Here is a 144,179-nt window from a genome sequence, read left to right as displayed (position 1 = left end):
ATTTCACAAGTTTTCCAAAACCATATTTCCCAACCATCCAGAAAAGACGACAAAATGGAAATCCTGCTTCAAGGTTTGAAAGACCTCGCTTGAAATCCAGTTAGAATTTTCAAACCCCTTGGGTGTTTCCAACCCCTCATCTCAAGGTCAAGGTGTTATCTTCCAACTCTTGATACGAGTGTGTGACGTGTCCTTCCAACGGGGGAGAGAAAGAGAGGGACACATGGCAGACGGCGAGCTCCTAGCCGAATATACTAAACTAGTGCAATTCCTTTTGGAGTAGTTTTTAGGACATTTTGGAGGTCATTTAAAGGACCTTGTAAAGAATTTTAAGCTAGATCTACCCTCCAAAAAGTGGTGCCCAGGAAAGGTTTTCAAAATTTGCTCTAATCTTGTCAGATGTTGCATTTTTAAAACCTATTCTTCAAGAGCTATCCGTCAATATATGGTTTGATAGGGTTTGAAATACGTACCAAGTAGATAGGTAGAAGATTATTTCTACACCTCAAGTTTGAAGTTTTGTTGTGTGAAAAAATTATAGCACCAATCCATGCTAGTACTAGTCTTGTCAAGGCTACATAAGTGGCTTTGCTCACACACTTGGCTTCTCCTTAATTAGGTGATTTTGCTAGTAAAAAATAGCAAGTAAGATGTAGCCATAAACACATTCAAGGAATCCTTCAAAGGGAGCATTAGTTGGCCTTTGTATTGTGTTGCAGCTTGTTTTGTATTCTACATAAAGATTCATAATGCAATAGAGAATCTTCTATCTACCTCCCTGGTCCATACTCAAAACCCTATCCACCCATATATTGGTGAATAGCTCTTGAAGAGTAGGTTCTAAAAAGGCAAACTCGAGCAAGATCGCAGCTCATTTGCAAAAAAAAATAATCCAACGGCACTTTTTGGAGGGTATATCTCTGTTAAACTTCCTTACAAGGCCCTCTAAATGACCTCTAGAATTCCTAATGCTACCTGTAATTCATGCTTAATTCATAGTTGGTTTTTCCACCCGAAAAAAAACACTTCACTTTGGATGCTAATCTAGGATGGATGGCAAACATCCGATCTTGACATTGCTAGAGCAAGAGAGGGAGGGAGAGAAAGGCAAGAGTTGTCTTAAACAAACCCTTCCTCATTGTTGATGCTCTTCAAGCTCCAAATCAATGTGTTTGTGCTCTTTTCTATTTTAAAAGTTATGCAAAAATCAAACCAAATTTGTATAGCTTTTATACTTATCTAAATAATTGTGCATAATAAAATATGAATCTTGATGTTATACTATGCATATTGTTTAGTAATCCTTAATAGCAATGGATGTAATATGTGACAAGCAAAAGAACATAAATGTGAAAGATAATCATATGTTTGTAAATTAATAAAATTCAGGATGCTAACGGTTCTTGGATGCTCAAGATTGATTCTTTGAACGAATGTACGAGAATTGCACACGTGGTTCATGCAAAGGATCAAAGAAATTGATGTAACTTGATTATAATTTTACATGGTACAAGTCAAAATTGAATCAACAAACATGCTCAACATAGCTAGTTTTAACATCCTATAAGGTTATATATCATTCTATAACACCAAATAAAAAAAAACAATCAATCTAGCTTTTCTCAAATATGCCAAAAATTAAAGACATTTGCACAATTGTAAAATTATCTTCAAATTAGTGCAAAATCACAAAATTGATGTAAAATAACAAAAAACAAGTATGCATGTCCTTTGCAAACAAATAACTTATTAGAGTTGCAGCTTAAGATATATTTCAGGTTTAACAAAGATGAACTACTCTACGTAAGCACAAATTTTAGATTTGAACATGATAATAAATACATTCCAAGCTATTCATGTATCATTAAAGCTCAACTTAATAAAGAGATATAAGAATTTTCAACATGCTTTTGTTGTGCTTTCAACTAAATCTATAGTACTCATTGATTGAATGGGTGGGTCAAAGGACATTATCGTTCTTGTTTAGTACCAAAAAAAATATTCAATTAAATATAAGTACCTTAATGGTCATTCTTTTTACTCCTTTTGGCAAGATGGTGCACTTTGTCTCTTATTCTTTGTCATACATTCAAGATATCCATCCGCTTTACAAATTAATCAATGTTGGACCTACTAGATAACTTTTACAAAATGGGGTTGAGCCTACTTTTTTATTGATTTTTGATAAAGATAAGCAAGTGTGTAGGAATAACACATATTAATTTCAAGATTGACCTCCTACCTACTTCCTTATGTCAAAATTATTAGTCTTCTTAGAGGTATACTCTATTGCAAACAAGATGTCCTACTACTTCAAAACGCCAGGTTCTTTACATTATATAGTTCATCAAAAGAAATTAATCGAATGCAATTTACCATACCAAATTCTAATGCAGCTAGTCAAATGATTAAAGATATTCGCCAATGAGTCAATCAACCAAAGCCAATTTACCATGTATAGTTCTTATGTAATTAATCAAATGATTAAAGACATTCTTTCACAAATAGCATACAAGGATATGTTCAATTTTTCTCTCTCTCCCTAGCATGTGAGTTTGGGTCCCTAGGTCGGTCAAGATGAGAGATCCCGACCCTAGGGGTCTATACAAAAAGTACATACAAGAAAGATCTTCATCTCTATGAGCATAATAGATAGGTATGTAAAGAGCTATGGTGGTAGAGATGGAAATATCTAACATGCATATCTTTTGAGTCTCGTTCTCCCTTCTTGGATGCCTTAAGTTGATTCACAAGAGTATCTAGGGGTACATGTACAATCACTCGTCATGCATAGCAGATGTTGAGGAAGGGTATGAAGATGAGAGGAGAGGTCACAAGCTACACACAGAGCATACATGTACTCTCAGCAAGCGTGCTTTTAGCCCCAAGGTTCGTACTAAACATCCATACAACTGAAACAATCCAGTTTGGACCAAATACGAACAATTTATGACCAAAACAAGCTTTTGAGAGAAATTAGTCTAGAATGCAGAATCAAGCCTTGTGAGAAATAAATCTGGTGTTTATGACCAAAATTCAGATGTTCGAGTAAAATTAGTTAAAATGCAGAATCTAGCATTGTGAGAAATAAATTTGATAACTCCATATCATGAATGTTTTCCATCATGATTCTTGAAACACATAATTTCCAATTTTTTGATTGTCCATGATCTGATAATTTTTGGGTCTTATCAAGAGAATTTTTGTATAAATTAAATTTTTCTACTTTCGGAACCATAGTTCACATCAACTTTTGCAACGGGTTCAAAACCTAGTTCTCACTATCAAACATGTAGTGCACACAAGTTGTAAAGTTCACCCCTAGTTCACATTTGCCAAGTATACATCAAGTTCACAAAGGAGATCAACTCCTCCAAGTCTTGCAAGCTTTGCCTAGTTGCATTGATTGTCTACTAAGACTGTTTTTGAGAGCACAACAGTGGAGTGTGGCCACTTGGCATTATTTGATTGAAAGAGAATTTAAGGAAAAAATAAATCAAGGGAAAAATTAAAGATGAAGATGTAGAAAAAGGTCATCACATATGGCTTATTCTGCATCATTGGCTATGCCACCGTTACATATCTATTCTTCGCTAGCGCGCTCACAACTAACTTTATGTAGTTGCTCATTGTGATAATTTGTAGCCCTATCCAACAATGGTCATCATCTAGCTCCTCCTCATGTTCAACCAAATACCTTAGACCATTTGACATATAGCTCAACAGGTGGGTTATGTTGTTTTTGTCTTCTTGTGTGGTTTGTTGAGTGAAATCAGCATCCTCATCCTCCAAGTTTCCTTGAGGGCCTTAAAGGTGAACTTAATGAGTGGCGCTTGGGGCCATGAGGTGGCATCCGCAGTGAATAGAGAGGATGGTAAGGAAAGAGTGATGGAGAGGGATATATATTGTAACAAACTTGAAAAGTAGGCAATGCAAATGCGTCCACCTTCCCTCTATTTATATGATGAAAATAGAATAGAATCCATAGAGGACAATGACCACAAAATTTTAAAAAAAATTGAAGAGTGTGTGGTATGTGCGGAAGGAGAGGGAGAAGAAGAGCACAACACACAGTGTTGGTGGAGCTCTCAGTGAGGATTTGAATGCCTCACTACTCCTTATTGTTCTATATGATCAAAAGAATAGATAAGGTTAGTATGTTCAATCTGACGGTGTCTGGCCAATTGGCCTAAATCCTAACAATCTCCCACTTGAAGGCCAACATGGACCAAGTGGCCTATGTATGTACAATATGTACCATGAAGCATCCAAGTGGCTTCACCCTACACCCATCATCTCCATGCAATGTGCAAACCGCTATGAGGGTAGGCTCTTCCTGAGAGCAATTGGAAGGTTTTCATCCGTATGAACCTTGACTAGCTCAATGCACCTGCTAGCCAATATGTCATGTATGACAGAATAACGGACTTCTATATGTTTTGACTTCGAGTGAAACACGAGGTTCTTTGCTAACGTAATCACACTCTGACTACCACAATGTAACACTGGAGTATGAGTAATGCCAATATCTCCCACTAGGTGAGCAAACGACATAGCTTCCTTTGCTAGCATCAGAAACTGCCACATACTCTGCCTTTATGGTGGGAGATGACGTACAGTTCTTGAGACATGATCTCCACGACACGATTGATCCAACAATAGAAAAACATAGCCAAACGTGGATATTTGACTATCCACACAACCCGCATAATCTGAATCTGTGTAACCCACAATGGATACATCACTATTCCCAGAGTGCAAGCACTTGTCTCTCAAGATGTGCTTCATTCCTTTCGAATTCTTTCTACAAGGATTTGCGATAAATCTGCTAACCACTACCACTGCAAAATCAATGTCTGGTCTTGTGGCTACCATGGCGTACATAAGATTGTTGACTGCTGAAGAATATGGCACCTTGGACATTTTTTCTTTCTCAGCATCAAACTTAGGAGAACCATTCTTGCTAAGTTTTTCATATGCCTGCATTGGAGTACGCAATCTAGATTTCCTCCCATACATATTAAAATGCTGCAAGACTTTGTGGATATATGTTTCTTGAGACAACTCTATTATTCCATGTTTTCTATCCCTCTTGATACGCATACCACGAAAGTGACTTGCATCTCCCAAATCCTTCATAGAAAACTATGTGCTCAGTGACTTCTTCACTATGGAAATCTAATGAGAATATCATCAACATAAAGTATCGAGATGATAAGTGAACCATCTCTCATCTTCCATGTATACAAGTAGTGATTTTCTGGCTCCTTTCATACCCTTGGGATTGCATGTACTTATCAAACGTCATGTACCAGTGCCTTGAGCTTTGTTTTAGGCCATACAATGCCTTAGCAATCTACATGCCAATTCTGCCCTTGTAGGCTTTTCAAGTTTGACTTCAAAACCCTTTGGTTGTTTCATGTAGACATCCTCATCAAGAACCCCATGAAGGAAAGCCGTCTTCATGTCCTTTTGAAAAAATCCCATGTCCTCAGTGGCTACTAGTCCAAGCACAAGATGCAATGTAATCATCTTGACCACTGGAGAGAAAATCTTATCAAAATCCATGCCTTTATTTTGCTTGAAACCCTTAGCAACCAATCTAGACTTGTACTTAGGCTTGGGATCTTCTGCCATGTACTTATTCTTATACACCCATTTGCAAAACAAGTCTTGTTTGCCATTTGGCAACTCTATCAATTCCCAGGTTTTATTTTCCGCAATCGAGCTATACTTAGATTGCATTGCCTGCTCCCACTTCATGCTATCTTCCATCTCAATAGCCTGTTGGTTAGCAGGTAAGCTTTCCATAATCAATGACCAATAGATAGTCTAGTCCTGAATGAAAGCGCTCAGGGACATGAGAGACACATGTAGATCTCCCTATTTTTTCATTGCTGGACTCTTCTCTCTTAAGAGCATCACCAACTCTCTCTAGAGCACTACTATGATAGGTACATCGCTAGTAGACTGAGCTATCTATGTAACTAGACTTGAGGCTACATCCTCAAATCTCACTTTGCAATACACAATCTCTTTAACATGGTTTCTATGCATCTTTGATTCATTCAAAATCACTCATGAGTTACAAATAACTGTGAGATTCCGAGATGATAACCCATCTCTCCATTTGCACCATACCAATGAAGATGCATTTGTGTGACTTGGGGTCTAGCTTCTTTTTAGGCTCTTTAAGCACATGTGAGAATGCCTCACATCAAAATTGTCATAATAAAGCTTCTTGCCTCACATCCAAACACACATAATCTGTCATAATAAGGCTTCTTGCCTGTCCACATCTCCTGTGGAATCTTGTAGTTCAACGGTGTACTAGGCGATCTAAAGATTATATGCAATGTTGTCATAATAGCCTCTCCCCAAAACTCTTGAGGTAAATTTTGCCATAGATAGCATGGCAGTGACCCTTTCCAGAATTCCATTCTAAGCAAGTATGTAGGGCGTAGTAAACTGTCTTTTAATGGCTCGTTTGCTACAAAAGTCCTTAAACTCAGTGGAGGCGTACTCTCCCCCGTTGTCAGTGCGCAAAGCCTTCAACTTGTTATCTGACTGGTTCTCAAACTTCAAAAGGTAGACCCACACCTTTTGAGTAGATTCATCTATGAATGTAAGGAAATATAATGCCCCCCTAGAGATTTATGCGGCATAGATCCACATAGATAACTATGAACCAAAATCTAGAGGATTCCCTAACTTTTATCCAATGGCAAAGTGGTAAGCCTAGTTTATTTCTCGTGTATACAATGCTCAGTTAAACTAAATCAAAATAGTTTAACCTAAGAATATAGCCAAAACATTGTAATGATTGCTTCATTCCCTGTTGACTCATATGACCAAGCCGGCTATGCCACAACTCAGTAGGAGGCAGCTCGACTACATAGTTAGAGTTCTATTCCATAGAGATACATACAAGGAATAAAATGAGCCAGACTTTTGGCCTTTGATCATGACCAAGTTACCTCTTCTGATAATCCGGGAACCATTACCAAACACTATAGTGTATCCAAAATCGAGCTTTCCTGTTGAAACCAAGCTCTTAGTTAGCTTTGACACATGTCTAGCACCTCGCAACATGAATTAAGTACCATTGCACATAGGCAAATTTACATGTCCAATGCCACATATCTCAAGCTGGTGAGAATTACCCAGCTTAACTGAACTATGTATGAAAGCATAAACGGAAAACCACTCCTTGTGAGGAGTAACATGAAAGCTGGCACACCTGAGTCAATATCCAATTCTCTACATAGTATTTATCAAGAGCTAAGAGCACCTTTGGACGCATAAACCATATGCATGCAAAACTCCCACTGAAACTTTAATGGCTATCACTACCAAAGATGATCGTAGATTTGATGTGTGAAGAGAACTTGTGATTGTCTTTATGCGTGTAAAATTGTATATGAGGCTGTCTCTGAGAGTTTGTCAATGGCTATGCATAACTGTTGTTAACGGCAATTTGTAACCTATCTCCCTATGTTGCTCTCTACAATGCTAGAGAGCATGTGAAAACCTATAGTCGATTGTTGTCAAATTTGATGCCAATGTCAGGTGTCACTCCTCTATGGAAAAGGCACCTCACCCGTGCACGATGATATTGAGAAGAAGCCAATGCCACAAGCCAGTGAAACAAGTCGTCGATGCCAAGAAAATTGGGTATCAATGCCAGAGGAAAGCCGATGTGCTCTCTCTCTTACACTTGCTACACTGATGTCAAAAAAGAAAAGTGTGTGTCTTGAGGCCTTTAATACTGAAGTTGAGACGAAGCTATCTCTTTCTCTCTCTACACTCTCTCTCCTCTCTTACGCAAGTCGAATGCACAATTTGTTCTAAGAAACAGCCTCTATGTTTCTTATTTTTGACATATCCGCACTTCAAACTAGCTGACAACTTCTTCTACAAAGTCGTAGATCTCAAAGAGATCTCCATTTTGAACAAAAAAAGTTTTTGAATCCGAGTTTGTAGCTCAAGTTATGAGCAAAACAATGAGTTGTTGTCAATCTGCTTCTCTCTCTCTCTCTCTCTCTCTCTCTCTCTCTCTCTCTCTCTCTCTCTCTCTCTCTCTCTCTCTCTCTCTCTCTCTCTTCGAGCTCACAGAAAGCTCAATCTCTCACCCCTTGTGGCTTGTGGATTTTATCCCCTTGCCACCTTGTGGTGGCCGGATTTTGATGTGCATGCTCAAAATCAAAAGTGTGTGTAGGTGGTATATTATTGCCTGCCATGGTAAACACACGCTAATGTAGAAAGAGAAAAAACGTCAACTTGTACCTTGTAAAGCTTGAAGTTGTTGTGTTTTTTATGCTCGACAACTTTGGCGTTGCATGTGAACCTAGCCTTGCAAAAATTGTAGCGCTTCATGTCTTGTTCTTCATAAGAACACCTTCGTTGATTCTTTACAAAAACTCATCGTTTTTGTGAAGGCTTTTGTTCACTTGTGAAGCTTCTTTCTTGAAGGAATTTTGGAAGAAAGCTTGCCTTTCTCTAAGGAGTGAAAAGAAAGGGTCAAACTACTTCCTTGAGGTTTGTAGCTTTCCTTTTCTTCTAGCTTTTTTTGTCAACTCAAGTATGCTATTTTTCCTTGTCGTGTACAACAAGTTTCAACATCTTGAATGGTAGGGTGTTGGCCTCTTACCCTCAAGGGGTGGGTTCAACCCTCCTTTGTGCAAGGGTTTAGAGGGCCTTCCTACTACGCGTGTAGCCAATGGATCCAACGAAGGCTTGGTGCCGTAGAGTTTGCCGGTCGAGTTTGCCTTGTCATGCGTTGTGGAGGACGGTAGTGGAGGATTCTTTTGCTTGTGTTCCCTCGTGCTGCACATGGGACGTTGTCTATCTTCTCTTTTGTTGGGCCGTCGTCTTCTCCGCCTATTGCCTGTGGATCGTGGGAGATGAGATGTACGTCGCATACACATAGAATGTCTTCTCTTTTGTTGGGCCATCGTCTTCTCCGCCTATTGCATGCGGATCGTGGGAGATGAGATGTGCGTCGCATACACATAGAACCCGCTTTTTCCCTTTTCCAAAAATAGCTTGGATACCACTGAAAGGAGGAGAGTAATGATGTGTGCTAGTCTCCACCCAACCATGCTATCTTATAGCCTCTCCCTAGTGTACACACTATCTGACTGTGCTGGTGGCCTTGCTCGTAGGACCCATGTCCTTACAACCATAGTCGTTGAATTTAGTTTGGTCTTGAAAAACTAGTTTAATTTCATGATTTGTGGGAATCATATGCAATTTAAGCTTTTGTTCAATGTGTAAGAATATAAATTTAGTCCGTGTTTCCATCATCATGCAACAATTAAAAAAATCATCACCAATCTTTGTTTGCATACATAAAAGACTATGTTATTGAGGAGTACTTGTACTTGTGCTATCTTGATTATTTGAGTTACTTTGTTGGAGTAAAATCATCTAGATTGTTTGTCTCCATGTTTTGTACTTGAACCTTGTTGCTGTCTTCAAATCCCTCAATGAGATATGAAGAAGATTCTGAGTTTGAGAACACTTATTAGTTGTATTTCCCATTTTGTGGCACTCGTAGCAAACAATAGTCTTCTTGCCATTTTTCCATTGTCCATTATTGTTGTTGTTTGTGAATTTGAGAAGCTTTGTTCCTTGACTTGAAAAAAAGGGACATTTGAAGGTTTAAAAGAAATTCTTGAAGTTTTGTTGTTTACATTTTTAAATCAAAACCATTTCTATTTGAATTATTTGGTTATTATCAAGATTGATTGTAGTGTTGTTGTGGTTGACTGTTGTTCCCATAAGATGTCATCTTCTTTGTCATGCTTTTTATTTCCATGATTGCATTTGTGAGAGTTTTGTTGTTGTAAAGTCTCTAGTTTTTTTTCAAGGAAACTACGAGCTTTGCGCTCATGTTCAAGCTATTGAAAAAAAAAGATCATTTTTTAAATCCATAATAAGAGAATCGTGGGTAAACATGGTTAATTAATTTAGGAAAAGAATAAACAACATAGGTTTGATAAAAAAAATGGCAAACATAGATAAATATGGATTACCCAAAAGAAGTGAACAAGACCTCTAGTGAATATTTGAAACCTTCAAAAAATTCAAAATGGTGAAAACAAGCAATTCAATTATTTGGAGAGTGTCTTCTTGCCTTGTAAATTTTGTAGAAGCTTTTAGGTGGAGTAGAAGTTGAATTCTCAACAATTTATGGTTGAAAATTTTGAAAAAAAATCATAGATCTTTGATATATGGACTGCTTTAGTTCTCTTCTTCAACGAGTTTACACATAATTGTGATCACAACCTTTGGAAAGAGGAGACTTATAATTTTTGAATCTTTAGCAAAGAGAGCCACTTGGAGATAGACTTGATGGATGTCTCTTTGTTGAAATCAAGTTAATGTACTTGAAAGAGAGAGTGCTCTTCTTTGCCTCTACAGACCCTTCAAAGCATTCCAAAGCTCTTATATTACTGGTAGCTTCTTCCTATTTTCCAAACACTTTTAACAAGATTCAATTTTCCTTCATCACAGTAAAATCAACAAATTAATAATTATACAATAAGAGTAAGCACCAAGCATGAAAGAAACAATTGAAAGAACACAAAACAAAGATTGCAACCGACACAAGATTGGATATCAAATGTTCCTCTCAATCATTCGATTGAGTATTTGCCTTCCACCTCTTATTATGATGAATTAATTGACTTTGATAGAGTTGTCGAGGGCTCTATCGGCCTTGAAAGGGGGATAAAACCCTAGGTCACCTGGTCATGATTCTCCTGAATTGCTTGTCTTACTCGTGGAGTCTCCATACTATGATTGATGCGCTATTTTGAAAGCGTTTTTTTCTCGAGTGTTTGCTTTCAGAAATAGAAAATGTAACTTGCTTTTCTCCAAAAGTAGTAGTTGACCTTTGACTTCTATTTCCATAAAATTCTCCATTACATAATTATGATATTTCAATTGTTTGCAGAACTTGAATATTTATATGTATGAATTACAAAATCGCAATCTAAATGCATAAGATTGTCCAAAAAGCATAAATTGATAAAACATGATATCATAACCATACTACAAAAATGTATGCAGACAAAGTTTAGTGTGTTTGTTTGCATTGTGAGAGCATATTGTTGAGCACCATCATATTTTAGAAAAGATCCTTCACGTGATGGGTGATGGGAGCATCGAAAAGGGAATATCTTTTTGGTTTGGCAGGAAACCTAAACTAGAAAAAGGAATACACGTAAGATGCAAGCACAAGAATAAAGTGGGCTTTGAGAAGATTTTCTTAAAAGCAAAATATTTTTAAGTATTTTTCGAGAAGAGCAAATGACTTTCTACGAGGAAGTTGTCTTTGCATTGCATCTATGCCTAAAAATTGCATGGGTCGGGGATGCCTAGAATGTGATTGCGTAGCATCGTTTTCATCTCATTGAGTTTTATGGAGTTTTGTCAAGGTTCACATTTTTTTAATATAAGTGACCAGCCACCCACTTAATAAGCCCTTGTATCTATGTTAATTGAATGTGGGGATTTGTTGGAAGCAGGCAGGCTCTTGCCAGATTGCCTTGCCATAGTGAATACTCCTAGATTCTATCATTGTAGGGTATATAGTCTATGGGGATCAATAAATCCAAGCAGAGGGTGCCCAAACTAAGTATTTCACAGTTTTTGTGATGTTGAATGGATTCTTTGAAAGATTTGGAAATTGGTTAGAAGTTACATGTTGCAATTACTGAAGAGAGGGCTTGAAAAAGATGCCTTTTGTGCAAAGTTGAAGGCTTGCTCTAAATGAAACTAGTCAGGGGGATGGGAATGGAGAGAGTTTTTGGAGGGACCTTTTTATAGCCTTTCACTAATGTTTGCAAGGAAAAAGCTTTTCATGCCTAATTGGAGAGAGTTTTTTGGAGAAAGCTTTTTTTTGTTATTTCACAATCCAATAGAACATTCAAAGTAACATGTGCATTGGAAAAATTTATGCTTTGAACATAAAAGAAGGACAAGAAGACACAAGCCACCAACAAGAATTCCAACAAAAAGAATATTAAATCAGTTATTGCAGTTCATGACATACAATTACATATAAGCACTAGGAGATGTGAATGAATTAATTTAATTACAATACTTTTTAATGTTGTACAATGACATTCGAACACATGAAGTAGATCCGTTAGCTTGCTCTGATGGATCAACATATTGTGGTATAGGTCCAAGCCAAAGTAGTGAAGGAAAATGAAGTAAATATGCTTGCAAGCCATGTAGTGTTTTCTTTGTGCCACTTGTTTTGCAAAGTCACCATGTGTACACATAAGGCTACTTGCAATATGAACTTCAAACCTCTCACCCCACACTTGTGAAGAAAATGTCTCCAACATGGATTTTTCATGCATGCCTGTCCTCACGACAGTGTGCATCTTTCACTTGAGTTTGAATGTGGCCATCCGTAGTGGAAGTGATGGCAAATATCTCGTTGTTACTACAACCCCCATAATCTACAGGATTGACCATGGCAAATCTCATAGGGCAACCAAGAAACAAAGGTTCATCACTAACGGTATTCAAGAACAAACTCACCTTGCATGACAAAGAGGAAGCCATCACTGGTAGAACTTTCTAGAGCTTAGTGGCTATCCAAATATATTTTAGTCGACACCTTAGGCTATATTTATAGACAATCGACACACCCAAAGCTAGCAATGAAACTCTCTCTATATGTTACCCTATCATCAAAAAATCTTGGAGAAAACCATGGTGGTTGAGGACTTTATTAGTATAAATTTCTTGTCTCTTCAATCCCTCACTCTCTATCCATATCTCTCTATCTACCTTTATCTTCCCCCTACTTTCTCTTTCTATCTTCTTCTCCGCACTCTTTATCTTTCCTTCTCTCTCTCTCTCTCTCTCTCTCTCTCTCTCTCTCTCTCTCTAGTTTTCTTTCTCTCCCTCTCCCTCTCTATTTCTCTCTCCTCTCTCTCTCTCTCTCTCACACACACACACACTCTCTCTCTCTCTCTCTCTCTCTCTCTCTCTCTCTCTCTCTCTCTCACTCCCACCCTCTCTTTATCCATCTCTATCTCTGTCTATCTCCCCTCCAACGCTCTCTCTCTCTCTCTCTCTCTCTCTCTCTCTCTCTCTCTAGATCTCTAGAACTCTCTATCTCTCCCTCTTTTTTCCTCTCTCGACATTCCACTTTCTCTCTCTCTCTCTCTCTCTCTCTACAACTCTCTATATTTCTCTCTCTCTCTCTCTCTCTCTCTCTCTCTCTCCATATCTCTCTCTATTTTCCTTCTCTCTCTCTCTCTCTCTCTCTCTCTCTCTCTCTCTCTCTCTCTCTCTCTTTGTATCTTGCATACTTGGTATTGTTGCAAGAGACCGTAAACAAACAAGGTGAAGACTTACAGGCACTTGCAATGGAGAATGGCACGTTAAGGGTTCTTGTGGTTGAGAATGAGAATCTCAAGAAGACACTTGAGATGCAAACAACACGTTTGATGCAACTTGAAGAGGAAGTCAAGAAATGTAAACACTCTCTTGTGGACTTGAATGCTTTGAAGGAGCGCATGAGCAAAGTAGAACATGATCATGTATTGAAAGAGGAGAAATTTGACACCATGAGCTGGGATGTATGCAACATGAAAAATGTATGCACAAACAAGTCTTGGGCCGATGTATGTAATAGCAATGTGGCTCCTAATTCCTTCCTCATGCAAGGTATGGCTCAAACAAAGAATGTTGAGAATGTGGATGTAGAGGAGTTGAAGAAATGGGAGCGACATTCCAAGAACATTGTTATTCGTGGAATTCCCGAAGAGCGTTAGAGACGCCTCCTTCTCTTGCCATTGTTATCAAAGATTTCTTCAAAACTCACTTTGGCATGTCCAAAGTTATGGTCTATGTAGCACACAGAGTGGGTAAGCAAGGAGCTCCTCGCTTGGGAGAACGACCAATTGTATGCATCATGTTGGATGAGACCAAATGAAAGATTATCCTTCATAATAGCTGGATCTATTTGAGGGATACACAATGTTTTGTATGTGAAGATCGTAGTATTAAGCAACAAAATATGCGTCAAGGCATATGAGGAAAAGAATAAGAAAAACAAGGAGATCTCTCACGAAGAAAATGTGCCCAAGGAGGAGGCAAGTCCCTCGAGCAAATAGGGATGTACGACCTATGAGGCCAAGTTACAATTGAAAATATGCTTTTGGAATTGCAATGGATACCCATGGAATGTAGGAGCTGGCATTGATGAACTAACAAGCAAAGCCGATGTTGTACTTCTTGTTGAAACACAAAGGATTAATGGCTTGGAGGATTACAATGTACATTCATTGATGTGGTCAAAAGAATCTTAAGCAACGACGAGGGTAAGGAGGGATAGCATGTATGGTTAAGAAGGGATTGGAAGATTTTGTATCAATTGTGAAAGATGACAAGTATAAACGTTATGTATGGCTAAAAATTATAACACCAAAAAGAGCACCCATTTTTGTAGCCGGTTGTTGCTATATTCCTCATCACATGATTCTGTTAAATTTTAGGCATCTCAAGTGGACTGCCCAATGTGATCCCATCATTTAGTTTGGATTTTAGGTATTTATTTTACTTATTTGTCAAAGTCTTGGGTAGGGCAATTTACTAGGATTGCTATATAAGCAACCCCTTGCCTCCATTGTATATACATTCAGTTATTCATTGCCAAGGTTGATTGGTTAAAGAGACTCTCTCTCTCTCTCTCTCTCTCTCTCTCTCTCTCTCTCTCTCTCTCTCTCTCTCTCTCTCTCTCTCTCTCTCTCTCTCTCTCTCTCTCTCTCTCTCTCTCTCGTGCTCACTCCCCTTGGTCTCCACGCTTCCGCATCGTCGACTTTGACATGGTATCAGAGCACTTGGTGGAGCTCTATGTCGCTTGAAGGCCCTGGAGAAGAAGAAGCCGTCCCGCAAGAGGAGAGAACCCTGTCGCCAGAAGTTCCCCCCCCCCCCCCCCCCCCCCCCCTTGTGCTCCCCACAACGTTTCAAAATGCTGCACTTGGTCCTTGGCGTCAATGAGCCCACTTGCAGCAGCATCGTCCCTCCTACGGGCGTTTTGAAAGGGCACCGCCGACAGTGTCTAAAGATTCCCACTGGATGCCGCTAGCATTTCAAAATGCTGGCGTTTTAGCAAGTGGAACATCCCAAGCCGGTGCCGGTTTCTTCCTGTCCCCCTACGAGCATCTCAAAACACCCTGTGGCGGCAGTGTGCAAGAAAGAGACCATCAGTCCTAAAGCGTTTCAAAATGCTGCCAAAGCCAGCAGTGCCCCTCTTCTCCGTCTAGCGCTTTTCAAAACACTGTGTCTAGCGGCTTGTCAAATTAACCGCGAGCCCAAGAGAGGAGCATCAAAAGAGGCTCTCTTGATTGGCTTTGGGAAGTGTGAAAACCATAGAGGTGAAGCGGTTTTGGAAACGATGAGGTGAGTGGCTTTGCAGTTGAAGAGAGGGATAACAGAGGGTGTGGAGCGGTTTGGCAGCGGCAAGGAAATCGGAGATCTTGCGGCTTGGTTCGTGTGGCCACACTTTGGAGTGCGAGAAGGTTCTAGGAGTTCCAGATCTTGCAACTTCACCATGGCCCCGTCTTGCTCAAGCTCCAGCGACAAATTGAATGGGAATAATTGCGCTCATTGGAATTTGATTATGCGACTCTCTTCTCATGGAAAGGCTTATGGTATGTTGTCGACGGCTCGGAGCCTTGTCCCACACGGGATTCCTAGAACTGGTACACCCGCCTTTAAGATGACAAATATCTCAAATCGTGCAATTGGGATGCGGCTAATGCGAAGGCAATGTCGACCATTGTGGAATCTCTTACAAAGGACCTTTCTCCAGCTATTCAGACCTTGAAGACTGCCAACGAAATGTGGTTCAAGCTCGTTGGTATGTTTGATCCAGATTCTATGATGCGATCAGTCACCCTTCTTGGACAGTTATTTGCCATCCACTTTCCCTGAAGAAGTTCCATGCAATCATTTCTTATGAAGACTAAAGTTATTCATGATCAACTATCGGCTATGAAGAGTGCACTGTTGAGTACCTAGTAAGTTGCTTTAGTTTTCACGAAGTTGCCTCAAAAGTTGCCTCAAGAGTATGAAACAATGGCTAGGACACTACGGCTACAAGTCACAAAGGAAAAGAGAGAATTCAATGATCTCAGCTCTTTTCTCATTGAGGAGGAAGCCGTGTTGGTAACTCAAGGCAAAGTTTAGATTTTTGAGATAGTGGAAGCACATAGTGAAGCACTTGCTACTTCAGATTTTAAAAAGAGGACAAAGTACCATTGTTACAAATATGGAAAGCGTGGTCATTTGGCCAAGGATTGCAAATCCAAAGGCAAATACAAAGATTCTACAAAGGACACAGGTAAAAGCAAGCAACAAGAGGAAAGCAGTGATAGTGACTCAGGGAAGGACAACAAGGAGGCTGCTGGTGTGGTGGTGCCTACACTAGCGCGGACTCCCGCCTTCTAGTCACATGGAGAGAGGCTTGTGAGTGGCAGAGAGGGGCAAGCAATGCTCCCTATAATTAATTTGGACCCTTGTGTCGGAGTTCAAGTTATTGATATTTGGATCCATAGGTCGAAAAAGTTCAATGCACATGCATCTCGCAGGGAACCAATCAGACGTCTATTCCATTGTTGTTAGTCAGATTATGGACATGATGTGTTCCAACAGTTTATTATCTTGGAGTTTTATATTTTGGACGTGATGTGTTCACAGTTCACGAATGGAGATTATTGGACGTAGTATGGTCTATAGTTCAAAGTTTCTACAAAGTCAACCAATTCTCAAGATGGCATTACTTTCATGTACAAAGTTGAGGAGAGCAACACCGAGGTATCTCCAGTAGTCCAAGGCCTTCTATTGGGGTGTCCATGGTAACTTCTTCATCGACTTGGTCTCACTATTGATGTCCACTATGAGCTGCAGAGAGGGTGTTAAAGTTTAGGCATCTCAAGTAAACTGTCCAATGTGATCCCATTATTTAGTTTGGCTTTTAGGTATTTAATTTACTTATTTATCAAAGACTTGGGTAGGGCAATTTATTAGGATTGCTATATAAGCAACCCCTTGCCTCCATTGTATATACATTCAGTTATTCATTGCCAAGGTTGATTGGTTCAGGAGACTCTCTCTCTCTCTCTCTCTCTCTCTCTCTCTCTCTCTCTCTCTCGCTCTCTATGCTTCTGTATCGTGGATTTTGATAGATTTTCCCTTTTGATTTAGAAGACATCATCCATTTTTTTGATTTAGAAGAGGACATTGCTTATTTCAAAGGCGAAGGTGATGTTATTATATTTCAAAGGCGAAGGTGATGTTATTATATTTAAAAATACGAATGCTCGCACAAAAACTTTGCAATATGACACTCAACAATCTAATATGCCATACATTTCAAGGGAGTTGGAGGAAGTTCACTTGTATGATCGTACTTCAATGGATGAGAAAGAGCCAGATCACTATGGAAAGTTACTTTTACACATGTGTATTATCACGGGTATACTCATTGCCAATGGTGTATCTTTGTGGACTGGAACCAATGGATTTACATGTAGAAAACATAGTGGGGATAGTGTGATTGACTATATGCTACTCTCCGAAGCCATCATGTATCGCATAAAGTGTTTCCGATTTGGACAATGGACTCCAAAATTAGACCATCGGTCCTTATGTATTGACCTTGCATGTGGAGAAGCAACTAAGCATGATAATCTCAGCCAAAGGGAAGAGAAGTTATCACTATGTATGGATTTCAAACGGACCCCAATGTACATTGAAATGGTTGAGCAAAAGTTATGGATGACAAAGATTCAATATGACGTACCATTGGAAACTAATTGGGAAGCTTTCAAGAAAGTTATGTATTCTTGTGCTAAAGAATGCTTTACCATAAAGCATCTCCATGGTATCAACAAAGATAGATCACACAAAAGGTGGTTTGATAAAGAATGTCAAGATGCTTGAAAGTCCTTGATAAAGCTTGATGCAACTATCAAAGTCATTTGCATACATACAAGGCATTGATTCAAAAGAAGAGAAGAAGATGGGAAGTGAAGCAACAACTTTTTTGAGTCCAAGAAAAGGTAGGTGCATGTGGAAAATTTTGGAGAAATTTGAGGGGCAAGCGGGTTGAGAATTTTGGTAACTTGAGTCTTCGGATATGTACACACATTGTAGGCAATTAAATGAGCAACCAAATGCTGAAAAAAATGTCATTTTATGGTTCGCTCCCATATATGTCCTCCTTTTTAACTATTGCGGATATATGCGGTGGGCTTGAAAAGTTGGCCACTCGCAAAGCAGGAGATCTTCAAGGTATCAAGCCGGAGATAATCAAATAGACGGGAGATTATACCCATGAGTGGTTGTGTGATATGTTCAACCTTCCACTTCAACATGGTATGCCTTATAATTGGAGTACTAACTGGATCAAGCCTTTGCATAAAGGAGGGGATGTAAAGAATGTAAACAACTACCGGACTATAATGATTGGGTCTCTTATGGCAAAGATGTTTGGGTGCATAATGGAGATGAAGTTGAGTGATTGAACTGAAGAGAATGACAAGGGTGCAAAAGGACAAGCGGGTTTTTGTCAAAGCCATAGCACCATTTATCATCTTGTCACTCTTCGTGTTCTCATGGAGGAAAGTCGGTTGAAAGGCAAGCGATTGTATTGTTATTTGTGGACTTTAAGAAAGCCTTTGTTATGATTCCACGTGACAATTTGTGGAGAAGGATGGAAGAACTCCAAGTGCCAAGTGAGTTTATGCTTTTATTTCTCGAATCAATGAGAAGGTGATGTGTCAATGCGCAGGGGAAAAGGAATTTCAAAAAAATTTGTAAGCACTATTCGAGTTAAACAAGGATGTCCATTGTCACCAAATCTCTTTGGTCTATACATTGATCAATTGGAACGAATAGTACTTGACTTTATGCAAGAAGAAGGCACACATGTTCTTTTATCCTGTGAGTATTTCTGCTCAAATTATAGCCGCACGTCTTACACCTCAACTTCGATGTAGTCTTTCCACTGACCAATTCATCTACGTAGTTCCACTCATATCCTTTCACTATCTTCTTAAGATCTGCAAACTCAAACAATACTACTTACTAAATACACACCTAAAATCGAACTCACATACCATTTACATTACTTTATTCGCCATCATTTTCAAAAAAACATGAATTTTCAACCTCTTTAAATTCTAAATACCGATTTTTTTTTCAAGTGTGAGCTTTCACTTTATACCTAAATCATGATAAATAAATCGCTTAATCTATCTCAATAACTTCCAAGTGTGAGTAAACTCTACACAAAGCAATATATCTTTAAAAATACTACCTAAATTACCTCCAAGTGTGAGTGTAACTCTACCCATGGCAAGCAAAATCAAAATTCACTACTTATCTAAATCTTTTCTAGTTGTGAGAATACCTCTACACAAGCAAAAGATTATTATTTAATTGCTTGCAGTGTGAGTATTACTCTACACATGAGAGACAATCATTAAATAAATCTAACATAAGTTAGTTCCAGGTGTGAACATAGTTCAACACACAAGTAACTCCTAACTTTAACTATCTAACTTGAGTTACTTCTAAATGTGAACATAGTTCAACACAAAGCAAATAACTACTAACTTTAACTATCTTTAAATCACTTCCAAGTGTGAGTTTCCTCTACACAAGGCAAGTAATCACTAACCAGTTTACTTAATCTACCTCCCAGTGTAAGATATACTTCACAGAGAGCAGATAAATTTAAACTCAAAACTCCATAGCCTAAAAAAAACTACATTTAACTAATTTAACTTTTTATCCTACACTCTTTAATATATAACTAAATTTAAAATGACTTTTTTTGATATTTTTTTAATGTTGTAAAGCTCACCTATAGACAAGATAAGAGGGAAGAGAGGTCAATAGAATGAGAAAAACAGTCCGTTTCATGATATATAAATGACTATATTTTGATCAAAATACAAATTTTGATCGAAATTCTAAGAAATTATACGATACGGTGTTTTTGTTGATGTGGCACCGTATAATACGGCCAAATAAAGATATATGTTGTATAAACACCCATGTAAAGCGTATTATATGTACACCGTATAACGTACAATGCAACTTAAACTAAGAGTTCTCTAGCAAAAACATAGATACAATGTCGTGAGGGCTCACGAGGGTAAAAACAACATCACTATCAGCATCATCATCGGTGTCATAGGATGTTCAACATTAGTTGCTGGCGCATATCATTGATGTCCTCAATGGTAAGTACTCTGATAGGGCATCTTTTGTGCTGTAATAGAGTAGTCATGATATTCTATTATAATCTTCTTGGATGTCGTGATGCCCCTTGTAGTTGTGGGTGTCTGGATCCCTCGAGCTCAAGGGCTCGGTCAATCAATGTACCTCTAGTACGGGTGGACTTTAAAATCTGTTGTGGTGGTTGCTCTTACGACTGCACAATAGCTAGTCTGAAGAAGTTTGTGATCTGTCTCTAGGACTATCTCTCTCCACCTGATCCCCTTAGTAAATCCTCTCAATTTTTATGTAGCTCTAAAAGATACAAACCAAGGCATCTTTGATCCTGGTATCTCATAACTCTAGACAGTGGTCCAAAACCCTCTTTGAAAAGAAGTGAAAACAACCTCGTATCTCATAACACATTGGGCAATAGCATATATGTTGGGATTAAAGCCCAAGTGGCCTCTTATACGGATAGGGCTGGCTGCCCGCCTAACTCACTTATCACTAACTCTTTGTATATATTCACTTATACTTTTGTGGATAATAAGGTTTTAGGAGATAACCCTTCAAATGACTTCTCTGCGTACTGTGTAAGCTCTCTGTGTATCTGTGTGTGTGTGTGTGTGTGTGTGTGTGTGTGTGTGTGTGTGTGTGTGTGTGTGTGTGTGTGTGTGTGTGTGTGTGTGTGTGTGTGAGTGAGTCGACCGTTCTGCGACTTCAATTGGTAACAGAGCCAGGTTCAGTGCGTTTTTGCGTAATCGCGCGCGTTTTCACTTTTCAGACAGATTCTAGATCCGGAGCTTGGAAATTCACACTCGGCGTTCCGAGAGTATTTCCCACAGGTGACCTCCGCTATTACCCCCTTTTCGAAGCCGTTTATGCCCTCAAAATTTCATTTTGAGCACTACATCAAAAGATAGGTTTCAGCCGCAAAGAAATCCGTCTTGTGTAGATTGGCAAGCAGGAGGTGGCTGGCATCAATATCGGCATCGACATACATCACTCATTCGTCTTCAAAGCATCATCTATAGACCAGGTACACATATATATCATCAGATATATATATATTGCAGTTTGCATTGCTACTTCTTGTACTTGCCAGGTTCCAGGGGAGGTGTGGCCATACAACGGCTTGACACCACTGGCATGTATTGCAGATTGATGTACTGTGATTGTGGGTCTGCTAGTTGTGAGTCACGCTAGCAGACAGATCGCCGTAGCGGTCATAGGACAGTGATTGGTCTATTGTAGGATGTATGCTAGTTCTGGGCAGTTTGTTGAGCCATCTGTGAGGGTCGTGTGTGAGGTTTTTTGAAGCCAAGTACTGGGGCTGGGTTACCTAGTGTGAGGTGGATTAGGTTGTTGGAGTTCCCCTCTACACGCATCCTCTTCGGCGACTTTTATCCCATAGGATGTATGAATTTGTGTAGACACTAGATTGCATCTTATGCGTCAGACCGTTGAGGCATTGTTCAGGGTTCAGTCTTGAGACAGATACAGGTTCTGAGATCGCCCAGACAGGAGACAGTGCATGGTTACATGATAGCATATTACAGAGATTTTCAGATTTGTCACTCACTGGTCAGCTATTTATGATTGTTTTTTGAGCTATCTTTTGGTTCCCAGAGCTCACTTTACATGGGAGACTCTGTCAAAATTTTTCAAAATACTGACAGTTCTTGGGAGAGGTGTTCAGCTTGTTGTTTACAGCTTGTTTATTGTGTACAAAGGCCAGTGTACAGGGGAAACTCTGCCGGATTTTTCCCAGGAGTAAACAGTTTGGCAAATATGGCATCTTCTCAAAGTGAGACTCTTTACAACATAAAGAAGCAAGATGGCACAAAATTTCCATTCTGGAAGAAGCAGATTTGACAGGTTTTGGTGTAGAAAAAAAAAGTGAAGCCACTGAAGCTCAAAGGGGAGAGACCCGAAGGTATGGCTGAAGATGAGTGGGAAGAGATTGACGAGTTAGCTTGTTCCACAATCATGCTGACACTAGTAGAAACTATTTACTTCAACGTAGCAGAAGAGACTACAGCGTATGGCGTATGGCAAAAGCTATGTGGTATGTACGAGAAACAAAGTGTTGCTTCTCAGATTTACTGGCTCAAGAAATTGGTGGATTTGAAGATGAAGGAAGGCACAACCATGTCAAATCATGTCAATGAATTTCACACAATTTTCAACCATTTAACAACACAGGAGATAGTCTTTCCAGATTCAGTGAAGGCTATGCTTCTCTTAATCACTTTGCCAGACAGTTGGGATACTTTCGTACAACGTTAAGTAATTTTGTCGCGCCAAAAGGTCTTACAAGTGCCAATGTAGAAGGCAGCTTGCTCACAGAGGAAGTGAACAGGAAGAACATTGACAAAGGCAAAGGCAATAGTGCTTTGGTCGTTCGAGGGAGACAACAGTCTAAAGAGAAGAAGTGTAAGAAGGCACAAAACCGAAGTAAGTCTCGTGACTCGAAGGCAAAGGATGACATAGAATGCTACCATTGTGGCAAGAAGGGTCACATGAAGAGAGACTGTACGAAGTGGAAACAAGAAAAAGACAAAACAAAGAGTTCCGAGCAAGATGAAAAGAAGAGTTCAGTGAAGATTGAAGAGGTGAATGCCACAAGATCTGGTTCAGACAGTGATTCTGGTATAGCAGCTGGTGACATCTTCCTCACAAGCAATCTTGATTCTGTTCTCTTGACTACAGAGGATGGACATGCTATGAGTGATTGGATTATCGACTCAGGGGCATCTACATGTTTCTCCGCACAAAGAGTGGTTTACATCATATGTGGCTACTAAAGATTATGTCAGACTTGGCAATGAGCAGGTTTATGACATACTTGGAGTGGGAGATGTGCAGTTGAAGTTTCAGAATGGCTCTTCTTTATGGCTCAAGAATGTCAGACATGTTCCAGCAATCCGAAAGAGCTTGATCAGTACAGGGAAGTTGGATGATGCAGGTTATGTGACAGTTTTTGGGAACAACGCTTAGAAGATCTCCAAAGGTTCGATGACTGTAGCACATGGCAGCAAGTCAAGAACTCTGTACACTTTACATGTTTCAGAGGTTAAAAACAATGTAATTAATGTGATTGAGCAGCCAAGTGTGTCACTGTGGCATCATAGGGTGGGACATATGTCAAAAGAGGAATGGAAATACTTTCTCATTATGGTTATTTGCCTAGTTTTTCATTTCAAGATTTCGAGTTTTGTGAGCATTGTGTTTATGGTAAGCAAACACAGGAACCGCACAGATCAAAGAGGAATCGTAGGGACGAACGGTTAGATCTTGTGCACAGTGACCTATGCGGACCAATGCCTAGTTTGTCACTAGGGGGAGCAGCGTACTTTTGTACCTTTATAGATGACTATTCTCGCAAAGTATGGGTTTACTTCTTGAAGCACAATGATGAGGTGCTCAAGGTCTTTAAGACATTCTTGCAGCTTGTGGAGAATCAGAGTGGTCAGAAGCTGAAGTGCTTGAGAACTGACAATGGTGAAGAGTACGTTTCCAAAGCTTTTCAAGACTTTTGTGAAGCAAAAGGGATTAAGCGGGAACTTACTACACCATATAATCCTTCACAGAATGGGATTGCAGAACGTATGAATAGAACCATACAAGAGAAGGTCAGAAGCATGTTGTCAAATACTGAGTTGCCTGATGGATTTTGGGCGGAAGCAGTGGCTACAGTAGTCCATTTGATCAACAGGTCTCCTAATAGGGTTGTGGATAAGAGTGAAGTGGCCGAGATGCTATGGACAGGCAAGGCACCTTCGTATAAGCATCTCAGAGTCTTTGGTTGTGAAGCTTATAGCCATATTCCTAAGGAGTTCAGGAATAAGTTAGAACCAAAGAGCAAGAAGTGTATATTTCTTGGCTACGGAGCATCGGGCGAGATGGGTTACCGGATTTGGGATCCTGAGTCCAGAAAAGTTATTCGTAGCAATGATGTGCATTTCAATGAAGCCAAGTTTCACGCTGAGCTAGAGAAGATAGAGGAGATCAGAAGAGTTGTCTTTAGGGAAGATGGACCTAGTGCTAGCACATCAAGACAGCATGGTCAGGCTCAGGAACAGCCTATAGTGGCTAGAGAGGCAGAATCAGTTGGGGTGAGACGTTTTGAGCATGTCTCCAAACCACATGATCGTTATGTGCCATCTCTAAATTATGTCATGCTCACAGATTGCGGAGAACCATCTTGTTACAAGGAAGAATTACAAGTGGTTGACTCGAAAAAATGGCAGTTGGCCATGCAGTCAGAGATGACAACTCTGCAAAAAAAACCAGACATGGAAGCTAGTTAAATTACCACAGGGCAAAAATGCTCTACCTTGTAAATGGGTTTACAGGTATAAGATCACCGCTCATGATAGTCAGCCAAAGTACAAAGCAAGGCTTGTTGCCAAGGGCTTTAAGCAAGAACAAGGCATTGACTTTGATGAAGTCTTCTCTCCAGTGGTCAAGATAACTACATTGAGATGCTTTCTTGCATTGGTTGCTATATTGGATTTGGTGTTGCACCAAATGGATGTCAAGACAACGTTCTTACATGGTGATTTAGATGTGGAAATTTACATGCAGTAGCTAGAAGGGTTTGTTGAGAAAGGCAAGGAAGATTTGGTATGCCAGTTGTTAAAGAGTCTTTATGGCTTCAAACAATCACCGAGGGCATGGTACCATAAGTTTCACCAGTTTATGCTTTCTCAAGGCTACAAACGTAGTGAGTTCGATCACTGTCTATATACAAAGAAGGCTAAGGATGGCAGTTGGCTGATCCTTATTTTGTATGTGGATGACATGTTGATTGCTGGCAAACACTTGGAAGAAATTTCAGCTTTGAAGTCAAAGATGGCAAAATCGTTTGACATGAAAGACATGGGTGAGGCAAGTCATATACTTGGTATATGCATTGAGAGAGACAGATCAAAGAAGTTGATTTGGTTATCTCAAACAGAGTATATTGACAAGGTTTTGCAACGTTTCAATATGGAGAAGGGAAAGGCATTGAGTGTTCCGTTGCCACCATATGTGAAACTTAGCAAACAAGATTGTCCTGTGTATGAGGAAGAAAAGGCTGAAATGGATAAGATTCCATATGCGTATGCAGTGGGTAGTTTGATGTATGCAATGATTGCTACATGTCTAGATATTGCATTTGCAGTGGGAGTGGTTAGCAGATATATGTCAAATCCTGGCAAGAAACATTGGGAGGCAGTGAAAGGTATCATGAGATACTTAAAACATACAAAGAGTATGCGCATATGCTATGGTAGTCAGGATTTGAGTGTCAGAGGATACACTGACTCGGATTATGCAGGAGACTTGGATAAGAAGATATCTACATCAGGCTATGTCTTTACATTGGCTGGAGGTGCCATATCATGGCGATCTCGATTACAAGATTGTATTACACAGTCTACTACAGAAGCTGAGTATGTTGCAGCAAATGAGGAATGCAAAGAAGCTATTTGGCTTGGTAGATTGATAGCAGACTTGGGAATCAAAGTAGATATGCCAGAGTTATATTGTGATAGTCAAAGTGCTATACAATTGGCAAAGAATCCAGTGTTCCATTCGAAGACTAAGCATATTGATGTGAAATATCACTTCATTAGGGAAGTACTTGAAGACGCTTAGATACAACTGTTGAAGATCCACACCAAGGACAATCCTGCTGATCTACTCACAAAGGGACTTCCAGGAGAAAGCTTTGTGCATTGTCGTGAGTTATTAGGCATTGGATAGATGGAAGCCGTGTAAATCTTTGTACATTTATGTTCATAGATTTACAGTTACTTAAAGTGACACATTGGACTTTAAGTGGGAGGTTGTTGGGATTAAAGCCCAAGTGGCCTCTTATACGGATATGGCCCGCCGCCCGCCTAACTCACTTATCACTAACTCTTTGTATATACTCACTTATACTTTTGTGGATAATAAGGTTTTGGGAGATAACCCTTCAAACGACTTCTCTGCGTACTGTGTAAGCTCTCTGTGTATCTGTGTGTGTGTGTGTGTGTGTGTGTGTGTGTGTGTGTGTGTGTGTGTGTGTGTGTGTGTGTGTGTGTGTGTGTGTGTGTGTGTGTGTGTGTGTGAGTCGATCCACGCTCCGTTCCGTGACTTCAATATATAATGCAGCTCTGTCTGTGGCTCCATATGACATAGCTGACATGTTCTAGTCTCTGTTGATACTTCTCTGAATCTAACAATTTCAATCTCGAGTTGATGTGAAGATCTACGTAGCTGACCAATAGCATATCGTATCCCATGAGATAAATGAGTGTCCATGTATTTAGGTTTGATCACAAACCCATCCTCTCTAAGCTAGAGAAGATGACCTTTGTAGAAAGCCATCTTTGAGCCCAACTCATGTGTTGGCTATATCCTTGTTAGTCTAACTAAATCAAGTCCTGTCTAATGAGTCTAATGAGTCTAGTGATCTCTCTTTGCGTGAGAAACAAGGAGGATGCATCTATGGAAGAGGGGACTCCATACTCATACATGTAACTGAAACTAGGATGTCATTTGTGCATACTAGCAAGATGTATTTCCCTGCAATGTTAGTTGATGGGAGAAATACAAGGCTAGTCTGACATATCTGTCTCTGGGGAGGTCCCAGATACTATGTAGAAAGGAGATTGATCAAGTGCGTGCCTCTACCACAAATGGGGAAGGGGGGGGGGGGGGGGGGGGGGGGGGGGGGGGGGGGGGGGGGGGGGGGGGGGGGGGGGGGGGGGGGGGGGGGGGGGGGGCAACTAGCTCGGGAATAATCTCATGTGGTACTAAAGCTTTGGCTCTGGTCATCTGAGGTATCACAGAAACCAACGACCTTTCCATACATCTCCATCCCTTAGTGCTACAGGATATAGAAGGCCCCCATACCTGCACCTCATAAAGCATAGATAGAGTCACCAAATTATCAAAAAGCCAAAGCTTCATTCGAGGTTCTTGGACCAGAACCTACGAACTTATCCTATATAGTCTCCCCAAAGTTGCTAGACTTTGCTTCTCACCTCAAGGAAAACACTGGGCCACTAAATACCACCCCAAGATAAGTGTATGCATATATATATACTCCATCATCTCCTGACCCTAGGTAAGGGTGGGTGTTGACCTCTTGACATAGTGTGGTGTGGTGTTAAACATCATGATCTTGGTCTTGCCAAGGTTCACAGGCAGGCCATTATCCAAAGCCAAATGTGCAGGGCATCCAAGTGACACTGCATTCCCTTTGGGGAGTTGGAAATCAACACAATATTATCATCATATAGCAACAATGGAATCCGTGCCCCTGCCAACTATGCTCCTCTTATCACCCTCCTCAATGTAATCTGAAACCTTATCCACACATATACCAAAAAGAGTAGGGGAGAGTGAGAAACTTTGTTTCAATCCAATTGTGGAGCGAATCGACCTAAATGTCCCCTTGAGAGTGTAGACCTGCCCTGCTACTAACTTGTATAGAGCCATGACCCCCCAAATCAGCTCTATGGGATGCACCCTCATCTTCTGTAGTTTGTGCATCAATCTGGCTTTGGGACTGTAGCTTTGCAAAAATCCACAAAGCTACAATAAATCTTCTCCCACGTGATTTTCCCTCAAGAATAGCTCTAAGTGTCAAATACATGGTCCGGAGTATAAAACCCCCTCCTAAAACCCGCTTGTCTTGGCGCTCGTATGCCCTCTTTCTTTGCCCATCTACTCAACTAGTGCTCAAGAATGGATGCATACAACCTAGCCATTGTTTGTCCAATCATGATTGTGCGATAGTTCCCAAGTTCAATAGAATCTCCTACCTTAAAGATAGGCACAATAGTGGACCTACTCCAAGTATCAGGGAGATCCTCACACATGGCTCGATTGAACATCATTCCTAAAAAATCTGCAACCATATCTCTAGCATGTCTTAAGGGCTCTGCCACCAATCCATCATGATCATATGATGGGTGTCCCGAGACTGTATAGAGAGATGCTCCATACTCACCCCAAGTCTTAGTGGAGGTTGGGGGTCGGGAGTTCTCATGAAAAAGTCTCCATGCCTGACTTAGAAATAGTTGGTTTAGGTCCCGCTCTAGGTGGGCAAGGTAGACCCTCTTCTTCCATCGCACTTAGCATCACTATATAGTCCATGACCGTCTGTAAGTAGTGAACCCCAAAAGTACCTCCCTCTGAAGTCTCACTCTCGTCTCTCTACACTCCTCATCATACCAATTGTTTTGGGGCATGCCCCAAGACCGTCATCTATGCTCTGGCTGAGTGTGTGGGTATGCCTTTGTTGCTGCATCGTGTAATGTCTCTATCAATAACTAGGTGAGCTCCTCTAGTGGCCGTCTCGGCTCCTCTATGCACAATCGTCTGTAAATCCCATATGTGAAAAAACCATTAGTCTCCGGAGTGAAGGTGTAGCAAGTAGATGTCGATACTCGTGCCACATGAGCTATATTGAACAGAAAAGAGATAGTAAGTGTGAGGAGTGAATGGTCCAATGCTATACCAACAAGCCTAGGGCTGACTATAAAGTCCCAAATAAAAGATATAAAGTTGGACTGAGTCATGACATAGTCAAGTGTGCTAGCCCTATGTCTATGTGAAAATCAAGTGAAGACATCCACTGATTGGAATTTGTGTAGGCCATTAAGTATGCCCATTCCATGTGCAATCCCCATATCTGTCTATTGTCTCCCATATTTTGCATGTTCCTCATCTTGGAAAGATCTGACCAGTCCCATATCGCCGACATCTAACACTCTCAACATTTCACTTGCAATGTCATAGAATACTATTTGGGAGTGGTCCATCCTTGCATTAAAGTCCCCCAAGGGGATGATATCCCCTTCCCTGATATGCCATCGTGTAAAACAGAGAAAGGGAGCTACCATCTAGACGTCGCATAGAGTGAACTGTTAGAAATAAAATAGCATGCCCGGCTCTGCCTCAATTTCACCCTTCGAACAAGATGTAAGAGTCTTCGTAGCTCCTCTGTGAACAGAACTGCTGAAACAACCACCAACCCCCCCCCCCCCCCCCCCCCCCCCCCCCCCCGAATTTTGTACTTAGATCTACTTCCTGTCTTACATGCTGTCTCCCATCAGACAAGTCTCTCCCAGTAAAGCTATCCTCAATGTGGTTCCATAGGCCACATGGAGCGTCGCTCCATTATCACCACCCTCCCATCTCCATAAAAACCCAACATTACCTCAGAGTGTGAGGTCATCTCCAAGAAAATTACCAATCTCGTTAAGAGTGGGTCTTTACTTCAAAAAGTCCTTCGCTTCCCCAACAGACAATACACATAGCATGCAATTCACAAAATCAAACACTTAGTTCACACTAAACACTGCGTTTCAATCATTTAATCTAGCCATCTCATTCCGTCCGGTACTCTTGATGCACATAGATCACCGTGCAACCATCTCATCCTTCCGTGACTCTTAATGCACTCACAAAAATATCCAACCATCTCATCCTCATAGACATCTTGATGCACTAGAATTTCATTGAGTTCACATTCATTTCACTTAGCCATCACACACAAATCTCGTTGATCTCTCATAGATGTCTAGATGCACTAACCCCCTTGCTTTCACTTTTCTTGTTGCCCACTCTCCAAGCCTTGTATGCGTCGGCTCCAAAACCCCCATCATTAACATGAATTCTATACCTTCGTCAACATTATCTTGGTCTTTGAGACGTGTAAACCTTACATGTTAGATACACATACGCCTCAAGTTAAAAGTGGTGGGTGTGAGAGTTGATTCTTTGCCTTTGCCCTTTTTTGGCAGCCTCAATCCATTTCTCGGCCTCATCTACTTTCCGCTTGGTTTTTGCAATTACATCCACTCCCCTTCTTTGATGGCCTGTACTTGTTTTTTATGGTCTTGAGCTCTTTCATTACTGAAGGTTCTTGTCAAGTGTACTTTGTGATGTTGAGTCCCGCAATTGGCCGTTATATGATCCTCGAGTGTCTTTCTCGTGCCTAGGAGGTTGTGGTTGATTTTGTTTTTGTTAATAGTTTCTTGCATTTCCTCTTTGCAATTTTGGATGGATCGTCCAGGCAAGTTGAATTCTGTTGCAGAAGGTGTAGTGAATGCATGGTTGAGATCGCCAGCCCCATGAGCCACGACCTTATGGAACAAAGGATGTTTTGCAAGAGGAAAAGTGTACGCATAGTGTGGCTCAGAGAAATTGCCGAGTAAGTATAGTGTGATTTATCACATTAAATAAAGGGAAACTCTTAAACATGAAGAAGCAAAATGACCAGCTCTTCGATGCACCCCACCTCAGCAATCGAATCCGAGGCTTGCTTGGATCAACCAATGAACACATCAACAGTGAGAATTTCATCAAGCATGTGACACATCTACATGCAAAATGGGTATTGTCGCCTACAATGATGGAGCGCCAACTCAACATGAGGAATTGCGTGTGCAACTGAGATAGAGCAATCAGGCCCCACTCCCCACGACCAATGATGGCCGGGAATGGTCGTGCAATGACCATTCCCTAAAAAACGAGGGCTCCCACTATAGCTCACGGCCTCCGCCGGTTACCATGTGGTCGCCCGTTATTTCAGTGAATGGTCACTGCACGAGACTGCAGAGAATGGAAAGCAAAAAAAGGCAAAGAGAAAGCTGAAGACCATGGTGAGAAGAACAAGTTCCCTACACCTTCTCTGAACCACCACACTATGCATACATTCCTAAAATTTTCCCAAGAGCATAGATGTAGAGAAGTACTTCCCTCTCTTGCAAGCACACCCCCTGCTTTAGGCCAGGCAAGCCCTCCGCTTAGTTTTTTTTTTAATAAAGAAAGGTTCAAGACAACGTACGAAATATGAATTGCATGGCTGAGCGTGGGCACCGGGGAAAAGGGCAGTGTGAGTGCAGCAGAGAATGATGGCGATGGCTGGGGAGGAAGTAGCTCACAGAGAGAGAGAGAGAGAGAGCCTGCCAATTGTAGGTTTGCAATTTAAACTTCAAGGAGAGATGGAAAAATGACACGGAAAATTCTTGACTATTTCAAATATGTTAAATGCTCAAAATGTTAATGTTCCCCATTGTCTACCTTCTCTTTTGAGGATTTTTGGAGGGGGAGAGACTTGACTAACCATTGCTCTTTGCTTCATACAAACCTATTCAATGTATGTTTCATGACCACTATTTTTACACAGATGCTTTTTGATCATCAAACCTTTCGGTAATGGCAACGATAGAGCTTGATGCTTTTCCACATTATGACCATCATCAAGTATCTCTTAATACAGATTCTTCTGATCAGGCATGGGCTCAGAATGGTGGCATGGCAGCATTCTTGCTAGGTGATATTGCTGTGGTTTGTTGGCGCAATGGGCAATGGCTTTCCAGCTTTAACAAAGCCTACATGCTACCTACATGCATGACCGAGCATTGACGGGATAATGCTTTCTCATGAATGAGGTCAACCGTTTGCCAATCACCTTCACATGGGCTGCATGATGCATACATTTGCTCTGAATGTTCTTTCTTTTTTGGATGGTAAGGTGTTGTATGTGAGGGTAATGGTTACATACATTGGAGCCAACTACACGCTGTGATCAGCGTTGTGGCGTGGCAGAACAAGGGCAAGCTTGATGAGTCGCTGCTGGCAAAGCTGAGAAGGATCTGGCAACCAAAGGAAGCGAGCAGAGGACGATCCTCCAGCCAGAAAGACACGAACAATAACAAAGCGATCACCAAGGCGACATGCCAGCTCCCACTCATGAGGAGACATTTCGAACCAATCCTTGTCCTCTGTCCAAGTGGTCTTCACTTCCATCAGTTTTTGCTGCCCATCACCTCCCTTTAGGACAATGTCATATGGCAAGCCACTTTCTTCCTCCGCATTCATCCAGGTCACAAGTTCTGGCCCGTGCTTCTCTAGTAAGTGGTTAAATACTACAGCCTCGCCTAAGCGGCCTGTCAGTTCTTGATGCTGCTCATTAGGTTGGCCTGTTACCAGCTGCTCCCGATCTGAGAAGATGACTTGGTCACCAAGGTCATAGCTAGGTAACAAAACTGCTGAAGTCCCATCTTTAGGAACCCTATCTCCACAAAGATGTTCACTCTCATCTGCAGCAATTTCTGTTTTGGTATTGGCCCCTTCTGTGGTCCCTCTTTGAGGTTTGTGCCCCTTCTTAATGTCAATCTCCTTCATTATTGCATCAAGCGATTTCTGACATGCAGCTAATCTGTGTGACCTGTGATTAACATTTCTCACTGCATGCTGCAAAGACCGTGGAGGCCAAGTGTCTGAAAAGAATTTCCTTGCTTTCTTAGGTGCAAAATCTGCAACATTCCGTTCCGTAAATTTCTCGGCAGACACTGGTAAAATTTTACAATCAGGAAAGCGGAATGTCCAGTTTGCATCACTCTCTAGAGAGGAATCAATGCCTTGAGATGCAAGTAAAGCTTCAATTTCTGTTTCCTTTGAGCCAGACTGGACTGACAAAGTAATTAGATGTAAGAAGTTTGCAAGCTGGACATTTGACTCCTTGTCAAAAAATAGTTTGGAAAACTCCAAGAAGAGGCCATTTAGATCATCGAAATGAACAGCATAGAATATATCACCCTGCGAAAGAACACAATGAGCATTCACAAACTGCAAACTATTATCTTACAGAAGCAATCTACCGAAAAACAAAGCCAACGAACTGTTACATTTCAGCGCACAGACTGGTCAACACAAATCTCATGCCCTTCGACAACAGCTTCTCAAACTAAGATCAAGAGTATCCTTCACTGTAAACCTATAAATACTGGGGAAGGTAGGGCTTCAGTGCACAGACTGGTCAACACACAAATCTTATGCCTTCGGACAACCAGCTTCTCCGACTGGGATCAAAACTACTCTTCAGTGTAACACTACCATCCTCACCAATAAGCAACAGATAATCCGTATCAAAACTCTTCTTTGTCTCTGCCAACTCCTTCGCTCCATATCTAGTCTAGTAGTCTGCTATCCTTCTTGCACACAGATATGCATTGTCAGCAAAGGGCCTCTAGAGAGTACCACAAAAAAGGTGGTCAATGTAAACACAACGACACTCATATCTGAATACCATCAGAACAAGGATAACCTTGTATAACTATGTCGACAACCTATGCACCGCAAATATCAATTTTAAAAAATGCCTCAGAGACCATTGGGGCAAGGCTTATTCCTGCTCCCACAAATCTACATGGCACAGACGCCTTGTTGTGTTATGCTACCCACAATTCTGACCAAATTTCTCCACAAGTAACCCCTTCCGAATGGCAGATAGGTGTTGCAACGGTAAAATGTCATGGAGAGGGGTGTGTGTGATAAGGGATGGATTGGGGTAAGGATACAGGGCACTGATCATATGGCTCATTGATATGCTGGTTAAACTAACACTATTGAAAGGGCATACATTTGGCGGCTGAGATTTTATCATGATTGGAGGGGGTGGACAATGCAAACCATGGAATGATCGACTAAATTCTCACCAAAAAACTGTGCTAACTGCAACTCAACATGACGTAAACTTAACAAACAAAAAAGTACACAAAGGTGTACTGCTCCTAACAGAGAATTGAAGACCTCAAACTGTCACTACCCTATGTTTGTTTATTTAGCATCACGTGAATACAAGGGCGAGAGAGCACACGCGTGTGCTCTTCTTACTAAGACCCTTGGCCACTTCTTGCAAAAAGATAATGTCAGAGTCTACACTGCGGAGGGGCAGCTTGACATGGGGAAAAAACTGCAGATTTTGCAATAGCAAGAAGGAAAATAAAAAAAGGGGGGCGTACCTCAAGCAGGTAGTTGCATTCGACCCTGTCACTGGCAATGCAGAGCTCGCCAGGTAGTTTGTAGCAGAAAAAAAGCTGATTGCAAACCAAACAAGTAAATTTACTCAATGTATCATTGACCCCGGCCTTTTGCAATCTCTCATAAACATTTGGATGCAGTTTCTGTAGATAGCGCTGTACGTACGGCACTGCCCAATTGAAAAGTTCCATCAGATAGTTACTTCTCTGCGCACCGTATGGAATGGCCTCATGCTGAACCACCTTCAAAAAAGAAAAGAAAAGGAAAGCAACATTTCATAAAGCAAAAGGCAAACAGCCAAATCTCTCTCTCTCTCTCTCTCTCTCTCTCTCTCTCTCTCTCTCTCTCTCTCTCTCTCTCTAGGAAGTGCCCATGTGCGGTTTATGAAGGAGACTGATCTGGTGAGCGCCTCCACCACAAGTGGGGGGGCCGCTGGCTCTGCTCGGATAATGGCCCGTGGTACTGATGCCTTGGCTCTAATGAGCCGCGAGATCATAGAGACGAGAGGTTTCTCCATGTTCCCCCATCCGTCTGAGCGACCCGGCCTCCCGTGGTGATCCAATGAAGGTCCCCATATCTCGGTTCCATAGAGCAATGCTAAAGCCACCAAGGTGTCAAAGAGCCAGAGCTTCGTCCGGGGCTCCTGAAATTGAACTTGGGAGATACAGCGGAGTACCAACAGAGGACAGGACATGCCCCTTGTGTAACATGGAACCTGAGACAGAGCTACACTATACATGCTGCTGCCCCGTCTACTACGAGATACGAGGCCGCTTCCATTGCTTGTTCAGAGAGGGTTTTGGACCACTCTCAAGAGTCATGGGAGACGAAGATCAGAGATGCCTGGGTTTGTTCTTGCTCGAGCTGCGCAGACACAGAGATAGCTTGATGAATGGCGAGGCTAGCCAGTCTCAAAGACGGATCACAGACTTCTTCAGAGCAGACACGGGACAGCCGCAAGAGCCACTCCCACAGCAGAGCTCCCCCCCGTCTCACACCAGAGGCACACTGATTGACCGAGCAATTGAACTGGGAAAAACCAGGCGCTCGCGACTGCAAAGAACTACACAGCATCGACGAAGGCTACGACAGAAAATTCGGAGCACGCTGGCCAGGCATACACGACGCCTGGTCTGACTACTAACCATGGAGGAAATTGATGAGATTCGCCAACGACCGATGCTAGATCTCTTGTGATTCAGCTATCCCAACAAGCCGCCGATTATTCTGCTTAGTTTTTTGCCCGACTCACATCGACCAACTTAGGACCCCATAGTATATATCTTTGTTTTGTACTGTTGTTAGGTTATTTTGTTACTCTGACTTTGTATCAGATCCACCACTTTGTAACTTTCAGGTCTCATAGGTCATTTTGGCCTTTTGAAGACGTTAATATAACATTTCATTTCTCTCTCTTCAGGCACCCTTGAGGTCTCTGACACGGGTAGAGATTAATAGACTCATCCGTCAGGATTTGGTCCAATTGGACACGAGGAGGACATGGATAGAGCCGTTACAAGAGTTGGGCACAAAGATGGCTTTCTATGGAGAGCATCTTCTCCACCTCACGGGGGATGGGTTTGTAATTCGACCTAGCTATATGGACACGCATCTTTCGCATGGTTTGCGTTGTGCCATTGGCCAGATACGCACGTCCTCACATCAACTCGAGATTGAGATTGGCAGATTCAGAGGGACACCAGCAAATAACAGAATATGCCGCTTATGCCATCTAGAGCCAGAGACAGAAGTACATTACATATGTCATTGCACAGTGTACTATGAGATACGAGGCCGTTTTCACTGTCTATTCAGAGAAGGTTTCGGGCCTCTATCTAGGGTCATGAGTTATGAGGATCAAAGATGTCTTGGGCTTTATCTACTTGAGTTACACAAGCATAGAGAAACTTTACTGAGGAGAGGTGAAGAGAGACATCCCCAGAGACAGATCACAGATTTCCTTACACTAGATACTGTACACCCAGAAGAACAGACAGAGGAGCAACCAGCGACGGTGGAGAGGTCTACCCGCACTACTGGCATTCTCATAGACCGAGCATTGGAGCTAGGGAGATCTAGACGACCCCGAGGGAGGAGAGGAGCTACACAATTTCGAGGGAGGCTATGGCAAAAGATTCAAGCCATACTCTTTCGTCGTCCAGAGTGCAGATGAAGATGGATCTCTACTCCCCTCCCATATTGTCTTCACATTGTACTGCTTAGTTTAGGATCCCGCAGTATTTATATTTTGTTATCCTAGTTTAATTTATTTTGTTAATCTGACTTTGTATCAGATACACCGCATTGTAACTTTCTGGTCTCATAGGTCACTTTGGCCTTTTGAAGACGTTAATATAACATTTCATTTCATTTCATCTCTCTCTCTCTCTCTCTCTCTCTCTCTCTCTCTCTCTCTCTCTCTCTCTCTCTCTCTCTCTCTCTCTCTCTCTCTCTCTCTCTCTCTCTCTCTCTCATTTCAGTTAGGGAGATCGAGACAACCGCGACTGAGGAGGAGAGCCACGCAGCACAGAAGGAGATTGCGGCAGAGGATCCACAGGATTCTAGCACGACACCCGGAGTGTCGATCAGGATAGGCTTCATGCTACTGCTATATTGTATCATGGTGACACTTATCCCCACTTTGTACCCTTATGGCATGATACCATTGCTCAGCCTACCAGCCACCCATAGGAGTCGGTAGCACTCCTATTAGTTCTTTGTTTGTAGATTTCTTTGTTTGTACCCAGACTTGGTACTAGACTCATCATTGTAATCAGTTGGTCTCATAGGTCATTTTGGCCTTTTGTAGACGTTAATATATCATTTCATTTCATTTTTCTCCCTCCCTTGGGTTCTCGAACATGAAGCAAGTTGACAAGACGACCCTTTGGAGCAGGCCATTCAAAAATGCAAAGAAATGTGCGAGACCATCAACAAGATTAATCGCAACCTCCTAGGCACAATAAAGACGCTTGAAGAATGTGCCGGCTCAAGAAAGCAGGATAAACATACTTGAAGATCGTGTGAAAGCCCAAGATGAGGAGATTGCATTACTCAAGAAGGAGCTTGCACAGGTGTGATCACGAAACACACTCAAAGAGGGAGAGCTTCAACCGTCAGTAATTGAAGAACTCAACACGATCAAAGAGCAAGTATGCGCCATCAAAGAGTGGGAGATCCAACACAAAGAAAGGACGACTTCTTGGGTGGATGTTATTACAAGCGCACGAGGCCGAGAAATGGATCGAGCTTGCCAAGAAAGGAAAAGGCAAGAAAACAACGCCCACACCCACCATTATTAACTTGACACAACCAGAGGAGCAAAGGAGACGAGTGCGTGCCTTTCATGTGAGAATTTGTGGACTTAAAGACAGAGTGGACGAAAAGGTAAACGAACTCATGACTATGATGGAAGTTAATGAGCCGACACATACAAGAGCTTAGAGAGTGGGCAATAAGAAAAATGGAAGCAATGGGAAAAACTTGAAGGAAAGGGCACTTATCCTTCATTTCCCCTCCATGGAAGCAAAGGACTTTTTGAAGAAGAAACCAACTCTTAAGAAGACGGGCATCTTTCTTCGAGATGACCTCACCCTCTCGCAGATTGCTCATATGCAGGAGGTAATGTAGGATATTAGAGCGGCAAGAAAAAAAGACAAGATTGCTTTTTACCGAGATGGAAGGGTGGTGATATTGGAGCGACGCTCCACATGACGGTGCGAGACCTGTGGGACCACACTGAAGATGGTAACATGGACCTGTAACGGGTCACTTCTTCTTGAGAGACATGGTCTTTTACTTAGAGACACACCAGACACCGGGAAAACTTATGCCACATGTGAATGGATATAGGTGGGAGACAACTTGTCCAGCAGAGACGAGATCAGAGCACAGGGGTAGAGGGTCAAGAGGAGTAGGAGTCCTATTCAGAGAGGAGTTACAACCACTTGTGCACATTGTTCGAAGAGATGATCAGGGCAGATACATGTGGGTAAGATTGAGAGCTGAGACAAGTAGATTCTTGTACATTGCTATATGTTACTTTGCCCCCAACACATCAGAGTATGCTGCACCTAGAAGACAGTCTATTTTCTTTGCACTAGATGAGGACATAAAAGAGTTTTCCAGAGATGGTGACTGAAACCGGCCTGTTCAATCCAAAAAGGGCGGTAGACTTTACTTTAAACCTTGATTTAGCTTTCACCCATTTAATTTGTCATCCACTTTACCTGTACTTTCAAGACACAACAAAGGGGAGAGGGATACAGGCTGCTAGATTGCACCTGTATGAGTAGACCGACACCAGATTGGCCCCTAACTTAGGCGCCCCTTTCGGTATTTCTTTATTGTTCAAAAGAGGGAATAAACGTTGTGGATCCCTACAAGCTGCCCCGCCCACACTTGGCTGAATTTCAACTGTTCCGGCCCGATTTCGGCCGCATAACTGTACTAGGACCCTTCACAGTCAATATTCCCACGCATTGAATGACTTACCCGACGCATACGGGCACTTTGCAAAACCTGGCGATAATCTGCAGCACGCTAAATTCTCTGTTTTCAGCCCTGAAAATGCGCCAGATCGCCTGTACAGCGGTCCCCTTGCGTCCCCGAACCTCCTGGGGGTATTAGGGTCTGTTTAGGGCCAAAACCCTAAACCTGCAAAAATACACAGCAGGCTGTAATTCACTGTTTCGGGCTCCGTTTCGCGTGCCGGTCGCATCCTTAGCAAGTCCTCGAGCTCCCGCACCTGTAGGGCTACTTGCCCTTTGAATCGGACGAGATTTCTGGCGTGAAACCTCTCCGAATTCACCTGTACCTGCGGGGGGATTAGCCGCTAGCTAATCCAGTACCTGTGCAAGAGGCTCTTGCCTCGGCAATCGCGCATGAACCCACACAACTATACATTGGTCAAATGAAAAGCCCACTAGTGGGGCATAACATACTGCCAAAGGGGAGAGAGAGGGCAGTGCGTAGCGTGTAGGGCATCACTCCTGGCACCGCACTGTGCATAAGAGGAAAAGCAAGCACTCCATAGCTCTTAACCTGTGACAACTGAAAATGAGCCTCTTCCAGCTTAAATTCAGCGCCACTTCTTGTTGCATGAGGAAAGCGCACCAGAATGTGCCACTTGGCACATTTACAAGCATTTTCCCGTTTCGGGGTTGCCGCCTAAAAATCTCCCAACCGGTTGCCCAGTTGACTTCACGGCAGAGTAAGAAAATGTTCCCCTTGTCATTCCGGAGGTAATGACGCAAACACATTTTCAGGTCCCAAAATAGCAGTTCCCTAAATTTTAGGAGATGCTGCCATTGTATCTTTCTAGGTCATCCGACCCTCTTTGTACACTGTAGCCACATCCAGAACTGAAATGTAGCCTCTGTAGCAAAGGATTCCACTTTGGCTAGTCAATGACCCCACTTGGCTAACCATAGTCCTTGTCCAACCTTAGTGCTCTCTTGCCCTCAGGCCTGGACTCCCTCTGGACAGTTCCACACTAGCTATGCAATGCAGGGCAGTTAGATTTCCCGAGGGGTGTTTCCAAAAAGTGAAAGTAAATAGATAATAAGAAAGAAATCAACAAAAAGGATAGATAGTAGTCACACGCTGGTGACATACCCCCCTCTTGAAATCTCAAACGTCCTCGTTTGCATCTATGTCGTTCATGCTCCTAGTCAACACTGATGTATTCAACACCTGTCGACACATGTACGACACATACATGCTCATTGTCAACCCTGGTGTATTCAACACCTCGTCGACTCATGTATTGCCTGCGTGTGAACCCTGTATACTTATCTGCTTCAAATATCTTGTCCTTTGTATGCAGTATGGGAGGAACTTTCTTGCCACCTTCAACTATCTCAAAAGGTGCCTTGCCAGTTGATGAATGCACTGTATTATTGTATGCATACTCCACCAATGGCAAATACTGCTCCCACTTTCCTTTATGCTCTGACACATAATACTTCAGCAGATCTAGGACAGTAGAATTTGCCTCTTCTGACTGCCCATCTGTTTGAGGATGAAATGACGAAGAGAATTTGAGTGTGGTGCCCATATTCTCAAACAAGCCTCTCCAGAACAAACTTGTCATGCGTGGATCACGGTCGCTAACAATCGACTGTGGCATGCCATGATACTTGAAAATATTGCTCATAAACAAGCGTGCCATCTGATCTGGTTTTATCTTCTTCCTGACAGGAAGAAAATGAGCCTGTTTGCTAAATCTGCAAATAATGGTCCAAATACCATCGTTTCCTGTCTGTGTTCTCGGAAGATCAAAGAAAAAATCCATAGCAATACTTTCCCATGGTTTGTCTGGAATAGGTAGTGGTTGCAATAACCCTGGTGCCTTTCGCCTGTCAAACTTGACCTTTTGGCAAATTAGGCATTCTCGCACAAAGGCATCCACATCCCTTCTCAATGTAGGCCAATAGAAGAATGTCTTGACTGCTTTAACTGTAGCATCGATACCACGATGCCCTGCATACGGTGGGACATGACTCTCTTTCATAACTTTGCGTCGCAATGGCTTTGTGACACACAATCTGCCATGCATCATCATGAACCCATCTTTGAGAAGATAGTGTTCATGACGTTGTCCATCCATTAGCTGCTAGAAGACCCTTGCAAAATCTTCATCATTTGCATACTGTTCTCTCATATCATCAAGTTCATGATGATAAGGAATTGACACAGCTGAAATTTGTGGCTTCCTTGACAAGGCATCAGCCACAAAGTTCTTCTTGCCTTCCACATGCACAATCTGAAAATGGAACATGGACAAGATATTTGCCCATCGCATATGCTTCTCAGATAACTTTGTCTGTGTCAAGAAGTATCGCAAGGTCTGATGGTCCGTTTGGACAACAAAGTCTGCACCTAGCAGGTAGTGTTTCCAACTTAAGAGCGCATGAATCACAGCCAGTAACTCTTTCTCATAGACCTGCATGATCATCTCTGGCCCTTGCAAAATTCTGCTCTCATAGGCCACTACCCTGCCATCTTGCATTAGCACTGCACCAATGCTACTACCACAGGCATCACACTGGACCACAAATGACTTCCTAAGATCTGGCAACACAATGACTGGATCTGAAGTCATCCTTTCCTTTAAGAGATTAAAAGCTGAAATCTCTTTCTGTGTCCATCTAAAGGTGACTGCCTTCTTTTGAAGAGCATGTAAAGGTGAAGCAATCTCAACGAAATTTCGGATAAACCGTCTGTAATAGGAGCATAGTCCCAAAAAGCTTCGGACATCATGCACCGTCTTCAAATCTGGCCATGACTTGATCGCTTCAACTTTTGCAGGATCCATTCTGACACCATCCTTTGAGACAATGTGTCCCAGAAAATGAATTTCTTCCAGAAAAAATTCACTTTTCTTTGCATTGATGAGCAACCTATGACTGCGCAGCTCTTTGAACACAATGGCCAAGTGATGCCTATGCTCCTCTTCATTCTTTGAGTAGACTATCATGTCATCAAAGAATGTACCAACAAATTGCTGGTGTGGACGGAAAATTCTGTCCATCATCCTATTGAACGTAGCAGGAGCATTTGTGAGACCAAAGGGCATCACTAAAAATTCGTAAAGGCCAAACGTCGTTCTAAAAGCAGTCTTGTGCACATCCTCTAATCTAATGCGGATCTGATGGTACCCACTCTTTAGATCTATCCTGCTAAACATAGTTGCTCCTTCTAATTTGTCCAGAATATCATCAATTCTAGGTATAGGGAACCTATTCTTGATGGTATTCTTGTTCAGTGCACGGTAGTCGATGCACATACGACATGAGCCATCCTTTTTCTGCACCAACAACACTGGAGAGCAGAATGGAGATGAACTGGGCTGAATCAGCCCCTTTTTTAACAGCTCCTGTACTTGGCCCATTATCTCTTTCTGTTGAGCCGCACTAACCCTGTACGGAGGCTTATTTGGTGGGCTACTGCCTGGCACCAAATCTATCGCATGGTCCTCGGGTCTCTCTGGCGGTAATTGAGACGGTAATGAATCGGAAAAACAGTCACTATACTGTTGTAAAAACATTGACCTTTCTTTATCTAGTACAGATAAATTTGATTCATCACAATCTGACACTTCACGTGCAAAAACCAAGTACGCAGAAAGATGCTTTTTCATTACAGAAGTAATAGCAGAAGCTGATACAGTGGGAATAGACTCCCCTTTAAGCTTTACATCCAGAATGTGAGTCTTTCCCCTGCTCTGTACAGTGATCTTTTTGTTGTAGGCATCCATGATTCCCTGTACACGAAACAACCAAGGAATACCTAACAACACATCACATCCGTCCAGTGGCATGATGTAAAATTCTTCAGCATCTACATAGGACTGGGTATATAGACGCAACTTTCCAATGATGGGTGTCACAGCCTCTGTATGCCAGGACATGCCAAACCTGCCTCTGTTGTATACCCCATCTCTTCAGGTTTGATTCCCAACTTTGAAGCCAATTCTGGGAAAATGAAGTTGGCTTTGGCACCTGGATCAAAGAAGATAAGCACTGTTTGATCCCTGACCTTTCCCCATGCTCTGCAAAGCTCACTTGCATCTGAATTTGGCTTGTCGCCCACCATATCTGGCACTAGACCAACCATGGGCTTCTTTCCTTTCTTGTCTTCCTTGTCTTCAGAATCAGCTCGCCTTTTCTTTGTAGGACAGTTGTAAGCAATGTGGCCAGGCTGCTCACAGATAAAGCATTTGTTCTCTGACCTCGGGACCTTCTTTTTGCTCTTCAGACTTGCGAGGAAAACGTCTTTTCCACTTCTTCGCTGGTCCCTTTTCTGATTCAACCCAAGCTTTGCCTTTCCCTGCGTTGGCTGGCTCCTCAGTCACTTTAGGAACCTCATTGGGAACATGCTTCTTGGCTGAATTTTTCTTGCCTGGTCCTGACTTGACGCCAGTGTTAAATTCACAATCTTCTCCTTTGAGCAAACCATTACCAGTGTTTGCTACCTCGATGAGCTGCGTCAAAGTAGTGACTTTTGTCTTCGTATAGTACTTTCTCAATCCTTTAGGTAGGCCACAACAGTATTTTTCAATATGTTCTGTCAATGGCACAAACCTATAGGAAGTTACTGGAAGTAGAGCTTTCCAAAACTTCCGATTGTAATCATCCAGATGCTTGCAAGTAGAAGCATTAAGCTGGTGCCATTCTGTCATGACATCTGCTTCAAAGTCATCAGATAACCATGCTGCTGCAAAAATCTGCTTGAAGTAAATCCATGTGGACGGAGCTTGCCCTTGAAGCAATAAAGTTGTCCACCATTGTCCCGCATTCCTTGTCAAGAAAGTGGCTGCCTTGCGGACCTTTGAAGCCTCTGTAAAGTTTCCCCCTGCATAGGCCTTGTCAAACTGCTGGAGGAATGAGAGAGCCTTCTTCCTGTCATCAAACCCTGTAAAGGTCGTGAAAGACACACCTTTGCCACCTTCTTTGTACGGAGTTGGCCTCTCCAGCGGCGTTAAATTGTCATATGGAAGTGACTGAAACATGGGAACACTGTTAGGGTTCATCTGTGTTCCTTGGCCGCTATTAACTTGACCTGGAAATGCCATATTTGGCTGCTGATTTGTAATTCCAGCCATACCAAAATTTGCCTGTGGCATCCCAAATTGGCCCTGGAGTGCTCTGAAACCCTGGTAGCATGCCCGTGACACCATACATGGGGTTAGGCATCATCGTTTGAGCACCCCCGAACACTGTTCCTGGCGTGTAAAACTGATTTCCAGGTGCATGACCAGCCATGCTATGGAATACCCATCCACCTCCAAAATAACCAGGGTGTACTGAAGGTGGTGGGAAGACTTGTTGCATAGCCTGTAGGTTGCTTCCCTGCCCATTAGCACCAGCTATAGGCTGCTAAAAGGTGGCTGGCTGAATTGGTACAGCTTGAAGACTGGCATCTCAGCCACCTGTTCTTGCACCTTAGGCACAGGTTGTGGAGACTACATGTTCTCCGTCAAGTGTACAGGTGTTTCCATTGACTGTGTAGTATGAATCACCTGTGCTGGAGCCTTAACAAGCTTTTGAATATGATCCAGTGACCCAACTTGCTGAGACGGAACAGGAGGTTGCAGAAAGGCTAAAAACCTCGGGTTCTGCATTACTTGTGTGAACATAGCCACAGCAGTAGCCAACTGGGTCCTGAATATATCATCATCCGTCTGTGGTGGTCTTGAGGACTCACCCACTTCATGTGTCTATTGACCCTGTGAAGAGAAAACCTCTTCAGTCACATCATCTGGTCTGTCAGCCATAATTGCAATTCCCTGTGTCTGGTCTATGATCCCTTGTGTCTTCAAGCCTAAACTGACCAAGGCTCACTTCTATGGGAAAAAGTGATTTAATCCCGTCGATGAAACCATGAAACCGGCCTGTTCAATCCAAAAAGGGCAGTAGACTTTACTTTAAACCTTGATTTAGCTTTCACCCATTTAATTTGTCGTCCACTTTACCTGTACTTTCAAGACACAACAAAGGGGAGAGGGATACAAGCTGCTAGATTGCACCTGTATGAGTAGACCGACACCAGATTGGCCCCTAACTTAGGCGCCCCTTTCGGTATTTCTTTATTGTTCAAAAGAGGGAATAAACGATGTGGATCCCTACAAGCTGCCCCGCACTTGGCTGAATTTCAACTGTTCTGGCCCGATTTCGGCCGCATAACTGTACTAGGACCCTTCACAGTCACTATTCCCACGCATTGAATGACTTTCCCGACGCATATGGGCACTTTGCAAAACCTGGCGATAATCTGCAGCACGCTAAATTCTCTGTTTTCAGCCCTGAAAATGCGCCAAATCGCCTGTACAGCGGTCCCCTTGCGTCCCCGAACCTCCTGGGGGTATTAGGGTCCGTTTAGGGCCAAAACCCTAAACATGCAAAAATACACAGCAGGCTGTAATTCACTGTTTCGGGCTCCGTTTCGCGTGCCGGTCGCATCCTTAGCAAGTCCTCGAGCTCCCGCACCTGTAGGGCTACTTGCCCTTTGAATCGGACGAGATTTCTGGCATGAAACCTCTCCGAATTCACCTGTACCTGCGGGGGGATTAGCCGCTAGCTAATCCAGTACCTGTGCAAGAGGCTCTTGCCTCGGCAATCGCGCATGAACCCACACAACTGTACATTGGTCAAATGAAAAGCCCACTAGTGGGGCATAACATACTGCCAAAGGGGAGAGAGAGGGCAGTGCGTAGCATGTAGGGCATCACTCCTGGCACCGCACTGTGCATAAGAGGAAAAGCAAGCACTCCATAGCTCTTAACCTGTGACAAAACTGAAAATGAGCCTCTCCCAGCTTAAATTCAGCGCCACTTCTTGTTGCATGAGGAAAGGGCACCAGAATGTGCCACTTGGCACATTTACAAGCATTTTCCCGTTTCGGGGTTGCCGCCTAAAAATCTCCCAACCGGTTGCCCAGTTGACTTCACGGCAGAGTAAGAAAATGTTCCCCTTGTCATTCCGGAGGTAATGACGCAAACACATTTTCAGGTCCCAAAATAGCAGTTCCCTAAATTTTAGGAGATGCTGCCATTGTATCTTTCTAGGTCATCCGACCCTCTTTGTACACTGTAGCCACATCCAGAACTGAAATGTAGCCTCTGTAGCAAAGGATTCCACTTTGGCTAGTCAATGACCCCACTTGGCTAACCATAGTCCTTGTCCAACCTTAGTGCTCTCTTGCCCTCAAGCCTGGACTCCCTCTGGACAGTTCCACACTAGCTATGCAATGCAGGGCAGTTAGATTTCCCGAGGGGTGTTTCCAAAAAGTGAAAGTAAATAGATAATAAGAAAGAAATCAACAAAAAGGATAGATAGTAGTCACACGCTGGTGACAGTGACATCATTCTTGGGGGACTTAAATGCTCGCACGAGAAATCATCAAACATTTTCCATGATACTTCAGACGAGATACTGAGAGAGCTAGATACCAGTGACATGGGGCTGGATAGACGTTCACAAGATAGATCTATGGTCATCTATGTACAGCAGCCAGGCCAGGACTTTCAGTGGAGGAGCTCACCACTTTACTGACTGAGACATTGTATGATTCACCAGCAAAGGCATACCGCACACTCAGCCTGATTAGAGACGTCGTCCTAGGAACATGCCAGAGAACAGTTGGTGTGACGAGGAGTGTAGAGAAATGAGAGCACAACTTCAGAGGAATCTTCTCCAAGGGGTCATCAATCACAGACAGTCTCAGATAGCCCTCCAGCATCTTGTGCGACGGAAGAAACGAGCGTTCCTAGCTCAGATGGAGCGGGACTTATACCAGTTGTCCTTGAGCAGAGACTCAAGGGAGGCATGGCGTCTCTTTCATGAGCACTCCCCTCCCCCAGTGATCACTTCCCCCGATGTATGGGACCAATATGCAACGTCCTTATATACGGTCCCTAAACAGACCCCCCTCTTGAGCCATGCCCATCTACAAGTACCTTCTTTACCATTGAGATAGTAAAGACGGCATTGACAGGATGAAGATCAAGAGGGCATATGATGATGATGGCCTAGTAGCAGAGCACTTTAAACATGCTGGATATATGTTGGCAGAGGTTCTTGCAATCATGTTCAATTGTGTCATGTGTGAGGGTCTACCTGAGACTTGGGAGACTGTCTGGTGATCCTACGGAGCCTAGAAACTATTATGATTGGACACACATTGGCACGGTTGTATGTGAACAGATGGGCAAAGAGTGAGGGTGTACGTTCAACGGGACATGCTAGTTTCAAGAAAGGCTTCGCCACTATTGACCACATTCTGGCACTCAAAGCCATCATCAAGGAGGGGAGGGCACATGGGAGATGGATTTAATATAGCTTTGTGGATTTTCAAAAAGCATTTGACATGGTGCGTAGAGCCCGATTGATGCGCAGATGGGAATGCCCAATGAGTTGTTTTGAGGGATCAAGGCTCTATACAAATCAGTGGTGGGACATGTACGCACCCAAGAGGGGATATCTGATTTAGTGCACTCCAATATTAGAGTTAAACAACGCTGTCCGTTGTCCCCTCCTCTATTTGGTATGTATGTAGATGAGGTTTCTATTAACAGAGAGGGTGACAGAGCTGCCAACCGGTAGGGATATGGATTCCATTGTTTCTATATGCTGATGATATTGTGTTGATATGGGACTCACCAGAGGGTATACAACACATTTTGATGCATTACATAGCTTTGCGGAGGATAGTGGATTGTCTGTAAACCTTGCTTTTAGTGTATAACAACACACCATAGTGGATTAGGAGATCAACACACACATTCACCTGCAGTCAGGAGAATGTGGAGTACATAGATGCATACACTTATCTTGGGGTAGTCTTCACTAGGCCAAGGTTTTCTTTGAAGAGAGCAGCAGAGACTAGACTGACCCGAGCGTATGTGGCCTTTGGGAGGATTGAAGAGGATGTGTTCATAGGTTCAATTCCAGAACCACGAACAAAAAATTTGGCTCTTTGATACCTTAGTAGCTTCAGCTATGCTCTATGGGGTTCAGGTTTGAGAACCCTATGTAGGTCAGGATGGGTGGAGAGGTATGGAGAGGCCCTTGGTATCTATGATCTTTCAGCTGGTTGGAGCCAAGGCCTCCGTACCACATGAGATCATTAGATGGAGCTAGCAGGCCCCCCCATGGAGATAAGTCTCCTTTATGCACAACTTATGGAATACTACCAGAGATATATATGCCCGATTAGCCCTTGAGTCCTCCAGACAGTTAGCTTCACAAGGGGATACATCATGCTGGTATGCCCAGATGTCATCATGGTCCCAGATATATGGCTTCAGCATGGACAGCTTACCCCCCCTTCCAGAACTCCCTTGCTGTATCATTGTTGCCTCTTACACGTGTGGAGATTACTAGAATCATTCGCCAGGACTTGACCCAATTGGACACCAAGAGGACACGGATAGAACAAATAGAGGAGTCGGATACGAAGATGGCTTTCTATAAAGAGCATCTTCTCCAACTTGCAGGGGATGGGTTTGTGATTCGACCCAGCTATATGGGTACACATCTTTCTCATGAATACGGTGTGCCATTGGTTAGATACGAACATCTTCCCACCATCTTGAGATTCACACTGGTAGATTCAAAGGGATACCAGCAACCATCAGGATATGCCGCCTATGCCACATAGAGTCAAAGACAGAGATGCATTATATATGTCAGTGCACAGTGTACTACGAGATACGGGGTCGCTTCCACTGTCTATTCAGAGATCGCTTCGGCTTCGGACTCCTCTCTAGAGTCCTGAGCTATCAGGACCATAGATGCCTTAATTTGTATCTACTTGAGTACACAAACACAGAGACAACTTACTGAGGAGATCTAAAGAGAGACAATCCCAGAGACAGAATACCGATTTCTTCACACCAAACATTGGACTAACACAGGAGCAGCCGCCCCTGCAAAGCTCAGCTCATACTCACAATCGTGGTACCCTCATCGATCAAGCACTAGGGCTAGGGAGATCGAGACGCCCGCGACTAAGGAGAGGAGTTTCACAGCATCAACGGAGACTACGACTGAGGATTCGAGCCATACTATCCCAAAATCCAAAGTACAGATGAGGATAGACTCATCACCGATTATATCACCCTCTTGTACTAGGCACCCATTGTATCAATGGTCACACATATCCCACATAGTACCAGCTAGTAGCACTCCTAGTCTCACTTTTTAGCATCTCTTTTTTGTACCCAGACATGATATCAAATTTACTAGTGTGTATCGGTTTGGTCTCATAGATCATTTTGGCCTTTTTGAAGACATTAATATATCATTTCATTTCATTTTATTTCTGTGACGAGTGACACTTCAAAGGGAGGTACTCTTGGGGGTCACCACCTATAGACAGTCACAAACTACCTTCCAGCACTTAGTGCGATGGACGAAGAGGGCCTACCTTGCTCAACTAATACGACCTATTTTTGAGTCAAGACTCAGGTGAGGCATGGAGACTTTTTCATGAGCACTCCCCACCCATCACCTCCATTGAGACTTGGGGTGAGTATGTAGCATCTCTCTACACAGTCCTGGGACAACCATCTTTACCAGATCCTCAAGAGCCATGCCCACATACATGCACTTTCTTTACTGCCGAGATGGTAAGGAAAGCTATTGACAAAATGCCTGGGAGGGCATATGAGCATGATGGCTTGATGGCAGAACACTTTATACATGCCAGACATATGCTTGCAAATCTTTTAGCAGATTTTCGATCGCGCCATGTGTGCGGGTCACCCGGATACTTGGAATATGTCCACTATTGTGCCTATCTTCAAGGCAAGGGAACCTATGGGGGCCAGAAACTATCGCAACCATTACAAATGCCAAAAACTAGAGTCCACGACTCTAACTGAACAATGAAAACACAAAGTTGATATTAGCTAACCATGTCTCCAACCAAATAGTATCAGATGTCAGTTGTCAAGGTCACATCAAACTAAGAGCATCAAAATAAATACATAATGAACCATGATAATTCAAGACTGAAGTCTGAAGTCCTGACTCTAATAACTAGTAAGTACTACAAACCACACACTCAACACTGCTCTCAAAGGTCATCATCATCATCAGAGAACGATGAAGATGATGATGAGGACATTCTTCCTTTGTGAGAACATTGCCCTCATCATCATACTCTAGCCTTGTAAATTCTAGGTCCCCTCGTGTGTCTGCATCATCCTCATGTGGATCACCCTGCTCTGAAGTCTGGACGAGACAAACACCCAAGTTCGCTCGAACGCGAGGCCTGCCTACTAGAAGCTTCTCAATCCAATGCTCTCTCGCCGTGCCCTCTCAGGATCTGTACCCTCGTGCTGGAGAGGGATGCTGAAGGCCAAAGCCCGTGACTTGTTGACTCGCCTATCCACACTCCCCAGCTCTCTATGAAGCTCTCGCAGTATCTCCTCCTGCTCGTCTCTCATACGAGTATCTATCTCCTCTACTGTAGGGTCTCGAACCATCTTCCCCTCCGTAGGATCCACTTGCACCAACATTGACAAAATTCCATAAAGATTTAATAATACTTCAAGAACTCAACCTAGTCTATCTACGAGCCTTTAGTCGATTGTAGCATGGAACAAAGTTCAAACCTGCTTGGGATTTCCCAAAGCATGGAAAGAGCGCACTAGCCTCATGTTCGCTCGGCAGTACACCAGCTTCTCTAGCCGGGACGTGCTCAATTTGTTCTTGATCTTCGTGTGCACCAAGGAATATGCACTCCGATTGTGCTCACAAGCACCAGTTGAACAATCCTGATGGCAATGTACAAGAGGTGCAAATCTTTAGAGGACAAAAGTGCACAAGCAAAATTTTAGGCACAACTCACAAACATGTTACGACTTGAGTACCTGAGAGAGAATACGTAGAGCTAGCTTGCAGAGTTGTGGAAGACCTTGTGTTCCATAAATCTGCCACCAACCGAGGGGAAGCTTGGTACCCTCAAGTCTCACTACAACACTCCTGATGAAAGTAGACCCCAAGTTGTTCATGAAGCTCGACATCTCCCCATCTATGAACAATTGCTCATCCTCATTAAACATGAGATTGAGAACTCCAAACGAAGGGTCAGCAAGGACATGTCTCCAAAAAGCTCGGGCTTCTTGTAGAAGGGATGGAGTATAGCTGCGATCCCATTAATGGGACGACGCATATACTGCCATCGACTATCTACAATAGCCAGAATGTCGTTCTGTCTGCAAGTTCCAAAAGAACAATCATTGAATCTGAGATTGGCAGATTGCCCATCATTCGGAAAAAAAAAAAGCAAGTCAAGCAACCTAATGATTCTTACTGCTCTAGAGGTAGTGTCCTGCACGTCTCAATGTGTCCTCTCATCTGCATGAAAAGGTGAAATACTAGACCAAGGGTAGATCCCTCCATATCTGTCACGCGTAACAAAGAGTGGCTGAAGAGCCACGGCAAAGCTATGCACCTCTGTCCAGAAGGCTTCATCTACAACCTTCCTCTGAATGGCCTTCGTAGGCTTCTGTCCTACATGGCGCATTAGATGCCACTTTGGATCCACAACCGTCTGCAAAAGTGGGTCCCTCAACATGTACAGTCTTTGAAGAACAAGGTACATGTATGCAAACCTGGTCTTCGAGAGCCGCACCATATCCAATGTATTGTGGCTCCTGAAGATGGCCAGAGCTTGGTGCTTCTTGTGGAAAAAAAGTGGTAATCCTCGTTGCCTCAGACACAATGGGTTGAACCCGGTGCAATTTTCCTATATCCTCCATGAGTAAGTCTAGGCAATGGGCGGCACATGGAGTGCACACAATGCGAGGGAAATCTCTCTCTACCATCTCACCCATGGCCTTGCAATTGCTAGCATTATATGTAACCACCTGCAAGTAACCAAACAATGTACATTGTAATTAATGTAGGCTCGTAGATATACAAGAGGTGGTCCTCTTGAATAGCAGAGATTGAACAAAAAACACAAGGAGAAGAGATGGGGAGATTGACTTTATATGCACCACATTCTCCTTTCCCACCTCAAGAATGGCCTGACGAATAATTTTGTAGATGAACTCTGCAGTGATCTTCTCACCTGCCTTTCCGGCATCCACCGCTCTCAAAAAGTAGGTACCAAGGCAAAACGAGACTAGAATGTTGATGATGTGGAAGCCTTGCATGATGGATCAGACTTGCCTTTAAGCTTTACATCAAGGACACAAGTCTTTCCTCTATGTACAAGGGTAATCTTTTTGTTGTAAGTAGCCACCATAGCATGTAACCTGTAACACCATAGGATACCCAATAACACATCACAACCCTCAAAGTGGCATAATATGAAATTCTTCCGCATCCACATAACTCTGAATATGCATACGAAGCTTCCACAAAATGGGAGTAACAGGCTCTGAATGACTTGGTCATGCCAAACCTGCTTCACCTGTCATACCCATCTGCTTTGCACAAATGCCCAACTTTGATGCCAATTCTCGTGATATGAAGTTTGCACGGGCTCCTCGAGCAAAGAAAACCAGCACTGTCTGGTGTCTAACTTTTCCCCAAGCTCTGCACAATTCCGTGGCATCTATGTTTGGCTGGTCACCAACCAAATCTGGGACAAGTCTTGCATTGGGCTTTGGCTTCTTCCCTTTATGCTATGACTTGTCATCATGATCCTTATTCATTCGCAAAATGTCCCTCCTCTTCACAAATGTACCATCTCTTCGCCTCCCTTAGAGCTTTTCTTTCTCCAAAAGATTTGCCTGAAAAATGCCTTTTCTGTCCTCGTTTTCGCCCAAAAGAAGATTTAGACTGCTTCTTGGACGTGTCAGCTTCATCAGTGGAGGCTTTCTTTGTGGGAGGCACAGAAGGCTTTCCTACAGCATTGCCCTTGGGCTGAAAACTATTTTCCCTGGGACCCTCTCTTGTTGCTATTAAATCCATCGGAACCTCCCTTCCATAGATTGTTGGCCACTCTTGCATTCTCAATCAACTACGCCATGTTCTTGACAATAGTCTTTGTGCAGTAGTCCTTAATTTCTTTGGCAACCGTAACAGTACTTCTCAATCTGTTTTGGCGATGGCACAAACCTATAAGAGGTTATTGACAATAGTGCGGCCCAGAATTGTTTATTGTACTGTTCAAGATTCGCACACTGTTTAGCATTCAGCTCGTGCCATTCTGTCATCACATCCACTTCAAAAGTGTTTGTAAGCCATGCAAGTGCAAAAAGCTATTTGAACTGGACCCACGTTGTAGGGGCTTGACCCTGATTCAACAATGCAGTCCACCAGTGAAGCGCATTCCCTTTCAAGAAAGTGGCAACCCTGTGTATCTTCGAAGACTCTATGAAGAGCTGCATCAAACTGTTGTATGAAGGTCAAAGACTTCAATTGATCCTCATTTTTCCTGAAAGTTTCAAACTTCACTTTCAAACTTCACTGTCTGCCCACCTTCCTTGTAATCGTTAGGCTCCACCTTCCTTGTAATCCTTAGGCTGACTCAAAGGAGTCACATTGTCATAAACACGTGCTCGCAAAAGTGGTGCTTCAGGATTGTCCATTCTAGCACTTACATCATCTATTTTACTTGTCATATGTGCATTTTGGGCATATGGTTGCAAAAAACCAGCCATACCAAATTATGTTCGAGGCACTCCAAATTGACCATAGGCACCCTGAAAACCTAGTTGGACACCCATGTTCCCATACATAGGGTTACCCATACCTGTTTGCATTGTCCCAAACACGTTCCCTGGCATATAACCTATTGAAGGTCCAGCCATAGCTTGAAACATTGAACCACCTCCAAAATAACCAGGGTATGAAGCAGGTAAGGAAAGGTCTGACGCAGAGCCTGTTCATTACTCCCTTGACCATTCACAAACGGTTCATGTCCAGCTAAAGCAAATTGCTTGGGATTAATGGACACTGCTGGTTGCTCAATCACATGGGCTTTCCCTCGAGCATCATGAGTCCTCTATGCATTGGAAATCTCCTCTTCTTGCAACGACTCGGTCATGCCCTATGTCAGAGCCTGAAAACCTTGTGTCGGAGCCTAAAATTCCTATGTAGGAGCCTGTAAGAACTTCTACATCCTTGGGTTGTTAGCCAACTGCTGAAACATTTCCATGCAGCTACGCAGTTGAGCTCTAAACAACCCGTCCTCTTCCTGAAGAGTTGAAGGAACTTTCTCTATGCCATGTGAGGAAGATCCCTCTTCACGTACTTGGTCTCTCTTCTCTGGCATAACGACAAGCTCTCAGTTGCTTTCACCCACAGCAATCCACGCTGCGCTTTTTGAAGAAAAAGTGACTATCCCATCGATGAAACCATATAATCGGCGTGTACACAGTCGAGGGCGGTACTAATTCAATTACCTGCTAACTTTACACAGACACTAAGAAGAAAGAGAACACAGATGCGTCCAGCGAATGTCACTGCGCACATGAAGGCCAACATCCTGAGACTGGCGCCCCTTTCAGTATTTCTTTATTCAATTAAGAACAGACAATACAAACACGTAGATCAAAGTCTCACATAGCTGTCCAAACCCGGCGAGGGCTGAAATTGCAGGTTTTTGACCCAATTTCGGCAACATAACGACGCTAAATCCCCTATAGGTCAAAAGTACCTCTCTAGGACGGATTCCCTCGCAATTTAGAAGCTTTCTGGTGAGCTGTAGCAGAATTTCAGCGCGCTGTAATTCCCTGTTTTGTCACTGCCAGGTGCTCAAAGCCATGTCTGAGCATCCCAAGGCCTTCCCGAGGCTCCCTGTTCTCTTGCAGTTTAGGTGCGAGACCTTTAACCTGCAGAAAAACACAGCGGGCTGTAATTCTCTGTTTTGGATCGTTTTTAGCGGAGGGAACGTCTACGCGTGTCCCAAGGGCTCTCGCACGCAATAGGACAATTCCCCTATAATTTGGACGAGTTTTCGCGAGAAAACTCTCCAGATTCACAATCTTTCGCGATGGAACTGTGCGTACCTGTGGGGGATTAGCAATTAGCTAATCCGGTTTCTATTCAGAAGGCTCTTGCCTTGGCATACGCACATAAAACCCTCAGAACTATACGTGATCATCAAAGTAGCCCAACTAGTGGGACATTACCATATGTGCAAAGGGGGGAGAGGGATGCACTCATCGCGCTACATGAGACAAAGGAGAAGGCAAGCTTTCCATTAAAGCTGTGAACCTGCACCCACTACTCACACACACACTGTAGGTCACTTAAGCTCAAAAATCAGCCTCCACCCTCCTTGCAGAGGTGTCCAACAGGCTGCTCTCCAAAGTGACTCGTCGAGTGGCCCAAATTCCCTTATGGCGCACACAGGCTTCCATACTCCTCAGAATTCAGTGCTAACTGGCCCGTCCAATCCTAGACTGACCAACCTAGATTCCTGATGTGAGAAACCCGTTCGGCCACAACCGTTTCACACTAGCCATGCAATGTCCACTTGCACCTTTTCAAGGGTTCTGGGGAAAACAAGTAAAAATAAAATAAATAAAAATATTTAGTACATATTTAAAGAAGGCAACAGGAAAAATACACCTCTTGCAGACACGGTACCTAGAAAATAGACTTTCGAATATTTGGGTTTCCAAGTTGGCCTTGATGTGTCAATTGAGCAACAGTTTGAGCCAGTTTTACAGTTTATCGGGAGGAAACTTTGCTATTGGTCTTCCTTGCATTTGTCCTTGGCCGGCAGTGTAACGAGATGGCACCACTTGCCAATTGAAAAGAATAGACTGTTGATACACAGGAGATACATCATGTTGGTATGCACAAATGACAGCATGGTTTGAGCTGCATGGTTTTTTTATAGACACGCTCCCCCCCCTTTTAGTATTCTCTAGATGCATACTCTCTCTCTAACACGGAGGGAGGTCACTAGACTTATACGACAGGATCTGTTTCAGTTGAATACTCAGAGGACATGGATACAACCTATACAGAAGCTGGGAACAAAGATGACTACATATAAAGAGCATTTTGTCCAGCTCACAGAGGATGCGTTCTTATCTAGGCTTTCCTACATGGACACTCACTTGTCCCATAGATTACAATGTGCTTGGACAGATTCGGACATCATCACATCAGTTGGAGGTTGAGACTGGCCGATATTGAGGCATCTCAACTGAGGCAAGGTTGTGCCAATTGTGTCAGAGAGCCAAAGACAGAGCTTCACTATATATGCCGTTATAAAACATACTATGAAATACGTGGCCGCTTTCACTACCTCTTTAGAGAGGGTTTTGGGCCTCTATCTAGAGTTATGAGATACCAGGATCAGAGATGTCTTGGCCTTTATTTATTCGAGATTCAACGACATTGAGCAAGGTTACTGAGAGAGCGAGGCTCACACACCGGGAGACGCACCCCGCGACAGATCACAATGTTCTTCCATCCAGAGCTAGAGCAGAGACGAGACAAGACAAAGAGGAGGGATACAAGGCAAACTACTAGCATAGGTAAATTGAGTGATCGAGCAGCAGAGCTAGGGAGAGAAGATCCAGGAGGCCTAGGATGAGGGGATGCTCGCATCGATGGAGGAGGTTGCACAAGGCGAGACATGGGAGACGCCCTGTGTAGACTCTCACCATGAGGACATCAATATGATCACGCAACGACCAGTGCGAGCCATCTTTAGATTCTGATACACATATCCATCATTTTGTATATGTTCTCTGTGATACATAAACACTTTTTATATATCGGATGCGGCCTTGGGAGGATTGGAGAGGATGTGTTCACAAGTTCAATTCCAGGAACCCCAAACAAAACTTTGGCTCTTTCATACCTTAGTAGCTTCAACTATGCTCTATGGGGTTCAGGTTTGAGGACCCTCTGTAGGTCAAGATGGGTGGAGAGGTATGGAGAGGCCCTTGGTATCTATGATCTCTCGGCTGATTAGATCATGAGATCATTAGAGCCGAGTTAGTAGCCCCCCCCCCCCCCCCCCTCGAGATTCAACGATATTGAGCAAGATTACTGAGAGAGCGAGGCTCACACACCGGGAGACGCACCCCGCGACAGATCACAATGTTCTTCCATCCAGAGCTAGAGCAGAGACAACACAAGACAGAGAGGAGGGATACAAGGCAAACTACTAGCAGAGGTATATTGAGTGATCGAGGAGCAGAGCTAGGGAGAGAAGATCCAGGAGGCCTAGGATGAGGGGATGCTCGCATCGATGGAGGAGGTAGCACCAGGCGAGACATGGGAGACGCTCTGTGTAGACTCTCACCATGAGGACATCGATATGATCACGCAACGACCAGTGCGAGCCATCTCTAGATTCTGATACACATATCCATCATTTTGTATATGTTCTCTGTGATACATAAACACTTTTTATATATGGGATGCGGCCTTGGGAGGATTGGAGAGGATGTGTTCACAAGTTCAATTCCAGGAACCCCAAACAAAACTTTGGCTCTTTCATACCTTAGTAGCTTCAACTATGCTCTATGGGGTTCAGGTTTGAGGACCCTCTGTAGGTCAAGATGGGTAGAGAGGTATGGAGAGGCCCTTGGTATCTATGATCTCTCGGCTGATTAGAGCATGAGATCATTAGAGCCGAGTTAGTAGCCCCCCCCTCCCCCATGAAGATATCCAGGAGGCCCAAGATGAGGAGATGCTCCCATCAACGAAAAAAGTTGCAGTAGGGGATCAAAACTATATTGGCGATACATGGGAGAAGCCCTGTGCAGACTCTCACCATGGGACATCGACATGATCATGCAGTGACCGATGCGAGCCATCTCTAGATTCCAATACACACATCCACCAATTTGTATATACACACCCACTTTTTGTATATGTATCTCTCAGGCTCTTGATACCCACCTTTTACAGCTCTAGTAGTGTTTCAACTTTCTGTTTAGTTAAGTCAATGTGGCCTTTAAAAGACGTCAATATAACATTCATTCTCTCTCTCTCTCTCTCTCTCTCTCTCTCTCTCTCTCTCTCTCTCTCTCTCTCTCTCTCTCTCTCTCTCTCTCTCTCTCTCTCTCTCTCTCTCTCTCTCTCTCTCTCTCTGACTTTGTATCAAATCCACCACCTTGTAACTTTCTGGTCTCATAGGTCACTATGGCCTTTTGAAGACGTTAATATAACATTTCATTTCATTTCTCTCTCTCTCTCTCTCTCTCTCTCTCTCTCTCTCTCTCTCTCTCTCTCTCTCTCTCTCCTCTCTCTCTCTCTCTCTCTCTCTCTCTCTCTCTCTCTCTCTCTCTCTCTCTCTCTCTCTCTCTCTCTCTCTCTCTCTCTCTCTCTCTCTCTCTCTCTCTCTCTCTCTCTCTCTCTCTCTCTCTCTCTCTCTCTCTCTCTCTCTCTCTCTCTCTCTCTCTCTCTCTCTCTCTCTCTCTCTCTCTCTCTGTGTAGTCCTCTACAGTCGTGGGCGTCTGGATCTTCCAAGCTCAGTCGCTCAGTCGATCAGTGTGCCTCTGGTGTGAGACGATGAGCTCTGCTGTGGTAGTAACTCCTCCGGGTGTCCAGTGGTAGCTCTAAAGAAATTTGTGATCTGTCTCTGGGACTGGCTAGCCTCTCCTCTCATCAGGCTCTCTCTGTGTCTGCGTAACTCGAGCAAAAACAAACCCAAGCATCTCTGATCCTCGTACTGCATGACTTTGGAGAATGGTCCAAAGCCCTCTCTGAACAAGCAATGGAAGCAGCCTCGTATCTCGTAGTAGATGGGGCAGTGGCATGTGTAGTGCAACTCTGTCTCAGGCTCGATGTCACACAGGGGGCATGTCCTGGCCTCTGCTGGTACTCCGCTGTATCTCCCGGTCTCGATCCGCACTTGGTGTGAAGATGTACGTATCTAGCCGATAGCACATCGTATCCCATGAGACAAGTGGGTGTCCATGTATCTCGGCCTCGTCACAAAGCCATCAACCGTAAGCTGGAGGAGATGCTCTCTGTAGAAAGCCATCTTCGTGCCCAGCTCCTGTGCTGGCTGTATCCAAGTCCTCCTGGTGTCTAGCTGAGTCAAGTCCTGGCGGATGAGCCTGGTGATCTCGGACTGTGTAAGAGTCAGAGAGGGTGCATCGAGAGAGTACTGGAAGGGAGGCAATCTGTCTATGCTGAACCCATGCGCCTGAAACCATGATGTCATCTCCCCATACCAGCATGCTGTATCTCCCTGCATGGCTAACTGTCGAGAGGACTCAAGAGCAAGGCGAGCATATCTGTCTCTGGGAAGTTCCCACATGCAGTGTATGAAGGAGACCGATCCCAACTAGCTGCTGTTCACACCTAGTAGTTTAGGATTCCATAGTATTTTATTGTGACATTTGTCATTTCATTTTTGTCATTGTTGTCATCTTGTTACTCTGACTCTGACTTTGTATCAGATCCACCACATTGTAACTTTCTGGTCTCATAGGTCACTTTGGCCTTTTGAAGACGTTAATATAACATTTCATTTCTCTCTCTCTCTCTCTCTCTCTCTCTCTCTCTCTCTCTCTCTCTCTCTCTCTCTCTCTCTCTCTCTCTCTCTCTCTCTCTCTCTCTCTCTCTCTCTCTCTCTCTCTCTCTCTCTCTCTCTCGCATGGCCCCTGCGCAAGGATGACACGCTTAAATCGAGAAATGGTCCAAATTTTTAATATCATTGACCGAGCATTGGAGCTAGGGAGATCTAGACGACCCCGATGGAGAAGAGGAGCTACACAGTTTCGAAGGAGGCTACAGCAAAGGATTCACCTATCCGCTTAGTTTAGGATTCCGCAGTATTTATATCTTGTTATCCCTAGTTGGATTTATTTTGTTAATCTGACTTGGTATCAGATACACCGCATTGTAACTTCCTTGTCTCTTTGGTCACTTTGGCCTTTTGAAGACGTTAATATAACATTTCATTTCATTTCTCTCTCTCTCTCTCTCTCTCTCTCTCTCTCTCTCTCTCTCTCTCTCTCTCTCTCTCTCTCTCTCTCTCTCTCTCTCTTAAAGACAAAGATAATGTGGATGAAGAGGTAAAAGGACTCATGACTATCATGGGGGTTAATGAACGGACATATACGAGAGCTTGGAGAGTGGGCAATAAGAAAATGGAAGCAATGGGCAAACCTCGAAGGAAAGGGCCTTTATCATTCGTTTCCCCTCCATGGAAGCGAAGGACTTTTTGAAGAAGAGACCAACTCTTAAGAAGACGGACATCTTTCTTCGAGATGACCTCACTCTCTCGCAGATTGCTCATATGTAGGAGGTATTGCAGGATATTAGAGTGACAAGGAAAAAAGGTAAGATTGTTTTTTACCGAGATGGAAGCGTGGTGAAATTGGAGCGACGCTCCGCATGATCGTGCGAGACCTGTGGAACCACACTAAAGATGGCAGCATGGAACTGTAATGGGTTATTTCGCCTTGATGTAGGGGCCTTTGAGGACAGCTATATGGGGAGAGACATTGTCTTTTACTCAGAGAAACTAGGCATCGGGACAGCTTATACCACATGCAATTGGATATAGGTGGGAGACAGCTTGTCGAGCAGAGACGAGATCAGAGCACAACGGTAGAGGGTGAGGAGTTGGAGTCCTATTCAGAGAGGACTTACAACCGCTTGTGCATCTTGTTCGGAGAGATGATAGGGCCAGCTATATGTGGGTGAGATTGAGAGCTGAGACGGGCAGATTCTTGTACATTGCTATATGTTACTTTGCCCCCAGCACGTCAGTGTATGCCCCACCTAGAGGACACTCTCCTTTCTCTGCACTAGATGAGGACATCTGGGAGTTTCCATACATAGCGACATTATTCTCTTGGAGGACATTAATGCTCGCACGAGAAATCATCAGACCATTATCTATGATACTTCAGATGAAATACTGAGAGAGCTAAATACCAGTAACATGGGGCTGGATAGACGTTCACAGGATGAGCACACTGAGTACGGGAGATATTTGAGGGAAAAGGGGGCCCACATGGATTGGCCATACTTAATGGCCTACAACAATTTCCCGCAGCAGCTGGTTCTACTTGCTTCCCACGTAGGCATGGGGCCAGCACAGTGGACTATGTCATGGCACAACCGAGCTTCATCCCCTACATTCAAGATTTCACAGTAGGACTTAGACTAGTGGGTGCAGCAGTGGATCATGCTCTTTTGACATTTTCAGTCTCCTTTCAGTACGGTACAGCCCAGGATATATTTACACGAGAGACTGACCCTGTCTATATAGAGGAGATCTATGGTCGTCTGTGTACAGCAGCTAGGCCAAGACTTTCAGTGGAGGAGCTCACCACTTTACTGACTGAGACATAGCATGATGCAGCAGCAAAGGCATACCCACATACTCAGCCTGACCAGACAATTGATATAATGAGGAATGTAGAGAGACGAGAGCACAACTTCAGAGGGATCTTCTCCTAGGGGTCATCGATCACAAACAGTCTCGGATAGCCTTTGGGCGTCTTGTGTGACGGAGAAGTAAGCGTTCCTAGCTCAGATGGAGCGAGACTTTTACCAGTTGTTCTTGAGAGTAGACTCAAGAGAGGCATGGCGTCTCTTTCATGAGCACTCCCCTCCCCCAGTGATCACTTCCCCCGATGTATGGGGCCGGTATGCAACATCCTTATATACGGTCCCTGGACAGACACCCCTTCCAGACCCTCTTGAGTCATGCCCATCTACAACTACCTTCTTTACTACTGAGATGGTAAAAGACGGCCATTGACAGGATGAAGACCAGGAGGGCATATGATCCTGATGGCCTAGTAACACAGCACTTTATACATGCTAGAGATATGTTGGCAGAGGTTCTTACAGCCCTGTTCAATCATGTCATGTGTGAGGGTCTACCTGAGACATGGAGCCTGTCTACTATTGTGCCTATCTTCAAGGCAGGTGATCCTATGCAGTCTAGAAACTACAGTACTATTATGATTGGACACGGTTGTATGCATCAACCTTGAGGAGCAGTTGGACAGATGGGCAAAGAGTGAGGGTGTACAAGCAGCAGGACAAGCTGGTTCCAGGAGAGGCTTCTCCACTCTTGACCACATTCTGACACTCAGAGCTATCAGCAAGGAGGGGAGGGCACATGGGAGATCGATTTACTGTAGCTTTGGGGATTTTCCAAAAGCATTTGACATGGTGCCCAGAGCCACATTGATGTGCAGACTATAGGAGATGGGAGTGCCCAATGAGTTGATTTGGGGGATCATGGCTCTATACAAATCAGTGGCGTGCAGTCTCCTCTATGCACCGCTTATGGAATACTACCAAAGATAGATATGCCCGATTGGCCCTTGAGTCCTCCAAACAGTTAGCTTCACAGGGGAACACATCATGCTGGTATGCCCAGATGTCATCATGGTTCCAGATACATGGCTTCAGCATGCACAGCTTGCCCCCCTTCCAGTACTTCCTTGATGCACCATCGCTACCAATTGGACACCAGGAGGACATGGATAGAACCGACAAAGGAGTTGGGTACGAAGATGGCTTTCTATAAAGAGCATCTTGTCCAACTCGCAGGGGATGGGTTTGTGATTCGACCTAGCTATATGGATATACATTTTTCTCATGGGTTACGGTGTGCCATTGATCAAATACAGACATCTTCCCACCAGATTAAGATTGAGACTAGTAGATTCAATGGGATACTAGCAGCCAGCAGGACATGCTGCCTATGCCATAGACTCAAAGACGGAGATGCATTATATATGTCAGTGCACAATGTACTAAGAGATACGGGGTCGCTTCCACTATCTATTCAGAGACAGCTTCGGACCCCTCTCTAGAGTCATGAGCTATCACGACCAGAGATGCCTTGGATTGTATCTACTTGAGTTACACAGACACAGAGACAGCTTACTGAGGAGATCTGAAGAGAGACGATATCAGAGACAGATTACCAATTTCTTCACACTAAACACTGAACTAACATAATAGCAGCCGCCACTGCAAAGCTCAGCTCATACTCACTCACGATACCCTCATCGATTGAGCATTGGAGCTAGGGAGATCGAGACGCCCGCGACTAAGGAGAAGAGCTTCATAGCATCTCGATTCTCTTGTACTAGGCACCCATTGTATCAATAATCACACATATCCCACACAGTACCAGCTAGTAGCGATCCTAGTTTCACTTTTTAGCATCTCTTTTTTGTACCCAGATATGGCATCAAATTCACCTGTTTGTATCGGTTTGGTCTCATAGGTAATTTTGCCCTTTTGAAGACGTTCATATATCATTTCATTCATTTGATTTCATATCTCTCTCTCTCTCTAGACCATATCTTGACACTCAGAGCCATCATTGAGGGTAGATCGCGTGGGAGACGGATCTATTGTAGCTTTGTGGATTTCCGCAAAGCATTCGACACAGTGCCCAGAGCTAGATTGATGCGCAGACTACAGCAAATGGGAGTACCCACAGAGCTCATTTGGGGGGTCATGGCATTATACAGGTCAGTAGTGGGGCAGGTACGCACCTCAGAGGGTCTATTCACACCGACTCACTCCACTATTGGGGTGAAGCAAGGCTGCCCGCTCTCTCCTACTCTATTTGGTATGTATGTGGATGAGGTTTCTGACTACATTGAGAGAGATGGTGATAGAGGTGCACAGCTGGCAGGGACATGGATTCCACTATTGTTATATGCTGATGATATTGTGTTGATCTCCGATTCTCCGGAGGGGATGCAACGTCACTTGGATGCTTTGAATAGGTTTGCTCAAAAAAGTGGTTTGTCCGTCAACCTTGGTAAAACCAAGGTCATGGTATTTAATACCACACCACACTTGATCAGGAGGTCAACGCCAGCATTCACATACGGCCAGGAGACAGTGGAGTATACAGATGCGTACACTTACCTCCGAGTGGTTTTTAGTGGGTCAGCATTTTCATTGAGGAGGGCAGCAGAGACTAGACTATCCAGACCCCATGCAGCATTGGGTAGATTGGAAAGGATGTGTTCACAGGTTCACTTTCAGCAGCCTCGGACGAAGCTCAGGCTCTTTGACACTCTAGTGGCTTCTGCATGCTTTATGGAGCTGAGATTTGGGGACCTTCATTGGATCATCACGGAAGGACAGGCCGCAGTGATAGATGGGGGGACATGGAGAAGCCTCTGGTCTCTATGATCTCGCGGCTCATTAGAGCCAAGGCTTCAGTACCACGTGCTATTGTCCGAGCAAAGCTAGCTGCCCCCCCACTAGTGGTTGAGGCGCTCACTAGATCTGCCTCCTTCATACACCGCATGTGGGAACTTCCCAGAGACAGATATGCCCGCCTTGCACTTGAGTCCTCTCGACAGTTAGCCATGCAGGGAGATACAGCATGCTGGTATGGGGAGATGACATCATGGTTTCAGGCACATGGGTTCAGCATAGACATATTGCCTCCCTTCCAGTACTCACCGGATGCACCCTCTCTGACTCTTACACAGTCAGAGATCACTAGGCTCATCCGCCAGGACTTGACTCAGCTAGACACCAGGAGGACATGGATACAGCCAGCACAAGAGTTGGGCACGAAGATGGCTTTCTACAGAAAGCATCTCCTCCAGCTTACCGTTGATGGTTTTGTGACGAGGCCCAGATACATGGACACCCACTTGTCTCATGGGATACGATGTGCTATCGGCCAGATACGCACATCTTCACACCAGCTACTACGGATCGGGACGGGGAGATACAGCGGAGTACCAACAGAGGCTAGAACATGCCCCCTGTGTGACATCGAGCCTGAGACAGAGTTGCACTACACATGCCACTGCCCCGTCTACTACGAGATACGAGGCCGCTTCCATTGCTTGTTCAAAGAGGGCTTTGGACCATTCTCCAGAGTCGTGCGGTACGAGGATCAGAGATGCGTGGGTTTGTTTTTGCTCGAGCTACGCAGACACAGAGAGAGCCTGATGAGAGGAGAGGCTAGCCAATCTTAGAGATAGGTCACAGATTTCTTTAGAGCTGCCATTGGACACCCGAAGGAGTTACTACCACAACAGAGCTCGTCGCCTCACACCAAAGGCACACTGATCGACCAAGCGACTGAGCTGAGGAGATCCAGACGCCCACGACTACGGAGGACTACACAGCATCGACGGAGGCTGCATCAGAGGATTCGGATCACTTTGGCTCGACATGCACGACGCCCGGTCAAACTACTCACCATGGAGGGGATTGATGAGATCCGCCAGCGACCGATGCAGGATCTCTTGTCATCTAGCTATCCCAGCTAGCTACTTAGTTCATACCTAGCAGTTTAGGATTCCATAGTATTTTATTTTGTCATTCGTCATTTCATTTTTGTCATCTTGTTACTCTGACTTTGTATCAAATCCACCACATTGTAACTTTCTGGTCTCATAGATCACTTTGGCCTTTTGAAGATGTTAATATAACATTTCATCTCTCTCTCTCTCTCTCTCTCTCTCTCTCTCTCTCTCTCTCTCTCTCTCTCTCTCTCTCTCTCGTGACCTCCTGCCCACAGCCCCTCGCGTTGCAACCCCTGCTCCTTGCCCCCCCCCTCGCACTGCCCCCACAAACCTGCCCCTCCCACCCACAGGTACAGCAGCAGCAGATAATCCGACAAAAAAATTGCAGGTCTTCAGAATTTTATAGCTTTTCAGAATTTGGCAGTTTTTTGGACAGTTGCAGAAATTTCAGGGAATTTACAAGACTTTAGAAATTGCAGAATTGGCGGAAAATTGCAGAAATTGCATAAAGAGGATTGTTTGTCGTTTTGGTTGTATTTTGCAGAAATTGAAAGAAATGCATGCCATGCTTCGTGTGGAACATGTATGCATAATGTGGAAGCACTTGTGCGTATAGGTCAATTTTTTCTCGTTTTTGGCACCTATCAAACATTATGAAGCAGAATGATAAGGCCGACCCCTTAGAAGACGTAGTTCAAAAATACAAAGAAGAAATGGCCGAAACCATTAACAAGATCAACCGCCATCTATTAGGGACAATAAAAATGCTCGAAGATCACATTTCGGCCCAAGAAAGCAAGATCACGGCAATGGGAGATTGGATGACGGCGAGATTGCGTTACTCAAAAAGGAGCTCGCTGAGGCACGATCACGAAACACGCTTGAAGAGGGAGAATTGCAGCCCTCTATGATAGAAGAACTCAACACAATCAAAGAGCAAGTACGAGCCATCAAAGAGGGGGAAGAGAGCATAAAGAAATGACTCAAGAGCTTGGAGAGTGGGTAACAAGAAAAATGGGAGCAGGGGGGAAACCTCGAAAGAAAGGGCACTCATCCTTCCTTTTCCCTCCATGGAAACGAAGGAGGACTTTTTGAAGAAGAGACCAGACCAACTCTTAAGAAGACGGGCATCTTTCTCGGGGATGAGCTTACCCTGCCATGGGTCGCCCATATGCAAGAAGTAATGCCAGAGATAAGAGCGGCAAGGGAAGAAGGTAAGATTGCTTTTTACCAAGACGGAAGAGTGGTGATATTGGAGCCACGCTCCACATGACGGTGTGAGGCCTATGGGACCACACTCAAAGTTGCTACCTGGAATTGTACTGGATCTATGCGTCTTGATGTGGGTGCTTTTGAGGAGAGTTTTACCGGGAGAGACATCATCTTCTACTCTGAGACACATCAAGCCCCTAGGCAGTCTATGCCTCACATTAGTGGATACAGATGGGAGACGGCTTGTAGACAGGAGACACGATCAGAGCACAGAGGGTGGGGCTCAAGAGGAGTGGCAGTGCTATTCAGGGAGAAGTTGCAGCCATTCATACACATAGCTCATAGGGATGAACACGCTAGGTACATGTGGGTGAGATTAACAGCAGAGACTGGCAGATATCTTTACATTGCCATTTGCTACTTTCCCCCGAGTACGTCAGTATATGCACCACCCAAAGGACAGTCCCCCTTCTCTATTTTAGATGATGACATATGGGAATTCTCTAGAGATGGTGACATTATCATTCTAGGGGACTTCAATGCTAGGACTGCCCATCATCAGACGGTATTTTAAGATACTTCAGAGGAGATGCTGAGAGAGCTGGATGTTGCAGAGACGGGCCTATCCAAAATATCAAAGGATGGGGAACATACTGAGTATGGACAGCACTTAATAGACATGGGGACTGCACATGGATTGGCCATCTTGAATGGCCTACAGGCATAGAGGGCAAGGTAAGCATTCCATAGCTTCTGTACCTGCTACAATCCACCTGAGGCTGAAAATGGCGCCCCCTTTGTTGATATGCAGCTCGTTTTTGCCTCCCCGAGTGGCAAAATCGCTCACAGGCTGACACGTCGCCCAGTTTCTGAGTTTGGGCTTTCCCTGCTAAAAATATCTCAACCGGTGCGTCAGTTGACTTGGCAACAGAGCAATAGAATGTCCCCCTTGTCATTCCAGAGCTAATGACGCGAACACATTTTCTGGTCAAAAATAGCAGTTCCCTAAATTTTAGGAGTTTTTTCCATGGCGTCCCTATCGGTCTCCTGACCATCATTGAAGACTACCATTTGACCAACATCTACAATGTGGGTTAATTTACTGGCCCCTTCCAACTTATAAAGTTGTAGTGACTTGACGAGTGGCCCAAATTCCAGTTTGGCGCACACGAGCTTCCATACTCATCAAAATTCAGTGCTAACTGGCCCGGGCAGTCCCTGTCTGACCGACCTAGATCCCCGATGTGAGAAACCCATTTGGCTGCAGCCGTTTCACACCGGCCATGCAATGTCCACTTGCACCTTTTCAAAGGTTTTGGGACAAACAAGTAAAAATAAAATAAATATATCTAATACTTATTTACGGAAGGCAACGGGAAAAATACACCTCCTGGTGACACCATCTCTTTCCAGTTATCCAGAATATCACAAGATGGGGAACATACTGAGTATGGACGGCACTTGATAGACATGGGGACCACACATGGATTGGCCATCTTGAATGGCCTACAGAGATTTCCCGCTGCGGGAGGCTTCACATGCTTTCCACACAGACACGGAGCCAGCACGGTAGATTATGTCATGGCACAGCCGAGCCTCATCTCTAGTATCTAGGATCTCATAGTTGGGCCCAGACCTGTGGGGGTGGCAGTGGATCATGCTATTGTGTCGTTGACCATCTCTTTCCAATTTAGTGTAGCACACATTCCACGAGTAGCAACCCCTACTCGCTACACCTTCACGCGGGAGACCAATTTTGTATACATAGACGGGATTTATAGACGCCTATCCACTGAGGAGCCAGAGCACCTTTGGAGGAGCTTACTACTATACTGACACAGACATTACATGATGCAGCAGCAGAGACATACCCACACACACAACCTAAGCAGAGACGTCGTTTTGGGAGCATGCCTCAAAACAGCTAGTATGATGAGGAATGCCGTCGGACTAGAGCTAGACTTCAGAGGGAAGTGCTTTTGGGGGACATCGCTCACAGAAAGTCACAGATTCACTTCCGACGCCTAGTGCGGCGAAAGAAGAGGGCATGTTTGGCTCGACTAGAGCAGGATCTATACTAGCTATACTTGAGTCAGGACTCCCGTGAGGCATGGCGGCTCTTTCATGAGCAGTTCCCCCCCCCCCCCCCCGCCATTACCTCTACAGAGACCAGGGGTCAGTACGCATCATCTTTGTATACAGTCTATGGACAGCAGCCCCTTCCCGACCTCCCGAATCCATGCCCACACACATGTGCTTTTTTCACCGCTAAGATGGTGAAGAAGGCCATTGACAGGATGAGGACTGGGAGAGCATATGATCATGATCGCTTAGTGGCTGAGCATTTCATGCATGCCATAGATCTACTAGCAGAGCTTCTAGCGATTATGTTTAACCGTGCCATGTGTGAGGCCTTGCCTCATACTTGGAGCCTATCTACGATTGTACCTATCTTCAAGTCAGGAGACCCTATGGAGCCTAGAAATTATCACACTATCATGATTGGATAGACATTGGCACGGTTGTACGCATCCATTCTTGAGCAGCAACTGAGTAGATGGGCAGAGAGGAGGGAATGCATGTTGTTGGGCAGGCAAGGTTCATGAGAGGTTTTTCTACTCTTGACCATATCTTGACACTAAGGGCCATCATCGAGGAGGGCAGATCCCATGGGAGACGGATCTATTGTAGCTTTGTGGACTACCACAAAGCATTTGACACAGTACCCAGAGCTAGATTCATGCACAGATTACAGGAGATGGGAGTACCCACAAAGCTCATTTGGGGGATCATGGCATTGTACAGATCAATAGTAGGGCATGTACGCACCTCAGAGGGTCTATCTACACCGATTCACTCCACTATTGGGGTGAAGCAGGGCTGCCCGCTCTCTCCTACTCTATTTGATATGTATGTAGATGAGGTTTCTGACTACAATGAGAGAGATGGTGATAGAGGTGCACCGCACGCAGGGACATGGATTCCGATATTGTTATATGCTGATAATATTGTGTTGATCTCCGACTCTCCGGAGGGGATGCAATGTCACTTGGATGCTTTGCATAGGTTTGCCCATGAGAGTGGCTTGTCTATCAACCTTGTTAAAACCAAGGTCATTGTATTTAATACCACCCTACAGTGGATCAGGAGGTCCGCGCCCGCTTTAACAGACAGTGGAATATATAGATGCTTACACTTACCTTGGAGTGGTTTTTAGTGGACCAGCATTTTCTTTGAGGAGAGCAGCAGAGACTAGATTGACCAGAGCCCATTCGGCATTGGGGACACTCGAGAGGATGTGTTCACAGGTTCAGTTTCAAGAGCCTCGGACGAAGCTCTGGCTCTCTACTTTGGTGGCTTCTGCATTGCTCTATGGAGCTGAGATATGGGGGCCTTCATTGGATCATCGGGGGAGAACAGGTCGCACTGATGGATGGGGGGACATGGAGAAGCCTCTGGTCTCTATGATCTCACAGCTCATTAGAGCCAAGGCTTCAGTACCACGTGCCATTATCCGAGCAGAGCTAGCTGCCCCCCCACTAGTAGTTGAGGCGCTCACCAGATCTGTTTCCTTCATACACCCCTTGTGGGAACTTCCCAAAGACATACGCCCACCTTGCACGACAGTTAGCCAACAGGGAGACACAGCATGTTGGTATGGGGAGATGACGTCATGGTTCCAGGCAGATGGGTTCGGTATAGACAAATTGCCCCCTTCCAGTACTCACTGGATGCACCCTCTTTGACTCTTACACAGTCCGAGACCACCAGGCTCATCCGCCAAGACCTAACTCAGCTAGACACCAGGAGGACATGGGTACAGCCAGCACAGGAGCTGGGCACGAAGATGGCTTTCTACAGAGAGCATCTTCTCCAACTTACAGCCGACGTTTCTGTGACGAGGTCCAAATACATGGACACCCACTTGTCTCATGGGATACAGTGTGCTATTGGCCAGATACGCACATCTTCACACCAGTTGCGGATCGAGACTGGGAGATACAGCAGAGTGCCAACAGAGGCCAGGACATGCACCCTGTGTGACATGGAGCCTGAGACAGAGTTACACTACACATGCCACTGCCCCGTCTACTACGAGATACGAGGCCGCTTCCACTGCTTGTTCATAGAGGGCTTTGGACCACTCTCCAGAGTCATGAGATACTAGGATCAGAGATGCCTGGGTTTGTTTCTGCTCGAGCTGTGTAGACACAGAGAGAGAGCCTGATGAGAGGAGAGGCTAGCCAGTCTCAGAGACACATCATAGACTTCTTAGAGCAGACATTGGACACCCAAAGGAGCTACTACCACAGCAGATCTTGTCGCCTCACACAAGAGGCACACTAATCGATCGAGCGACTGAGTTGGTGGGATAGAGACGCCCACGACTATGGAGGACTACACAACATCGACAAAGGCTACATCAAAGGATTCGGATCACTTTGGCCCGACATGCACGACGCCCTGTCAAACTGTTGTCCATGGAGGAGATTGATGAGATCTGCCAGCGATTGATGCTGGATCTCTTGTGACTTGTAATTTAGCTACCCCATCTAGCTGCTTAGTTCACGCCTACCACTTTAGGATCCCACGGTACTTTTCTTTTATCATTTTGTCATTTCCTTTTGTTACTCTGACTTTGTATCAGATTCACCACATTGTAACGCTCTGGTCTCATAGGTCATTTTGGCCTTTTGAAGACGTTAATATAACATTTCATTTCTCTCGCGCCCATGACGCCCGAGAGTGTTAGTGTTAGGGTGGATTCGTAAGAGTAGCATTCATGATTAAGAGCACACCATTACACATGAGAGATGATGTCTCATGCCGACTAGCATCTTACTGGACTGGAGGTGGTACAGCTAGGGGTCGTACAATGCTCTCAAAGAAGGGGTTCTCACCAAGAGTAGATGGTGTCATAGGACAAAGCCCACACATCCATCAAACCTCCCCTTAAGGTTGGACCAATGAACACAACGCAGAAGGAAAAACATAATGTGACAAAGCTAATAAAGTCACACATATGGCAATGTCGCAAAGACCAGGTGTCAAATAGGCTGCAAGAGATCTCCCATCAAACTAGGGAGTCACCACTAGACCCAAGCTATCAAAGCTATCAATCAACTTCAAAGCATGCAACCGAGGACCTCCCATGTCCTCTACAAAATATAAAAGTCAAGGGAGTACTCCCTTCCCTTCCGGCTCTCGTCCTCGTTCTCTGACTGTGCAACATGTGCCTCACCTTTGTTGCTGCTGTTGGAATGGCACTTAGATGGGGCATGTCCCTTCCAATCTTCAGAAGAATGCCCTGGTTTGCCACATTTGTAGCACTTCTTGATATCTTTATTTGATGAACATTGAAGATACACTTGTAGCTACTAATGCTCCTCCCCTTGAAGGTTGACCTCTGTTTTGCTGCTTCTATTCCTTCTGCAGGGAACTAATAACATCTAGTGCAAGCTTTTTCCCCTCTAAAATGGTTACAATGTAATCATAGACTTTGGGAATAAGAAGTACGGCTTCTTTTTCATCTTCGAGAAATTCACATCGGACATAGATGAGTTGACTGACAATGCTTTTTAGTCAATTGACTAAGCTAGCAATGTCTTCGCTCTCTTCCATAGTGAGTTTGTTTTTTTGTCTTTAACTGTAGGAGGACTCTGATGCTGCAGAGGACAACCCACTTGCTGAAGGTGGCTCTTGTAACTTTTAAGTGCCGAGGCTCTCTCCAAGGGGAGAGTAAAGGGAATCCAAAGCCAACCTGAAGATATCCAATCGCTGAAAACCAGGTATAGAAAGAGAGAATAACCCCATGCAAAAATCACCGCAAACAACAAAACAAAAAGCATAAAACAACAAAGAAAGGCAAAGACCCAGAACCAAGTAGGACGACAAAAAAAGAGAAAAACACAAACTTACAGGCAAGGACAAAACAAACCCACTATTAAAACATGCTCCATGGACCCACCAACTCACCCACCCAACCCACGCGCTCAATACACCCGAAAGCAAGCTTTGATAGAGCCCACACACATAGACACACACTGCCTAAACAAATACGGGGGTGCTGACAGTAGCGGTTTAGGGCCATCAAATCTCTCTATGCATGAGCATCCCTTTTCATCATCTTCTCTCTCTCCCCGTTTATTTCAGTTCTGCAAGGTGAATATCTCACGCGTTGCCGACTCAGAGGTATATGTAATTCTTTACAGTGTCTGATCAAGTATTATCCAGATTCTGTCACAGTTGACTCATAGTGCATTGTTCACACCCCTTCTTTGGAGGACGAAGCCATTACGTAGTAAGGCCCAAGTGCCGCAACATTGAATTCCACCATAGAGCCCAATATCAACTGCACAATGTCTCCTCTGCTCAGTATATAAATGCCCCATATAATACTTCCTTCAATCCCCACACTAAGGGTTAATTTCCTTCAAAGGTCACCTGAAAAATATGCACTAGGACATCAAGAGCCTGCACAACACAACTGTGGCTACTGCGAGTTCGAGCCAAGACTAGGATGTACATCAGAATGTTGTACCACTTTGTGCACTACTGTCAGCACTTGGCTAACGCACATCAACGCATTTACTCTTAGTTTGGTTTCTATATGTACTTTTGGCCAAGTACACGGAGGATAATGTATACCTTTCTCTCGTGAGTTCATATTAAACTTTTGAACACATGGATACATTACCTTCCCACCCCTCCATCCCTGACCTTCTCACATTAGGTTAATCCAGTGCTCATTTGACACATGGCCACGTGGTTCAATTTACTGCAGTCCTATCCTTCACTGGCAGCGTTTAATTGAGAAATCAACCCCAACAAAATCGATCATAACTGAATACATCCAATGCATTTGTTGGTTCATGATTGCTTACCTTTGAAAAAGGAAGAATATCCATTGCTTGCAAAAAGGGACTCAGAACTTTCACATTTACAGGTCCATCACTCCTCCCAAAACAGGTCTTAGAAGCAGCCGTGTCCACACACATAAAATGAATACCCTTCGACCCTAAAAACATTTTCCCAAGGGCCTCATCGTCACACCAGCAAAGAGTGCCCTCGCAGCTATGTAATGACACCCACTCATTCTGAACAGTAGGAAACACTTTGCTGTCTGCCTTCTGGAAAAGCGCTCTCCATTCAGGCAGATCCGTAGAGCTCACTCGGCCAGAATCGATGCCATCTGACCACATTGCAAAAACCTTCAGCACCTGCAAATTGCCAGGCTGTCAGTGTGGGGTTTTCCATTCAATGAAAAACAAACCTGAGTGGCTAAATACCTTATCAAGAACTGTGTGTGGACGAAAGGTTCGAGCAACGGTTCTTAATAAGTTGCGGTATTCCTCAAAACACAAAGTATCTCGGACACGGCATTGACTGACAAAAAAGGGTTGCAATGTTGGGTACAGTGAATTCAATGCTCTAAACAAAAACTTTTCTTTTGAATGATTATCTGTAGACATCATCAAGGAAAGACACCCTGTTTCATCCCTCCAAACCACAGTTTTTGGGGACACAAATCTTCCGAGAACAGGCTCATTTGGTTTTTCTGATGCAATTTCCGGGACAAATATTGAAGACTCGGTCTGAAGAAACTGCTGCGTGTCCTTGTGCCCTCCCATCTCATTCCATAACCAAGTATACAATTTTGTCATCTGTTCTACACTGTAAGAAGAGGGAGACAAAAAGAAGGGGGGGTTATCAAATGTATAAAGAGCTGCATCTTTGCAACTTAAAAGCACTCTTCACGTTGATAAATGCATGCACGGAAAACAACATGCAACAGTGCACAAGCAGCTACCAAAACATGCCTTTATATAGACGTTGAGGGATTAAAATCAATACATTACCTTATATGGATGGGCGCCTGATTCCAAAGCTTGAGTACGTGGAGCACAAGTGGAGCCGTCACAACAGTTTGTAACCCAAGAGCGACTACCAGCTTCATAGACTTTAACTGTCATCCAAACCCCTCGATGTGAGTTGCTTGTCATACACGTAGTAAATAAAAGTACTAAAAAAGCCATGTGCAAATATTCTGTGGTTGTGCACAGTTATAAAATAGCTGTGACCGCGCTTGATGTAAAATCAAGGTAAAACGGACACTCTCCTGTATAACAACCTTCAAGGTTCTACGACCTATTCAAAAAGGAAAAATGATCAAGCAGAATGTGCACTAAACATATTTTTGCTAGAATGTCTACTTTGCATATATACCACACTACGCTTTTATCGCAAGTAGGCTCCCTAAAATCATTACAAATAAAAGTTTCAAAATTACAATGATAGGGCAGATTGAGCATTCATATAAACAAACCATTTCAGGTAAGATGGTCAGTTTCATACAAGCGGTATCCATTCAGTATTTGAAACTTTTCCTTTGCATCTTTTTGAAGCTGACCATTCTAACAGAAAATTAATTATGCTCAATCGATGTTTAGAGCAACTTCTTGCAATTATTACCCAGTAACAAGAATTCCTTCAAATAAGCATTGTCCACAAGTAGGTATCCCCAAAAGCCTAATATCACCTTCTAGCATGTGATTCAAACTTCAAAAAAGAAATTCTTTGTTATAATTAGGTTCACAGTGTGTAGAAAATCAAGTTGCATCGACTGACCACTCACATCTTGTTGATCTCCACTTCAGGCTCTATAATCTTGTGCACACACAGCTTCAGACCGAACATAACCAATAGTAACATCTAGGTTCAGGCATACAGGGAAGCATTTCATTTCTCGGCATTAAAACACTTGCAGAGTTTCATGAGACTCCTTATATAGGGAGGATGATTTCATGGTCAAATGTCATGTTCCAATATATAACCCGAGGAGATTTATTTCCTGCTTAGGAGACCAATGTGTGAGTTTCATGCTCATGGGGCCTTGTTATAATCATATGTTTAGAACTAAAGGAAGGACTAACAACGAGAAGCCAATAAGGGAGAGATGGGGATGGGGGGGGGGGGGGGGGGGGGGGGGGGGGGGGGGGGGGGGGGGGGGGTCCAATATATAACCCGAGGAGATTTATTTCCTGCTTAGGAGACCAATGTGTGAGTTTCATGCTCATGGGGCCTTGTTATAATCATATGTTTAGAACTAAAGGAAGGACTAACAACGAGAAGCCAATAAGGGAGAGATGGGGATGGGGGGGGGGGGGGGGGGGGGGGGGGGGGGGGGGGGGGGGGGGGGGGGGGGGGGGGGGGGGGGGGGGGTTGGTGAAATAGTTCCTTTGGATGGTACATCTTTCCATCAAAGCTTGATTGAATCCACGGAAATGACCTTAGCGACAGAATGAAAGAAGGTAATGTGGTTGCTTTACACAATGTCTCCGGTGATGAAGGTCTCCAGTAAGTAGCCACACAGTCAGAATAGCTCTCTTCCCACATAACGTCAAACAAGGACAGAAATTGTGCACACTGATGCAGCCTTTCCGGAAGATCAAAACTTGGATTGCACAAGTTCTCAAGTATTTGAACAGCTTCTGGACACTCCCAATCCCTGACGGTGACCGTCGTGCCTCCGTCATCAAACCCCTCCCAGGAAGTATCCCTCCATATGCTTGAGGCCTTATCGTGCAAGTTTTTTTCAACAAGCTCCAATTTGACAAAATCACTTACCCAAAGTTCCTTGAAAAACGATCGCCACTTAAGGCATGCCACTTCTTGTGACCACCCTTGAAAAGTTTGAAGATAAGCAGCATCAACTTCAGTCCATGATATTGGCAGCCCTTGCAAACACTTCCTTACATCTACAGGGCATTTGAACTCCACACCAAAGTGCAGTGGTTCTTCACTGACTCTTTTACGGCCTTTGCTGGTTACTATAATAGCAGTTTTTCTCAAATCATCTAATATAGTTGGCCTTTCTGTTTTGCAATGAGTGCAATCAGATTGAAGATGCACCATGACAAAGGCCAAGCACTGCATAAGCAGTAAATCAGACTTGTTTCGTGTATTCTCTAAGGTCATACTTCGCAGAATATGCAAAGTTACTACCTTGTGCTCTGAAATTTCACTTACTCCAAGTCGCCTAAGTACAGTATATAGCTGAATTCTTTCCTCTGACCCAACTGCCAGCACAACCTCTTCTAATGATTCAGGATCTGGATTGTCAATAATCTCAGGCAATAGCAACGAAGCATCTACCATTCTCAACTCTGAATAAAGCAGAGGAAATTGCCCTAAAAGACCAGTTCTTCCTGTGGCACTAGCCGCATCGACAGATGGAAGCCACAATGGACCATCTTCCACTGATGTGTATATACCATTTGATAAGGGTATGAAAGGTAGAGCTCGTAGCCTCTTAACTACATGATCTGTTACTTCAGACTGTGTCAGTTGTGTGCGCCTTTGTGATTCATTAAGAATGCACCTGTAAAGGGCAACTAGCCACGAACTGACCCATCTTGGACCCAACTTTGCCAGGACATCTTTTTTTGAGCACAAGCTCTCCAAAAAGTCTATCAAAACTTGTGATCCATACAGGTGAATGCCAAGTTCAGATGCAAGAACTGGGGACAAATGCACCTCCCTGTGAAGATAGCGGAGGCCAATAAGCTCCCATAAGAGTTCTTCTGGTAACAGAGTCCTGACACACTCATTCCACCCACCAAGCAAGATGCAAGGTAATGCCCATTCTCCCTTTCCACCCTCAATAGGCAAACATGCACATGTCCGGAGACTCACAAAAATCATTCGAGGTAAAGAAGCAAAGAAGCCTTGGACTTCACCCTCATGCGGAAGAAAGCTCAAAAATATAGAAGCAGCTTTTGCTGGCACCACTTTGAAGCAAGACAACCTCTTAAAAGCTTCCAGTGCCCTCACAAGGGCACTAGGTATCTCTGAAAGCAGCCACTGATTCCAAGTGCTGTCTGTATCTAAATCTTCACGAGAAGAGGGCAGCACAAAATCCCCTTGAATAATAAACCTCAGGCCATAGGAGCGAAGAGGAAGGAAGGAAAAGACTTGTTGATATTCATTGCACGCTTCAAACTCTCCAGGGGATACCTCTTGTAAGGGAAAGGCCAAAGCTATCTCAGTTGCTTTAACTCCAGGGCGATCCACAACTGCATCAAGCTCCTGCTTCACAACTAGCCAGTGTGAAACACTTTCATTATCAGACACTCTTACTAGATCACCCTCCATATTAAATCGCTGCATTACCCTCATTGTGCCTCTCATGTCATCTTTAATAGTTATGCAGCACAACCGTCGCAAAAACAAAAGCAAAGATGGATGAACATCACCAAGTTTTGTTGACAGAATTTCAATGTCAGGTCCATTCACAAATGTATGTTTCAGTGGTAAAACCATGCAAGTGTTCCATGCCTGTTTACCATAATTTGACAAGCTTTCAATTAATGCCAATACTTCCAATGTCTTCTCCCAATCACTAAAAGGTGGTATCACTGTTGGTAGAACAAAGCCAAGATTGCCCTCTGAAACGTCAAACTTAACATGAAAACCTTTAGAATGTATTTCTGGAGCATCCGTGATCTGTAAGGCCAAAAATTTTGATTTAGTAGTGTAACGAAGGACAAAATAGTCATCTATTTACATGTCACATTAAGAAAATAGCAGATAACTTTTTGACAAGGTAGAATCAAAAGTTTGTGCAGGTTTTCCACTTGTGTTAAGTACACTGGGAAGTCCAAAATGTAAGAGCTTGAGCAGTATCCTATGTTATGAAGCTTTCAACTACTACAAACGTTAAGGACACAAAATTAAAAATCTGATAGCAGAAGCCATTGGATATTTTCATACTCGAAAAACTGACTTGAATCCAATGCCTTTCTGCCCAATATAACCAGCTGCCGATCCAGTTTTGGTGGAATTTCCAACATCACACAAAGCTTTCATATTTGCAGCGGTAAAACCAAGCTCATTGTTTATTACAACCACTCTCACATGCTGTAATATAAATACTAGTGTGGCCCCCACATCAGCTGCATACTGGTTATCATCAGCGTTTTGAACCTGAAGTATGAAGACAGATCAGTCATGATACACTAAAGACTTCAGTCTTCTATTGTTGAAGTAGTGAAAACCTTGCCTTACCAGCTCCAGTACATAATGAGAATCTTGTGAGTACAATTCACGAGAAAGACATTGCAAAGCTCTTCCCGTCCGTGCATGTTGCTTGGTTAAAAGATTCAGCTCCTTCGTTGTTAGTTCCAAATCCATCCCAAATTCTTCCCTCCGAATGAGAGAAATTACCTCATTAGCTTCACGTTCTACGTTGTCTTGAACCCATTCTTTGTTATCAGGTGCCACATTGGAAGCATTCTCCTGCCCTAAATTTCTGACAGTCGATGAAATAGCAACATCACAATCGGTAAAGACATCGTTTCTTGTTGCCTTCTTTCTAACATCACTTAAAAGGCCAACTTTACTGTACATTGGGGCCACTTCTTCCATAACATTCCTGCATTTGTCAGATGAAGGTACCTGGGTAATTTTCTTTCTAACAGGACGTTGAGACTCAACAAATAAAATTTGGAAGTCCCTAACCCATTCAGTGATTCCTGAAGAAAGACCAACTTCGTGCAATCTCATCCTATGCTCATAAGTAGAGCAGAGATTGAGCATTGAAACTGGCGCACTGGGAACAATGCCACACAGAACCGGAACAACTATAGAAGCAACATATGCAACAAACTCCGATGGCAAATACATAAAAAGCTCTAAAACAAACTGTAATGCTTGAGAAAACTTGTCAAAGGGCATGTCCACACTGACACTGCCAACTGATTCAGGCCTCATCCCAGAAAAAGAACAAGCATTGTCAGAAACCAGATGCTTCATTCTTTTTGTGTCATAAGCATTTTCATGGACAGTCGATGGATTTTTTCTCTTCTTATCACCCAGATTTTCAACATCCACCAGTAATTCAATTGCCTTTGAGAAATAGGACTTCAATAGGGCTCGAGGAACCCTATCTGCTCCACCATAAATTGCTACAAGAGAAAGAAGTTGCAATGCTGTCTCTTTTCCTAAACCCCTAACAGCGACAGCCAGAAGTGTCTCCACAGTTGCTGATCCATCAATCCGTAAAATTGAGCCTTGGCATGTTGCCAAGCACAGTAATTCTTTATCTGTATTCTCTCTTTCCAACCAATCTAGTAGAGGGCCCAAGGTGGGTAAAAAAATAGCATCCCATTGTGACCACTCCAAAATATTACACAGCATGGGAGCCTTTAAAAGACAATTTCTTGCATCAACACTCCTCAAATTTCCAAGCAAGCCAACTCTGGCCATACTTTTAATCCCAGCACTCTCCCTGCTCTCGCCATTCACCTCACTGGGACTTATTGACAGCCTCTCTGCCTTGGTTGCAAGCAATGCGCGTGAATAGAAGAGTGAACTCAAACCTTCCATACTTGGGAAAGGTTGTAAATGCCTCTTCACCACATTCCATCGGGAATCAACAAGGTGAAACTGTTCGGCTAGAAGCTGTAGAATTACATTCTCCGAAAATCCTTCTGAATTCTCTGTTGCCATGGCTAGTTGATGTAAAAAATTCTTTACTCTGTTATCAGGCAAGATGAAGTCTAGGTTACTTTCAAACGTCTTTGGCTGAAACTTGACTAGAATTCTTGAGATCTTATTAAGATATTGTTCTATGAAATCGGAAGAATCTTTGAACTTTGAGTTCAGACTTTTCGGAACCAGTTGCTCTAACAGAACCTTCTCGCATTTCAATAGTGAATTCAATATAGCACCAAACTCCTCTGCAGTTAATTCATCTGTGCAAGCCTCTGGGTTAGTGCGTGATTCCTCACACACATTTTCCAGCATTGATAAAACCTCATTAAGTACATCGCCCGATGGACACAGAGGATCTGAGACGGGATCTGCAGTGCAAGCGATCAACATTAGAGGCAGAAATCAACATCAGGAACGGAAATACTGAGCTACCAGACAGCAAAACAGTAGCAATTCTGCAAACCTTTCAGCCATCTTTCACCATGAACGCACCAAATCTTTGAAATGTTTACAAGTGACTGCTAAAACTGATTTCCTCCGCAAGGAATGGGATAATAAAACACATATGGAATAGCCAAACTCTGCAAAAGTCGTTTGAAAAGGCCACCAAAGATTTTCACACAGCAAAGCTCTAGACATGTCTTCACGCATCAAGAGACGTGCAGCAAGTTTAAACACCAGACAATGGCCTCCACTGTGGATGGTATTATCGATCAGCATGACTCGTCACAAAGTCTAAGAAAATGGGATTCAATCAGCTCTCCAACAAGCCTGGCAACAGCAGTTCCTATTACTTAGCTCTCAACTGCTGCTGAATTTATCCAACATCTAGGAAGAAACCAGTCTGCACGGTGAACAGCTCTTGAAAATCATAGAAGAGTTAAGCCCCTATAGAAAAACCCAAGCTGCTAAATTGATTAAAGAAATTCCCTCTTGAAAAAAGAGAGGCCATCTAACAAGCTTAAACAAACCTAAGGCACCAGTGCGGTCATTGCCGAATCTACCACCAACATACCCAATGACAATGGTCAAGCCACAGAAGAGTCAACAAGGTACAGGCATACTACAATAGTGAATGTAGTATTTCATACTACACTCACAATGGGCATAGTCCAAAAGCTGAGCACGCTCATACACCTATAGCACAGGGCCAATGGGCTTTGTCCTATGACCTAGCATCTTTGTGAACCTAACTTGGTGCTATGTCCCCATCATAGGAGAGGGGACCTAGTCTATGACACGTCAAGATGGGTGTCCAACGTATGGGCTTTGTCCTATGACCTAGCATCTTTGTGAACCTAACTTGATGCTATGTCCCCATCATAGGAGAGGGGACTTAGTCTATGACACCGTCAAGATGGGTGTCCAACGTATGGGCTCTGTCCTATGACCTAGCATCTTTGTGAACCTAACTTGGTGCTATGTCCCCATCATAGGAAAGGGGACCTAGTCTATGACACCGTCAAGATGGGTGTCCAACGTATGGGCTTTGTCCTATTACCTAGCATCTTTGTGAACCTAACTTGGTGCTATGTCCCCATCATAGGAAAGGGGACCTAGTCTATGACACCGTCAAGATGGGTGTCCAGCAGATGTAGTGTGAACACGGCCAGTGTAGCCGGTCATTTAAAAAAGGAGGCCAAGGCATCATTTGCAGGATGACCTCCACTAGCAAACCGCTAGCGGTCAGCCTGTGAGGCTAGGCATGCACGAGGTCACCTAGAGAAGGTGAGACGGGGTGGTGTCGGACAGTCAGTCTTACAAGTGTGTGCCTACATCCTTGGACGGTGGCCCAAGCTAGAGGGTGTTTCCGCAGGTGGCTACGATCAGCCGTCGTTGACAAGTGTCCATAGGCCGTTCTGGTAGCCGGGAGAACCTCCCTCTTCTTCGTTTTATGGTATCATAGCCAACTTGGCTATGGAATGGACTATGTGTGCTTCTAATGGATTAGTTTTGGGTCGGCTTATTTAATTTTCATGTAATTATTGACGAAAATAGGTGGTTCAAGTAGCCCCGAGATCCTCCCTCTTCTTCGTTTTATGGTATCATAGCGAGCTTGGCTACGGAATGGACTATGTGCGCATCTAATGAATTAATTTTGGGTCGGCTTATTTAATTTCCATGTAATTATTGATGAAAATAACTTTATTTGCTGATTTTTCTTCTCATGAGCTTGTGTGGAGGTGAACAATCATTTGCTAATTAGAGTTGCCACGCTGCATTTGATTCTTGAATCGGCACGTACATGAGTTTTTACAGGATGGGTTCTCTCTTTTTAAGCTTAGTCATTTAAATTGTTCTATTTTTTAAAGATGAGGCCAAAAGTTCTTAAACTTTGGGGCCTCTCTTAATGCGAAACCTGTAAACTCACAAGTTTGAAACCAAAAGGATAAAAACTCTCAGATGTCACTCTCAAGCTCAATTTTCCTCTCTCCCACATCCTCCCTCTCACATTTGCTCGCGCTCTCGCAGCCCCACTATAGCCTGCAACACTCCAGGTACTCTCCTCGATGCCGCAGTACAACAAATTTTGCCTTTTCGCAACACGAAAAGTGGAAAATTGATCGCATTTTTTGGCACATATTGGTGTTTCTCATCAACTTTTCAAGATAGATTCCTGTGGCTTGGATTCCGAGCTAGAAAGCACACCTAATAATACTCATACTCCCGTTGTTTACTCATGGATTAAAACTACGTTCCAAAATTTGGATCACCACATCAATGCCGCTTTGGAAAACACGCAAACACGAACGTCCATACGAACGTTTGTCCATGTTTCCTTGAATGGGACCATGCAAGGTTTCAACGCCCATGTACTAGCTCTCAAAAATTTCATGTAGCCGTTGATAGCACGATTTTCTGAAATCGAGACACAGATGCGACAATTGCAAACGTAGGTCCCCAACAATCTTCGTCCACACTGCTACTATTCTCTACAAAAAAAAACCATCTTCTCAAAGGAAGAGAAAGAATGTATCGAGCTAGCAACAATCAACAATTGGTTGCATCAATGGATGAAGTCCTTTGACCTCCATGAGGAACCACACGAGCGTAGGATTCTAACGATTCCTCTATACCTTCATAGCAAGGCGATGACTTGGTGACGCGACATAATGGACAAGCCTACAACATGGGCTGATTTTTGCATGAAGTTCAGAAAGGACTACAAAAAGTGCACAACCTTTTGATGAAGACTCGATGGTTTGAAAAGTTCACTACTGCCTTCAACAAGGCGTTAACCTTTTGCAAGGTCAGCTCAACACTTGTTGTGTATATGTATTTGCAAGGTTTACATGAGGATTATCGTTGGGCCCTAACCATATTTGCAAGCATTCATGGCATTCATGCATTTGCATGCGAGAATGTCGAGTTTGCACAAGAATGCATCAAGGATGGGTGAGCTTGCATTCATTGTGTGGGTGGGTGTGGAAAATTTAAAGGTGCACATCAAAGGTGGGTGAGCTTGCATTCATTGTGGGTGTCTGGAACTTAAACTTGAAACATACACAATAATACAAGAATACAAACTTCAATCTTAATACATGAGAACACTACGTAAAATTGAAAACTTGAAACTCTAAACTTTGAAAGTTCATAGCTTAAACCTTATCGCTCAAAGCTCAAACAAATGCGAATCAAATAGAAACCTTTGTGCAGCCAAGGCAAAAAGAGCCGTGCGAGACTTTGTGAACAATGTGGTCATTCATCTTCATTTTCCTCATCAAAGGAAGAAGAGGAGGTGGAATCTTGATCTGTCTCTACAATGCTAGCTTCATCCTGGTCAGCCATGTGAGACTTTTCTGAACAATGTGATCATTCATCTTCATCCTCCTCATGGAATCCTGATTTGTCTCTACAATGCTAGCTCCATCCTGGTTAGCATTCACATTTCCAACTGCATGCATGTTCCTTGTATCCTCATCCTCCATAGACTCACGAGTGGAACAGAAGGGCACCACGTGCCAACGGAAAAGAACAGACTGAACAAATTTTAGCACTTCAAAACAGCTAAACTTAAGAGATGCATGGCACACGAGACACGGAGTGGCGGAGTTCCATCCCAAGAAAGCACTGGCCCCAAACCCTAGTGCCCCTTTCAGTATTTCTTTATATTGCTTCAACTAAGTACAACGACGAGGCACTGCTTTGCATCTCCACGTGAAAGCACGCTAGAGAGTGAGCCCTTGGTTTGTATTTAAAGGCCCTTGGCCATTTAAAAGCGGTTACATCAAAAGCATCAAACTCAAAAGAATCTGGTCTCCAAAAGCTGCCATCGCATTTTCAGGAATTCCGTATAGCTGCCATGTCAGCAGCTAGCACAATTTGTGGAAGTTCATAGAATGCCACGTCAGCATGTCAGCGGAAATCACCGGCTGTCCGTAGAGTGCCACATCAGCATGTCAGAGAGATTTGCGGAATTCCCGTACAACAGCCACATCATCATATTTTACACTAGGCATAGCGTGTGTGTGTGTGTGTGTGTGTGTGTGTGTGTGTGTGCTTTCTTTATTTACTTGGGCCCTTGGGCCCCATCAGAGGAGGTGTCACAAGACGAGCACCACGTGCCAATAGAAAAGAACATACTGAACAGAATTTTAGCACTTCAATAACACTAAACTAAAAGAGAGAGAGCACGCGCGACACGGAGTGGCGGAATTCCACCCCAGAGAGTATTGGCCCCAAACCTTGGCGCCCCTTTCGGTATTTCTTTATAATGCATCAACACAGCACAAGCTGATACTCCAGACTCTGCACCTTCTCCAGGAAGCATGCCCAAGAATGAGCCCATGGCCTCATATTTAAAGGCCCTAGGCCCAAAAGCAGTTTACATGAAAAGGATTCAAACTCAAAAGCATATGGTCCAAAAGAGATGCCCAAAAGCTGCCAGCATAATTTACGGAAATCCGTACAACTGCCACGTCAGCAATGCATCGCAGTAATCTGTACAAGCTGCCACGTCAACATGTTAGCCCAATTTCTGGAGTGTCTGTATTGCTGCCACGTCATCAGCTCCGCAAATCTTTGTGCGTGTGTGTGTGGGTCCTGCTTTATTTTAATCCCTTTATGTCACTTGGGCCCCATTGAAGAGGGTCCCATAAGTTGGTAGGACTTCTTCTTCTGATGCTGCTTGTTCTTCTTAGGTTTTAGGCCCCTCGGCCGTGGTTTGAAGGTTGGCTCTGCTCTTCAGTGACTTGATACGTCACCAGTTTGTGACACGAGGTGCCATAAGTCGAGACGACTTTTAATAATTGAGCCCCTCAACGAGGAATTGTAAGTTGTTGAGAACTTCTTCTTCTGTTGCTTCTAGGGTTTAGGCCCCTCGGCCAGAATCTGCAAGTTGACCAGGGTTAGGCTCGGGGAGGAGCCCTAACCCTCTGAGTCTTCAATGGCTTGACATGTCAGCAGTTTGTGACAACGAGCCTCTTGTAAAGCATCAAGTCTCTCATCATCTTTCTTTTTATTGATCATTTTCAAAGTTACCTCCAATTTCTAGTATCCTCTAGCCTTGAATTTGGAAACAAGCCAAAGATTGTTGTGTATGTATACCAATTTCTCAATGTTTGAAGGTTTCAACGTGTTGTCAAAAAGTGCTCCTATTCCTCTCACATGGGGAGAATCTACTTCCCTGAGAAAGCACATGAATGGCAAGTTGCTACAAATTAGGTGTGCTTGCACCAAAAGACTCCCACCACTTCACCCCTTCATGTATCCTACTTTCATCTAGAGCGAGCCAGTGAGAAAAAGTAACAAGAACCAATAAATCATCCAATTCATATATTAAGGCACCTTGCTCAACAACATCCCCACGTGTATAATGCTCAATGAGTGACATCCACCCATTCTGAACTTCTTCATTCATCTCTTGTCCCTTACCTCTCCAAATTGGACGCAATACATAGCATGCATCATGAAGAGGAGAATGCATCATGTCTTGAGGGTCAATGCATAAAAGCTTTTACCTATTTCAATTTAATATCATCAACACTAGTCATTTTCTTTATTGTATCCACCATCCGACCTGTGAACTCATAAACCAATGGTGGCTGGCTCCCTCCCTAATCAACCATGCAAAGAATCTTCAAGATAAGAGCCAAATTTTCACAATCTCTCTTGCATCTTCCCAAAATCTTGTCTCCAATACCTTGCTTGTAATCTCCAAGCCAATAACTTTTCTCTTTACATGTTTCGAATTTGTCCATTCATCATCTTCCTTAAGCTTGTGTATATTCTTCATCCAACAAAAAAGAAACGTGTAAGCAAACCACGTTTCTATATGTTTGAATCATGGCCAAAGAGTGGGCTTCCCTATTATGAACCTCACAATCTTCTTTGCCCATTCAAGAATCGGTGAAACCCATATCAAGCTGCCAATGTCTTCAAGGCAGACACACGCAATATCGTGTGCGACGAGTAAAAAAGATATGAGGCCATTGCACCTCAACAAGCTCTCCTGTAACCATGCAATTTGATGCATTGTCCAAGCATACTTGCATAACATTGGATGGTCCAACGTCAAGAATAGCATCTTTGAGAATACCAAAGATAAACTCCTCCAATCTCATATGATTGCTTGTATCAACAATCTTTAGGAACACACTGCCATAAATACATGATACAAGCTCGTTAACGATCAGCCTTTTCCTGGTGTCAGACTAGCCATTGCATACGATCGTTCATCTATATTTCTTCCATTCCTATTTATTCCAAGCAAATCTTTGTTTTTTCTTCCTTTTGAGAAAATGTCATCTTTTTATAATTGTGTACAAAGATCCGGGGAGATGCTAAATGAAGCTTGTCTTGTGGGGTGAACACAATGGACACATGGGTATAGAAAATAATAGATGGTATAAGCCTCAATCTAGTTATGCATCAGGGTGGCTCATGCAATGACTATACTAAAAACCAATATAGTGAAGCATACATCCACGGCAGTGGAGCATACATCCGTTGTATCCGTCTCTGGAGAAAGTAAAAAACATGTTGATCTACACCAACATCTAAGAAAAGCATGCCTCTTCGCCGGAAAAATAATCTAGTTATACAATCAAGGTGGCTCATGCAATGACTATACCACTGCAATGAAGCATACATCCTCTCTTGTAGGTGGTTTGTATGAAGTCCCACTTCGCCAATGGCTTCGATCATATCCAAAAATTCTGGCTTTGCAATGAGCGATGTCCTCTAAATAGAAAAAGCATCGCACTACAATGGTTGCATTCTTCCTAGCTTGCAATTGCCATGCTTCTACAAGCCTTCCTTAAGAGTGGTTGCCTTTAGAGACTCTGTGTCTCTTGTTTCCAAATTTTCTAGGGTAACAATCTCTCAAAAATTCAACCATCCCAGTACTGTCGCCGCACAAGCGCGCTTAATGCAAGGTTTCCAAAAACTTATCTGGCCATCCAGACCTCAAAACCTTAAGGTGTTAGGGACCTTTGGTCTAGCCAATTCATGCAGGCCTCGTCCCAAGTTGGGCTTACCCCAACAACAGCTGCCTTAAGCCAAACTTGGGACGCTCATTCTCCTTTATTCATTCACGTTTGCCACACAAGCTTCTAAAATGCCTAACCATGGCTCTAATAGCACTTGAAGGCCCAAAGGGCAGCAACTTCCTGGGAGTCAATACTATTGTCACAAGACGGGCACCACGTGCCAATAGAAAAGAACAGACTAAACAGACTTTTAGCACTTCAATAACAACTGAACTGAAAGAGAGAGACGACACGCGACATGGAATGGCAGAATTCCACCCCAGAGAGTATTGGCCTCAAACCTTGGCACCCCTTTCGGCATTTGTTTCTATTGCATCAACACAGTACAAGCCGGTACTCCACGCTCTGCACCTTCTCCTAGAAGAGTGCCAAAGAATGAGCCCTAGCCTCATATTTAAAGGCCCTAGGCCCAAAAGCAGTTTACATGAAAAGCCTTAAACTCAAAAGCAACTGGTTCCAAGATGCATCTAGTCTCAAAAGCAGCTAGTGCAATTTACGAAAATCCGTACAATCTACCACATCAACAAGCCAGCGCAAAATCCGAAAATCCAAACAATCTGCCACGATGGCAGGCTAGCGTGAATTGCGGAAATCCATACAATCTGCCACATCAACAAGCCAACGTGAATTGCAGAATTCCGTACATCTGCTGCTTTTGCTTCTTCACTTAGGGTTTAGGCCCCTCGACCAGGATCTACAAGTCGGCTCCATTCTTTGTAGCGGAGATAATGTGCCGTGCCCTCTATAGTGGGTGCTCCTCAATGCAATGTGCATGATATCTCACTCCACAGAATGCGAACACAGAAGACAAAGAACAACAGAGCAACAAAAATACGACTCAGCAGAACCTAAACATGACCAGCATGAACATCGACAAACTCAAAGAAATCTAGGTTTAAAACAAAAACCATCCATTTCAAATAAATTTCAAACACAATCACCAAACACAAGTTCCAAACAGAACTCAAACTTAAAAAGCAATCTTGACATCAGTCGAGCTCGAAAAGTCGACTGGCTTCTCATCTTGAAGCCTGCAAAAAAAATTAGGGTTAGGTTCTTTCCATAAGGTCGTAGCCGACCGCAGCATGATCCACAAACTCTTGAATATTCGAAACAAGCCTCGACAAGCAATGTTCCTATGGCCGTGATGGTAGTCCCAAGACTTGGCAATCACACTGGACCTCCAAGGTTTTTAGCTCGAAAAGAGACACCTATAATCTGTTAGGGTTTCCATGGCAAGCATTTTAGGATAACCCACTCTGCCAGAAGTTGCACTCCAAAGGAAGAAGTCAGAAACCATATAGCTTCGGGCATAAATTTTCTTGAAAGCTTGCCAAGTCCTTGGAATGTGCGGCTTGGTAGCTATAGACATCAACATCTGCATGGCACTGCTTTTGAGAAAAACAGTGACTCGAAACAAATCTTGGATCCTTCTCTTGCAAGTGAAATTTTTGGCTTATGCCCTGTAAGACATGAGCGGTGAAGACGGGAGAGCACGTCCGATGCGCGATGAAGTAAGGGTGGGAGTGGCTAATAGGTCAAGGGTCGGGACCCAAAGATACTTCGAATAAAATTCAAATAGACTTTGGAAGCGCCGGTTTGCTTTGTCTGCTCTTTTGTAGGACCGGTATGCTTTCAGAAAAGCACACGCCTAAAGCTCTAATACCACTATCACAAGACGGGCACCACGTGCCGATAGAAAAGAACAGACTGAACAGACTTTTAGCATTTCAATAACAATTGAACTGAAAGAGAGAGACGACATGGGACACAGAGTGGCGGAATTCCACCCCAGAGAGTATTGGCCCCAAACCTTGGCGCCCCTTTCGATATTTGTTTCTATTGCATCAACACAATACAAGAAGTACTCCACGCTCTGCACCTTCTCCCAGAAGAGTGCCAAAGAATGAGCCCTAGCCTCATATTTAAAGGCCCTAGGTCCAAAAGCAGTTTACATGAAAAGCCTTAAACTCAAAAGCAACCGGTCTAAAAAGCATCTGGCCCCAAAAGCAGCCAGCACAATTTAAGAAAATCCATACAATCTGTCACGTCAGCAAGCCAACGTGAAATCCGGAAATCCATACGATCTACCACGTCAACAGGCCAGTGTGAATTGCGAAATCCGCCACATCAGCAAGCCAGCGTGAATTACGGAATTCCGTATATCTGCTGCTTCTGCTTCTTCACTTAGGTTTTAGGCCCCTCAGCCGAGATTTGCAAGTCGGCTCCGTTCTTCAGTGGCTTGACACGTCAGCAATTGGTGACAACTATTGCCGCACGAACGCGCTTATCCATAAACTAATCTAGCCATCCAAACCTAAAAACCTAAAGGCGTTAGGACCTCCGGTCTAGCCAATTTATGCAAGCCTTGTCACAAGTTGGGCTAACTCCAACAATTTCCTCACTCCATGTACTACAAGAAACGGATACATTTGGCATTGGTTGAGGCACCCTAAGCGACTCCCAAATCAACCACTTCTTCATCAATTGCCTTACTTCCATGCATACCTGCCTATACCTGCCTGCATACATCTTTGACATCCTCCAGTGCACGCTTACATTTGTCGACACCATGGCCTGAAATATTCACGATGTGGACGCAAAGGCCCTCCCCATCCACTCATGAGGACAAAATTTGTATCTGCAGTGGTACATTCCTCTTCCTTTCTGTTCCACATGGGTGCAAACTCCCACTCAGAACCTGATGTTTTCCCCATTCCCAACACTCCAAGAAACTTGGGTCTCAAGGCTTGAACCTTTCAATAATAGCCTGTATAAGCAGCGCTTAGCTTATAAGCGACAGCCCACGGCCACGGGTAGGCACAAGTGGACACCGCTCTTTGACTCTCAAGTCTCAGCTTCTCGCTCTCACAGTTCAAACTTCACAGCTACAACTCATGGCTTCAATACGCACTACAGGCAGGTCGACTTCAGCCACTTTGCATAGCCTGTAAGGTTATGACGCTACAGGCTTAAGGTTTGGTTGCTTGCAGGATGCTGGCTCGATTTTATAATATACCCAATGTATACTCTTTTTGCTAACTAGAAATAGGAACATGTTTTTGTCGTTTTGTTCATTTTTATGTGAGTGAAAAATGCTCTATTGGATAATAAATGAGTGGTTCACTTGATAAAATTACTAACCCCATCATGACTCATGATTTTCCTTCTGCAAAATCATTCGATTCAAGTAGTTCTTTACACACGTTGAGAAAGTGTGGAGCTCGAAGTTTCTTGATTCGACTTCATTAGCTATTCTTTGTGTGTCCATATACATAGGGTCTGTTCACATGTCTGGGAAGTTTACATGGTGTGGTTGCTTATTGCAAGCTTGGGAGAGGGGCCAGACGTCTCAAGAATTAGTGCGCTTCTGTGGTTCTTTGAATACAAAGAGTAACTTTTCTTTTTTTCTTTCGTTGTATGTTATTGGAAGCAGGCCTCATGATCTTATCGATTGTTTATCAGATATGTGCACAAAAGCAAAGTGAAATTATATTTGCAACTCAAGGTTTTTAAACATGACCAAGATAAAGCAGCTTCCAGAATACATAAGTTCCCATTAAACAAACAAGCTAAAAGTTCCAACAAAGAGTTTGCATGGAAAGCCGCCTGAATTACAGGTCTACTGAACAGAAAGGTACTCAAAGCCATCTCTGCCATTTGCATGAAATCTTCTTGTTTTTTGTAAAAATTGCTGTTTTTAAAAACAGAAATTTTCTGAAGGCACCAAAGCACTTTAAAAGCATGCCTACTTACCATCGAATTCCAATCTCAGGGTTGACGTTGATTGCCTTCACAACTCTTTCATAAATTGCCCTGTTAACTTCAAGCAAAAAAGTAAATGAAGTGTTTACCTTTGTAACTCAACTTAGGTGGATGTGGCTCTCCAGATACTATCTCCATTCTGTCAACTGCTTCTACAGCATTTAATCCTTTAGTCTCATTCGCATCTGCACCAACAGCCTCCTCAAAAGCATCATAAAGGCTATTCCAATGTCCCTCTTTCATAGATAGTACCTGTAAGAACGCGTACAATACATGACAATATTCTTTCAGCTTGAGCCTTAACATGTGCAAAGTTCACTGCTCTTAATAACAATAAAGATCTATTACACTTTATGTCCTCATGTCTTTGTAGTCACAGGCAAACCACCAGTCACCTCAAACTCACTTGGCTATACCCCAATGGCTGATGAAGCAAATACAGCACACTTAAGCCTGCACCACGCCCCCTCCCCTCTCTCTCTCTCTCTCTCTCTCAGAGAGAGATCACAGATTTCTTTACACCGGCCAGGGGAGAGCCAGAGGAGCAGTCAGTACAGCAGATCTCAGAGCCCACCCATACCAGAGGTACGCTGCTTGATCGAGCCCACGACCTCGGGGGGTCTCTTACCATCGACGAAGGCTGCAGCAGAAGATACAGATCACTCTAGCTCGACATGCAAGACACCCAACTAGAGTACTGGCCATGGAGGAGGTTGATGAGATTCGACAGCGACCGATGAGGGATTTCATCTGAACCCACCAACCCCTCCCCCCTGTATCTCGTCTCAATCCCGAATCAGCTTCAGATTTATTTCCTTCCTCAGTGTTCTAGTGTTTAATTCTTAGTTAGTTTAGTTCTTTTAGTTTCGTATTCAGACATGATATCAGATTCACCAGTTGTAACCTTTTGGTCTCATAGGTCATTTTGGCCTTTTGAAGACGTTAATATAACATTTCATTTCATTTCATCTCTCTCTCTCTCTCTCTCTCTCTCTCTCTCTCTCTCTCTCTCTCTCTCTAATCTAGCGATCTCTCATAAGGAAAACTTGAGAAAACGTCTCTCTCTCTCTCTCTCTCTCTCTCTCTCTCTCTCTCTCTCTCTCTCTCTCTCTCTCTCTCGCCTGCTCCTGCCCGCGCCCTGCTGCCCATCGCTGCCCCCTCGCCCTGCTCGCGCGCCGATGTGCCCACCGGCAGCCCCGCTTTGCCCGCCTGCTCCTGCCCGCGCGCCGCTTTGCCCACCTGCTGAGCCGCTGTGCCGCCTCCCCTCGCACTGCCTCTGCAAGCCCCCCCCCCCCCCCCAATTTTTTAACGCGTAGTATGTCCCCCCCTTCTTCTACGCGTAGGAAGTAAATAAAAAAAATTTATTTTTTATTTTTTATTTTTTATTTTTAAAACCCCGCCCCCCCATCCCCCATTCTCGTTACCATACCTTACCCCCCCCCCCCCCCTCTCCCGTCTGTAACGCCGCCCCTCCCTAGTCATATCGCCTCACGCTCCCCCACTCGCCGCGCCCGCCGCTAGTGTGGGTGTACACGCGTCTTCTCCCTTGCGGACGGCTCCCCCACTCGCCCAGCTGCCGCGCCTGCTGCTAGTGTGGGTGCACACGTACATCTAACCCCCCCCCCCTTGCGGACGGCGATCAAGCATGAGGAAGATGAACGATAAAGCCGACCCCCTAGAGGATGCCATTAAAATGCAAAGAGGAAATGACAGAGATCATTACCAAGATGAACCACAATCTCTAGGGTACAATAAACATGCTCGAAGGACGCGTGTTGATCCAAGAGAGCAAGATAAGCACGTTGGAAGACCGAGTGACGACCCAAGAGGAAGAGATCGCGTCACTCAAGAAAGATCTCGCCGAAGCACGATCAAGAAACACACTGAAAGAGGGCGAACTGCAACCCTCAATAATCGAAGAAATCAACACGATCAAGGAGCAAGTACGGGCCATCCAAGAGGGAGAAGAGCAGCACAAAGAAATGACGACTTCTTGGATGGATGTTCTTACCAAAACTCAACAAAAGGCGGACGAAGCCGAGAAATGAATCAAGGTGGCCAAGAAAGGGAAAGGCAAGGAGATAACCCCCACGTCCACACCCAACAACATCATTAATCACACACTTGAGGAGGAGCAGAGGAGAAGGGTGCGCGCTTTACATGTGAGAATTTGCGGTCTTAAAGACAAAGGCAATGTGGACGAAGAAGTAAAAGAACTCACCGCCTTGATGGGGATTCATGAGCCGACGCACACAAGGGCATGGAGAGTGGGCAACATAAAGAAAGATGGAAGCAGTGGAGAAACCTCAAAAGAAAGAGCACTCATCCTCCGTTTTCCCTCCATGGAAGTGAAGAAGTCCTTCTTGAAGAAAAGACCAACTCTTAAAGAGACTGGCATCTTTCTCGGGGATGATCTCACCCTCTCGCAGATCGCTCATATGCAGGAAGTAATGCCGGAGATTAGAGCGGCAAGGGGAAAAGGCAAGATCGCTTTTTATCGAGACGAAAAAGTGGTAATACTAGAGCGACGCTCCACATGACGGTGCGAGACTTATGGGACCACACTCAAAATAGCTGCCTGGAACTGCAATGGATCTATGCGTCTTGATGTGGGAGCGAGCTTTTGAGGATAGCTTTACTGGAAGAGACATCATCTTTTACTCTGAGACACACCAGGCCCCTGGGCAATCCATGCCACACATGAGTGGTTACAGGTGGGAGACAACCTACAGACAGGAGACAGGCTCAGAGCACAGAGGGCGGGGCTCGGGGGGAGTGGCAGTGTTATATAGAGAGGATCTGCAGCAATTGATACACATAGCCCGCAGGGACGAGCAGGCTAGGTACATGTGGGTGAGACTGAAAGCAGAGACAAGCAGATACCTCTATCTAGCTATTTGCTACTTTCCCCCGAGTACATTAGTCTATGCATCACCCAAAGGACAGTCCCCTTTCTCTATTTTGGATGATGAAATATGGGAGTTCTCTAGGGATGGTGACATTATCATCCTAGGGGACTTCAATGCTAGGACTCCCATCACCAAGCAGTTTTATGATACTTCAGAGGAGATGCTAAGAGAGCTAGATGTTGCAGAGACGGGCCTTTCCAGACTATCACACGATGTGGAATATACTGAGTATGGGCGACACCTGATAGACATGGGCACTGCACATGGATTGGCCATCTTGAACGGCCTACAGAGATTTCCTGCTGCGGGATGTTTTACATGCTTCCCACACAGACATGGAGCCAGCACTCTGGACTATGTCATGGCACAGCCGAATCTCATCTCTAGTATCCAGGATCTCACAATTGAACCCAGACCGGTCGGGGTGGCAGTGGATCATGCTCTCGTGTCAATGACCATCTACTTCCAGTTCGGTGTAGCACACAGGCCACGAGTAGCAGCCCCCACTCGCTACACACTCACACGGGAGACGGATTCTGTATGCATGGACGGAATCTACAGACGCCTATGCACTGAGGACCCGGGGCGACCTCTGGAGGAGCTAACTACTATACTGACACAAACATTACATGAGGCAGCAGCAGAAGCATACCCACACACCAAGCCTGAGCAGAGCCGCCGATCAAAGAGCATGCCTCAGAACAGTTGGTACGATGAGGAGGCTACTCATACAAAGGCATGGAGGGTAGGGAAGAAGACGCAAGGAAATGGGGAGACTTCAAAGGAGAGAGCTCTAATCATGCATTTCCCATCCATGGAGGCAAAGAAGGACTTCTTGAAGAAGCGTCCTACACTAAAGAAAACGGCCATATTCCTTTCACACTCCCACAGCTTGCTTATATGAAAGATAATGACACCTCCAAAGAAGGGGAAAGTGGCCTTCTATAGGCATGGATGAGTGGTTATTTAGGAGAAGCGTCCCGCATGACGGTGCAAGACTTGTGGGACTACACTCAGAGTGGCTACATGGACCAGTGGGCGTAGCAATGGATCATGCACTTTTGACATTGTCTGTTTCATTTCAGTATAGTACAGCCCAGACATCAAGAGGCACGTCACATACACGTTATAGATTTCCCGGTTTATACATAGGAGATCTATAGCCGTCTATGCACAGCTGGTCCTGGCCTCCCAGTGGAGGAGTGCACCACTTATTGACTGGGACGCTGCACGGTGCAGCATCAAAGGCATAACCACACACTCAACCGGGTCGGAGGCAACATTCTGGGAGCATGCCCCAGAATAGTTGATATGGTGAGGAGTGCAGAGAGATGAGAGCCCAGCTTCAAAGGTATCTTCTTTTAGGAGTCATCACTTACAGACAATTTCGGATTACTTCCCGAAGCCTTGTACGATAGAAGAAACGAGCTTACTTGGCCCAGATGAAGCGACAGTTGTATCAGATGTTCTTGAGTAGAGACTCAGGAGAGGCATGGCGATTCTTTCAAGAGCACACCCCTCCTCCAGTGATTACTTGTCCTGATGTGTGGGGCCAATATGCCTCACAGTTATATACGGTTTCTGGCCAGGACTCCCTTCCAAATCCTACAGAGCCATGCCCACCTACCAACACATTCTTTACCACTGAGATGGTAAAGAGAGCCACAAACAAGATGACAACCAGTAGGGCATATGATCATGATGGTCTAGTAGCACAGCACTTTACACATGCTAGAGATATGCTGGTATAGGTTTTTGCAGTGTTGTTCAATCGTGCCATGTGTGGTGTTACCTGAGACTTGGAGGTTGTCTACTATTGTGCCTATCTTCAAAGCACATGATCCTACAGAGCCTAGAAATTACCACACTAATTTGGTCGGGCACACATTGGCACGATTGTATGCATCCATTCTTGAGCAGCAGTTGAGTAATTGGGCAGAGGGTGAGGGTGTACGAGCATAGGGCCAGGCCGGTTTCAAGAGGGTTTTGTCCACTCTTGATCATATTCTGACACCCACAGCCATCATCGAGGAGGGCTAGTCACATGGGAGACGGATTTATTGTAGCTTTGTGGATTTCCGCAAAGCATTTGACATGGTACCAAGAGCTCGATTGACGCGCAGACTGCAGGAGATGGGGGTGCCCATAGTGTTGATTTGGCGGATTATGGCTCTATACAGATCAGTGATGGGACATGTACGCACTCCGGAGGGGATATCTGAGTTAGTTCACTCCACCATTGGGGTGAAACAAGGTTGCCCATTGTCTCCTACTCTATTTGGTATGTATATTGATGAGGTGTTTGATTACATTGACAGAGAGGGTGATAGAGGTGCCCAACTGGTAAGGACGTGGATCCCATTGTTGTTATATGTTGATGATATTGTGTTGATCTCTGACTCACCAGAGGGTATGCAGCGACGATTGGATCCAATACACAGTTTTGCAAAGGATAGTGAATTGTCTGTAAACCTTGGTAAAACCAAGGTTATGATGTATAACACCACACCATAGTGGATCAGGAGATCAAAACCGACTTTCACATATGGCCAGGAGATTGTAGAGTATACAGATGCATACACTTACCTTGGGGTTGTCTTCACTGGGCCGAGGTTTCCTTTGGGGAGAGCAGCAGAGACTAGACTAACTAGAGCTTTTGCGGCCTTGGGAGGCTTGGACAGGATGTGCTCGGAGGTTCAGTTCCAGGAACCTCAGACAAAGTTACGGCTCTTTGATACTTTAGTAGCCTCGGCTATGTTGTATGGGGTGGAGATATGGGGACCTTCCGTAGGCCAAGAAGGTTGGAGACGTATGGAGAGGCCCTTGGTATCTATGATCTCTCGACTAATCACAGCAAAGGCCTCCGTACCCCACGCTATCATTCGAGAAGAGCTAGCTGCCCCTCCCATGGACATTATGGAACTTAAGAAATCAATCTCCTTTGTGCATATCTTGTGGGATACTACCATGGACAGATATGCTAGACTGACCCATGAGTCTTCCAGACAGTTAGCTCTTCAGGGGGACACTTCATGCTGGTATGCACAAATGACATCATGGTTTCAAACACATGGCTTCACCATGGGCAAGCTGTCACCAACCAGTGGCAATTCCATTTTTGTTTATTTTCTCTTTCTTTGGGGAATTTCGTTTGTTTTACCTTTTGGAAACACCCCTCTGGAAATCTAACTGCCCTGCATTGCATAGCCAGTGTGGAATTGTTCAGAGAGAGTCCAGGCCTGAGGGCTAAAGAGCACTAAGGTTGGACGAGGACTATGGTTAGCCAAAGTGGGGTCATTGGCCAGCCAAAGCGGAATCCTTTGCTACATAGGCTACATTTCAGTTCTGGGTGTGGCTGCAGTGTACAAAGAGGGTCAGATGACCTAGAAGAATGTAATGGCAGAAACTCCTAAATTTTAGGGACTGCTATTTTTGGACGGCAAAATGTCTTCACGTCATTACGTGCAGTTTGACATGGGGATCATTTTGTTACTTTGTGGCCAAGTCAACAAAGGCTGCAAGTAAGATATTTTTAGACCCGAGGGTCTAAAGCGGAAAAATGCACAAATGAGTGACACTTGACACTCTGAGGCCAGTTTACTAAAAGAGAAGGCAAAAACGTGATTTTCAGCTGTGAGCTCATTTTTGAATGCTGTCACACGTGGGAGAGCTTCAATGGAGTGTTGGCTTACCCTCTATGTACAGTGAGGTGCAGGATGTCATGACCTGCACACCTCTCACTGCTCTCTCTCCCCTATTCTTTATGGTTATGCCACTCTAGTGGGCTCATCAGATTGACCATGTACAGCCTTGTGGTTTGATGCTCTATTGCTGAGGCAAGAGCCTCCCTGAACAGGAACAGGAGTAGCTAACTGCTACTCCAAAGCAGGGAAACGAGAGGGTGATAACCTCTCAAGTAAACACACAAAAATCAGCACTATTTTATTGCTGATTTTGGGCTGTTTTGGGACTGTTTTGTGCTCGGAATCATGCCAGAATCAAGGGGCACGTAGTCCAAGGCATTGGGAACAGTGCAGGGACAATCGACAGCTGAAATTAGGTCAAAAACAGGTCCTAACCAGAAAATAGAGCGGTCTGAAATTTACTGTTTTGCAGCCGTATGGATGCCAGATGCATTGGGAACAGTGCCCAATTGTCAGAGAACACTTCTGAGAAGTGTTAGGGCTCCAAACAAGTGAAAAACCAGAAATTCCAGCGAGCTGTAATTGCTCTTTTTGAGTTGGAATCAGAGGGTTTATGCCAGTGGAAGTGAGTTCCAGTAGGGGGATTGGTTTCGCGCAAGTTTTGGGGCTGTTATGCTACCGAAATTTGGCCAAATCAAGTGGTATCTAGTTGGATATGGACAAAGGATTCCCAGGACTCTACTTTGTAAATTTACCCTCTCAAAGTATAAAGAAATACCGAAAGGGGCGCCAATTTTGGGGCCTACAGGTTGTCGGCGTCTACTCGGGGCATTCTAGCTTCCGAGCCGTGTGTGTATTCAAGTGTTAATTCCCGACGCAGGTTTCCTTTGCAAAGTGCTCTGTGTGTGTCTCTAAAGTAAAGAATTTCGAGTCAATTTTGGAGTCGTTGTGCTGCCAAAATTTAGCCAAAACAGGTGTTGTATTGCTGGATACAGATTAGGATTCCCGAAACTATGATTTTTGCAGGTTTGGGGTTGTTTCGATGCCCTAAATCCTTCCAGATTCAAGGGGCAACTAGCCCAAGGTGCAGGGAACAGTGCAGGGGCTATAGGGAGCTGAAAACAGAGAAAAACTAGTCAATAACCACAAATTACAGAGGCTGGTTATGCTCTGTTTTGGTCAATTAAAGGTGGAATCGGGACAAGGACAGTGGTCTCCTTAGTTTCCCTACTTGCAGAGTGTTTTGGGCAGGGTTCTGCGTCGTTATGTTGCCCAAATTCCTCCAAACAGGATAGAAACTGCGGGATACAAGTTAAGAACTGCAGGATACAGGTTTAGTGTTATAAGCACTCTTTGTACTTCCTCTTAACTGTAAAAGAATAAAGAAATACCGAAAGGGGCGTCTATTTAGGGGCCAATCTAGTGTCTGACTCGCATACAGATGCATTCTAGCATCTGTATCCCATTCCCCTCTCTTGTGTCATTATAGCACAGGTAGAATAGACGACTAATAATGGATGAAAGCTAAATCAAGGTTTGAATAAAGTCTACCGCCCTTTTTGAAGTTAACAGGCCGGTTACATGGTTCCATCGACGGGATTAAATCACTTTTTCCTCAAAAAGTGAGCCTTGGTCAGTTTGGGTTAAAGACACAGAGAGAGTTTGGGATGACCTTGAAAACACAGAGTTTGAAAGTAGATCGAGTGGATTTACAGGTGAGAAAGGCTACAAGAGTCTTTCTTTGGATACAGGTGAGAAAGGCTACGAGAGTCTTTCTTTGGACACGGGTGAGAAAGGCTACGAGTCTTTCTTTGGATACAGGATGGATGGCAACAAGGAAGAGGGTTCCTCTTCAGAGGATAGACAGCCTATTCCAACTGCACATGAAATTGGCGAGAGTTCAGGCCAAGCAGAGAAAGCTTTGCACGTTGTTACTGTTGTGACCATGTTCAAGCAATTGATGGAGAATCCAAGATTTATGGAGTTCATATGATCTTCATCAATAGCACATCAAGTTCAAGGCAGTTTTGGCATGCCACGAACAGTGTTTAGGGGTATGCAAGGTATGGTGCCCAACCCCATGTATGCAAACATTGGTTTGCACCCAGGATTTCAGGGCACACAAGGTCAGTTTGGGGTGTCACAAGGCAACTTGGGTATGGCTGGTTTTTCAATCCCATCAATGAATATGACACCTGGACATCAACATGTTACTAGCCATGGAGTACAGATGGCTCCCACAGGTGTACCCATTATGCAAACTGTCTCTTTTGACAATTTGGAGTCAATGGATAAGCTAAAGCCATACAAAGAAGATGATCAGTGAGTCCATTGACACATTCAATGGCTTTGATGAGAGGACAAAGGTTTTCTCTTTCCTCGAACAGTTTGACAAAGCATTTGTTGGAACGAGCATTTAAAGTCGGGAAAGCTGCCACTTTTCTGGAAAAAAAAAATGCAAGTCAGTGGTGGAATACACTGTTGTTACAAGGACAGACTCCTTCCACTTGGAATGATTTCATACAGGTACCGAATTAGCTAAAGGCTAATTCAAAACAGGTACAGGATAATTTAACAAGATTTCTTGCGAGAAATCTCGTGTAAATCAAAGGGCAAGTAGTCCAACTGATGCAGAAGATCAAAAGCTACGAATTGGTGCGATGGCACGCAAAACAGAGCCCGAAAGAAGAAAATACAGCTTGCTGTATTTTTCTGCAGATTTAGGGTTTTGACCCTATTTGATGCCTTTTTGTCCCAAGAGCTTCAGGGAAGCTAGAGGACAGTAATACAAATGATCTGGAGCATTTTAGGAGCTAAAAACAAAGAATTCAGCGTGCTGAATTTCCAGGACAGGTTTGCAAAAGTGCTCTATTATGCGTGGATAATCACTTGGATATGTGGATTTTTGGTTGTGAAGGTTTCTACTACAGTTATGCTGCCAAAATTGGGTCAAAAAGAGAATTCTCAGCCCAATAAAAGTGACAGCATAAGGGTAGATCACAGGTCTGACCCCCTGCTCGCGCCCTGTCTGCCCCGCCCATGCCTGCCCGCGTCACCCCCTGCAGCCCCGCCCCCTTCGCGATGCAGCCCCCTGCCCCTTGTTGTTGCCCCCCTTCGTGATGCTGCCCCCTACCCCCTAGCTGGACAGCAGAAGCTGGCGGTCAGATACGCAGGCGGAAACAATGCAGACGGAGACATCATACGCGTAGACAACGGCAAAAGCGCACGGGCGGCATCATCATACGCGTAGGCGGCAATATCATTCACACAGGTAGGCGCTTTTACTCCATACGCGTAGGAGGGTCATCATACGCTTAGGTTAACAGACACCATACGCATAGGTCGTCATTCTACGCGTAGGTCAGTCATCCTACGCGTAGTTATCTTTCTACGCGTAGGTCAGTCATCCTACGCGTAGGTCAACAAGCATCCTACGCGTAGGAGGTCAGGCATCCTACATGTAGCTGGGAAGACATCATACGCGTAGCTCAGCTGGGCATCATACGCTACATCATACGCGTAGGATTCAATGGAAAATTCTGTGTGCGAAATGGTAAGTGAGCCCAATAAATCTCTTGAACGACAAAACATGGAAGCTGCACAGGACACGGAAGCCGTCAATGTCTCACATGTTTGCAAGTCGCGAGCAAAGGCAACCTTCATGCTCACGAACAAGCAGATGGCGCAGATGGAGAGGGAAATGAAGGAGTGGAAAACAAAGATGGAAGGATGGTGGAAGGAGAAGGCCAACCTCCTTCAGATGGTCTTCAATGAAGGCGCACAATGGAAGAAGGAGAAAGAGAGCCTTAACACAGAAATACAGACACTCAAAGAAGAAGTTTCAGCCCTCAAACAGGAGAACCCAAAAGCCGAGATACGGACACTCAAAAAAGAAGTCTCAGCCCTTAAACAGGAGCTTGCTGATAAAGTAAGCAGTGGACTAGAGGAAGGCGAATTTCAGCCCTCGGTAATAGATGAAATCAAGGAAATCAAGGAACACGTAAGGATGATCACAGAGGAAGAGAAACTGAGTGTGGCAAAGACATATTCATGGGCGGAGATGATAACAAGGACACAGAAAAAGGCGGAGGAGGCCGAAAAATGGATTGAGGTCGCCAAGAAAGGGAAAGGTCAAGAAACTCCTTGTACAACGATGCTTATCAACATGACCCTCAAAGAGAAACAAAGAAGGCGGATGTGAGCACTGCATGTGAGAGTGACCGGTCTCAAGGACATAAACAATGTGGAGAAAGAGGTCACAAGCCTTACATCCATGATGGGGATGGAGAAGCCTTTGCACACAAAGGCATGGAGGGTAGGTAAGAAAAGTGATGGCACGGGAAGAGTCCTATAAGGGGAGAGCTCTCATACTACGCTTCCCCTCGTTGGAAGAGAAGAAGGAATTCTTGAGGAAGAGGCCTACTCTCAAAAAGACAGGTATTTTCCTCGGTGATGACATGACTCTCTCACAGCTCGCACATATGAGAGCGGTAATGCCAGAGATTATAGTGGCAAGGGAGAAGGGAAAGATGGCCTTCTACAGAGATGGACGGGTGGTGATTTTAGAGCGGCGCGCTGCATGATGGTGCGAGACCTATGGGACCACACTGAAGATGGCTACCTGAAATTGTAATGGGTCTATGAGGTTGGACGTGGGTGCATTTGAGGACAGTTTCAAAGACAAGGATATTGTATTCTTCTCAGAGATTTATCAAGCCCCTGGGTAGGTGATGCCACATGTGGTGGGATACAAATGGGAGACAGCTCATAGGACAAATGCGAGATTTGAGCATGGGAGTAGAGGTTCAGGAGGAGTAGCAGTGCTATTCAAAGAGGAACTACAACCATTACTGCCTGTTGTACGAAGAGATGATCATGCTAGATATATGTGGGTGAGACTGAGAGCTGACACAGGTCGATTCCTATATATTGCCATATGTTACTTTCCTCCCAGTACATCAGTGTATGCTGCATCCAGAGGGCAATCACCTTTCCCTATACTAGATGATGGTGATATCATTCTCCTAGGGGACTTCAATGCCCGAACGGGCAACTCGCAGACAGTCTTCTACGACACTTCAGATGAGATGCTTAGAGAGCTGGATGTGGGTGAGTTGGGCCTTGACAGATGCTCAGATGACAGAGAGCAGACGGAGTATGGGAGATACCTCATGGAAATGACGACTACACATGGATTAGCCATACTTAATGGCTCAGCGATTTCCTGGAGCAGCCAGTTTCACATGCTTTCCACACAGACATGGGGCCAGTACAGTGGATTATGTTATGACACAACCGAGCTTTGTCCCATGCATTCAGGATTTCACAATGGGAGCCAGGCCAGTGGGCATAGCAGTAGATCATGCTCTCTTGACACCGTCCGTTAAATTTCAGTATAGTACAACCCAGACATCAGGAGGCAGGTCACACACCCGCTATACATTTACACCAGAGACTGATTTCGTTTATATACGGAGGAGATCTGGGACCGTCTATTGGAAGGCACAGCTGGCACAAATGGTACAGGCCTCTCAGTGGAGGAGCGCACCACTCTACTGACTGAGACACTGCATGGGGCTGCATCAGTGGCATACCCACACACTCAGCCGGGCAAGAGACGACATTCTAGGAGCATGCCCCACAATAGTTGGTATAATGAGGAGTGCAGAGAGATGAGAGCCCAGCTTCAGAGGGATCTTCTTTTAGGAGTCATCACTTACAGACAATCTCGGATTGCTTTCCGACGCCTTGTGCGATAAAAGAAGCGAGCTTACCTAGCTCAAATTGAGTGAGACTTATATTAGATGTTCTTGAGTAGGGACTCAGGAGAGGTATGGCGACTCTTCCATGAGCACTCCCCTCCCCCAATGATTACTTCACCTGATGTGTGGGGCCAATATGCGACATCATTATATACGGTTCCTGGACAGGAACCCCTTCCAGACCCTACCAAGCCTTGCCCAACTACGAGCACTTTCTTTACATCTGAGATGCTACAAAGGGCCATCGACAGGATGAGGGACCGGGAAGGCATATGATCATGACGGTCTAGTACCGGAGCACTTTATACATGCCAGGGATATGATGATGGAGGTTCTCGCAGTGCTGTTCAATCGAGCCATGTGTGAGGGATTACCTGAGACTTGGAGGTTGTCTAATATTGTGCCCATCTTCAAGGCTGGTGACCCTACAGAGCCTAGGAACTACCGCACTATTATGGTTGGACACACATTGGCACTGTTGTATGCATCTATTCTGGAGCAACACTTGAGTAATTGGGCAGAGGGCGAGGGTGTACGAGCAAAGGGTCAGGCCGGCTTCAGGAGGGGTTTCTCTACTCTTGATCATATTCTGACACTCAGGGCCATCATTGAGGAGGGCAAAGCACATGGGAGACGGATCTATTGTAGCTTTGTGGATTTTCGCAAAGCATTTGACATGGTACCAAGAGCTCGATAGATGCGCAGACTACAGGAGATGGGGGTGCCCATAGAGGTGATTTGGGGGATTATGGCTTTGTACAGATCAGTGATGGGACATGTACGCACTCCGGAAGGAGTATCTGATTTAGTTCACTCTACTATTGGAGTGAAACAGGGCTGCCCATTGTCTCCTACTCTATTTGGTATGTATGTTGATGAGGTGTCTGATTACATTGACAGAGAGGGTGACAGGGGTGCCCAGTTGGCAAGGACGTGGATCCCATTGTTGCTATATGCTGATGATATTGTGTTGATATTTGACTCACCAGAAGGTATGCAACGACATTTGGATGCACTACGCAGTTTTGCAGAGGATAGTGGATTGTGTGTAAACCTAAGTAAAACCAAGGTTATGGTGTTTAACACCACACCGCAATGGGTCAGGAGATCACTACCTACTTTCAAATATATTCAGGAGATTGTGGAGTATACAGATGCATACACTTACCTGGGGGTAGTCTTTACTGGGCCGAGATTTTCTTTGAGAAGAGCAGCAGAGACTAGACTAACTAGAGCTCGTGTGGCTCTGGGAGAAATAGAGAGGATGTGTTCGCAAGTTTAGTTCCAGGAACCTAGGACAAAGTTATGGCTCTTTGATACTTTGGTTGCCTCTACTATGTTATATGGGGTGCAGGTTTGGGGACCTTCTGTAGGCCAAGATGGTTGGAGGCGTATGGAGAAGCCCCTAGTATCTATGATCTCTCGGCTGATTAGAGCCAAGGCTTCCGTACCGCATGATATCATTCGAGCAAAATTAGCTATCCCCCCTATGGAGATTGAGGCGCTTACTAGGTCAGTCTCCTTTGTACACAGTCTGTGGGATACTACCAGAGACAGATATGCCAGGGTGGCTCTAGAGTCCTCCAGACAATTAGCTCTTAATGGGGATACATCATGCTGGTATGCACAGACGGCATCATGGTTTCAAACACATGGTTTCACCATGGACAAGTTGCCTTCTTTTCAATACTCTCTACAGGCATCCTTGAGGTCTACGACGCGGGTAGAGATTAATACTCATTCGTCAGGATTTGATCCCGCTGGACACGAGGAGGACATGGATAGAGCCGATACAAGAGTTGGGCAAAAAGATGGCTTTCTATAGAGAGCATCTTCTCCATCTCGCGGGGGATGGGTTTGTGATTCGACCTAGCTATATGGATACGCTATATGGATACGCATCTTTCTCATGGTTTGCGTTGTGCCATTGGCCAGATACGCAAACCAGATACGCATCTTTCTCATGGTTTGTGTTGTGCCATTGGCCAGATACGCACGTCCTCACATCAGCTCAAGATTGAGACTGGCAAATTCAGAGGGACACCAGCAGATAGCAGGATATGCCGCTTATGGCATCTAGAGCCAGAGACAGAGGTACATTACATGTCATTGCACAATGTACTATGAGATACGAGGCCGCTTTCATTGTCTATTCAGAGAAGGTTTTGGGCCTCTATCTAGGGTCATGAGTTATGAAGATTAGAGATGTCTTGGGCTATGTCTACTTGAGTTACACAGGCATAGAGAAACTTTACTGAGGAGAGCTGAAGAGAGACAACCCCAGAGACAAATCACTGATTTCTTTACACTAGATATTGTACACCCAGAAGAACAGACAGAGGAGCAGCCAACAGTGGAGAGGTATGCCCGCACTACTGGCATTCTCATAGACCGAGCATTGGAGCTAGGGAGATCTAGACGACCCCGATGGAGAAGACGAGCTACACAGTTTCGAAGGAGGCTACAGCAAAGGATTCGAGCCATACTTTTTCGTCGTCCAGAGTGCAAATGAAGATGGATCTCTATGAAGATGGATCTTTACTTCCCTCCCATATTGTCTACACATTGTACTGCTTAGTTCACACATTTCCCGCCTTTCACCTTTCACACCTATCAGCTTAGTTTAGGATTCCGCAGCATTTATATTTTGTTATCCTAGTTTAATTTATTTTGTTCATCTGAGTTTGTATCAGATACACCGCATTGTAACTTTTTGGTCTCATAGGTCACTTTGGCCTTTTGAAGATGTTAATATAACATTTCATTTCATTTCATCTCTCTCTCTCTCTCTCTCTCTCTCTCTCTCTCTCTCTCTCTCTCTCTCTCTCTCTCTCTCTCTCTCTCTCTCTCTCTCTCTCTCTCTCTCTCTCTCTCTCTCTCTCTCTCTCTCTCTCTGCGAATCTCTAGTAAGTATAATCCGAGGCATCTCTGATTCCTGGTATCTCATGACTCTACAAAGTGGCCCAAAACCCTCTCTGAATAGACAGTGAAAGCGGCCTCGTATCTCATAGTATATTGGGCAGTGACATATGTAATGTAGCTCTGATTCTGGCTCTATTTGGCACACCTGACAAATCCTGGACTCAACGGGTACTCCTCTAAATCTGTCTGCCTCGATCTCTAGCTGATGTGAGGATGTGCGTATCTGACCAATAGCACATCGTATCCCGTGGGATAGATGAGTATCGTTGTATCCTTATCTAATCACAAAACCATCTTCCGTGAGTTGGAGAAGATGCTCTCTATAAAAAGTCATCTTCGTACCTAGCTCGTGTATAGGTTGTATACATGTCCTCTTCGTATCCAACTAAATCAAGTCCTATCCGGTGAGCCTGGTAATCTCTGCCCTAGTGAGGGAGATGGAGGGTGCATCTAGAGAGTATTGAAATGGGGGTAGCCGGTCCATACTAAAGCCATGTAACTGAAACCAAGATGCCATCTTTGCATACCAACATGATCAGAGTAAGAGAGAGAGGACCTCTTGAAGAGGGGGATCCAGCGACAACGAAAGATTACAGATTTCTTTTAGTCACAAACAGAGGAGTTCGAGCAACCCCCACAACATAACAACACCAGAGGCATACTGCTTGATCGGGCGATAGAGTTGGGGCGGTCCCGTCGCCCACGGATGAGCGGGCCCTCTCGATATCGACGCAGATTGCGATAGAGGATCCATACCATACTGGCACGACATAGGAACCGTCCCGGATACTGATGTATATGTATATGATGCCTCGATTGTCACAGAGCTCCATTGTATCAACTTACCCGTTGTATTTCCTATTCCCTTTGTATCAGCTTTCACCCCACCGCTACCCACTATTTTATTTTCTTTTCAGTTCTTTGTACTTTTTGTACCCAGACCTGGTATTAGATTCACCACATGTAACCTTTTGGTCTCATAGGTCATTTTGGCTTTTTGAAGACGTTAATATTACATTTCATCTCATCTCATCTCTCTCTCTCTCTCGCGTCAACACCCCTTGCTCGTGCCATGGCCTTTTGCTGCTCGCGCGTCACTTGACGAGCTGCTCTGCTTGCCCGCCACTGTCCTCGCTAACTCTACTGTGCAGCCCTTGTAAGCACTGAAGTTGCTGTAGCTGCGTGGACCCCCGCCACTGCTGTGGGTCACCCCTGTGCGCACCATTGTAGCAAGTGTCCCCACCCATATGAATGAGTGAACCAGTCAACTTGCAGGTATCGAGAAGCGAGCTTTCTGTGCGATCGTCACCGACAAGAAACATGACCAATGCAAAGGATAAACAAACACCCCCATCCAAGATGGATACAGGTACAGGTACAAATACATGGACAGGTAAAGACACGTGCAGGAACCGAGAAATCTGTGATATGCTCTATGCAAGACATTTGGGGCTTTATCTCATCCTTACAGGAAATGGTGATGAGGCAGGGTGAGGACATTAAAAACCTTGCACTAAAGAATCAGGAATTGGAGCACACAATCCAAATACAGAATATGAAAATGCAACATCAAGATGAGAAAATTCAGGCCCTGCAAGATGCATTAAGCAGAAAGGTCTCCAATGTGCAAGACACTCTAGCTACACATGATGAGAAGCTTGCACACATGAGTGATAATGCAACAAGAAATATGACCTCCTGAGCACATGTAGTAAGTACTCCAAATGCCATGCCGCAGATACATGAGACGTATGCAAATGTAGATGACACAGAGTATAATGAGCGAAAGAAACACAGTATGAATATTGTGATCCGAGGCATACCCGAATCTGACAATGAGAAAGTACTCATGTTGAATACGGAGGTCATTGACCTCCTTTCAAACACATTTGGCATGCATGATGTAGTGGTGTATGGGGCACACCGTGTGGGTTAGCAGAGGCCTGAGAACAATCGCGCAATTGTATGCACAATGTTGGATGCACGTAAAAGAGCCATCATACTCGAAAATGCTCGCATTTATCTAAGGGACAGCCCAATTTACATCAATGAAGACAGGACACCGCGAAACAAAAAGAAAGAAGACAGGCATATGAAAAACGAATGAAAAAGAACACCTCCACAGGGGCAACATCACCAAAAGCATGACAGGGGGAAACCCATGGGACCACAAACATACACGTCACAAGTTGGAATTGCCGAGGTTTCCCTTGGCACAAAGGGGAAGGATTGACAGAGGTTCTACCACAAGCAGACATACTTTTTCTACTTGAAACGTGGGAACAGGACACATGTAGACTGCCAAGTATTCAAGGATATATTACACACTCGGTTTGGTGGCCTAGTACCAAGATGCGCAGGCAAGGGTGTGTTGCTATAATGTACAAGGAGGAAATGCAAAATGGGATTAAGATATGCAAGATAGATGAACACAAACGATACATATGGGCTGAGATATGTGCAACTGGGAGATCGATGTTCATTGCAGGATGCTACATCCCACATCGGGCATCCCCGTTCTATGATTTGCATAATCTCTCCAAGAATGACCCTTTTGCCGACTTATATGCAGATATTGCAACCTACACACCAAAGGGGGCAATGATGATACTCGGGGATCTCAATGCTCGCATAGCCAACATACAAGTTCAATTGGTTGATTACTCAATCCATCCCGCAAACAAAGATGGCAATCTCGTATTAGATGCAATGTGGGATATATGCTCATGTGATCACCTCATGAATGAACAAGTTCGGCTTTGATATCTATGATGAATTCTATGCAACTTGTAGTCATGAATGGCACCAAGAAATTTGCAAGCTCCGGAACATACACATGCTATACATCAAACCAGCACTAATGATTATGCGTTAGTTAGCCACAATGCATTGGATTTAATTGGACACTTTAAAATTGGTACTCGGTCACCGAACTCGGACCATACCCAATTCATGTATGTCTATACCTCCCACACATGCCTACACAATGCCTCCAAAAGGCGACAAGCTGGGCATATCGAATGCAAGTTACAAAGAAATTCGATTATGCCACTTTTCTGGACAGCCTATTGAGTAGACAATGCATATCCCAGAACATTTCAGAAAATTGGGCTACCTTTCGTCAAGCAATAGAAGAGGCAGCGGAGGTCACTATGGGGCGATCTAAAAGAGACCAACAACAAGTGAAGGGTCTCCCTCATAACCCATGGTTTGATGAAGAGTGTAAAGCAGCCAAACGCAAGCTAAAGTGCTTCAATAAGTCCACGAAGGAGTGGGAAAATGCAACCAAGGAATACAGAATGCTAAAAAGAAAAAAGAGAAGGATGCATGAACTTTTGAAGGAGGAGCAAGAGGTGATTCGATTTAAGAAAGAACCCAAGAAAGCACGGCGCAACATGAAAGGAAAAAAGGAGAATATACTGGGAAATTTCAGCGTGGACGAAATGTATGTATATTCACAAACACACTATGCTCCCACCGATGCTCAAATAATGATGAATGCTGAAATTCACGTTGACACTAAGGAACCTACAACTTTTGCAGCGGCTTTGAGAGGTTTGAAAAAACTAGACGCTGGGAAAGCCCCTGAAATTTTGCACTTCAACTCCGAAATGCTGAGTGGTCGGGTAATGAAGCTAAGAAATGGATACACTGCATGATGAATCAAGCTATTCACCAAGGTATGCCTGAAGATTGGCAAGAGAATTGGGTCAAAGCTTTGTTTAAAGGAGGAGACCATAACCTACTCACGAACTACCGCACCATCATGGTGGGCTCTTGCATGGCAAAACTTTTTGGGAGTCTGATAGAAAAAGATATTAGCACATGGGCTGAAACAGTGGAAAGAGGGCTATCGGTCGAGCAAGTTTTAGAGCAAAACATAGTACCATAGACCACTTGATTACAATCCGGATTATGATGGAAGAGACACGACTCAAAGGGGAAACTATGTACTGTTGTTTTGTGGACTTTAAGAAAGCATTTGATACAGTATCTCGTCATGGGTTATGGTCCCGCATGGAGACCATTGGGGTTCCTGTGCATTTGAGGGTTGCGGTGGCACGCCTATACCATGCGGTTCGATGTAAACTGAAAATGCAAACAGGCTTCTCCAAAGAGTTTTTTAGCACAATAGGCGTCAACAAGGGTGTCCTTTGTCCCCAACATTATTTGGGCTATGCATAGATGAGCTTGAGGACTTTATATGCCAAACGACGCAAGATAATGAAGATGCACCAAACATAGGCCTCATTACCTTGCTACTCCTCGTTTATGCTGATGATGTGGTTCTTTTAGCGCATAGCATCTCTCTTTTGCAAAAACTTTTGGATGCGGTGTATGCTTTCTGCGAAGCTACAGGACTCTCAGTGAATGTCACAAAAACAAAATGTATGGCGACTTGTACACACAAATCAAAGGATCAACCCGCCCTTATGTATGATGGGCAAGAGATTCAAGCAGTTGACATCTTTAAATACCTGGGCATCATTATACCTTCGAATCATAGATGGGGGCAATGTGCAAAAACAAAAATTGAGGCAGGACAAGCAAGGTATTACGAGTTTGAAAACATGTGCAAACAAAGCGTCACTAGAAGGTGGGAAATAAAGTCCATGGCTTTCAATGCGTGTGTGGTCCAAACGCTATTGTATGGGGTAGAGGTATGGGGACCAAGTATTCCGGCCAGCACATGGAATGACATTGAGAAAATTCAGAAAAAGTTCTTATGTAGACATATGGGGATAAAAACCACAACACCATACTCACAGATGCTATTGGAGACTAGACAAAGACCATTGGAAATGCTTGCTTTGCAAAGAATGCATAGATATCTCTTGAAGGTGAAGTTGATGCCTAATAACCGGTTGCCTCACATAGCATGGGAGGTAGGACGCAAGCCGCAAAAGAACCACAAAAGCAAGTTTCTCACTTCTAGCCTTGTTGAGGACATCACGAAATGGTTCTCTAAATGGAATGTGGGAGCATATGTGGACATGCATGTAGAGGAAGGTACCGAGCATGAGCACGAGCTGAATTTTGAACTACAATTACTTGAGGCCCTTCATAGCAAATGGAAGAATGCAATGCACAGGTCCAAGTTTGAATACTATTGCAAGCACATAAACACACGATATTGGGAAGAATACAAAACCGGGGAAACCCAAATACATATCAAGACACACATGTCCTACCGTGCGAGACGGGCCATCACCTTGATGCGGACAAGATCACACATGCTCAAAAGTGAAACGGGAGGATGGCTGAATATTGATGCAAACATGAGGAGATGCACTCAATGCAACTTGAATTCATTGGAAAATGAGGCACATGTAACCCTTGAATGTCCAGCATATGCGCACATTCAGGTCGATTTTCCTCAACTTATTCAAGGTTGTACTACATTTGAGGAGCTTCTCTCAAGAACACATCCCTCTCCAGTAGCACTAGACATCTACCTTGCCAAAGTGCTAGAACATCACACCACACTCACAAACAAGATCACCACAGAATCATGACACGCCCCCTCCTTCACATGGGAAGGGGGGAGTCTCATATATGAGATTTTGGGTCCCATGGGTATTTTGGCCACCCGAGGACGTAAATACATCATCATCATCATCTCTCATAACAGGTCTTGAGTTCAACTCTCCTCGTCGGCTAGATCTTTAAGGTCTGTTGGGATAGTTTCCTACGACGTTAAAACTCTCTTCTTCTTCTTCTTCTTCTTCTTCTTCTTCTTCTTCTTCTTCAGACAAGCATCGATAACATTCTATTACTTGACCCCACCTTAGGGCACCCAAAATGGTGCAGACCCCAAGCGGAAGTTAAAAACTGCTACATGAGACACCTATAGGCAATCACGAAAGCCAATGGCCAGCAACATTAAAACCTGAAAAAATGCCAAAGGAAAAAAACCCTCCTAGTGGGTAAAAAGTGCCTTTACATATTCTGTAGGAGGAGGAGGAGGAGGGAGAGGGAGAGGGTATCCACCAAAGCCCATGATATATAGGCACCTCCAAAAAGCTGAGAAGAGGGAAAACCACTCAAGAAGGCATGGCATATAACTAGGAAGCCAAAGACGATGTCAAAAGATGTGCTAAAAGGCAACTATTGCAAAGGAGGGTGAAGGATGGGAGATAAGAGGCTGAAGAGGATGCCCAAAAACTGCTGCCCCGGTAGGTACCCATCCAGAAGGAAGAAGAAAACCACTATTGAAATGCCAAGACCAAGTAGCCGCTAAAAAGCACCACCAAAAGAGGAAGCCAGTAAATTGGGAGTAGAAAGCTAGCAAAGCAAGGAGGAAGATAAAAAAAGAGCCACTAGTGAAGTGCCAAGATGGAAATCGAGAACACCTGGAGCAACCACCACATAGCCGCTAAAGTGCACGACCACAAGAGGGAGCAAGTAAGGTTGGTGTCAAAGGCTAATAGAGAAAACACCAGGGGTACAAAGTACACCATTTACATAAAGGAGACTATATACTACCAAAAAAGCCTACTTTGAAGAACATATGTAATAGGAAAAAAGCAATTCCACAAAAGTACAATCTAGCTAAGCAAACGAAAGTGCAACGACATTACGAAAAGATCTCTGCAATGATAAACCAATACCCTGACAATTGCATCTCTGTGAACTGTGACAGAAGCTCTTATTCTGACTTCTACAGTAGCAACACTCAATGATATGCATTGCTATTGGTTTGATGCATAAACTCCAAGCAAATACTCAAGCAAAAAGATACCAGTCCAACTCACCGCAATGTTCAGGATCCCAATGGCAGGATGCTCCTTGAAAAGCTTGGCTAATTTTTTCCTCTTCTTTTTTGAAATGCATCCATTTGCAAGCATCTGCATAAGCACCTATACATTCAACAGGTAAAAGAGCACTTAGTATGCCTCAAATTGCTCCTCTCAAGCATGAACATGTTTGATGCTTGTATAATCTATCCAATTGATGCTTGTGATTTTGGCCCTTTTGCCTGATCTTTTGAGCATACAAATATACGTCTTTCGATGAAAGAGACAGAGAGAAGGAAGAGTGGACAAGCTGCTACTCTCTCAAGAACTCTGTGAGTGCAAAAACAAGGGGGAAAATTTAAAAACTTACATCAGATACAGAACTTTTCTGAATAAAACCCCTCCATGCAGCAACAAAGTCTCCAAGCTCTTGCTTTGACATGTCATAAGGTGTCTTCTGCGAATTCATCATGGAATCTTCAGGTGACTTGGTGCATAGCCGGACACGCTCCTCTGCTGCTGAAGGATACGGGCAGCTATTTGGCTGAAGGTGACTAGACATAAGGGCACTTTTTTTCTTACCAGCCAATGCTTTTGCAGTAGCTTTTGGAATATCTTCATTGTCAGAACTTAACAAAGTGTGCTGCGCATGTTCTGCCGCTGCAGAAGCAAGGAATGCGTCAATCCGACTTGTGATACTAGGCCCAGATATTTCTTGCTTTAAAGCAGTTTCCTTGGCAGAAATTAGACTTGCTCTCTGGCTGGCAAATGCCTTATCTGCTTTTTTCTCCCGTCTAATAAAAGAGATGTGCATCCTAGTCAAGGAAGAAAACCATCTGTGTTAGTAGTAGAATGTTATTTTTCATGCCAAAGGCGTTGCAAACAAAAGAGGAGCTTACTTTTTCACCATAAAGGCTTAGCGGATAAGGCCATCCAAAAAGACAAATTATGATCTACAACCAAGTGAAATGCAATGAAGAACAGAAAACAATCAGCAGACATAGAATAGGAAATATTTATAGAACAAGAAGGAAATATGAATAGATGCATCAAACAGAGAGTATCCAATTTGTGATCTATGATTTCAAGCATGGGTTATCAATGTATGGATATACATTCTGTAACGAATAAAATCTCAGATTACAAATACGCAAAAGCCCATAAACCATACAGAATAATTATAACTATCTATCACAGATGTCACAATTAAAGCACTCGGCAATGATGAATAAACATGGAACATCTACGTCAAGACATCTTTAGACGAGTAACTGCTAAAATATGCAAGAACTACTCAAACTTTTAAATGTTCAAGTATGTAGCATCTTAAGTGAATAGGCCAATGTGATTCCAATATTTATTTTGGCTCTAGGTATTTATTTTTACTTAGTTGTCATTGTAGAGATATATTAATTCATTGCCAAGGTTGGTTGGTTCAAAAGTCTCTCTGCCACTTTAGATCATATTCTTACGCTCAGAGCCATTATTGAGGAAGGAAGAGCAAGCGGGAGAAGGATGTATTGTTGCTTTGTGGATTTTCGGAAAGCTTTTGATACAGTACCAAGGGCCAGATTGATGCGCAGGATGCAAGAGTTAGGGGTCCCCAAAGATATTATTTGGGGGATCATGGCCTTATACGGGTCAGTAACTGGTTATGTACGTACTCCAGAAGGGGATTCCGACATTGTTCATTCCACCGTTGGAGTAAAGCAGGCATGCCCACTGTCCCCTACTTTATTTGGTATGTACATAGATGAGGTATCAGATTACATTGATAGAGAGGGTGACAGAGGTGCTCAACTTGCAGGGTCATGGATCCCTTTGTTGTTGTATGAAGATGATATTGTATTGATAGCAGAATCACCAGATGGAATGCAGAGGCAGCTAGATGCATTACATAAATTCGCGGAGGATAGTGGACTGTCGGTAAACTTGGGTAAAACCAAAGTTATGGTGTTTAACACCACACCGCAGTGAGTTAGGAGATCGGCACCTACATTTGCATATGGCCAGGATACAGTAGAGTACACAGATGCATACACATACCTTGGTGTGGTATTTACAAGACCGAAGTTTACTCTTAAGAAAGCAGCGGATGCTAGATTGTCCAGAGCCTCTACGGCCTTGGGAGGGTTGGAGAGGATGTGTTCACAAGTGCAGTTTCAGGAACCACGAACAAAACTTTGGCTCTTTGATACTGTGGTGGCTTCGGCTATGCTTTATGGGGTCCAGATTTGGGGACCATCTGTGGATCAGGATAATTGGAAGTCAATGGAGAGACCTTTGGTATCTATGATTTCCCGAATGATTAGAGCCAAGGCCTCCGTACCACACGCGATTACCCGAGCGGAACTAGCTGCCCCTCCGATAGAAATAGGAGATCTTACCAGATCAGTGTCCTTTATACATGGTTTGTGGGATACAAATAATTGCCGATACACTAGACTGGCCCTCGAATCCTCTCGACAATTAGCAATGAAAGGGGATACATCATGCTGGTATGCGCAATTGTCCTCGTGGTTTCAGAGACACGGGTTCAGTATGGAAAGATTACCCCCCTTCCAATACTCTCTTGAGGCTCCATCACTGGCAATTACACGAACGGAGATTAATAAAACCATCCGTCAGGATCTTATACAGTTGGATACTAAGAGGACATGGGTAGACCCTACACAAGAATTGGGCACGAAGATGGCCGACTACAAAGAAAACTTCCTACAGCTATCTGAAGATGGATTTGTGATTCACCCGAGCTACATGGATACCCACCAGTCTCATGGTTTGAGATGTGCTATTGGTTAGATTCGTACATCCTCACACCAATTGGAAATTGAATTTGGCAGATTTAGGGGAATCCCACCTGAGAGCAGAATTTGCAAGTTATGCGGAATGGAGCCGGAGACAAAATTACACTACATATGCCACTGCACCGTATACTATGAGATACGTGGGCACTTCCATTGCCTATTTAAAGAAGGCTTTGGACCTCTTGATAGAGTTATGCAATACCAAGATCAAAGATGCTTAGGCTTGTACCTACTGGAACTACATCGGCACAGGGATAATCTAATGAGAAGACAAAGAGCACTACAGCCTCAGAGGCAGATCACAGATTTCTTCTGATCGAGAGAAGCAGGAGTGGAAGGAGAAGCAAGAGGCCAGCACAAAGGAGTACCCACATTCATACCAAAGGCACCCTCATTGACAGGGCGAATGAGCTTAGGAAATCGAGACGACCACGACTGAGATGCAGAAGCACACTTCACCGGAGGAGACTACAACAAAGGATTAGAAGCATTCTAGCCAGACACCCAGAAGGCTCATAAGAAGTTTATTTAATACTTTGTAATTAGTTTTTCACATTTATTTTCACACTTAGTACTTTAGTACTAAGGTACCCAGACATTGTAACAGATTCACCACTTTTGTATCAGTTTGGTCTCATAGGTCATTCTGGCCTTTTTTGAAGACGTTAATTAACATTTCATTTTCTCTCTCTCTCTCTCTCTCTCTCTCTCTCTCTCTCTCTCATATGAGTTTGGACTCTCCATCACTATTTTTGGGGTTTCGTCACCTCTTTTTTGCTGTTTTTAGGGTTTCATCATTATTTTTTTCTTGTTTTTTAGGGTGTCGCCAATAATTTTTGCCGTTTTTTAGGGTTTTGTCCCTATTTTTTGCTGTTTTTTAGGGTTTCAAACATGTCTTTGCTGTTTTTTAAAGTTTCGAAGCGTTTCTTGCTGTTTTTTAGAGTTTCTTGTATTTTTTTGGTTGTTTTAGTCTCTCTCTCTTATGGTCTCCCTCCATTGGGCTACCCATTGACCCCCTTTCACAAGGCCTCCCCATTGGCTATAGCCCACCTCCCTCTCAACATGAAGTTCTCGACCACCACCAAGCGGATATCAACACTTGAAGTTGACGTGAAGGAGTGGAAGAAAGAGATGGAGGCAACCTTTCTTCAAAAGATGGAGGAATAGAAAGAGGAGAAGAAGAACCTATGCGAAAGATTTCTCGCGTCGAAGAGCAAGCGGCTTCACAAGAAGCCACAATCCGAACTCTCCAAGGTGAACTTCTTGCAGCTAAATGTGGGCGGCTCGAAGAAGGAGAAATTCAGCCATCCATGATGGGAGAATTGAATACCATGAGAAAAGAAATACGGGTTATCGAGAAAGATGAGGAGAAGAAGTCATGGGCCGCGGTCATCTCCGCAAAACAAAAGAAAGTAGAGGAGGCAGAAAAATGGATTGAGGTCACCAACAAAGGGAAGGAAAGGAAGCTCTTTGTACACCCACTCTTATTAACACGACCCTCGAAGAGGAGCAGAGGAGGAGGATGCAGGCTCTACATGTGAGGATAACCCGCCTCAAGGACATAAAAAATGTGGTAAAGAGGTCACAATCCTCACATCCATGATGGGGATGGACAAGCCTTCACACACAAAGGCATGGAGAGTGGGCAAGAAGAGTGATGGCCTGGGAGAATCTTCAAAAGAGAGAGCTCTAATACTACGCTTCCCCCCCTTGAAAGAGGAGAAGAAATTCCTCAAAAGGAGGCCTACTCTCAAGAAGACAGGTATTTTCCTCCATGATGATCTCACTCTCTCGCAGCTTGCGCATATGAGAGAGGTAATGCCAGAGATTACGGCGGCAAGGGAGAAGGGAAAGATGGCCTTTTACAAAGATGGTCGGGTGTTGATTGTAGAGCGGCACTCTACATGACGGAGTGAGACCTATGGGACCACACTGAAGATTGCTGCTTGGAATTGTAATGGATCTATGAGGTTGGACGTTGGTGCCTTCGAGGACAACTTCAAAGATAGGGACATTGTTTTCTTCTCAGAGATTCATCAGGCCCCTGGACAGCTTATGCCACATGTGGTGGGAGACAGCCCTCAGGACAGTCACGAGATTTGAGCATGGGAGTAGAGGTTCACGAGGAGTAGGAGGAGTAGCAATGCTATTTAGGGAGGAGTTACAACCACTACTACATATTGTACGGAGAGATGATCATGCTAGATACATGTGGGTGAGGCTAAGAGCTGACACGAGCTGATTTCTATACATTGCCATATGTGACTTCCCCCCCAGTACGTCAATATATGCAGTCGCATTTCTCTCTACTAGATGATATATGGGAGTTTTCTAGGGATGGTGATATCACCCTCCTAGGGGACTTCAATGCCCAAACGGGCAACTCTCAGACAGTCTTCTACGACACTGCGGATGAGATGCTTAGAAAGCTGGATGTGGGTGACTTGGGGCTTGACTAATGCTCACATGACAGAGAGCAGACCTAGTATGGGAGATACCTCACGGAGATGATGACCACACATGGGTTAGCCATACTTAATGGCTAACAGCGATTTCATGGAGCAACCGGTTTCACATGCTTTCCATACAAACACGGAGTCGGTACAGTGGACTACTTTATGGTACAACCGAGCTTTATTCCTTGTATTCAGGATATCAAAATGGGAGCAAGACATTGTCTGTTTCATTTCAGTATAGTACAGCCCAGACATCAGGAGATAGGTCACATACCCGTTATACATTTACACCAGAGACTGACTCGGTTTATACAGAAGAGATCTATAGCCGTCTATGCCCAGCTAGTCCTGGCCTCTGAGTGGAGGAGTGCACCACTTTACACTGACTGAGACATTGCATGCTGCAACATCAGAGGCATACCCACACAGTCAGTCGGGTCTGAGGCGACATTCTGGGAGCATGGCCCAGAATAGTTGGTATGGTGAGAAGTGCAGAGAGATGAGAGCCTAGCTCCAGAGAGATCTTCTTTTAGGACTGTTCACTTGTAGACAGTCTCAGATTGCTTCCCGGCGCCTTGCGCGACGAAAGAAACGAGCTTGCTTGGCCCAGATGGAGCGAGACTTGTATCAATTGTTCTTGAGTAGAGACTCCGGAGAGGCATGGCGATTCTTTCATGAGCACTCTCCTCCCCCAGTGATTACTTCTCCTGATGTGAGGGGTCAGTATGTGACATCGTTATATTCAGTTCCTGGGGGACAGGACCCCCTTCCAAATCCTACACAGCCATGCCCACCTACCAGCACCTTCTTTACCACTGAGATGGTAAAGAGAGCCATTGACAGGATAAGGCCCACCTGGCCATATGATCATGATGGTCTAGTAGCAGAGCACTTTATACATGCTAGAAATATGTTGGTAGAGGTTCTTGCAGTGTTGTTCAATCGTGCCATGTGTGAGGGGTTACCTGAGACTTGGAGGTTGTCTAGTATTGTGCCTATCTTCAAGGCAGGTGATCATACAAAGCCTCGGAATTACCGTACTATTATGGTTGGACACACATTGGCACGGTTGTATGCATCCATTCTTGAGAAGAAGTTGAGTAATTAGGCAGAGGGTGAGGGTGTACAGGCAAAGGACGAGGCTGGTTTTAGGAGGGGTTTCTCCACTCTTGATCATATTCTGACACTCGGAGCCATCATTGAGGAGGGCAGGTCACATGGGAGACAGATTTATTGTAGATTTGTGGATTTCCGCAAAGCATTTGACATGGTACCGAGAGCTCGATTGACGCGCAGACTGCACGATATGGGCGTGCCCATAGTGTTGATTTGGGGGACTATGGCTCTATACAAATCAGTGAGAGACATGTACGCACTCCAGAGGGGAGATCTGATTTAGTTCACTCCACTATTGGGATGAAACACGGTTCCCCATTGTTTCCTACTCTATTTGGTATGTATGTTGATGAGGTGTCTGATTACATTGACAGAGAGGATGATAGAGGTGCACAGCTAGCAGGGACATGGATCCCATTGTTGTTATATACTGATGATATTGTGTTGATCTCTGACTCACCAGAGGGTATGCAGCGACAGTTGGATGCATTACACAGTTTTGCAGAGGATAGTGGATTGTCTGTAAACCTTGGTAAAACCAAGGTTATGGTATTTAAACACCACACCATAGTGGATCACGAGATCAGCACCGACTTTCACATATGGTCAGGAGATTGTAGAGTATACAGATACATACACTTACCTTGGGGTTGTCTTCATTGGGTCGAGGATTTCTTTGGGGAGAGCAGCAGAGGCTAAACTGACTAGAGTTTATGCAGCCTTGGGAGGCTTGGGGAGGATGTATTCGCAGGTTCAGTTCCAGGAAGCTCACACAAAGCTATGGCTCTTTGATACTTTAGTAGCCTCAGCGATGTTGTATGGGGTGCAGATATGGGGACCTTCTGTAGACAAGGATGGTTGGAGACGTATGGAGAGGCCCTTGGTATCTATGATTTCTCGATTGATGAGAGCCAACGCCTCTATACCCCACGCTATCATTTGAGCAGAGCTAGTTGCCCCTACTATGGAGATTGAGGCGCTTACGAGATCAATCTCCTTTGTGCACAGCTTGTGGGATACTAATAGACACAGATATACTAGACTGGCCCATGAGTCTTCCAGTGTCACGTGACACATCCAACCCTATGTGTCCGTGGACAAGCTACAGCATGACAAGGGTTTAGTTCAGTCAAGTCAGTCTAGAATAGGAAGTGATCTGGCACTTTTGTGAGTCTGTTCGCAGACCGTGCATGTCCAGACACTTAGATTAGATGCATATCCTCTGGTTGCACATAGCATGATCATCAGATTTCCATCACAACCCATCAGGAGCATTTTTACAGTGCATAGACCTATTTTCCCTATTTTTGACATTTTTCACTTATTATTTTTAAGTGACTTTTTTTGGGAAGTAGGTAGGGCAATTTTGCTAAGTTTGTCTAAGTAGAAACCTAGCGCTAGCACTTTCGGGCAGAAGAGGCAGCAGGAACCGTGTGTTCAACAGGCACCTTCTCAGCAAGACCCCCCACATCAGCAAGGTTAGCGTTTTAGCATATGCAAGGACCTAGCGTTTTCATCCACAGGCAGCCTGGCGTTTTGTGCACAACAGATCAGCCCCAGCAGCAGCAAGACAGAACAAGAAGCCTAGCGTTCTGCATTTGCAGGACATCCGGCAGCAGTAGGAGGATTTTCAGCCCTAGCGTTTTTGCATCTGCAAGGCCCTTCAACGTTTCTACAGATCTTCGCGACGGAATCTCCACAAGCACCAGCGTTTTCAGTTTTCAGCAATCAGACTCCGCAGTAGAAGTCCCGAACCTCGCATATCTCACCTTCCCGCAGCAGATCCTCGCCGCACGATCAGATCCCGCGAAGTTTGCAGTTTCGGCCCGGAAAAGGCAGATTTCAGCATCTGCGTTTTCAGCACGTCGACGTCGCATCGTCGCCATCGACATTGTCACTGACATAGAGTCAGAATTCAGCAGATAAAGATTTGCAGATTTCAGCCCTTAGCATTTTCAGATTTCAGCCCGTCTCGTCGTCGTCGACATCGTTGGCAAGTCCAAGCATTGTAGAGATTTTTGCAATCATAAGTAGACCGCTCTCGCCATAGAGAGTGGGGCCTTCGGAGGAGGGTTTTACAATGTCTCTGGTGTCGTATTCTCTCTCTATTTCTCAGTCTCATGAACTTTCATTCACAGTGTGCATTCACTTTGTTTGTGTCCATTGCACTCTCTCACTAAAGGAACGGAAGGTTCTCCCTTCCGTAAGTAAAAGGAACCTTGAGCACAGTTCGGAGCACTCATCTTGAGCAAAGTTCAAGATTCACTTCCACTGCACCTTACATCCAAATACTTAACTCTTCAGGAGGACACTTCATGCCGTTATCCACAGACGACATCATGGTTTCAAATGCATGGCTTCACCATGGACAGGCTGCCCCCTTTCCAGTCCTCTCTTCAAACACCCTCAATGTCTCTTTCACGGGTGGAGATTACTAGACTCATTCGTTGGACCTGATCTAGCTGGATACCAGGAGGACATGGATTGAGCCGCCACAAGAGTTGCACGAAGATGGCTTTCTATAGAGAGCATCTTCTCCACCTCACGGGAGATGGGTTTGTGATTAAACCCAACTACATGGATACACATGTCACATATGCCTCATGGTTTGCGGTGTGCCATTGCTCAGGTACGCACATTGTCACATCAGCTGGAGATTGAGACTGGTAGATTCGGAGGGATACCTGCAAACAACAGGATATGCCACTTATGCCAGCTAGAGCCAGAGACAGAGCTACATTACATATGTCATTGCACAGTGTACTATGAGATTTTGGGCCGTTTCCACTACTTATTCAAAGACGGTTTCGGTCCTTTCTCTAGGGTCATGGGTTCTGAGGATCAGAGATGTCTTGGGCTATATCTACTTGAGTTTCACAGATATAGAGACACTTTACTCGGGCGAGCTAGAGAGAGACAGTCCCAGAGACGGATTACACATTTCTTTTCACTAGATATGGGGCAGCCAAAGGAGCAGCCATCACTGCAGAGCTCAGCCACAATCATTCGATCACTAGTGCTACTGGCACTCTCATTGACCGAGCACTGCAGCTACGGAGATCCAGACGGCCACGATTGAGGAGAGCGTCTACACAGCAGATCGACGGAGACTACAACAGAAGATTTGAGCCATACTCTCTCGACATCCAGAGTGCAGATGAGGGTGCATTCTAGTAGTAGTATCTTTGTTCTAGTTCTTTTGTACCCAGACATGGTATTAGATTCACTATTTTGTAACAGATTGGTCTCAAAGGTCATTTGGCCTTTTAAAGACGTTAATATAGCATTTCATTCTCTCTCTCTCTCTCTCTCTCTCTCTCTCTCTCTCTCTCTCTCTCTCTCTCTCTCTCTCTCTCTCTCTCTCTCTCTCTCTCTCTCTCTCTCTCGTGCTGTCACAAGACGGGCACCACGTGCCAATAGAAAAGAACAGACTGAACAGACTTTTAGCACTTCAATAGCAACTGAACTGAGAGAGAGAGAGAGAGAGAGAGAGAGAGAGAGAAAATGAAATGAAATGAAATGTTATATTAACGTCTTCAAAAGGCCAGAGTGACCTATGAGACCAAACTGATACGAAAGTGGTGAATCTGTTACAATGTCTGAAAAGTGTGAAAGTGTGAAAATAAATGAAAAAACTAAATACAAAGTATTAGATAAATTTCTTAGGAGCATTCTGGGTATCTGGCTAGAATGATTCTAATCCTTTGTTGTAGTCTCCTCCGGTGAAGTGTGCTTCTGCATCTCGATCGTGGTCGTCTCGATTTCCTAAGCTCAATCGCCCTGTCAATGAGGGTGCCTTTAGTATGAATGTGGGTACTCTTTGTGCTCGCTGTTGGCCTCTTGCTTCTCCTTCCATTCCTGCTTCTCTCGATCCGAAGAAATCTGTGATCTGCCTCTGAGGCTATAGTGCTCTTTGTCTTCTCATTAGATTATCCCTATGCCGATGTAGTTCCAGTAGGTACAGGCCTAAGCACCTTTGATCTTGGTACTGCATGACTCTATCTAGAGGTCCAAAGCCTTCTTTAAATAGGCAATGGAAACGCGCACGTATCTCATAGTATACAGTGCAATGGCATATGTAGTGTAATTCTGTCTCCGGCTCCATTCCGCATAACTTGCAAATTCTACTCTCACGTGGGATTCCCCTAAATTTGCCAAATTCGATTTCCAACTGGTGTGAGGATGTACGAATCTGACCAATAGCACATCTCAAACCATGAGATAGGTGGATATCCATGTAGCTTGGATGAATCACAAAACCATCTTCAGATAGCTGTAGGAAGTTTTCTTTGTAGTCGGCCATCTTCGTGCCCAATTCTTGTGTAGGGTCTACCCATGTCCTCTTAGTGTCCAACTGTACAAGATCCTAGCGGATGATTTTATTAATCTCCATTCGTGTGATTGCCAGTGATTGAGCCTCAAGAGAGTATTAGAAGGGGGGTAATCTTTCCATACTGAACCCGTGTCTCTGAAACCACGAGGACAGTTGCGCATACCAGCATGATGTATCTCCTTTCATTGCTAATTGTCGAGAGGATTCGAGGGCCAATCGAGCATATCCGCAATTATTTGTATCCCATAAACCATGTATAAAGGACACTGATCTGGTAAGAGCTTCAATTTCTATCGGAGGGGCAGCTAGTTCCGCTCGGGTAATCGCGTGTGGTACGGAGGCCTTGGCTCTAATCATTCGGGAAATCATAGATACCAAAGGTCTCTCCATTGACTTCCAATTATCCTGATCCACAGATGGTCCCCAAATCTGGACCCCATAAAGCATAGCCGAAGCCACCATAGTATCAAAGAGCCAAATTTTTGTTCGTGGTTCCTGAAATTGCACTTGTGAACACATCCTCTCCAACCCTCCCAAGGCCGCAGAGGCTCTGGACAATCTAGCATCCGCTGCTTTCTTAAGAGTAAACTTCGGTCCTGTAAATACCACACCAAGGTATGTGTATGCATCTGTGTACTCTACTATATCCTGGCCATATGCAAATGTAGGTGCCGATCTCCTAACCCACTGCGGTGTGGTGTTAAACACCATAACTTTGGTTTTACCCAAATTTACCGACAGTCCGCTGTCCTCCGCGAATTTATGTAATGCATCTAACTGCCTCTGCATTCCATCTGGTGATTCTGCTATCAATACAATATCATCTGCATACAACAACAAAGGGATCCATGACCCTACAAGTTGAGCACCTCTGTCACCCTCTCTATCAATGTAATCTGATACCTCATCTATATACATACCAAATAAAGTAGGGGACAGTGGGCATCCCTGCTTTACTCCAACGGTGGAATGAACAATGTCGGAGTCCCCTTCTGGAGTACGTATATAACCAGTTACTGACCCATATAAGGCCATGATCCCCCAGATAATCTCTTTGGGAACCCCTAACTCTTGCATTCTGCCGATCAATCTGGCCCTTGGTACTGTATCAAAAGCTTTCCGAAAATCCACAAAGCAACAATACATCCTTCTCCCGCTTGCTCTTCCTTCCTCAATAATGGCTCTGAGCGTAAGAATATGAGCTAAAGTGGAATAACCCCTCTTGAATCCAGCTTGCCCTGTTGCCCTAATGCTCTCATTCTCTGCCCATCTAGTCAATTTTTGTTCCAGAATGGATGCGTACAGTCGGGTCAATGTGTGACCCACCACAATGGTACGGTAGTTCCTGGGTATCATAGGATCCCCTGACTTGAAAATAGGTACGATAGTAGATAATTTCCAAGATTCAGGTAATCCTTCACACATGACCCGATTAAACAGACGAGCAAGGACTTCTGAAAGTAGTTCCCTTGCATGGATCAGATGTTCTGCTACTAAACCCTCATGACCATATGCTCTTCTTGTCTTCATCTTATCAATGGCTTTTTCCACCATTTCCGTAGTAAAGAAAGTACTGATAGCAGGGCATGGCTCTAGCGGATCTGGTAATGGAGGCTGTCCAAATACTGTATATAATGATGTTACATATTGACCCCAAATCTCAGGAGAAGTAATTGTCGGAGGCGATGAGTGCTCGTGAAATAAACGCCAGGCCTCATGTGAGTCCTGACTCAAGAAGAGCTGATATAAATCCTTCTCGAGTTTGGCTAAAAAAGCCCTTTTCTTGCGACGTACTATACGCCGAAGAGCAATCCGAGACTGCTTATATGTGATGATCCCAAGTGTAAGCTCTCTCTGGACCCGGGTTCTCGTCTCTCTGCATTCCTCGTCGTACCAACTGTTTTGAGGCATGTTCCCAGATCCTCTCTTCTGATCAGGCTGAGTATGTGGGTATGCCTCTTGTGCTGCTCCATGTAGTATCTCTGTTAGCTGAGAAGTAATCTCCTCTACAGTATATATTGGCTCGGCTGCCCACATCCTATTATAGATCTTTTCCACATAGACTGAATCAGTCTCTTGCGTGAAAGTATATCTTGTGTGTGTCTTCTTCCTTTGTACTTGAGAGGCATTGTATTGGAAGGAGATTGATAAGGTCAAGAGAGCATGATCCACTGCAATCCCAACCGGTCTGGGTCCCACCTTAAAGTCCTCGATACTAGAAATAAAGCTTGGTGAAGTCATGACATAATCCACTGTAATGGCCCCATGCCTGTGCGGGAAGAATGTGAATCCCCCAGATAAAGGGAAATTCTCTAGTCCATTAAGTATGGCCAAACCATGTGTAGTTGCCATTTCCATGAGATGTCTCCCATATTCAGTGTGTTCTTTATCTTGTGAGTTTCTAGTAAGCCCCTCTTGTGATAAATCCACTTCTCTGAGCATTTCCTCTGCTTGAGAGTTGGCCGTTCTAGCATTAACGTCTCCTAAGAGAACGATGTCTCCATCTCTAGAGAACTCCCATATGTCATTATTCAATATGGAGAAAGGTGACTGTCCTTTAGGTGAGGAGTAGACTGATGTACTTGGAGGGAAGTAGCATATAGCGATATATAGAAATCTACCTGTCTCGGCTCTCATTCTCACCCACATATACCTTGCTTGTTCATCTTTCCTGATAATCTGTAGTAGTGGTTTCAGCTCCTCTTTAAATAAGACTGCTACTCCTCCTTAACCCCGGCTACCTCGTAGAGATCTCTTGTCTGGTCGACCAGCTATTTCCCATAAATACCCCTTCACAGGTGGCATAAGCTATCCCGGTATCTGGTGTGTCTCTGAGTAGAAAACTATGTCTCTGTCCCTAAAGCTGTCTTCAAAGGCACCTACATCTAGCCTATATGATCCATTACAATTCCACGCCGCTATCCGGAGCGTCGCCCCATAGGTCTCGCACCGTCATGATGAGCGCTTTTCCAGAACCACTACTTTCCCTCCTCTATAAAAGGCGATTTTCCCCTTTTCTCTTGCTGCCCTGATCTCTGGCATCAACTCTTGCATGTGTGCCACTTGTGCCAATGTAAGGTCATCTCCCAAGAAAATACCGGTTTTCTTAAGAGTTGGCCTCTTCTTTAGAAATTCTTTCCTTATTTCTATATTCGGGAAGCGGAAAATAAGTGCCCTATCCTTTACGTTTCCCTTCTCGTCGATTCCTTTCTTGCCCACTCTCCATGCACTTGTGTGAGTAGGCTCTGTGATGCCCATGCGTTGTAGCAGTTCCCTCACTTCTTCATCTACATTCTCTTTGTCTTTGACTCCTGTGACCCGCACATGTAGAGCCCGATTCTTCCTTTTCTGCTCTTCCTCAATGATCATATTAATAATGGTGGAGGTAGGTGTGGTCTCAGGCATCTGGGCCTTACCTTTCTTCCCATCCTCAATCCATTTCTCTGCTTCATTAACCTTTTCTTGTGTCTTAACAAGACGTTCCGCCCATGAAGATGTCGTTTTCGATTTCTGTTCATCTCCTTCCCGTAGAGCCTTCATCTGATCCTTCATGTCCTCGAGCTCCTTCAGCACCGAAGGTTGGTCTTCTCCCTTCTCCTTAGTTGCAGATTTGCAAGCCGCAAGTTCTCCTTTTAGCTCCTCGATTATTGTATCTTTTTCCCCCATGCGCTTTTCCATATTTGTTCTCCATGCTTCAAAACTTGCTACTGCCTCATCGAGTTTCTTTTGCATAACGCATTCTGTTACATTTACTTCGGCCTTGATTAGGTTTCGTAATTCCGTTTTCACGATCTGAATTTCCTCATTCTGTATCCCCCGGATCTCTCTCCTTAGTTCTCTCATCATGTCTCCATACAAGGAGTTCCTGTAGCTCTCAACGTTCGCGTGCATTTCCTTCCTGATGTCATCCCTCATATAGTTTAGCTCTGATTTGAGCATCACCTGGACCTTCTCCATCAGCAGCTCATCATGTATCCTGGAGGTTTTCCCAACTCGTAAGGATCCTGGTGATAGTACAGTATCTCTGTTTCTCCGTTTGAAAGTAGCCGTTGTTTTTTTTGGGGTGGTGTAGCTATCTACATCCAGCCCTTCCCCTTCGGTAGGCGGATCCATTGAACCCGAGCCACAAATGTGGGGTAGGGTACTAGGGTGAGGGACTGAGAATAAGGCAAACTTAAAGGTTTATCTTAAGGTTTAAAAACCTTTGCATGTATTGTGAGTGGCTTATCTCCTTTGAATTTATAATTGTCTGCTCTTACAACTTGAATGGCTCACTGAAATATAGGCAAACTTAAAGGTTTATCTTAAAGCTTAAAAACCTTTACGTAGGAGATCTTTGTCTTTCTACGCGTAGATGAAGGGTGGGGGGTGCCGGGGACTTGCTACGCGTAGGAAGTCCTTCTACGCATAGAAGAACTTGCAGAGAGGAGAGGGCTTGTGTGCGCGACCTATTGCCCACCCGTACAACCCCACTGCATCCTGCTGCCTGCAACACACTGTAGAGGTCTTTTGCCTTGCATGCGCAGCTGTACCTCAGAGCCTTGTGCAACCTTCTACAGAGGTCTTCTGCCCTACATGCGTAGCAGCACCTGCGCCTTGCAGCACCTCATAAACTGCTCCCACTGCAGTAACCTGCGTGCGTAACCTACTCGAGTAACAGCAGCACCAACCAAAGGCAATTCGCACAGCTTTGCACAGGTTCCACATCAGCCAGTTCGCAGGTTCGCATCTCAAAGGCAGCAAGTATGGCGCAGCTCCAGGAAACTCGGGCCTATACGCTGTCCTACCTCACACGTTCAGAGACCCCAGCAGCAGCACGAAGCAAAGGCAGGGGCGGGTGCAGAGCAAGCCAGCAGAGACAGGGGCGAGTGCAGAGCGCGCGAGCAGAGGCAGGCGCGTGAACACGGAGAGAGCGAGACGCGACACGGAGTGTTGGAGTTTCACCCCAGAGAGTACTGGCCCCAAACCTTGGCGCCCCTTTCGGTATTTCTTTATATTGCATCAACAAAGAACAAGCCGGTACTCCAAACTCTGCACCTTCTCCAGGAAGCATGCCAGAGAATGAGCCCATGGCCTCGTATTTAAAGGCCCTAGGCCCAAAAGTAGTTTACATGAAAAGCCTTCAAACTCAAAAGCATCTCGTCCAAAAGCAATGCCCAAAAATCTGCCAGCACATTTTGCGGAAATCCGTACAACTGCCACGTCAGCACTCTCAACACGTTTTGCGAAAATCTGTCATGTCAGCATTGTCAATGCGTTTTGCGGAAATCAGTACAGTTCTGACACATCAGCAATCAGCGAAAAATCCGGGCTGTGTTTGTGGGTCCTGCTTTATTTATATGCCTTTATGTCACTTGGGCCCCATCGGACTGGGTCCCATGAGCTGGTAGGACTTCTTCTTCTGTTGTTGCTTGTTCTTCTTAGGGTTTAGGCCCCTTGGCCGGTGATTAGCACAATGGCTCCGTTCTTCAGTGGCTTAACACGTCACCAGTTTGTAATATCCCCCTTTCTTGAGAGAAAGTAATCGTCCGCCGCGATTACAGCATATCTGCAAAACCACTCAAGTTAGCTCAAAAATTTCCGAGAGTCATTCCGAGGCACAATCAGTTTGCTCTCTTTTTTTTGTTCAAGAGTTAGCTTCTCCTTTTGACTCTTTTGATCAAGGAGTTGGCTTCTCCTTTTGTCCAAATCGCAACTCTTGACATTCCGGCGTAGTAAAATGAGCCATCACACCCAGATCGCACTGATCTCGCGCGGGTGTCTTGATGCACTGAAATTACATACCCAGGCAATCTCATCCAATTAGGAATATTTGGTGGTTGGCACATCACAATGCAACACAAATGCTCACATATGCATGCTACAAGACATAGAAACATAAAGACGCCGATGAACACTCCTCCCGCATAACTTAACAAGGTTCGGGCCAGGAGATATTCAATGACTCCCCCATCACTCTTCCCGCATAACCTAAAAAGGTCCGGGCCGGGAGATATAGAGGCCTTTTACAACCAAGCGCCCCCCAAACCACAGTCTGCGTCAATTGCAGGTGCTGAGAGTAGCCACTGCTTAGACTTCTTAATACTCCTCCCGCATCCTGGAGAAGGTGCAGAGTCTGGAGTATCGGCTTGTACTGTGTTGATGCAATATAAAGAAACACCGAAAGGGGCGCCAAGGTTTGGGGCCAATACTCTTTGGGGTGGAATTCCGCCACTCCGTGTCGTTTGTCGTCTCTCTCTCTCTCTCTCTCTCTCTCTCTCTCTCTCTCTCTCTCTCTCTCTCTCTCTCTCTCTCTCTCAGTTCAATTTTTTTATTGAAGTGCTAAAGTCTGTTCAGTCTGTTCTTTTCTATTGGCACGTGGTGCCCCGTCTTGTGATAGTGGTATCATAGCATCATTCATGTGCTTTTCTGAAAGCATACCGGTCCTACCACAGTGTAGACAGAGCTACTAGAATTTACTTGAAGTATCTTCGGGTCTAGACCTTGGACTTATTAGCCACTCCCACCCTTCATACATCGCGCATCGGGTGCGCTGCTCATGTCTTATAGGGCATAAGCCATAAAGATCACTTGCAAGAGAGGATCCAAGATTTGTTTTGAGTCACTGTTTTTCTCAAAATACGTGCCATGTAGATGTTGATGTCTATAGCTACCAAGCCGCACACTCCAAGGACTTGGCAAGCTTTCAAGATTTTTTTTTTGCCCGAAGTTATATGGTTTTTCACATCTTCCTTTGGAGTGCAACTTCTGGTAGAGTGGGGTACCCTGAAATGCTTGCCATGGAAACCCTAGCAGATTATAACTTCAAATTTCTCGACATCTCTCAGTAGACGTCTCTTCACGAGCAGATGATCTTGGAGATCTAGTGTGATTGCTATCTTGGGACTACCATCGCCGCCAGAGGAACACTATCTATCCAAGAGCTTATGAAAGATACTGTGGTCGGCTATGACCTTATGGAATTTTAACCCTAATTTTTGGTGCAGGTTACAGGATGGAAAGTCAATCGACTTTTCGAGCTCGACTGACGTGGAGATTGCTTTTTAAGTTTGAGTTCTGAGAACTTGTTTGGTGATCCTGTTTGGAATTTGTTTGAAATGCATGGTCTGTTTTGAACCTGTCTTGGTGCCGATTTGAAATGTTTGACTCCGGTTTTAATACTGGTTTCAATGATTGGTGATTTTACTCTCGCGTGGAGTAGTGAGAAATGTTGTTTTGGTATTGTTTGAACCTTTGAACGACGCAGACGGGATGTCTAGGGAGCGTTTGGTTGTATGCTTGAAAAATATTATTGTTGTTACTCCCAGCCCGTGCTTGGATGGTTATGCGGATTTTGGAGCCCAATTTTTTGAAGCAGTAGAGAATTTTGTGGAACGGCCTGGAAATGGTGCGGCCCTTTTGAAGTGCGAGAAGGTAGATAAGTTTTCTCCGGATCTTGTACTTGCAACATGGGCCCCCCTTGCTCGAGCGTCAGTGACAAACTAAACGATGATAGTTACGCTCATTAGAATTCGATCATGCAACTCTCGTTCACGCAGAAAGGTGTATGGGATATAGTCGACGGCTCGGAGCCACATCCTACGAGGGATACCGACAACAGCTACTCACCTTCAAGATGAGGAGCATCAAAAATCATGTGTTGATTGGGATGCGAGCAATGCAAAGGCAATGTCGACCATTGCGGAATCTCTTACAAAGGAAATCTCTCCAGCCATATAGACTTTGAAGACTACCAATGATAAGTGGTTTAAGCGTCGAAAGGTTTACTCGAGAATCTACGATGCAAGCCGTCACCCTTCTTGGACAATTATTTGCCATCAAGTTTCTAACCAAAAGTTCCATGCAGTCTTTTCTTATGAAGGCTAAGGTAATTCATGATCAACTATCAACTATGAAAAGTGCACTAACTAGTGCTCAAATAGCTGCTTTGGCACTCACAAAATTGCCTGAGGAATATGAAACGGTGTCCCTTTAGTCAGCATCGTTATGTGGTCCCTTTTCCTAGGCATGACATATTGTATGTTGAGAACGTTTCTCTCATGGATGAGCACGAATGTATGCGGATTTTTCGTGAAAAGCTGAAAAGTTTGTATGTAACGAAGTCGCATTCCATGTCTCTTCCTTGGTATGACACAGTTTCCGAACGAGCACATGATTGTATGAGCACCAAGCATGGGCATTTCCATTGTGATTTGCCACAGTTGATTGATTTCGATCAAACAAAAAAGATTCGATCTCATTGTTTGCATGTGTTTGATGAACAGGTTGTCACTCCATCTCTATGTTCATCTACATTGCATACACAGTCTTTAGAGAAGACAATATTTTTTTTCCTTCACTTCACATGGAATGGGTATGTTCATGGTTTTGTGTTGGAGATGGTTTCAGGAATTTTCAGCCATGGAGATTCTTGAAGATAGAAGAAGCACGACTCTACACGAAGTTGAAGCAAGGACGGAGATTCAGAAGACTTTGTGTCGCTTTCGGCGCGGCCCAAAGAAGCAAGCGTTGCAGACCTTTATGAAGTTCAAGTGCCGCTCGACCCACACAGCAGAGTGGGCCGGCGAAGAGTCCCTTCCAGGATTCCGGATACTGTTGACGATCTCCCTCGATGCCATACAGTTCGGTATCAGTACCTCACTTTGAGAAGAAGGGGATGTCACGTGACACATCCCAACCCTATGTGTCCGTGGACAAGCTACACCACAGCAAGGTTCAGTCAGTCCACTCAGTCTAGATTAGCAGTGATCTGGCACTTTTGTGAGTCTATTCCTAGATCATGCATGCCCAGTCACTAAGTGTAGATGCATATCCTCCGGTTGCACACAGCATGATCATCAGATTCCCTTCAGGATCCATCGGATTCAGTCAGGGGAATTTTCCAATGCATTTAGCCTATTTTCCATTTTTGGTTATTTTCACTTATTATTTTTAAGTGACTTTTCAACAAAAGTACGTAGGGCAATTTTGCTAAGTTAATATATAAGCAAACCCAAGTTAGCACTTTCAAGCAGAAGAGGCAGAAGGAGCTTCCCGCTCAACAGGCAACTTCTCAGCAGTATCCCCTCCCCCCCCTCATGACCCCCTAGCGCCAACCTTCCCTCATCCTTGGCGTTTTCTACCACAGTAGATCCCCAGCATCAAGTTCCATCTCCATTCCCTTGGCGTCTCCCCCTACAGCCCAGCATCGCCATCACACCTTCCATGCTGGCGTTTTTGTCCCTGCAAGATCAGCGTTTTTTCAGCAATCACTAACGCTAGGAGAAGCCAGCAGAACCTCAGCATTTGTAGCGTTTTTCTCAGCTTGGATAACTCAGCTTTGCAGCGTTTTCAGCAGGTGCAAAACCAGCCCTAAACGCAGCCAAAAAGGTACAGATCATTAGCGTTTTGTCATCAGCATGACCCCCCGGCAACTCGATCATTTTCAGCCATGAAAACAGCAGGGAAACAGTCATTTTCAGCCACCAAGACAGCCACGAAATTCAGCCAATAGAAGATCTCAGATTTCAGCAATAAGTCGTCGTCATCATCACCGTCGTCGTCATCGGCATAGTCCCGCTGCATCAGTCCATTGCATACGCATTGTACACCTTTGTGCAATCAAATAAACCAGATTTTTATGAGCCAAACTCTCTTGAGGACTCTTTCAAGAGCATAGTATCCCATCATTGATCACACCTCTCTTGACTCCTGGGATAGTATGCAACTAACTTTTACACACTCCAAAAGGCGATCTACTACACCAAAACCCCCAAGAGACTTCTACCCCCTTTAAGAATAGATGATACATCTCATCCAAGTCTAAGAGCTCTCCAAACCTCAAGAAATGGTGTCCCATACCACCAGCCCAAACCCTAGCGTGAGTAATTGAGCAAGTACTAACAAGGGTCTATAGTGACTAGTTCACAAGCAAGGCCAGTTCACACTTGGAAAACCAATGCCCCAAGCAACCATTCGATGTATGCGGACACAACACTTTCCCCCTCACATTTGATTGTTAACTTCAGTAAGTTCAAGTCCTACAGTCAAATGGTGACTCTTCCGGATCGCACAACTCCCAAGTCGAAGCTAACTAATCGATGCCTCCATTTGATCGAGTAATTTGAGTAAGAAGTCCCCCAAGACTGTTTCACCCAGTATCAAGGACCAACTTTGGTTCAAATGGGTATTCTCCCAATTTGTATCCTCCAAGTTAGGAGACTAGTTGGGAGTCTCCTTGATCCCAAGAGCTGCTTGTCTATCATGTTTCTAGATGTTGCTTAGCAAAAAACACTAGATAAATGAAAAAAAATTGAGGAAAGATCCAACTTATACGATACTCTTAAGAGTGTTTGAACCATAGGATACATTGCCAATCTTCTTGAGCATTTGGAAGGGTCCACAACACCTGAGATCCTTAATGGGGGTGAGTGAGCGGCGCTCTCTATTGAGACACCATGCTATGGTTGCATCCCTGCTCATGACTAAGCAATATAATGTAACCAGATGGGCACCACCTGCCGACTATTAGAACATAACAATTGAAACCAACTTTAGCACTTAAAACACTTCAACTAAAAGGGAACTTCACACTTGAGACAAACGCAGCGTGGCGAGTTCTTCCCAGAAGCACTAGCCCCTAATTAGGCGCGAAGAGCCACTCATCAAATCACTGAGTATAAATAACTACCCCTTGGCTCATATTGAAAGAGCCTTCTTGGCTTGCTTTCACACGTTTAGAAGCCCATGGCTTTTAATAAAAAGTTAACTGCTTTCATAACTCGCAAAAAGCTGCACGTCACTTACGGCCCGCCACATCAGCCCACGTGCTCCGTTGCAAAACGCGGTGCGAATCCCGCTGCAATTTACGGCAGAAACTGCCAGATTTTGGTCCTGCTTTCTGGTACCAGTTTGGGTCGACTCTCTACTATCTCTTACGGTTCGGTCAAGTCATGCCACATCACCAAGTTGTGACACACCCTTTCTTAGGGAAAGGTAATCGTTCCTGATAACACCTGGTAAAAAAATCTATCTTTGTTGTTTTTGGCCAGCAACCTGAGGGAAGGAAGAAGAACTCTATACATAATACATATCCATGTATTTACAACTGTAGATGCTTTACTTTTTACACCCACAAGGGGCCATGCCGAGGGAACACCTTCCCCAACAGGACACCTATCGAACGCAACGCGTGAGCCTCGAGCTCCCTATCCTGATAGCAAGCCAATAATATACAGAGGACAATAGGGCTCCACTGACAAACGTAGGAGGAATCAACCCCTTAGCTATAAGAGAAATCAGCCCGGATAACATAGACGCCGGCATCACACCAGTCTCAAATATGTGCTACAACCCATGCAAAAGCGGCATACATAACCCCAAAAGTGAATGAAATACTGAGGAGTTAGACCACCTATCAGATAAGAAGCACTGTCAATACCACAAATTGCATCATGCATCTCGGTAAGAGCAAAACAGTATCAGTAGTCGATACATGTGTCTACTTGGGAGTCACCTTCACTGACGCCACATTCCACTTTTTCTCATGGCAAGCACGGCCAAAGATAGGCTGACTAGAGGTACATTGTATTGGGGATGCTGGAGTGCCGCTACCATCTGACACATTTTTAGGAGCCCTGTACAAACGAATGGGGTGGATGATGCGCAACCCACATATCTACTCAATGAGCACATTGCAACATTAAGAGCAACTCGACAGGTAAGCAGTGAGCACCTAGAAGCTGGGTGCCCAAATGTGAATGGCTACCAGTCCTAGGCCCTACAAGGCCCATGTTCATTCTACTCTACATGGAGGCTCAATTGTGCAGAAGACAACCACTCGTCCTGCAACCATGCAATCTTCCTCCTTGGTCAGCTTCTTCACACTACTACTAAGTTAGTAACCAATCATGTCCTGCTTCTTGTTAACAGCTGCACAGTCAAATGCATGTAACTTTTCCGCAGCTATTTCTTTCTAGCAGTAAAATATGAAATTTATCAAACAATTTGAAACCTCACCATTACCAAACTAATACAGACATAAACCCACTGTCATGCAAAGCAGCAAATACCATGTAAATGGAGTTTCAGAAACTTGTTTACCCTAAGCTCTGAAGGCGGACACCCAAGTGCAGAGGAGAGGGAAGAGATCGTGCATTTGATACGAAAGAAAGAACATCATCCACTTGTATATTGCCAAGATGCTTGTTCATGTAATCTGATAAATGACTGAGTACATCCTCTGAACTTATTTTGCAAACCTGCACACCTGCTGGGAAAGCAAAGTATTGGCACACAAGAGGATGGAAAGAGATAGGACCAAGCTTGAGGTCGTCAAAATCTTTGACGCCCTCATTTTGAGAAATTTCTTGGCTCAGTTCGTGCAAAGTTGTGATCCTCCTTACTGCAACATGGCAATGGATGTAGGTATTTATCTGTGCAAATGCAGTACCAGATAAAATCATTACAGTGAAAATACATCAATGGCACAAGTAGCAGTTATGATATGCTAGAACTTGTCACCTTTCCTTCAAGGACGGCAAGCTTTTGGAGGGAAGGGATGTCACGAAGAGAGACACCCAACGCCTCAAGAGAATCCCAGTTCAGTTGCGTGAGCATCGCTTGAACAACTTTCCACACTGTGACTCCTTTCTGTTCGGTCAAAAGTCTTTCATAAGCCACTTTGGCTGCTTTCTCGGCCTTTGATCTGAGAGTTTCAAAGTCCATGGGGGGCAGGTGAGTAGACAAGGCGGAGACTTCTGAGAACATAGAAGGGGGCAGCTTTCTAACTTCTCTCTCCTCTGTCGAGGGGACAGATACCATCTTTCTGCGCCCTGCCTTTCTGTCCCTCCAGACTGACTTTGGGTTATCTGTATCGCTTTCATCAGAGGAATCACCTGGCCTTTCTTCTTCATCTTGATCAGGAAGCTGATGAATTGCTGAAGAACGCACGTCATCAAGCCCACAAGGGTGAGGTGTGAACCCATGAAGCGACCTTGGGTGCGATAAATGATGCTGAGGCATCCGGCCGCTTGCAGCAGCCGGGCCGGAGTAGGCTGAAGGTGCGAAATAACTGCCAGCATAACCTCCTCCTCCGGTTGGAACTACTGTTGGCATGTAGTAGCCGCCATAGTAGAAGCTGTTCCGTGGCTCGCGCTCGGCATTTTGCTGTCCATGTGAAGTACGTTGATGATATCCGCGTTTCATGGCGACCAACAGCAACAAGAGGTCTGCAGCTGCCGTCGATGTTATAAGAAGCCTCTATGCGCCTTTTTCCCCCCGCCCGGGGGTGCAAAATGATGTAGGGAGATGGAAAAAATTTGAAAAAAAATGAGAATCTCACTTGAGGCCAGTGGAGGTGGAAGGGGCGTAAGGGACTTGTTGGGTATTTATATATATATATATGTGTGTGTGTGTGTGTGTGTGTGTGTGGGCAGAGCACTCCACCGAAATGGCATTGGGTGAGGTGGTTACCACAGCGTGATTAGAGTTCTCAATTCGTCAACGTGAGATTGAAACTTGCTATGGAGTTTTTGGTTGGCACCCATGCACAAGGGTTGGTTGAGGAGTAGAGCCCTATTGAAATAAAGATGAGCCAGTAGGGTAGGGAGGCACAATGATTAAAAATTTGAAACAAAGAGGAACTGAAGAGAGCTTTCATGTAGGAATGGTTTTAGTGTTTTTCCCTCCTCCTCCTCCTCCTCCTCCTCCTCTCTCTCTCTCTCTCTCTCTCTCTCTCTCTCTCTGTGTGCGCACAGGGCATATGGATGGTCTATGTGCTACATGTAGGGGTCGACAGTGTAGGTCTCGTTTGCTACAAGCAGTTGTAGTTCTCATGAGTACAAGCAGGAAGGGGTAGGAAGAGGAGAGGAAGAGAGGGAGGAGGGGGAGGGAGGCATAAAGAGAAGATGTAGAAGAGAAAGAAGCAAGTGAGGGGGGGTAGTGCAAGGGGAACAACAAGAGAGTGAAAGTGAGCTTGGGCACCAGCGATGGTTGTGCGAAGGAGGAGGAGGAGCACAAGAGGTCAAGGGGACGTAAGCAAGAAAACTAGTGGGGGATCCTGACCACTAAAGTTATAGGTTTTATTTTTAGGGAGCGATATAAATAAGGCAAAATCTAGAGAAATGTTCATCTAGGTTCTCAAAAATGAGGCAATAAGGCTCTTTATCTCTCTCTTCTCTTCGTCCTGGATTGCCACCACTCCTCGTCTATTTCTCCCAACATGTGTGGCAAGGGCATTGGATGCTCGACTCCTATCTTTTCATTTGAATGTGAAGCTCAAGTCAACTCGACTAAGCTCATCCGCCAGGACCTCAATCAGCTAGATACCACGAGGACATGGATACAGCCAGCACAGGAGCTGGGCACGAAGATGGCTTTCTACAGAGAGCATCTTCTCTAGCTTACGAAGGACGGTTTTGTGACGAGATCCAAATACATGGACACCCACTTGTCTCATGGGATACGATGTGCTATTGGCCGAATACGCACATCTCCACACCAACTGCGGATCGAGACTGGGAGATACAGCAGAGTACCAAAAGAGGCCAGGACATGCCTCCTGTGTGACCCGGAGCCTGAGATAGAGTTGCACAACACATGCCACTACCCCGTCTACTACGAGATACACGGCCTCTTCCACTGCTTGTTCAGAGAGGGCTTCAGACCACTCTCTAGAGTCATGCGGTACGAGGATTAGAGATGCTTGGGTCTGTTCTTGCTCGAGTTGCGCAGACATAGAGAGAGCCTGATGAGGGGAGAGGCCAGCCAGTCTCAAAGACGGATCACAAACTTCTTAGATCAGACACTGGACACCCGGAGGAGCTACTCCACAGGCGAGCTCGCCACCTCACACCAGAGGCACACTGATCGACCGAGCTAGGGAGATCCAGACGCCCACGACTACGGAGGACTACACAACATTGACGGAGGCTGCATCGGAGGATTCATATCACTTTGGCCCGACGTGCACGACGCTCGGTCAAGCTATTGACCATGGAGGAGATTGATGAGATCCGCCAGTGACCGAATGCTGGATCTTTTGTGATCCGTGATTTAGCTATCCCACCTAGATGCTTAGATCACACCTAGCTGTTTCGGATTCCATAGCATTTTATTCTGACATTTTATTTTGTCATTTTTGTTACTCTGACTTTGTATCAGATCCACCACATTGTAACTTTCTGGTCTCATAGGTCATTCTGGCCTTCTGAAGACGTTAATATAACATCTCATTTTCATTTCTCTCTCTCTCTCTCTCTCTCTCTCTCTCTCTCTCTCTCTCTCTCTCTCTCTCTCTCTCTCTCTCTCTCTCTCTCTCTCTCTCTCTCACACACACACACACACACACACACACACACACACACAAATCACAGTTCTTTTTCTTAACTTCAGCCATGTGCTTGGCGATGCAAGCCCATCATATGCGAAGGGAGGGCCTGTGGCCTTACACAAGACATTGACATGGGCGAGAGATGTCATGAGAGGAGATTAATAACCAAGGTCTGTCGGAGGTAGCTGTCATGCTTGGGGGTGCTTTGGTCAAAAAAAAAATGGAGAGAGAGAGAGAGAGAGAGAGAGCGCAAACGAGACAGGCCTAAGATCAGTTGCTCATAGGGAAAGTGTCCTTCCCCCATCGCTTATCCCCTCTATTGTTGGTTATGGACTTATGCTTCTCCTCCTATGTTAAAGGGACTTGCATCCAAGTATAGGTTTTTATCTTTCCAATCGTAGGTGCATATTTTCCAACCATGCATTATGGCTCATCCTTCACCACATTCCTTCAAAGTGTGTGCAAAGAGGACTACTACAAGAGACACGCCCTAGTGTTGTATTCTTTCAATACAATTGATTGCTTCTTCGAGAAAATCATAGTTGGTGTAACTAGCATGCAATGCATTTCATGTTACTAGACCTCAAACCAGAAGCTCATTGAGCACTTTTCATGATCCTAAATACAAATCTACCAAGGTAAAGCCAACAAACGTATCTGTATACATCCCCCTTTTGAGAATCTCTAAATGTATCTAATGGACAGCATCTAAATCACCTATGATACTGTAGACTTTCAAATTGCAAAGAAAGGCCACATCAGCAAGACAAATGCCATCGTGTAGCATCAATTCCAAGAAACTCAATGCCTCCTCATCGAAGCCAATGTTAGCATATCCTGAAACCAAAGTAGTCCATGCAGCTACATTGAACTTGCAAAGACTCAAATGTTTCAAAAGCCTATGTTACAAACCACACTTGGCACATAGATCCACCAGTGTGTGTGCTACATAAATATTTTGTTCTTTGCTTCTAACAATCTCAATATGCTTCTTGCGCTCGGCTCCTAGATCATGGTCAGTGACACACGATTTCAAATTGGAACAAAATCCCCTAAAGACAATCTCAGCATAGATCTTACATTATGCTATTGGATCATGGTTGATGACACATGTTATCAAACTGCATAAAAATGTGCTTGCATCCAAGAGACACCCTCAAGTTGCATTTTCTCCAAAAACCTCCACACTTCCTCCAAAAACCCCGGCTTAGTATATCTTGCAATAAGCCCAATCCAAAGAGTTTATCATGATTGAAAATTTATAAAAAACACGGTGTGTCTCTCTCCTAGCAATCCACGCATACCATACAAATCAACGGCTGCACTACTAATAATAGATGTCTTGCTAAGCCCACCTTCAACAATTATAGCATGTAACTCCTGACTAGTGGGTAGGGGATTGGAGGGAGCTTTGGAGGGATCTTTTTATACAAAATGAATAGGTTGGATATTGAAAAAGCTCTCTCTATGAACTTTGTGATGGATTCCCTAATCTTATGCAAAAAGCTCCCTCCACCAAATGTTGGTTAACATCGCAACACTTCACCCAAAATTGTCCTACCACATCAACAGACACCGCTACAAAGTGCGGTTGGGTGGTTGGAGGTCTTATGTGCACTTCTAACAATGTGCTTGCACACAAGCTACAGTACATATGAAGAAAGTGTATAAGTTTCACACGCAAGAGCATTATAAGACTCCTAATTCCACAAAATAAGTTATAGATTCTTCACCTTGGAAACAATAGAATTAAAATACGAGCATCAAAGAAAACAGTGCTCATTATAACTTCTCTAATGCAGCATTTGGTCCATTGCAGAGGTTTTCCAAAGACAATGCATGTGTGTATGTTTTAACTATTAAAGGATGCAATGCCCGCGGATTGGGGGGGGGGGGGGGGGGGATGTAATTAACAATTCAAGCGAGAAAAGCACAAATCAATCGGCATGTTGCAGTAGGTGTGAGTGTTAATAACACTATACATGATCCATCTTGTTTTTTTTAGTAATTTCTCTAATATCAATTCTCCACAATGACTTAGGGCAAGGTCGTGTAACCCTGCTTTACTACTATCCAGCTAGAGCAGTCGGTTACTATTCCGGCGATGTTTTACCTTCATCATCGAAGTTAATAGCAAGTCAGGTTAATAGCATGTCAAACGCATGAAAGAGCAACAATCTAATGGTGGGTAGCATGTAAAGCAAGGCTGCTGCTGTCGAGCTTAGGTAAACGACAGGCAGTGCGCTTCTTTTCATGGCATTTGGGTAAATGTCACAGTACATCACCCAAAATTGTGCAGTCACATCAACATAGAGTGGCACACAAATCACAATATGAGAGTTGGGAACTTGCAAGTGATAATCCCAACTACCAAGAAAGGACAACCACACTGACTGCAAGTTCATGAAAAGAGTTAAAGGAATAGGAAAATTGCACTTAATCACAAGATCAGACAAGTCCACATATCTCTCTTATAGTTCACCGGTAGGGTTATAGGAATAGACAAAAACCACTTTTTTACAAGATCGGACTACTTGAGAATAAGCATATCTCTTTGTTCAAAACAATGTTAAAAGTGATCATTTATAATGGTTTACCAAAAAGATCAGTGTCTATTCAATGCGAGGTACTGTTTGAAATATTTGCTCTACGTCATGCATGGGCCGGTGGATCTAACTCCACAATGTTTGGATGTGGTTCCAATCGGAGATGGTGCCTTCAAGGCATGCTCCACTTCATCTGCATGTCTCTTATTGCTCTCTTGCATCTCTCTCGGTCGACGGGCTTGCATTTCCAAAACAGTGTGTAGTTTGCTAGATAACTCCTCGTTACTCTCAAATATTATCAGCATACGGCCCATCTGGCTCCCTAATAAAGCCAACACTCCACAGTATCCTCCGTACTGAACAACAATGTCATTCTCATTTGTATACACTAGCAAATGGAGACATTTCTTGTGGTTCTGTCCTTGCTGCCTTGGTAACTCTCTAATAAACAAACAATACAACAATGATCATTCAACAAGTAAACTTTTAGCATTCAATAGTTTACACTTAAAGAGAAGCCTATTTGAAGCCCTTATTGAGATGAACCCAAAAATTTAGGCCATACAATTAAAAAAAATTCTCCCTTCTTCAGACTAGTCATTTTTTCATTCGTGGATGGAACATGAGGTACATGAGCATCCTTCCCATCATATACTTTAACACTGCAAAAACGGAGCAGCATCTATTTGGAAATCTGCTCCCATGAAGCTTAGCCAACTTGAAAGTCTTGTCTATTTGACCAACACCAATCGCCTCTCCATTGTAAACGAACTCAACATAAGCGCTAGCATCAGATTTCTTGGCCATCTTTAGTATGAACTCAAAAGTAATGCACAATTGCTCTTGTTGATCTGCAAAAAAGAAATAGAATTTTCATATGTCATTCTCTCTCTCTATTTCTCTCCCTCTCACCCTTGTTGAAACTCCCGCCATCTTCAACCCCACTCTCTCTCTCTCTCTCTCTCTCTCTCTCTCTCTCTCTCTCTCTCTCTCTCTCTCTCTCTCTCTCTCTCTCTCTCTCTAATTGCTTCTCTAATTATATTTAACGAACATTCACTAAAAATAACACTTCTCTTTCTCTCTTTTTTCACCTTAACATGTGTATCTGGTTTTGGACTACTGCATTCGATGAAGGGAGTTTAAGCTACCTAACCATATCACTCCAGTCAACTTTTATGACGCGTTGTACACACAGTGACTATACTACCACTAACCTCGGTGGTGGATTGCATTTGGACCTCTGCCACAGTCGCGTAGAGGCCTTGGCTATTTTTGGCTCGTATGCAGGGTGGGCTCCATCACGCTCTAGCTTTGTTCGGCGTGGCATGGAAGGATGACTCCGTCCAATACTCTCTGCTCTAAGTTGCATTGACAAAACAAGTAAATATGCAATTCTCTTTTAATAGAGGATGTGATACATGATATTGGGATCTATCACTATGGGATGGTAGCTTGGTCTCTAGGCCTTCTTCTATGGTTTTGGCAACACTAAATTTGGGAATGGGTGACTACAAATTAGATATCACATTCAACAACATGATTTAAAAATAGCCATGTTTGAATAGAAAATGATTACATTTGCCACTGGTAATGTAGGAGCAGTCTGATTCAAGTTCTGTTCAAATTGTATGAATCAACATCTAGCTTCTAGTAAAAGGGATCCTTCTCCTATACACCACCTCTTGCAGATCGGGGCTTACACTGATCTTTGATATGAAATCCTATATAGTTGAAAAATGTTTGGAATTTTGTCTATATTGCTTTGGCCAATTTGTCCTACATGAGCTTTTCATTTTGATGGTGCTTTGATGGTTGGGAGCCCCTGGAACCATGTGTTATTGGTTCCAATGCCACGTTGCTAATGGCATGTTTGGACTGATGACTTCAGCTGTTACATCTACTGGTGCTCATAAGGCTGCCCTTAACCTCTACAATACAAACTTTCTATACACAAAAATGACACTGTAGTATAGTTCGTTTGGGTTTGACAGCTCTTGTTGCAGACTAACTTTGTTTCCAGACAAATAGTTGGCTTTGGGTATTAGAATGGGGTTCCCCCTCTTTTTCAAACCGAGTACTATTGTACCTTGGAATCTTATAACTAAAATAGTTGCAGGATGTTGTCCTCCCTTGATTTTACTCACTTTGCTGTCTTGTATACAGGATTGCTAGTGTGAGGCTACAATCAATATGTTTACTCTCATGATCTGATGTTAACTCCTTTTGATATTTGAAGGCCTAGCTGATTTTGCATGTTCCTGGTACTGTACATTTGGTTTTTTATGGTACTAATCCAATATCTTCTTGTATAACACTGCCTGTTACCTTTGAGTTGTGACCTGTCACCTTAGGTATGGTCTAGGAGGTTGGAGTTGCCTACATCACTATGATACTGCTGATTGAGACGACCCATCCTTGGGGTCGTGGCTGCGTATATGGTAGACAGTTGTTACAGATTCTAAATCTAACTTATGATAGGTTTTCTCTGGCTTTAACAGGGTTATGGATCTACTTCTTATAACATATCCCTATTGAAGGGTTGTTGACTTCTTCACAAGAACTCGCTAACATTCTAACTCTCTTTTGGCTTATTTATGGTTGGCTCAGAGCATCCTTATGTTGATAACACACTGGTTGGTTGGTGGAGCATCCAATATCTTACCTTTAATAGCTATTGGGAGCTGATGGTTTCTTATAAGCAAGGGTCAACACAATCACGGTTTTGTTTTTACTCTTCATTTGATTTGTGGCCTAGCTCCAAGTGGGAGGCTCAGCCATGTGATCTGACAACATAATCTTAATTCCCTCCTTGGGTCTATGCTTTGCTTGCAAATAACTATCAGTTTGAGATATACTAGCCTTGCTGAATGTGAACTTCCCAGTTGTTATACTCTCTACAAATTGAATCCTCACTCTCGTGGGGACATTATGGCCTAAC

General features: G+C 44.3%; 3 protein-coding genes and 1 pseudogene across 3 annotated transcripts in view; 1 reads left to right on the top strand and 3 right to left on the bottom strand.

The window, feature by feature from the left end:
* The window catches only part of LOC147422923 (pentatricopeptide repeat-containing protein At2g39620-like), a 3,467-nt gene extending 3,358 nt beyond the window's left edge, over positions 1-109 (bottom strand). Inside the window, exon 1 of the mRNA XM_086501760.1 lies at positions 1-109. This exon is cut by the window's left edge and continues 3,358 nt beyond it. The gene's annotated coding sequence lies outside the window, so the exon portion shown is untranslated.
* A 31,159-nt stretch (positions 110-31,268) lies between these two features.
* LOC147422921 (protein NO VEIN-like) lies at positions 31,269-73,965 on the bottom strand. The gene is made up of 5 exons (XM_086501416.1): positions 73,810-73,965; positions 73,240-73,624; positions 72,835-73,170; positions 34,065-34,325; positions 31,269-32,859 (listed from the first exon to the last, which is right to left on the bottom strand). Exons 1-5 carry the CDS (start codon positions 73,905-73,907, stop codon positions 31,834-31,836), a joined length of 2,106 nt encoding a protein of 701 aa, XP_086357542.1. The 5' UTR covers positions 73,908-73,965; the 3' UTR covers positions 31,269-31,833.
* Positions 59,124-59,180, top strand: LOC147422922 (U6 spliceosomal RNA; annotated as a pseudogene).
* Positions 73,966-75,178: 1,213 nt separating the features above from the next.
* NOV (Histidine kinase-, DNA gyrase B-, and HSP90-like ATPase family protein) lies at positions 75,179-136,636 on the bottom strand (the record flags this gene model as incomplete). Its single annotated transcript, XM_086501415.1, has 9 exons — positions 135,887-136,636; positions 135,467-135,798; positions 113,044-113,488; positions 112,692-112,796; positions 90,789-90,951; positions 78,017-79,812; positions 77,723-77,935; positions 77,123-77,455; positions 75,179-77,038 (listed from the first exon to the last, which is right to left on the bottom strand). Coding segments are annotated over exons 1-9 (5,931 nt in total), but the record flags the coding sequence as incomplete, so codon positions are not given.
* Positions 136,637-144,179: the final 7,543 nt, after the last annotated feature.

Source organism: Adiantum capillus-veneris, chromosome 26, assembly GCF_014529385.1.
Source record: "Adiantum capillus-veneris isolate H3 chromosome 26, ASM1452938v2, whole genome shotgun sequence".
NCBI classification, from domain to species: domain Eukaryota; kingdom Viridiplantae; phylum Streptophyta; class Polypodiopsida; order Polypodiales; family Pteridaceae; genus Adiantum; species Adiantum capillus-veneris.
Note: the sequence above shows the minus strand (reverse complement) of the source record. Positions and strands in the feature narration are given on the sequence as shown.

What these genes read in the sequence shown, in the direction of transcription:
- LOC147422921 (XM_086501416.1), bottom strand. Translation starts at nt 73,907, where the DNA reads ATGAAGCTGGTAGTCGCTCTTGGGTTACAAACTGTTGTGACGGCTCCA. An exon ending in ATATTCTTCCTTTTTCAAAG is followed by an intron (nt 34,326 to 72,834) that starts GTAAGCAATCAT and finishes TCTTTTTTGAAG; the next exon opens with GTGGTTCAGCATGAGGCCAT. An exon ending in AATGCAACTACCTGCTTGAG is followed by an intron (nt 32,860 to 34,064) that starts GTACGCCCCCCT and finishes GTTCTTTCGCAG; the next exon opens with GGTGATATATTCTATGCTGT.